The sequence below is a fragment of the Anabas testudineus genome, chromosome 1, assembly GCF_900324465.2.
Source record: "Anabas testudineus chromosome 1, fAnaTes1.2, whole genome shotgun sequence".
In the NCBI taxonomy this organism is placed as follows: Eukaryota; Metazoa; Chordata; class Actinopteri; order Anabantiformes; family Anabantidae; genus Anabas; species Anabas testudineus.
The window spans coordinates 21608667-21730562 of NC_046610.1; the positions used below are offsets into that span (position 1 = coordinate 21608667).

Sequence of the window (121896 nt, forward strand, 5' to 3'; positions counted from 1 at the left end):
ATCTTTGTCTGGAGACATCTACGTCTCAAAGGCCAGCTGAAGCCCCGGGGCTGGCTCCGTGCACCCAACGGTGAAAATATGATTTCTCATGTAGTCTCACAGGTTGTGCTGCTTGTGTTCAACCAGCAAGGACACAGCAGGCAGCCAGTCTGTGTGGAGGATTCATTTCTGTTGTGGTTACTGTGGAAACTGTAAAATGCAGTTTAATACCACAGACTGTGCTTTATGGTGTTGCTGCACAGTTATGTTGTTTTGAAAATTTATTGTACTTCCTTGATGAGCCTGAGTCAGGTTTATTGGCACATTTCACTCCAGCCTCTCCACTTATCTTAAGCCTCCCTTTTCATCCTGTCCCTTCTGCTGAGCCTTCATCAACTTGTCATTTTCTCATTCTCTGTCCTGCTCACTCGAAGGATCCTGCCTCTGTAAGGATGTGCGCTGTTGTTCACGGTCACACCGTTCATGAAGTCAGGGACTGTACCAAATGTTCATCTCGTATTTGTGCGGTGGTCTCTTCAAGTTCAAACTGGTATTATGGCTCCCACACTCTCTCCATTCCACCTGTGTTGTGAAAATACCCAAACACCTCACAACATAAATGATTGAATAAGGCAGGTTCTGTTGTACTGTGTTCTCTACCTTGACATCCACTTTGGGTGTTGCATCATTGAGCTTTTGTAAAGATTTTCTGTGTGCACTGCATTGATGTAGACGTGAACCTTGTTTTCCATTAAACATGTACAAGTGTTGCAAATGTTCTGTATTTAGCTCAGGGAAAGCCTAAGTATTACCAAACAATTAGCACTCCAGCACATGGTTATATTTAGGCAAATTATTCCAACATGACTTTCAATTAAAACTCAGCCTCCTGAGATTACCTGTAACTTTTTTTACATGTTTGAATAATTCATAATTAATCAAAGCCTGGAGGCAATAAGTTGTATAATTGCACTATAATATCTTTTGCTTCTGAATGGGACTAAATGTTTATCTTAAACCACTTTAGTGCCATTGTTAACTTACATAAATTAGCCAAACAGGCCAAGCCAAGAATGAAGATAATGTAGCATGAATAATTCAGTTTCTATGAGATTTTTTTTTTAATTCCAATGACACATTCAGTAAATTAGTATGAAAAACATTGATTCAGTGTGAACTGTAGTGAAATCAAATCAGCTTCATTTCTGGAATATGAATGGGTGTTTTGTCAGATAAATGATCAGGCTTTTAGAAGAAAAATCACATGTAGCAGCCCTCTCACGATCACGCCTGTGATCTGATCCCAGCATGGTGTCACCTGCGCAAGTACCTTTAACATTTTTCTGAGAGGAAAAGGCTCACACATCACGTATATAATAAACCATGGAGCTCATGTGCAGAGGTACACGATTCTGTTTGACCAAGTCATGAATGAGTGAATGCAGCCCTACCACACACCTGCCCTTGGGACTCAGAAAGAGGACAATATAGAATGAGGGTATTCGGGTCCTGGTGAGCCAGATAAATAAAAGGATTTGAAGCTGTGAAGCTGTTTCTTTGGTGTGACCAAGACTGGGGAAGAAAATGAAAAGAATGATGTGAATATGATGTGGTATTATATTACTTTCTGTGATTATTAAAAGGGGGGAATATCTTACTGTGACACATTTGTGGGTACGTGGAGAAGTGGCCGACCATTCTCTTTTACTTCTCTACATTAATCATATATTGGCGCCGAGCACCCACACCACTGTCAAGGTGCACACGAGCACACACCTTATTGAAAAACGTAGCACGCCATTCAGTTTTGCAGTCAAGCTCACAGCATTCATCTACCTAATTCATCTGCTGTGCTGTGATTGTATGCACGCTGCCATTAGAAAAAAAAAGCATCTTTTTGTGAAGCTCACACTATTCAATTTCCCAATTTATTTCTTGTAGATTTCATTGAATGAACAGCTTTTTTTTCCTCACGCATCTTCTGCTGGTTGTAGAGGACATTATCATTTAGATGCTAAGGTGCAGAAAGAATTACCTTTTTATTGAATGTGTGTGTGTGTGTGTGCGAGAGAGAGAGAGAGTTCTCGTTAAAGTTTGTGACAGTCTGCTCAAAGAGTGAGCAGACTGGAGTGAGTGGAAACAGTTATCTTTAATTCATAAGGATCCGGGCAATCGCTGAACATAATGTTTCAAAGAGACAGAGACTAAGAGGGGTGAACGACAAGAGCAAAGGGAAATAAAGAACAAGAAAATGAAAACAGCTCAGTAGCGGTTGACTTTGCTCGTGGAGAGGACAGGTAGACCTGTCAAGGTGTAGAGGGGGTCTTCAATTCACATGAAGAGAAGGTTATTAATCTTAATGACTTGTATTCAGTGTAAAATTGGCTTCTCTGTAGCTCTTGCAGTCATTTGTAAAGGCTGAAAAAATAACCCTGATGACCATCACGTTGATGTCACCAACGAGATGATCATGATGTCAGCAGCACGATGGCCTCCAGCCATGGCTGTCGCCTGTGCGAAGGCATAAAAATGTACAGTCTGACACGTGTGTCTGCACAGTCATTTTCATATTTCCTGTACTGTGGTGGACAATATTCCACCCACAGCCTGTGTTTCTTTATTAAATCTACATGAGTGTGTGTGCTGGGTTTCACTCACATGTCTATAACTTCATTCCCAGTGCTCTGTAACACAGCCATGTGTTAACCCGGAAGCTATGAGCAGCCTTCTGTGGATTACATAAAAGCACACAGTCGGCTCTGTCTAATTCCATAGGCAAACTAGTTGTATTTGACAATAACAACACAGACATTTGTCCCTGAGATGTATACCCCCCATTCTCTTTAAGTGTTCCCATGACATCTTATTGTTCTCCTTTTCTCGTTTCTTTAAATGATGTCTTATGTCTTAGGTGTTGACTGAATTTACAGTCTATTGTCTAAATTCCTGAACCCCTGTATATGGGAGCATATCTCCAGTCTATGGAGACTGGAGATGTTCTTATATATACTGCATATATACTGTATGTTATGTAAGGATGGATCATGGTGTGGCAGCTTATGTCCATTGCATCTGAAATCAGCCAAATTGAACTATGTTCTTTACTGTGACTCAACAGTGGTTTAATTTGAACAGTTTAAGCACTTAACCTCCCTGAATGAAGTTTCTCTGCTGAGATAAAAATCTCAGGATTAGTGTGTACATTTTTCAGTTTTCTTTGCAGTTTGATAACATTTAAGCAATTTGTTGTTTATCATTTGCATGTCCCAGCATAATGCATGATGACACAACAGCTTTAGTCAGCTACACTCATTTGAGGGCCATATTAACCAAACAGTATAAACAGGATTTTACCACCTTGTAAACATTGCACATATTTGGTATGTGCAAAACAGTAAATGATTGTAACTGGCTTCAAATAGCAAGTTTTTGAATAGTTACATTTTCTCAATTTCAAATCCACCATCCACCAGAGTTTCAAACTGATTCAAATACAAACATAAACACTATCTGGATTGTTCAGATAGAAAAACAGTACATACTGTACTTTGGACATTCAGTTTTTTGCTCATGACTTGATGATCTGTGATGGTTTTGATGCTCAAATATAATCTAATTCCTGAATCAGAAGTGGAAAAAAAAAACTGAAGTAAAGTAGGAGGAAGTGAAGAAAAAACTCACGTGGAGTGGAGTGTGACTGGACTGGAGTCAGAGCATCAACAGCCTCTTCACACAGACATCTTTAGAAAATGGACTACTACTGTTGTTGTCCTTGTATCAAGCCACTTATGAACTTATGTCAACATCAGAAGAGTCGTACCTGGTCTAAAGAGAAAAAAGAATTGGACTGTTGCTCAGTCCTTTGATCAAAGTAAATTTTGCATTTCATTTGGGTCCCAGAGTCTGTGAGAAGAGTGGAGCGACACAGAATCCAAGTTTCGTGCAAGTCCAGTGGCAACATATTTGCCAAGATTGTGTTTTTATAGTTTATATTCTGCTGCCTTAGCCTTGTTTAATTCCTCTTGTAATTAGTTTACCAGTCTTAGTTATTATAATTTTCTGGCTGAAAGATAAACCAGCTATTTATTTAATAATTTGTTTTTCACTTCTATTGATGCTGTCTCCTGAGAGCCATTTTAAAATGTGCCATAAAGGTTAAGTGAGGGGCGACACAAATGTGTTGCAGTTTTGCTGTTTCGGTGTAGCTTCCTAGTTTTATTCTGAGTGGTTTACTGTTTGCATGTTTTGAGTGAGCACTAACAGATGAAAGTTTACTGGTATTTTGTTTGCTTGTTTTAGTTTAAATCATTTTGTAAATCTTGGTATTTTTGTACTTGAATAAACTATTGATCCCTTTTTATGTTTTTCTAAAGCATTTTTATACTGAGAAACTTAACAAATAAATAAATTCCTATTATTTTAATAGAAGCCATGTCTCTGCTTGTGTACAAACAAATAAGTCGACCCAGGTGGAGTCGCACATTTGCGTATTTGTGCTCCCTCAGGTCACAAAAGCAACTTGGCCCTCAAAAATGCAGCACTGCCACAGTCATTTCTACTAAAGGAGTGTATTTGTTTGCATAAATTAATATACTTTTCAAAACTTTGTATTGTTATTTCTTTGATCTTTCTTTCTATTCTAATATTTTGAATAGAAAGAAAAATATTAGCTACTTGACTTTTGATTTTAATGAGCTCTAAGCCGTAATTATCTAAATTAAAACTAAAGGCTTAAAATAATTCATAACATAATGAATACTACTACTACTACTACTACTACTACTACTACTACTACTACTACTACTACTACTACTAATAATAATAATAATGAATCTAGAATATATAAGAGTTTTAAGTGTTTCAATTAAATCATAAATATATATATATAATATATATTTTTAAGTTGTGTTAGTGTTTATAGTTTCCTGATGGAACAGTACATCCTTATAGATGATACATTTGTGTGTTACAAAATTACGAATCCATTTGTAGCTGATCAACACGTGTACTTTACCCTGCACCGTGTACTTATCACATGCAAGGTGACAATGTAATAAAAACACAGTGAAAGACACAAAGGCTTGGGCACTTTTAAAACTGACATTTGATGTTCTGCTCATTAATATGACCCGATAACTATTAATGTACCTGGTGCTTGCAAAGATTTTTCTGTCACCAATGAAACTAAAGCAGATTAAAGCAGCTTGATCTTGAGATCAGACACCATGAGGTCTCATTAGCATGTTATCAAAGCTAAATAATACAACAGAATCAAGTAGCTGCTCACACTGCAAAACATCCATGTCAAATTAGTTCACACAGTGTCACCCCTGAGAAATCATTCAGTGCTGGGCCACGCTCTGATTAAACGGTTTAATGGCCACAGGAGGAAATAATTGGAAATGATGAATAATTATGTTATTTAAAGTGGGGAGTCTTTACAATACATGGGTCATGTGAATTCTAGTTTGCCTCTGACAAGCTAAAATATATTTTAACTAAATGACCAACTGTTTGGTGTCAGGCGTAGAGGGAACTCTGTTAGGAAGATGGTACTGCACTGTATTTTGTACAGTACACTATTTTCCAACTATCCCTGCCCTACCCACTGATGTGTGTTCAGTCAATCAGAAGCTGTAAGTGTGGGGATGGTTTGCAGACAAGCAGGACAGTGGTCATTGAGAACAAGGATTGGCCACCCCCTGGTGTAAGCCAAGTAATGCCTTCATCAATTTCTCAACTCTTCCATACAAAAAAAGTGGATGCAAAACCACTCACTGCCATTTACACTTTTTCTTGGCATAGTGTGTGTGGTTTTACAGTGTCACCCTCTTTGATAATTCCCTAAAAATTCATTTGACTTGAGTGAGATGAAGAAGACCGTGGGCGGACGGAGACAGCCTGTGGCTGGACTGAAATCATTACGATTCTCTTCTAGGAGTCATATAATATTAAAGATACAGTACTGGATATCATATCTTAATGTTGGTCATTTATTAGTATGCATATTAGTTTTTTTGCAACCAAAAAATTTGAATGCCCTGCCTACTGTATTGTGGATCATGAAGGTATATAAAGAAACAAACACATGTTGACCTCTGTCACACCCTCAGCTTTAAATTAAAAAGCTGGACATGCAATGATTTACATATTTATTACATCTTCCATAACAGAGAAGGGATTTGAGGATTAAGATGAAAAAAAAAAAAAAAGACTGTGTGGAGCTTAACGTCTGAGTCTGCCCCTATGGTTTGTTTGCATGTTTGAATGTGTGTGTATCTGCAGCATGGTGCCTTATACTCCCACTGACCATCTGTACCTGCTGTTCCCGTTCCCTGGTCTATACAGGTAGAAGTTAGAAACCAACTCTGTGCACGCCAATTCAATGGTCACCTAAAATGTGCATATAAACAAACATGGTCACGAGCACATTTTTTGATGAGCATTTCAGTTACATTTCATCAACAACAAATGCTGTTTTCTGAAAGCAATGTAATGGCCTGACATCAGTCTCCTCCCACCAGCAGCTTACAATTTTCAGTTTGTGGTCTTGTAAGTCTGTTGTTATTTGCTTGAGTTAGGTGTCATAACACAAAGGTTGTACAGTTGATGACAGCTACTCTCCCTCTCTGAGAAATTATAGTGAACCTGTTATGTTTGGACCACAACTCAAGGAGGACACAACAGCCTAAGGTTGAAATGTGTTTTATTGTAACAAGATCGAGTGTGCAAAAGAGTTCTGGTAGTAGGGGAAGTCGAGAGTTAGTTAGTTAGTGGTCAACTGACGGTCCAGGTTAGCAACAGGTTAGCAGATTAGCAGGTTACGAAGGCTGGAGAGTGACTTAGGTAGAAGTGGACCCTGTCCATGGCCTGGAGTGGGGCACCAGTCTACTTACCACCTCTGACTTGACCTTAGAGATGTAAAAGGTCGGGTGGACACAGAGTGGTCTGGGGAGACGGAGAGGGACTGCCAATGCTCTTGGCAATGGGGAACAGACAACGAACCTGGGAGAAAGCTTCCTGCAGGGGACCCTGAGAGGGATGTTCGAGGAGGAAAGCCACACCCATTGACTTGGAAGATACGCAGGAGCAGGAGAGCGACGTTTCACATTCATAGGAACTTACAGTCTTTAGCATAGTTCTGGCTCTCCCTGGTAAAATGGTAGCGACGGAACCAGGCTTGAGTGGACAGCATGGCTGACTCAAACAGATGGAGCTGGTAGCCACAGATGATCAGGAACAGCGATAACCCTGTGGCAGAAGATGAAAGAGAGTTGTGAACGTATTTCACCCAGACAACATTCAGTGACCAGGAGGCAGGAGCACAGAAGTCAGAAGACCGTCTCTAGCTCTTAAGCTCTCTTAAGTCTCTCTGTCTGTTGGCGTGATGTGAAAACTTGAAGATAAACTGACAGAGGACACCAGCAATCTGCAAAACTCCGACCAGAATTTAACCATAAATTGTGGCCCTTTGTCAGAGACTATATCACTGGGAATGCTGTGAAGACAGAACACATGCTGGGCAAGCAGGTCTGCAGTCTCTTTGGTGGAAGGCAATTTAGGCAGGGGATGAAGTGGACCATCTTAAAAAAATGGTCGACAGTGGTGAGGACTGTGGTATGACCATCTCCAGGCTGGTGACAGCGAGGTGGGTAGAGACTGGCAGGATATAATCAGGGTCACAATCAGCTTCAGGTGGGTCAACGGGCTTGCTGGTCCAGGGTCTGTAAGACAGGGTAAAGTTAAAACAATTCAAAAACAGGGCCCACCGGATTTGTCATGTCAAATGTGATCTCACATTCATCTAAGTCAAGAGTATTATCAAATATAATGTGCCTAAAATAATTACACACAGACAATTCCAATCTTTAATGTCTTTATTGAGAACAACCATAAAAACATAGTGCTAGCAGAAAAAGTATGTAAACCCTAGAATGACCTCCAAAAAGTCAGGTAGTAGTATACCTGGAAGAAAATTATATTTGAGTGTCTGTATTAGAGCTAGTTTGACTGACAAAAAATACTCAAACCTGAGTTTTCTCAGACAGGCAAAGATTTGAAGGCACCATTGGCACTGACTAAGATCTTTGTTAATGAGTATACAGTAGGTAAAACATTGAACAAACAGGGTATCTACGGCAGGACACCACGAAGGAAGCTGCTGCTTACAAAAAAGAACATTGCTGCATTGCTTTTCTTGCCACTGTAGCTAAGTTTATACACTCACTGGTCACTTCATTAGGTACACATATACAATCTAAGGCAATCCAATGCAGCTGCTCCGCCATTAATTCTACTGTCACAAAATTATAATTTCTCTGTTTTTTTCTTACTTTTTCTAAGTTTGTTATTGAGGTAGTAATGGGTTGTGGAGTCATACTGGAATCCATTTCAGTATATTTAAAAGGTGTTTCTAGTGTTTTTGTTCTAGTGTATTTTTCTACTGCGTCCAGTTAAAGTTCTTGTTAACATAACCCCAAACCTAGAGGCTTTCTCGGCAGCCTCTGTGATAACGTGTATGGCTTTCTTCCTTGTTCCACCGGTGATCTAAAGACCCTCTCCCAGTACAAGGAGGGCAAGAGTCTGACTCTTTGTTAACCCAGTTCTGAAGGTTAGCTGGGCTTGGCAATTTGTCATAGACAGCGTCCTCCAGGAACCTGATGCTTGCTTCCTCGTGCTTCTTCCCCACCTGCTTGCACTTCCTCCTGCAACTCTCATGTACTGTACTGTTGCCGCTGGGTCTTTTGCCTCAGTCGAGCCTCACCCACCTCCCGCTCTGTGCTTTGCACATCACTTCCTTCCTATTTGTAATTCAATGCCTGCTGCTGCTACAGTACTTTTGGGTCACATGAGTCCCTGTACTGCATGTACTCTTAGAACCTTGCAGTTTGCCCAATGTCACAAATATAAAAAGTCATATGACTTATTTCTAATTCAAAAACATTGATTATAGACATTTTACATCACTAGTTTCCTGATTGGTCAAATGTGTTTGTCTCAGACAATTGTTAATTTATATCTTCCACAAAAAAATCACATTATGAAAACTGATCTACAGTAGATTTGTTTTGTGAACTTTAGACTGCACTGCTGACTAACCACCACAATATATGGCATAAAAATACAGCTTCACAGTATATCTTGACACACTTGGACACATCTCTGTGCGTTTTAACATTAATCAAAGTGTGTCTTACTGTGCTTGTCTGCTGTTTCTCAGCTCTGAGTTCTCTCCTCCCACTCTCGCTGGTCTCTACTGAATGTAGCTTGTGCTGAGTACACAGAAAGTATATGCTGACCTACAACAGCAGTGTGCTTTATGTGTGTATGATTGTGCTCGTACCAGTGATGGACACTGAGATCAAAGAGTGTGAAAATGGGAACAACCGCAAAATTGGATGATTTTTTTCAAATGCAAGGACGAAATTGATTCAGAACGAAGGAATAACAAGCAAGAGAAACAAAGGAGCAAGGGTGGCAGCAGCTCTCCTCTTCTAACCAATTTTTTCTGCTGTTACTGACTCTCTCATTCAATTCCCTTGGCTGTAGATGATGCTAAATTAATTTAACGCTTTTCATTCTCAGCTCATTTACACCAATCAACCCTGCCTGGTTTTGTCAAATCTCTACTGAATTCAACAGTAATTCATTATGTATGCCCATTTGTGTGTCTCTGTGTGTGCATATTCCCTCTGAGACACTCTGCATTCATGTCACACTCCTTTATTGCCTTTTGTCCTGCGCTATTTCATGTAAGTCCTGCAATATCCTTTGTGGGTATCTGCGTGTGTGAATCTGAAAACTAAATTTGCGAGTGCAGCATATTAAACAGCTCCACTGTGTATTGAGCATTTCACATTTCCAGCCTCACTACTCCCTGACCAAATGATGTAATCACATGCACCAGAGATTTGCTATGAAAACATCTTAACCGAGTCAAACCGCACGGCTGAATACTGGACTTGAAATAAAGGCATTACTGCACAAGAATCTATCAAACCAAAACCAAGTTTTGATCATGCAGCATTCATCTTGAAACAGACTTTTTAGACAATTAAACAGTGAAATAGTACCAGAGCATATCACTTTCAGGGAAAAGCAAAGTGTAATCTCTCTGTGGCTTCCTTATTGCAAACGCCTCTATGTTTATTTTCCCCACAGGAACTTTATCAGCAGCCATGCACTTCACATGCTTTATATATAGAGTGAGGAAAAAGAGAATAGTTTGCAAGCTGTGCTTTTGAAAAAAATCCATTCTGTAAAATATTCCTTCCAAATAGACAGTTTCTGGAGTGGTACTATAGCTTTGAATATGCCTGAAAAGGGAAGTGAAAGAAGAGGAGGAAGCCGAGAAGGGAGTGGAGGAGGGAGAGCTTTGATTGAGTGAAAAGGTCAATATGTGTGACTGTGCTGAGAAATAGAGATTCGCTGATGAGTTAGTGAATGTCTGCACTCCACTAAGATGCACATACTGTAAAAAAGACTAATGACCATTTACAGTATATTATAGACAGCTGGGAGTTATCACGCTGCTTTCCGTATGTTTCTTGTAAACCCTTTTTGGTGTTAGGAGCCCATTAGTGTGGGGTGAAGGTTAAGGTGGTGTTGTGTTGACAGACTGACCACACAGCATAATTTAAGATGTGCATTACAGCCAAAAATCACATTTACATGGATAACTTGTAATTTGTTCTGATTAATTCAAACACAAACTACATAACATATTTTTAATTGCTTTTGTAGAATTGTTCAGTGCTTTTGTGACGCATCCTCTGTCTCACATGACTGACACAGTATTGCATATATCCATTATACAACTGCAACTAACAGTCTTTATTAAATTTATGGTTAGCATTATATTGTTGAATCCCCAGTTTTCCCTGTTTTGTGATAACAAAGAGGGAACAATGTTGTTCTTTTGGTATGGCACTAGAGCATAAATACAGTACATTTTAGCAATTCAATGTTAAAATAAATACATACATTTTCAAATAAATATTTAATATTTCCTCAAATTTGAGCAAGTAGACACATTCAGGACAGAGATATTATTTTAATATTAAACTGTAATTTATTGCAACATACATTTCATTTAATAAGAACGTTGTCTGTGGATAAAGGAATAGTTCAGCGTTTTCACAGCTACTTATTGGTTTCTTGCTGAATATTACACGAGAGGATTGATAACACTGTCATGTCTTGTGTGATAAATATGAAGCTATAATCAGAATATGATTAGCGTATCCTGGTGGACAACTGCAGAGAAAAACAGCCCCCTTGTCTAATGTTAACACATTTAACAAACTCGTATCTTGTTCTAACTCGAAGGCACTGTACACATCCTACAAAATATATAGAATATATATATATATATATATATAATATTTACTCTTTGGTTTGTGCAGATTAAACAAACAACATATAACATGCTAGTCTGTGTGTTTTAGAGATGCCGTGAGGTGGATTTCTTTAATGACAGACCTACTGTGCTGAACAGTTCTTTATGCTAAGCTAATTCTGCCTTTTGGCTCCAGTTTCTGTTTTAGTCACTTCCAACCATTCCCTTAAGCAGCCATATTCTTCTAAATGTAGGCTTTTTAGGGTTATACTTTACTCTCTGGCTTTACTGATACGAGATTATATTATAGTTTAAAATGCCTCTTTATGCAACAGCTCCAAAGGCTTCTTGTTGACCTCTGACTGTATACAGTCAGAGGTTTGCCTTTGTTGCTTTATGGTTTTGTCTTTGAGAAAAATAAAGTTAATTTTCCTTCACAGCTGCAAAAACATTTTCTGTGAGACATGGCAGTGAAAGCTAACCTCAGAGGGTGAGCAGAATGGGGTCCACAATGCTTGACATCAGACACAACATGAACTGGCCAGATTAAAACCTTAGTGTTTCAGCCAGCATACAGGCATTCACCTTAGGTCGTGGTGTCTGTGACTGTAACGCAGGCACTTAACTTTACAAAAGCATATATTAAATATAAAAATAAATATAGATTGCCCTTTGGGATATTCTTGTGGACAGACAGCCAAGGTTTTGAGGTTCTTGCCCAGGTACACTTTGAGAAGTATGTGATGTACAGGTGATTACAGGCTGAACTGCACACATGACATAATCCAAAAATGTGTCCCTGTACGTGCTTCCAATTTGCATTAGGGAGAAAATATCCATGCCTGGGGTCATTGTTCTCTGGCTTCAAAGTTTTTGCTGAGCTCAACAAAACCCCATCCCTTCCATTTTTTTCAAGCACTACCGCCAATCAATATGCATTTACAGAGGGAAAACATAGGGGGGTGGCTGTCTTATGATGTTATAAAGTATGTGAGATTTCTGCAAAAGTCAATGGCTATTGTGTATTAAGTGTTAGAGGGGAGGCTGCAGAATCCACTGAGTTCATTATGTTAAAACATACATAATTCAATTGTACATTAGTTAAAGTGGTGGCCAATGAAATAAAAAAAACTGTGTGGAGTCACTTCCAGAATGACAGAGAAAGTGAAAACTTTGTTAAAGAAAGGTTTGGATAAGCAAATTTTCCTCAGTACAAAATGCCATATAGATCTAAGACACAAAAATTTACTAAAAGCAGCAAACAATGATTTGCTCCAGGGCAAAAGTTCATACAGATGTATTTAAAAACCCGTCATAAAAGACATAACTGCAAAATCTGTCAACAGTGTTTAAATTAAGAGGATGAGCGTCCAGGAGATTTGTTTCTAAAATGAAATATTCTGAAAGTTAAAGTAGAACATTAGAAATATCTGTTCAGCTACAGCAGCCAAATATGCTGCTGTAGAAGAAATATGTTGTGTATTTCCACTTCCACTGTAACTTGAGAACTATACTGTATAATCTTGTATCAGTGGAGCCCCAACTATAAACCCTAAATTAATCATACTATGGGGTGTAGTGGCACAAATAACTGAGAATGTTTGAGAGTCAGTTTTGGTTGAAACTAGTTTGAATGATTATTTAGAAATAAATATTTTGTGGTGCTAAATATAAATGAATATAAATAAATAATTTCAGACATGAAGAAGGTGGTTGGTTTTTAAGCTTTGAGTGGTCTAATTAGTGTCAGTCAAAACTGGTGACGTTGCTTAGGGAGAGACAGTGATCACCAGTGAGGGCAGTTTGCCAATAATTATCTATACTGAGAAGTACTTTGTTGGCATTTATACTCTGAGTGCAACAAACTTGTTGCCAGGGACTTGAAAGTGGAATGAGGCTCCTCAAGCAGGAGGGTTGTGGGGAAAAGTTAATCTTTTGCCAAGTTAAGTATGTGCAGTCAAAAAAGAAGCATTTTTGGTTATTCTGGATTAACACCATTTAAATGCATGACATTTAAATTCGGGGAAAGGGATTATTAATCAGAGCTTTTAAAACATGTCAAAGGGAATTTAAATAATTTCATCTCCTGGTTAAGTGCAAATGACAATATTAACATACTGCAACACATAAAATATGATACAAAATGCATGTACTGCACCTCCCCAGTCACAATTGCCTTCTCCAGTGATGTAAATGTTAAGTACAGGTATGATCCTACCTCATTGCGCCAAGTACTTGGGAATACATGTACAAGCAGACATTTTTTTATGATGTCATGTTATGATTTATAGTAACACCACATACTGTAGTAGCTAATCAGTGCCATTATGTGAATTCTAACTTGCTCACATGAATACTACACACAAATATCAACCCTTACGCGCACATGTACGGAGCACAGTTTTTGCTTCCTCCACAGTACATGCCATTTGTCTTGTTCAGCACACCAGGGCAATGTTGTGTGTTTCTGTGCATAGACAAAAGCCTGCTTTAGTGTGTGCACAGTGTGTGCACTCGTTTTTGCCTTGGTAATGCATTATTCTTGTCTAAACTCTGGCCTAAGGATATACAGCGAAGAACTCTCACCTCAGTAGAAATTAACATTTACAGTGTAGCTCCTCCAACACATGTCCAATTAGCACTCAAGCAAGTGTCAAATGCTGACATCTTCATGATTTTGTGAGCGTGTGTGATAACAGGAATTCAGAATGTCAAGTGAAAGCCCGCTGTTTATTAAAAAACTCAATCATTGTGAAAGAGACAAATAGCTTGACACAGAATGGAGACAATTATAGGAGCTTTTTTAAACAACATCAGTGCCAAGAAACCAGAGGCATTAGATCAGCTCATCTTTAGTCCAAAATGAATTAGTGCCCTTGTATTCTTTAATTTAAGTTTACTTAAATGATCGAAGTGAAATAATTCACTCCAGTGTCCATTAAATAGTATAATCAATGCCCTGTTCATTTACTTAATGAATTACTTGGGTGGTAATATTTAGTGATGAGTCTTTTGCACGTGTCCCGCCATCTGATTGACCAAACCTCTCTAATCTGCTTGAATCCAATCAAAGCTTTGTTTTATTTACAACCAGTACAATGAAATTTTTGTTCTGAGAATCCTTAAAAACCTCAGACATAAATAAAAACAACATACAAAATAAATGCTAGGAGAGAGTCTTAATTAATTTAGGAGGTACGACCAATATACGGACAAATATACAGGGATTCTAGTGGATACTGATTCAGGTTAGTGTCAAAGAATGGAAGACTACATTGAATGGACCAATGCCCAACATATACTTCTACAATACATAAAGTATATGTTTTATGAATATGTGGCTTAAGGCAAACTAAAGTGAAGGGGACAGGAGATGTGACAGGATATGAACAGCAGAGGAGGAGTTTCAACCAAAAGGAGTGGACAAAGGGACAGCCCCTGACAAGGAGCTGGAGGTTCTTGCCCTTCAAGTGCTCTTTACCTTTTCTCTCTGAGGTTTGAGTCAGTGCGGCAGTAGGTGAATATACAAGAGCACATTGCTTGAGACTGAAAAGGTTATTGGTTCAGTCCCCCCGAGGAATTAAACCATAATGCTCTATTAATAAATGCAAACAGGGGGGTGAGAGAACTGTAGCAGCACTATTCTGTATCTTATGACTGAAAATACAGTTGCTGCAAGGACATACATGTATTTCACACACAATACATAGTACAGTATTTTTTTCACTCTCATTGTGAAGTTTTAGGGCAACATTTGATCATCCCAACTGTAAACTATGGTAGAGGAAACATCATGATTTGGGTCTGCTATGCTACATCAGGACCTGGCCAGCTTGTGGTGATTGAGGGGAAGGTGAATTCCCAAGTGTATCAAAACATTCAGCAGGATAATGTGAGAATTTTTGTACGTCAGCTGAAACTTTGCTGAAGTTGGCTGAAAATTGGATAAGTGGTCAGGTACAGTATGAGTCAATTCAATAAATTTTTACTTTTTTAAACTCATCTTTATTGGTTTTCAAGCATTCTCTGTGTACTTTCCTGGAGTCAACATGAGACACATACACACAGCATAAGTCAGGAAGCCCAGTTTCTCTCAGCTGTCTGCCCTCTGTGGCATCCTTAGTACAGTAGATGTGTTTTGCCACTTAGAGGGTATGAGAGGTGTTTTGTCATCTGAAAAATGTCTTGCCAGGCAGATATGTGCATTCCTGCTATTTATGAAATATGTTAGCTAGTGACAATAAACATTTATCTAAAAGATTATTCCAAAAGATTTTCTACGTCATAACTGCATGAGCAACATTATAAAAAAGTTACTGAGTAACATTTTTGCGCACAAGGATTTACACATCGTGTTTCATCCCTCTTTGCTTTATATTAAGTACAGTAAAGCTGACGTAATTTAGTTTACATTTAAAGGCAAGTGTTCTCTGACCCTGTGCTGTGAATTATGTCACTGTGTAAAGAAACTGCTGTACACACATGACTGTGAGCAGATAAACACAAGCACACAAACCACAAGTGACAGGATTTAACGTATAAACACACACACACACACACACACACATACACACACACACACACACGCACACTCTCATCTTCCCATCCCATCTTGTCGCTGTGGTAGTTGTTTCCTTATCTCTTGCCATCCCTCTTGTTTTATCTCGTCATTAATGTTCCCTGTGGGCGGCTTTCACTCGACTGTGTTGCAGTTTCCTTATTGTTTACACTGATGCTTGTTATTGCTGTTTTTGTCAAACAGACAAGGGAAACGCTGCCACATCTGCCTCCCTGTTGTTGATTCGGTAGTTTGCATAACTGTTTTCTCATTCAGAGTGGCGAACACTCTCGCAGTAATAACCCGTTGAACTGGGACACACACATACAAAACTTACTGTGTCTGTTTTTCTTGTTTGGACTGTCAAGTACTCGCTTCGCCTCACACATCAGTAATGATAATAACACAGTTCTTCAAATATGTTTTCCCTTGTTTATATGTTGTCATTAAAAAGCCATTAGGATTGCAATAGACTGAAGATTGGGATGTTTCTTTATGCTCACACGATGTGGGGATAGCAGGTTAGGAGGCTGGAGAACTCAGATAAACCACCTCCTGACGTCGCAAATCCCAGTTCAGAACCAGCAATTTCTGAAACTACTCATGCTTTATAAACTACGTACTTGCTGTCTTTTGAGAAAAGAGAGTTAAATATCTTTTAAATATTAAAGTATTGTGTTCACGAGAATAAGAAGGAACTGTTTTTTTTTAATGCAATACCATTTTGATGACTTCCAATTTGGACCACTTCATTCTCTTGCACCCAACCAGTCTATGTTTGTTTATGTGACTACACAGAGTGAGTGCCCTGTGGGTTTTGCTACCTAAATAGCTGCAGGTTTACTTTATATATACTCCATGTCTATGAGTCACACATACACACAGATGCCTAGAATAATTAAATGTACAAAAGTGCCAGTGTGTTACAGCATGACAAAATGTGATCTGACACAGTCCGGAGGCGTTGCAGGAGTATGTATGTGGTGATGAGTGATGCAGCAATAAAAGCTGAGGTTCTCTTCATTTGTGAAGGTTTGGTTATTGATTCTTCATCTTGTTTCTCTGGAATACCCCTGGTGCTGGAAGTTCACTGCAGCATTAAATTTAATTCACACACTCACATGTGCAGGTGTTTTAGATTGGTTGGACGTCTGTGCACAACCCGTCTGATCCAGCTGGATCTGAAATTAAATCATGTTTTGTAGCTTGTCCATCAGACTCAACAGCTTTCCTGATGCATCAGAGAGGCAACAGATTAAATGATGACATGATTTTTGCCCTCTGGGTTGATCATCCTAAAAGTTATGTGGAGTAATTGTGGACTTGACCGACTTCCTCAGAGAAAAAATAATAATGGGATTAATTACAAAAGCCCTGAAACTATCATAGAGTAAATAAAGGGAAAAAAATCTATTCAGTGGCTCCATGGGTGAAGAAATACAGCCTAAAACACAAAGCTGCATGTTTTAACCACCATCTGGCAGTTGTGTGTTTGGCTGAGTCGTGGTGAAATCTATCCACTAAATTAGTTGGTTTGGGCTCTCTGATAACTCCAGATGGCTTTCAAGCAGGAGGAGAAAAACCTGCACAATGCCTGACAAAACAATAGCAGGGATATGTGGAGGCAAACGAACAGCTGCAGTGTGTCATGCTTAAAAGACACAGTGAGTCGGCCCGTTTGGTAACAGCAGGCCCAGAGTTAGGACTCTGGTGGTAAACTCTGTGTTCGTGTCTCCAGGCAGTGTGGGTGCTTGTTGTGATGCTACAGTATGGCTGTGATCATCATCAGAGGTTTGTGGAGAACACCTACACTGCACCACCTTCGTGATGTCTAATTACTCCTAATAAGCGGCTCCAGTTTTTGGCTGGATTTGAATATCCCAACTCCAACTTGAGGAGTTCACTTTGTTGTTGTGTGTTTTGAACTCACCATTGGGCCCCCCTCAGGTCTCTCCTCTAAAACCCCACTTTATGCAGACTGCAGACCTTTATCCACAGGCCTCTTGTACGTTTGGGGATTTAAAGCCTGATTCTGGCTATGCAGCACTTTATCATAAAATAGCAATAATACACAATAACATTCCAGGCAGGATTCTTTATTGACATTTATCGCTGTGGAGTATGCATTGTACACTCCTGGGGATCATCATTAGGATGCTCTCACAGTGTTTTCCCCACTCTCTCAGAGTCATTTAACCAATTTTGTAGCATTTGGATTGAGAAGCACAAACTGGCAAACCTCCTCTGCCAATGTATCCTCGAAGTGCTCTATGATTGGCTCCATATTTGCAACTCATATCAGTGAGAAGGCAACAACTATGATACAAAATAAACCCTTCCTGATCACACACAGTCAGTCAATGGGTGTGTGAGACTGAATCAAAAGTTACACACAACCTGTCTGTCTATATGAAGACACTTTGATGCTGTGTGTGGTGGTGTTAGTCAGCAGTCTGTGATAGCACTGTAGAGTGTATTTAACGTCAGCAAAAACCTGTCACCGTCACAAACTGCTGTTCCTCTGGTCTCAGGTGGCCTCTAGCAGACAACCACTGAAACTGCTCTGGGTGATTACACAGGGTAATTACTGGGGCAGTTGAGGGGAGCCGTGGGCTAAAGGCTGGGTTCAAAGGACCTTGTAGAGTTGGCAGGTGGAGCCATTGGGTCAGCCAAACACAACTACCAAACCTTTCCAAACTGTCAACTTCCCCTGTCAGCGCACAAATATAACAGAAATATGAATATCAGTATAAATGGGAAATTGCATCTACTAATCTACTACACTAATTTCAAGCAGTAATGTACTGTAAACTCAGAGAAGGGATTTTTAATTTTGAGCAGATTTTTTCATTCTCATACTGAGCAATATAAATGCTTTGTGGTTATCTGATGCTGTTCCTTCCCATCTCTCTTTCCATCTGCATCATTAATCGTCCCTAGACAAATATGCCACTTCAACTTCCTCTCCGAGACACATAGTGCATAGAGCAATGATTAATTTCTTAACTGGATCTTTTCATCATTACACATTTGGGCTGTTGTCAAGTGAGGTGAAGCGTTCATTCTGTTTCATGCTGGAACACAAAGACAAGATAGAGTGCAACAAACCCACTGTTGGAGCCTATTAGAGTAAAGATTTCATGTCATTGCCGTTACTATAAAATGATCAATAAGTTCCAGAAAGAAATCAAGATCAGTGTAATAAATAAGACCTTCTTCATTAAGGTCGGGGAACAACTGTCTCCAGAGTTTCATGCTTTTGTTGACCAACCCATCTAGCCCAATGTTCTCTGTGCAGAGTTTATTGCACTAATAACATTTAAATCCATCCTTTTTGCTGGCAAGAGACAGGAACAGGATGTCTTTGACAGTGTAGTGTAAACAAAGGTAATTTCAGGTATGTGATTGGACAGAGTTGGTATTTTCTTGGTGAGGCTGTTTTTCAATAGAGTTGTGACTGTGAGATGCTGCAGTATTTCAGATGCCCCTGGTACTGCAATTAACAGTGAATATTTCTCTTGAGCTGTGTTAGTGTGAAACCTTACAGGCTGTATCATCAGTACAAAAGGTTAAAATAGCCAAAGGTACAGTACAGTACACGCTTGCATACATAAAAAGCATGGTGGAAGAATTGCCAAGCTACGTTTCCTGCAGACTATCTTGTGACAGTTTAGCTTTCAGCCTTATTATAAAGCATACACACTGCTGTGTCTTTTTTAAAACCAAGAAAAATATGTGTGTAGTCCATTTGAGGCTGTCACTTATTTGTGTACCCGGGGAGTGAAAGCTTCACTGCTGTGCAGTAAAAGTCAAAAACAAGCTCCTTTGTTTTGGCTGACATTTGAGGGCAGGCGGTTGTTAAAACACCTTGTTACAAGATGTTCTACAGTAGCTCTTCCCCGTAACAAGACTCCTCTCTGACAGATACAACTCTAGCCTCTGTAGGGGCTGCAGTGTTGGTGGTGCTGGACTGTGAGCTGACTGAGCTCCTCAGTCCTGACAGCCTGTGATTGAACGGTGAGTCAAACAGCCAGTTATAGAGTGAAGTTTTTTTGCAGACTCTGTGGTGGAGTTGAAATTAATGAATGTTCTGGCAATATTAGTAGGTGTCCTTGTCGTCCAAGTGGAGAGCTGAGGTACAGAGCTGAGCACTGTACTGTTAGAACAATGAGCTGACATGTGGCAGGAATCTTAGACTTGATCTATGTCTTGAGTTTCTGAAAGTGTTTGAGAAGCTGTATAATTACACTGAGAGACAGCAGATATCTTCTTTAGCACTGATGACCCTCACAACAACAGACATATTAAAGATAAAAAAGGTAGTGCCATCTAACAGCTACTGGGTACATATATAAAGTTGTCGCCTTATGTGCACATGCATGGAGTTCCACTCTCGTCCTTATCTAATTGTGCAGAAATGATTTCTGTATGTGACTTGGTACAATCAAAGGATGAGTTGAACAACTGTAAACCAGGCTGTGTTGCTTCACTGTTTTGGTGGAGGAAATGAATAAAAGATTAGAGGAGAAACTTTCAGTCAGGGGAGCTGACCTGCCAGTTGAACCTGAGTCGAGCTCTTAATGGTATTAATCACACAGGAAATTCAGCAAGCACATGCACAGGGGTGATTCTCTGGGGGCCGGAGCCCCTTTACCCTTTAACAAATGAATCAAATTTGACTCTGGTTCTTGGACATTTTTTCTTATGAATTCATTATACTAACATATTGTTTAAATGCATTATAGTTAGTTGTTTTTTGAAGTGGTTGTGACTCAGAAGGTGGAGCGGTCGTCCACAAAGTTGCCGGGTTTGTGGTTCAGTTCCTGGCTCCTTCCCATCCTATGTCGTCATGAGTGTCCTCTCACTCACAGCAATGCGTCAGGCCAAATGCATGACAACACTTACCATATTGCCTTCTATTCCTTATGGTTATCATCCATAATATCTTTAATGGTTCTCCGGTTTCAAACAAATATCTTGGAAGTGTCCAATTTAAAGTTTACTACTATAGGATTTCAGGGTCTGCAGAGATTCAGATTTGAATAATGGACAGTGGCTCTTTTTATTCCAGGCGACAGTCACATAAAGGTTGCGTGTGTCAATTTGATTTAAAGTTTTATGACTTTTTGTAGGAAGCCACGGCCACATTCCCCATTGGCCATTTGGGGTGAAAATGTATTAGTTCTTTTATTCTCCTTTAACTACATTTTGCAGTTTTGCAGAAACCTATTCCACTTTTTAAGATTTCCTGCTAAAGGACAAACTTAAGAGGGCGAAAAGCAGAGAAAAAATAGATACTAAGCCTATTTCCAATTCTGCTAGTGAAAGTAATAATAATACGGTAACCTGGCTATGCCCTACAACAACTAAATAGCAGTGAAATTGGAATTCAGTTGGCTGACCTAGACACTCAGCAAAATACAGAACGTGAATTGTTTTGTGAACGACCAAAACAAAATACTCAGAAATTGCAGGTTTCCCTAAAGGTAATAAACATCTTTCATCCAACTTTTAAACTTTTAAATCCCAGATGATGTTCAGCTACATATTTGAAACTTCTGCATATTTTATTTTGTAATAGTTGAGAGAAACAGAATCAAATGGTTTGTTTAGCCCAATACATTCAATTCTATATACAAGTATATTATTGAATCGTAAAATCTTTTCTTTCTCCTGGCTATTAGATGGTGAAGTAATCTTTTAGCACTAACCGCGCTGGCACTTATCTACTCACATGTGGTTCTCTAACCCCTGCTGTCACACGGTCTCCCTCTGCCTGCATCAAGCTGCTCTGACCAGCGTGAACTCTGTGAGCTGTGCGTACTGTGGGAAAAATTCTGCTGTGTTAGTGAGGGGGTATTACAAAAAGCTTCTTCTGAACCCCCTCCAAGCTCATTTGCACTTAGTACATCAGCAGCATAGGCACACACACACACACAAATAAACACACAGCCTGAAACACTGTTGACAGGTGATTGCTCACTATGGAGGAGAGAGTGTGTGTGTTTTGTTTTCAGGAATGGACAGATCCATCACCCACTGGAAAGTGAAGGAACTGTCAGAAAGAGGGAGGATTGAGAATCGATGAATGCTTGGGAAGTTGGTCTAGAGGTAATCAAGGCAGCTTAGCCACAGTCCAAAATTATCATCGATCCTCATTATCGCTCCAGATTCTTTCCAGTACCCTCCATTCGGAGATTCGGTGACATTTTTTCTGCATGGCTTTAGTTTGGTGTCTGCTTCTACAGTGTCAGCACAATCTTAAATCACCTAAAAGTCGCTCCTGTTAACTTATCGGCCCATTGCTTATCTGGGTTCACAAAGGCACCGTTTCAACTGCTTTGCTATCAGCAGAATGAACTAATGAAGAGTGAAATCAAAGGGTTTTCGCTCTATGTGTGTCTCTCTGTGTGCGTGCGCGCGTGTGTGTGTGTGCGGTCAGTGAGTCATGACAAATTGCTGCTGCCCCCAGTGAAGCGATTTTGTTCTTTTCCTTTCCAAACACCAGCTACAGTACGGGTAGAAAGACAGAACCTGAACCTTTATTTAAGGAGTGGAACTCACCAGCACATATTCTGCAGCGACTACATTAAATGAGCTTCACAGCTACATTAAGGGAGAAACCTCCTCTCTGAGCATGAAGAATTAAAAAGGATTGGGTGTTTGAATTAGCTTGATCGATAGTGCAGCCATCAATCATGCTGGTAGTCTCCCAGGTACATTGCTGGAGACTCCCAAGAATCAATGAGCTTTGTTAGGCACATTACAAAGCCAATTACACATAGACATAACCTACCGTAGAGGATATACTGTTGCTCAGTTGGTGATGTACAGAAAAAGTATTCAATTCAGCAAACATATGTTTAGTTTGTGTCACGTTGAGCAATTTTAAAAGTCCACTGACAGAAAACCGACTCAAACGCACAGTGTTCACTACATAAAATGTCAGCGTCGCGCTCTTGTACCCTGTCACTGTTCAGAAGTGAAAAGATAAATATAAATCATATTCCTCACAATTAGTGGTGATATAATTCTGAGTCAATACAAATTATAGCTCTCTCTCTCTCATAAACACACACACACACACACACACACACACACACACACACACACACACACACACACACACACACACACACACACACACACACACACACACACACAAGCTAACACACAGTGTAGGTTCATTATTATTTGATGTAAGTGCATTTAAATCATAGCATCCCCCTTCCCTCTGCACTCTTGTCTTGTTAAATTGGCGCCACACCAAGAGTGCGCTCCATCTATCCAGCTCTGCTTTATTCTTACAAAGGAACTAGATAGGCTGGAGTCTATACTGTGGATGGGGGCATAAAGCAAGCGAGTCCAATCCACTTCCCCTGAGAATAAACAAAAGTTCTTGGTTGTGGCTTGCAGAGTCAGACGGTGTGAATACACAGCAACCAGATGTACATGAATAAATTATTTCAGTGTTATTGTATACTGCCTGGAGGGGAGTGGGTCCTTGTGAGTGTTCATCTACTGTGGGCTGGAAAACAGGCACTGCTCTGTTTTAACTATACTGTAATCAAAGAAAAACTTCTCAACACTAGGATCCCCGGTTGATTTGAAATAGGAAATCTAGTTAGAGTCCCTGATAGGTATAATCTCTTTGGTTACATTCTTAGTCTTTATAAGATTTATGTGTGATAAGTGGAGTGCAGATGGATCCATATTTCAGGACAACATTTTTACACATTGCTTTTACTTGTTGGCAGGAGTCTGCTCTGTAAGAGGTGTAATTATTTCATTAAGCTTGTCATTGATTATACAGTATTGAAGGAACACGTTGGGAAGTCGAAGTCAGTTTTTCTGCCTTCTCCCCTTTTTCTCCCTGTTGTGTTATTTTCCTCCGAGTTTTATGTATAAAGATTTAAGTTTAAATTGCATCCTGGAGTGTAATTCGGTGGTATTTGCTGCACAGGTTTCTCTGAGTTGACTTGATGTTCTTCCCTCTCACACATTTTGAGTAGATTTTCTCTCACCACTGATGTAAGAACTGCAGATCCAGCTGGCTTTTACCGAGTTTTCTTCAGCTTCGGTGTGAACATGTGCTTCACTGGTATTTCTTTGTTGTTTTTTAAGTTAAGCTGAAAGGTTGAGTTATTGTTGCCTCTGCTCTTTTTTGGAGTAACTTCAATTTTAAATGCACAGTATGTGCCGTAATGCTGCAGATGTTTTTAAATGTTAAAATGAAGAAGACATTTGTAAACACACTGAAAGTCTCGTGGTCATGTTTCCAGTGGGTAATAACTCATGATTTTATCTGGAATCAAAGTGCTGCTGTTGGTTTGTATTTACACTTAAAAGGTGGTACTACAAGGGTTGTAGTTTGCTCGTTCACAAGGAACTGTAGCAGGTGTCAGTTTTGATTAATGGTGGTTAGAGTGGATTTCAGTGCAGGTACGTGCACTGGTTTGTTCGTTCATTAATCAGATGTGAGCTTTCCGAGCACACCCAGTGGCTAGGAACCTGCCTCTGGCTTGTACACTGGTCTGAATATCTGTTGTAATTTCATGACTTTCTTTAACCCTTTCCACCCCAGCGATCCCAGTACCAGAATCAATGGCATCTGTTATAATTGCACAACTTGATGCCACAATTTTAAAAAGGTTGCCCAGTCTTTTCTGTGGTAAAACCTGACATTGAAACAGCTACTTCCTCTGTCTCTCTCTCTATATATCAGAATCTGCAGCCTTCAGAGAAACAAAGTCCTGACACCATATCTGAACTAACTGTGGCAACACAAGGTCCTGCAACTCAGTGGATTAAAGGTTGTGCAACTGCAAAAAGTGTAAAAAAGGAATGTAACAAAAAGCAAACAATGATTTTTCTGTTGAAAAAACAAAAAAACTAAGAAACTAGAGCACTCTTGCATGAGACAGCAGTTCACCAGTTAGATACACTATAGAGCTGTTTTCCCCTTATCCATGAAATCCAATCCTCCACTTATTCCTACTTTTTAACATCACTCCACCACTTGACTATGCTCAGTCTTTCAAACTGGAGGTGCTTAACTCGAGCTGTTTTCAGAAAAAGTGTTTGTTAAAGGCTGCTGAAACAGAAATACTGTATTCAGGAACCATGACATTACATTTTTTGAAATGACCAACTATGTCTAGACCAGTAAAGTGCACGAAACTGTTAGCAACAGATGCTGGTAAGAATCGGTCAGAATCAAATATTTATTATAATTTAACTGTATTATTGCTTTTCAATATCCATCTGTGCTTCCTGGCTATTTGCTCTGAATTATTTATAGAAGACACAAAGAACAAAGTCTGCATTTGTTTGTTTTGAAATGAGGAAGTTTACCTCCTCTGCTTATGGAGAAGAAAATGTCAAACCCCATTAGGATTCATTAAGATAAAATTTAGAGATCACAATTCAACTTTAGATATGCTGCGACTATAAAAATGTCTGTATGACTTTGGCTTATGCCAAACAAACTTTAAAACAAATGTCACAACGAGACAAACAACAAACAAAGATAACATAGATAACATAGATCACATCACCTACTATTAAAAACTCTTCAACTTAAGTATAAAAAAAATTAATAAAATTGTAGTTCAAAATTAAAATTCAAAATATGGAAAAACACAGGTCACATAACCTTTTACAACCTAAACTAGTAAAGTTTTCCTTACTCTTGTTTTTCTGAGTTATTTCTAAGGGTCCCGGAGACACCTTAATTCCCGGACACACACACATTACCTCTGTTTTTCACCCTCTCTGACACACACACGCACTATATGTGTGCCTGTCACTGCAGGATAACATAGCCGGTTTTGTCTCAATGAGACGAAAAATAAGCTTTAGGCAGGTTAAAGGTCAGGAGGAAGAGGAGACTAAGAATGACTTCATCAAGTTCACTGTTGGAATTGTAACGAGCCTTTATGGCTTTGCAGTGTGGAACAAGGGTGGAAAACTGTCTGACTATTTCACCCAGGTTTATGATGCTGACTTGGGACATAATTTATTAATTCCCTGTGTCTTGTTGTTATTTGTGAACGTGTTATTTATTAGGATTTTGGTGGTAAATGAATCTCTCATATTTTTTTCTTCCTCATTTGCAGCAGGTTTAAAACACACACATTTACTTTTGTGCTCTGCACATGTGAAAAGGTACAGCTTACATTTGTAAGATGCCAAAACAAGCATAGAAAAACACACAAATGACATGTTCTCTCATTAGCAAACAGTTGCCTAATGGAGCAATTCACTTGAAACCATCTGATTTCTACAGTGCTTTCAGCTCTGATGTGGTCCCAACTGCCTTCTGAGGTTAATAACTATCTGCTAAATATTTGTCTGTTAGCTGTTTGGTACTTTATAATATTTTCTTAGAGGAGTTTTGCTGAAAACAAGTATACTGTACCAGCTGCAGCTCAAAATGACCATCAGAGCAGCAACAGTGAACAGTGAGGATGAAGAAAAATGAATTCCTCTTTCACTTGAAAAAAAATTAACCACTGGAGAATTAGCTTGCTAATTGGTTTCTCATAGTAAAAGAGATCAATTTTCAGCTACAAACCAATGACACGTGTAGAGCAATTGTGGTGAAGTACGTCATCGATCTGACAGCAGGTCAAGAAGAATTGACAGAATCAGCAAGGGAAGCACAAAGAACCAACGGAAACAGTGTGAGAGATTAGGGATAAAAGGAATCCTGTAATGAGTTGGTAATCAGAGATACCTCGACGGCTCTGCCTGTTTATCTAAAACATTTATTTCAATGAAAGGACAGAGTAGGGGAGTATAAAGGGAGATATGAGGGCAGAGACAGGGGATGGGTTGAAGGAAAGCAGCAGAGGTGACTGGGATTAAATACTGATGACAATCTTCACGAAGCGGGGGAGATGTGGAGATGGAGGCAAATGGAGAAGTGTGAACAGAGGGGAGACAGAGGAAAGGAAAGAGGGTGGTGCCAGGCCCAGTTACAGCAGAATCTTATATGCTTTTCCTTGTGAAGCATCATGTTTCGTGCAGAGTGAACAACAAACAACAAACATGTGCAGAGTGAAAACTTGCAGAAAGTTTTCCCCTCCCTCGTTCCCTCCGTCGCTATGAATCAACAGTAACGCAACAGTAGTCACAGCTTGCTGCAGTACATTGTACTGAGCTGACAGTTTGAATTATGGGTGCTTGAAAGCTGAGGCTGATAGCGCTGACATATAATTCAATATTATCATTTATTGTCTCTTAATGTATTCAAATCAGGAATAAAGCCCATGTGGTGGCTGCATGCTTCCACTTCTCATGTATAAACCTGCCACAGTTCAGTAGAATAAATACCTGAGAACATAGACATAAATACATAAATGTTGTTTGCAGTAAAACATCAAAGAAGTGATTGTACTGCTACTCGGGTTTAGATCGATCCATCTATAAGTGTAATGCATTTAGGCCTGATTCATGTTTATCTGTGCAAATCTTCAGTAAAAGAGAAGGATGCTGAATTAAATTAATTAATTATGGTGTATTAATGTAACGTAATGTTTTCTTAGACCTAAAACATTACTCACAACTACCAGAAACTGCAGTAAATATCAGGGAGCATCATGCCTAACACCATTGTTCCAAAAAAAAGGTACCCTGTAAATGTAATTTTCATCATGTGGTACATTGCGGGCTGTAATCTGAAGCGTTACCAATTTATCTTTCCAAACCAGGTTTTGTGTACTATATCAAACCAATCATTTGTGGTAAGTAACACTGAACTATGCTGTCTTCTAGTTATTGCTCTTTTTTGTTACTGCCAACAAGGCCTGTGGCAGTTTTATATTCTCTTTCTACCTCTGTTCAAAAGAAATGTGACCCAATTATAAAGTATCAGATCTATATAAACTTCGAGCACTGCACACGGGCTTTGTTTAGTGCTTTTCCAGTCTTAAGAAAATATAGAAATGATTGCATAAATTATGGCTTGTTGTTTCCAACACCATGGCACTGACCCAGAATAGTGTTCATTAAAGCCTATACATGTATTTGCACGTACACACACACACACACACACACACTTGATAAAATATTGTTATATACCGAGTACTCATAGACAAAATAATGAATATTATTTCATTTATGTAAATCGTTGTCTACATCCCAAGGAACATTATGCCTCTCATAGATTTGCAGAGATTAATTTAAAATGAATTTTAACATTAATTACTGGACTTTATGTATATTTCCAGTACTCCTCTAGTGGGAACATCAATTTTGAAAATTATTGTGAGGGTTGCCTCAGACATTATCTGGAGACAAAGGCAGTTTCTGTTCTACCCCAGTGACTTCAATATGGTATTGTGCTGTGTTATTGTTTGACTTAAAGCCCCAATAAGCCGTGTGAATACAAGTGGAAAGATTGGGCAGCTCTGCCTTGTTCCTCTCTCTAAGATAAATGAACACAACAGATTCCCATTGATTTTAATTCTTGTGTGGGCTCAATGTACAGTGCATAGATTCTTCTAATATAAATGTCACAAAAAGCACATTTTTAGCAGCTTTTCTAGACAAAAGACCAAGTTTATCTAAGGCCTTAACACAACAGCATCGTCGCCATTTGCACTTATGAGGATCACAGTATATGTGTGGTTCTTCTTAAATTTGCCTGGGTTTGTCTTAGTTCAATGTACTTGGTCTGATCTAAATGAATAAACCTGCATCCTCAGATCATTAGGAAGCATTTCACTACCATACTCATGTCTTTAACCCTTTCATGCATAGTGGTCACTACAGTGGACAGCTATTCAAAAGCTGTCCTCTTTTATATGCATGGGTCAGAGTTAGGGTTAGTAGAAAATGCTAGAAACTCTGCAGTTCATGGGTCGATGGCTATGTTCAACATTTTAAGTATTAGAAAATGTGGGAAAACATCAGATTAGCATAATTATTCTTTTATTTCATAGCTTTCACACAGTATCTCATTTTCTGCTGTTGGTTTGTTAAATACATGTTTCTTTTTGTTAAAAAGTCAAAACCATGTCACTTTATTTGTAACTTTTTTTTTCATGTCTAGAAAGAAATAAAAACACAAAAAATCTTGACTGAGGTTCTCATAACTCGTGTATGAAAGGGTAAAAATGATTGACATTATTAGATGTGACCTTAAGGAGAAATTCAAAAAGGGTTTTTTTCATACTCTGTGGTATACTGTATGATATACCATTATGAAATTTCAGTTGCCACCTAAAAGTGTCACACTTTACCACGCCTGGTGACAGAACAGGGAACTTGTTTTAGCCTGAACATAATGTCAACGTCAAGGCAGCAGAAAAATATGGTGCTAAAAAACAGACAGGGAGGTGTCGCCACCTCTCTAAAGCATGCTGACATCTTTGAGCTCCTATCGCTGACATTAGCCTTTCCTGATTGGTTTTTTTTTACCAAAAAAAAAAAAAAAAAAAAAAACCTTTAGGAGATACAATCTCTCTGCACCACTGTTTAATAAGTCAAAGTCAAATCCAATCAAAATGCAATTGGGTCACTACTATTACGATTTTGTAATCATTTATATTTACTTTGTTATTTTCCACTCTATGTTGGCAACAGCGGTGGCCAGATGCATTATGATGAAATAATGCCTTAAAAGATTACCTTAAAATTAGCCCAATTATCCACCTCACTGTGCCCTGATACCACATGCACGATTATGGCATATTTGACTTCCATATTTTTTAAATCGATTGCAACATATGCTTGTTTATTTTGTAACTGGGAAATCAAGGACACCTGGGTGAAAGGAAAGGGCAAAGTGCCTAATGGACACAATCTGTGCTTCTGTTACTAGAAGGAAATTCAGGGTTTTCTGCAGGTTCTGCAATAAATAAAATAGTCAATGACATTCCTATACTGACACATTGACATCACATTCAACTTGTTTGTTGTATAAACATCACATTTTAAAATTAATTCTACAGTAATAACAGCCTCTGCTATTCTGATATTGTGTTCTGCTAAAATAGGAGCTAAATGTCACGGCATAGTGTTTTTACACATTGGCACATTGGAGCAAGGCAATTTAACTTTTTATGCTGGAAAGAATCACTCCAATAAACATGACTTTAGCTTGACAATAGAGAGCGCAGGGAGGAAACATGGTCTCCAGTTGGACCCAAACCAGTGCACTGCACAAACTCGTATTCTTTAGGAGTGCATTAGCTTTAAAATTCAATTAGAAAGTGTTAAGCTGATAAACTAATGCTTTTTTATTTGTCGATCTCAGTATCACACAGCCATACACATACACATGCACCTGCACAGAGACTTCCACTGGTACATGTTTGCAGCAGTCATGTCAGCTAATCAATAGTCTGTAATTGAAGGAGTGTAAGTTGGATTGATGCAATTTATTAGAGAGGACAGTGGAATGCACTAATGAGGCAGAGAACAACATTGATCTACTGCTTGATCCGCATTTACACAGCGCTGTGTACACAGTAGCTGTAGCTGTAGGTAGCTTGTTGTTGCTAAGATTTCATAGTTCCCCGTTAATGTGCCATATCATACAGAAGTATTTTTAAAAGATTTGTTAAAAAAAATGCCACTGTAACTTCTGCAGTTATGTGCTTTACCTATAAATACAGAAAGGAAATGCCCAAGAAAGGAACCCTGAGGGACTCCATGGTCATTTGACATTTCACATTTGACATAGCTATCAGTTCTGGTCTAGTGTGTCATGGCTCTGGTAATAACAGCTTTCGGACTTACAATTTACAACAATGTCCTCGTAAGGTTCATAAATGCGCTCATACAAGTTACCACAAACAGTTTGCTGTTGAGTAAACATGAAGTAGCATAACATCAAAGAATTCCCTTTATATAAGGAGCTGGCAATTTGTTTCAGCTATGGGCCAAATTTCAGAACCAATAATTCATATGCCAACGGTCTGTTCCAGGATCAGCGGAGACACAGGCCTGGGGCCTGAGGAACATGGAAATCTTTCCAACTGTTCCGACCGCTTCTAAAGTCATGAGTATGTGTGTGAAAAACAAATAGAAGTAATGCTGTGTAACTGCTAACATGCGGTTTGCAAATGTATTTCTGGAGCCTGACCTCCAGCTCATTGTGACCTATAATTTATCTCTCGAAGCGCAGGAGGGAATCAGCTGTCTGTCTAAAACTGCAGCCTACAAATGATATAAGATAAGATACAAGCTAGTCCCATGGTGTGTTTCACATAGAAAAATACAACAAACACAAACTACAATGATCACAAAGGTACCTCCCGCTGTGTGAATGGATCTTTCACTGCGTGTGTGGCTTATATAGCTGCGGTGTACTGTAGCATGCACTCCACTTCAAGAGTTCTGTGGCGCGTGAAAACAGTATAATGCACTGTAAATCCGCTAAGAACTGCACGTTGCTAAAGGTGCTAAGCATGCTTTCATGAGCCAATCACTGAACTAATCACATGCTGTTAGGGACCACTGGGACTGTAAGTCTTCAAATCTCCCATATTAAAAGTGTGTGACTCCACAAAGCTGTCAGAGCGTGTGGCTCTGCAGAAAAGCAGTTTGTTGCTTATGACTTTCACATTCTTCATTCAGAAACCAATGTAACAGACTAGGTGCGATACACCACTTGAAATGTGAACACACTACTCGCTGAATAAGGACTGAATAAGGCCAAACGCAGTGTTGCTCTGGACGTGTATTGGATTTCCCTACTAGTTTTTATTCTCTTCCATTGAACAGTTCAATTACCTCATTATCTGATTGGCATGTAAGGGTGAATTAAGATTAAGGAGAACATTAAGGAGACCATGCAGAGAGCATTTTGTTGCTACCTTATTGAATCAATACATTGATGTGAACACAGCACGTGTGTGAGAATGAGTGCATCCGTATGCCCTGCATGCGACAGTGTCTGTAGGGCTCGGCTAGAAAGAGGCTGAGAGAGACCGAGAGTGGAGCTCACTTTATCTGGGCAGAGACAGAAACCAGAGGCTCACCCCCTCTATCTCTCAATCGCTTTATTCATGGAGACAAATCTATTATATTATATTTCTCTCTCTCTCTCCCACACACACACACACACATACACACACATGCGCACACAGTAAAACAGGTAATATAATTTTGCACTGCCTTATTTCCCCTCTACTCACAGGCTACCATTAGTGCAGGAGAACTGGTGGTTCCCTTGCGTGCTCGTGTGTGTACGTGTGTGTGTCAGCATGCTGTGGGCATACTGTGTCTGTGTGTGTGCAAATACCTGCTGTTGTTTTAGACAGTACCTCAGTATGACATCAGTACAACTGTACACATATGACATTATCTTATGACTGTGTAAGAAATATTTCACTGAAATTAGTTAAAAATAAGGAAAAAGTTGCTCCTGTCTGTTCCATGTTTACCAGAAAAAACACGTTTCTTTTAATCTAACAAAGGACCACAATGGAAAAGAAGGTTTTAGCGTTTTATTTTGTAGCAATCACTGCAATCAAATGTGTTTTGTTGCTCCGGTGAGACGTCTACTCTTGTTTTGTTCTTTTCTTGAGCAAACAGCTTCAGTTCTCTCAGTTTTCAGTGGTTCAGTTTTCATGGATGCTCAGTTAGGTTAAAATCAAGACTGGTCGCAGCCAGTTTCCATTCAATGAGCTATGAGCTGTGACTGAGTTCTTGGACAGTGGGCAGTAAATTATTTTCAAGAATCTCTTTATAATCATATGATTTCAGATTCAGGGAGCGCTCTGTGGAAGATGCAGGAAAGAAACCCAATAACAGAAACAATAAAAGCTGAATTTCCTCCATGTTTTCACAGCAGGAAGAATTCTTTTCTTTAAAAAGCCCAATTTTTTTTTCTTCTGAGAACATAGTGCTGATTTGATTTACCAGAAAATCCCTAGAAGCACTCCCAGAGGCAGTGTGGCTTGTCAACATGCATTTTACCAAACTCCAGTCATAGCTTTTCTTTTTAAAGTAGAGTATCATTCTACCATGAGAATATACAGTAGGCTAGCATTCATTCAATGATCCAGTGGGTGATTAGACACTGTTGCATCTTGAACTTTGAGATCCGTCATATATTTTCACTAGTGTCCGTTTTTCATTGTGTCCAGCCTAGGGCCAATATCCCGCTGTGGCTGCATCCAGTGAGGCTTGCTGAACTGAACTGCTTAAAGATGGTATCCCAACCTTGTTTGATCATTATTCTTTCTTATCTCTATCATTATCATTGCTCACTCAGTTCTTCCCATTTGGTCCTAAACTGAATTTTCAAAACCGTTTCCACAGTCTAGAATCTCCATCTCTTTAACAAGGAACAGGCAACATCAATTATTTTACTATGGACAGAAAGCTTTTTAGCATGCATATCATCTGTCTGTTAAAATGCATGAGCTGTCATTCTGTCTTGCGCTGTCAGCGACGTTAAGATAAAAGACAAATATGACAAGTGTTGCTGATCCATCCCTTGTTCTCATCTCATGTCAGCACAATCTCTTCATGTTGCAAAGCAGTGGCTGCACGTCAACTTTCCAAGGTCTGAAACCACCTCGTTTTCAAATGAAAGTTTGCACCTGGTGATGAAACAAATGAGTGCAGAGTCACTCCTCAATGTATTTTAAATAATTAGTATACCTATGTCAAAACGTCAGAGCTGGGAACAAAAAGAAAGACAAGTGAACACATGAGGGAGGGTTTCCTTTCAGACTGCATGGTCCAGCATGGTTTGCTCTGACAGACACTGCCAGTCAGACTCTCTCAGCTCTTTATTGGGTTAGAGCTATCACAGAGGACCAGGTGGCCGACGAGCTGCAGGCAGTCCACTTCTGGGAAGGACACATACACACACACGCACACACACATACATACATACACTTGCACGTACACCCAGATTTGCAAATGCAGATGCAAGAGCACATCCACACAGAGGGATAAAAATTGTTTGCATACGTTCATGCACACAAACACAGACGCTGACTTTAGAGTACTTGTGCAAAGGGAGCAATTGGTGGTCAGCTCTTGCATCGTTTGCCGTCTGTGCACTTCAGAGCGCGTCGGAGACACAGGCAGAAATGAAAATGAGAAAGGACCAATATCAATTTAGCTGAATGACAACAGCCCCCTTGAATGATTCCTCTCTCTCCCATACAGATTCGCTTGATTATATTAATATGTCACAAAGGCCATCTTTCTTTCCTTGTAGTCAGCAGCTCTCTCTCCCTGTGTCTCATTCTCTTGTGTTATTTTCACTATATCACTCCATCTGTCTCTGCGCGCTCTTCCACTTTCTATGTCCTGCTCCCTTATTTCACTTCTCACCTCTTTCCTTTGGAGGCTCCCTCATGTCCCTCGTCTTCTCTCTCCCTGTTGTTTTTCTCCCTCTTATTTAACAACCAACATCCTTAACCACTGTAATCCTGTTGGTTTATTTCATTACTCTAGGATGCGCTAGCCGCCTACTCCCTAATGCTGCCGCTTCGCTGACCAGGATCTATCTTGTTTTCTGCTACTTTAAAGGGTTCATCTTTCATTTGGAAGACTTTGGAAACATATTGGGAGCAATGCAATAAACGCATGTTTCCACATACTGTGTGGCAATTCAAAGGCCTCTACATTAAAGCACATCCTTCTTAGAGTCTTTTGTAATGAATATAGGGGAATTACGTACTGTAAGAGAAAAACGCTGATAGTAGCACTGTAAATTATTCAAAACAAAGCACACATGACTGAAGTGCCTTAATTTTTCATGAGCTCTGAATGGGCCTCCTGGGGAATGTGTTGTACCACTGAGCAGGGCTATCTTTTTTCCTGTTTAACCTCACTCTTCTCAGCTCTGCGCCCTTCCTCATCTTGCTTTGATTTCTAATGGTCTTTCATGTCCTTCTACCACTGTATTCCAGTTTTCTGTCCCGCTCTCTGTCCTTTTCAGGAAAGTGAGTTAATACCTACATCGAGCTGCTCCACACAGCATGACCAAGTAGGGAACGTCTGTTACCACCTCAACCTTTGGCCTCGGTGGGAGAACATGAGGCGTAGAGCTGAGGAGTGAAGGGGACAAATGAGAAGGTGAAATAAAACGCAGGAAGGAAAACAGCAGGATATATATGCAGGGAACAAATAAAGTATGGACGGTATAATGGCTGCACTTTATTTTCATGTTCTTGTACTGAAAAGACTTTTAGAATCCCACAATCTCCTCCAGGTGACCCAGTTTGTATCCAGATGGCCGACTCAGTCCTCCACGGCTCTTCTCTTCCTTCGTCAAAGCTGCTTTAGAGCTTTGTACCACTTCACTGATGCTGCTGATCAAAAAAAGAAGAGGCTGGATTCCACCTTCAATATTCAAACGCCTTTGGCCAGTTTCCTTTCTAAGCCTTCATCTAGTGGTTGCTCCTGTGGGCCTGTCAGCGCCTGAACGACAGCTTTGCTGTATGGATGATTTCTGATTGGAACTTGCTGAGGGAATTTCAGCTCCTCCAGCTGGTCTTTGATGCTCTCCAGCTCTCATAAAGATGATAGTATGTTTTAAAGGCATGTTACATCCTGAGCAGGTGGGTTTTAACAATGTCCGTTGAGACTCTGTAAAGTCTCTCTTAGTGCTGCAGGATCCAGTGACAAGTCGACGTGTGGAGGTTTAACAGGTTCTTTTCTTAGATGGTGCCATTAGTTTACACCTGGCATTGCAATATGGCATTAATACCCATTGTCATTATGTTGATTCTAATGTTTTATTTGTCATCTTGACTGCGAATGTATGCCACTATGGAAATGAGACTGGTGGAGAACACAAACAAACATGGTGTGACCTAGTTTAAGACATGAGATGCTGTTGTATGGACTCTATATCGACCAATATTAATTGTATTTTTAGTTGTGTGCTTTTATAAGAAAGAAAAAGGTGTTTGGGGAAATATTAGAAATGTTCCTTTTTGTTTCAGCCGATTGGAGGGAGGTGTTGATATCTGGATAGCTATTTGATCTTAAAAAGCCAAATGCAAAGGCATTTAAGAAGCATTTGGGATGTCTTGATAACTTATTTACTGACATAAAATACCACCTCAGGAGGAAGTTTGAGATACATTCTAGCCAAATGTTAACAAAGTGTTAATCAATCCATTACTCCAACATGCATATCTAATCTTTACTCATCCCGAGTGTAACTGGGTTAGTCTGCATTCTGTGGAAAGATTTAAAAAAATGGCAGACACAAACATGTTGGTCAAATAATCCCACCCTGAAGTACTGAACGCATAGAAATCATACGTTGCAAATTGACTTAAAACATAAAAATAGTAGTATTCCAAAACTTTCAAAGGTGAAAAATGTGGCATAGAAAAACGTCCGAAAATTAATAGAAACATAAAAGCAGATGTTTAATTGGTGACTTTAAATTGTGTGAATGTTTGTCTGTCTTGTCAGCCCTGTGATGGACTGGCGACCTGTACAGGGTGTACCCTGCCTCTCACCCAATGACAGCTGGGATAGGCTCCAGCGCTCCTGCGACCCTTAAGAGGACAAGCAGTTAGGGTAATGGATGGATGGATAAAAGCAGAGGATGTCCGTTAGAGGCTCGGCATTAAACAAAAACAGCACAACTGGAAAAGGTGCTTTTAAAGGTTTGTGCATTGAAAATTCTGCATTTTCAATGTATAGCGACTAAAACAGTCAAACAAATAAAGACAAGTAAAAAAAAACAACACATTCCCATTATTTCCCTCTGAACTGCAGTAGTAACAGAGAGTAACAAAAAGTATAAAAGCAAGTTACCACCTCATATTAGATGTGTCATTGGACCAGTTGAGAGAAAGGCATCTTAAATCTCATCAGGATTGAATGTGATGACACTTGACAAGTGTAAATGGGGCCTATGTCCTTGTCAGCGATTGTTGATTTTGTATAATTTAACCATTAACATTTAAACATTACCATTTGACTTTCACCTTTGCTGCTGCAACTTCAACTCCAGGCTTCATAAGCACAGCAATCCAATTGGATCTTGAACCAAAGGTGGTATTTAATCAGAAAGATGAGAGGTGGAGACATGCAGGGTGGACTGAAGTGGCCAGCTACCATTTATCTGAGCCCATATAAAAGGGTGCCTTTGTCTTACTTTCATCTTCTCTCCTGCCTCCTCTGTGCTCACCTTCTCTCCTCCCTCCCACAGGACGTGGGACTTGGGACCAGTTGATCAGAAAGTGTATTGAGCCAGTGTCAGAACAGCAAAAACACCCACAGCTCAAGCAGTAGTTTGAAAGAGTACACAGCTCTGCTTTCTTCTTTGGCTGGCACTGCTACTACCAATGTGACTGTAGTAACAGTGTGTCAAGCTTCGCTTAGAGCAATAATAGAATAGGCAGTGGTCATCAACGGGGTAATTTAGGCAAATGATAAAGATGGAGGATGGAGGAGAAAAGGCCTGTTCCACTGTGACACAGCATGAATCACTGTGCTTTAAAACCAATAATATAATAGTGTGTATTTGCTAATTCTTTTGCTATTAAAATAAAGAATGTGGACTGCACCTGATAAGAGACCATTATAGAGCAAGAACAGAGCAGGAGCTGCTGGCAACATATGTCCTTGAAACACATTCACCAGATTGGTAGTTTTGATGTTCTGACTCCGAGCCCAGAAAATGTAGGTGCCGCACACACACACACACACACACACACACACACACACACACACACACACACACACACACACACACACACACACACACACACACGCACACAGTCCCCTGGAGTGGATTGGAGTTGTGACAAAATTTTGTAATTACCTCAGGAACACCAATCTTTGCGTACCGGTGTACTGGCCAACTGGAAAACAGTAGTAAGACTGGTGGGGTGGTTGGGTGCAGAAAGAAATTTGAAGGAGATATGTTGGGAAAATGCCAAGGAAATAGAGAGCAGAGATAAAGAAGCAGATAGGTGAGCTGTAAACAGAGGGATAAAGATGGATAAGCACTAGCCAATAAAGGATTTCACAGAACAGAGGTCCTGTGAAGCTCAGCAAAAGCTTCAGCGCGTCAATTTCATGGATACACAATACACAGATCCCAGGGGACGGTTCAACATTAATTAGTTGAACCATCACAAAAGCAAACTTTATTGTGCTTTTCATTTGTATGGGCACATCAGATTTACAGGTACCACTCTGTAGGATGGGCAGACAGTAACCCATAGTCATCCTACAGCTTTTCCCTCTTTACTGTGGTATGCCAGAGACACTGATGACTCAGCCTGAGACAGAAATAACGCGTATTCATACATGGACAGAAGTCCTTTCTACATCGAACTGGATGAACACGCCAATAACTGAACTGTCACTGGTTGTACTGTCGGATTTTTTTTAATCACAAAAGCAAAAGCATCAGGAATCAGGGATGAAACCACACAAGCTCTGTCTCAATGCAGTGTCTAACTCACTTGGGCGTTTTGTTTCTGTGTATAAAACATGACAACACCATCTTCAGCCAAGGGATAAAGTGTCTCATCGATACATATATGATAAAAACTGAATAATTCCTTGAAATCATCATATACACACAGCCTCGTGTCCCTGAGGAGCAGTGGAGTAGAGAGCATCACAATCGATGCCGCTATTGCAAACTCCAGCTGATTCCTCTTGAGCGAGTGTTAAACTTGAAGTAGGTCACTCCACAGACATATCCACATTCATTGAAACACGCTCTCTTTCAGCTCATATCGCACTGTTCAAACTGTTACGACGTGAATATGGACCAATCTTCAATTTAACATTCTTTAAGCTCGTGTGTGTCATTAGCTGCTGCGATAGTCGATGAGTATGGAAAATGTCTTTGTCCTTTCGCGTGCACACACACACACACACACACACACACACACACACACACACACACACACACACACACACACACACAGTCTGTGCAACTGTGGACTTTTACTGTTTCTATTTGTCTGTTTTCTGTACTGTTGTTAATAAAATTTTTAAAGCTGTTCTGTTAGCACTGGATCAGATGCCTCGTCATCATCCTATTCTGCACTTACCCTCAACTTTGCTGGAGCATTTTATATCTGTTTTTATTGTGTGACTTGCAACTTTGCTTTTTATCTTTTGGATTTTCTTTACTGTATTTTTGTTGCTCTCAGCAGCCTTGTTTGTCAGTCAATGATCAAGTAAATAATGCACTTAAATAGCCATCAGAAGAAAACCTAAAAAGCTTCAAATGTTGCTTGGTGTCAGATTCATGTGTACAGTAACTGTACAAGGTATTTCCATGGACAATGCTGGAATGAACACAGGCACAAAGTACAGTACCAAATATGATAAAGCACTGTGTGCAGTAAGAGAGTTTCAAGTTTTAGTTGAACAGTTTATTTATTTAATTTTCTTCATGAGCAAGTCTTAGTCAATAACCTCATTTTTATAGTTCATGTAACAACTCAATTTCTGATTCTTTTATTCAGAATAATTTATCCCACTTCTCCCTGTGCACTCATACAGTAACTCATGTCATAAAAAGGAGCTTGAAAGGGAAAAAATAAAACGGTATTGTTCAATACATCCAGCTAAGTAAAGGTCTTAAAGTTTAGACAAGCCTGTCCTTAACAATGATGAGGTAATAACTCAAATAGACTGAAATAGGTTTCGCCTGCTGTAACCATTCCTCGTGCTCACAGAGGTAAGTGATGGAGGACAAAATCCGCAGTCTGCTGTGCAAAAATGTATTCAAACATATATCTACAGCCACTAGGAGACTTTTGCAGTCAGAGTGTAAAAAAGTGGCTGCGACGTTCAAAGACATCTCCTAAATGTGACCTGTTTGGAGGCTGAAGAGATGTTTTCTATTTAGATAAAAATGTGGTCACTTACACATAGTTGATGCATGTTAAGAAGCGAGGTCTTCATGGCCTGTATTAGCAGGGGGAAGTGGTTGAAACAAGCAAAACCTGTGTCAGTGTACAAATGGGAACCTGCCTATTGTTTTAATTTCAAAAATTGTGAACCTATCCTCTCTATCATATTAAGTAAAGCTTTCAGCCATAGCTAAACTCTAATTAAAAATCCAGTTTTTGTGTGTTCTTATGTCATTATATAAAGATAGTGCTCGTGAAAACTCAAGATTAGTTTTTTAACTGGATTTTAGAGACACTTTTGTTCCTTGTAACACAGATGAGTATAAAAAACAATCTGAATATCATTCGATTTCTGCTGAGGGGATCATTGCTGTTATTATAATCTGTCTCTATTTGTGCAAGGAGGTGTGTAGGCTGCATACAGTACCTGCTCCAGAGTCTTAGCTTAGCTTGGGTGCAGTGGCAATAAAAAGGAATTAGTGGAGAAAGAAAAACAACTTTATGTATTTTCAGAATCAGAGATAATGAAATGAAGCTGTAATACAGGTAGTTGTGTTATCTGCAACAATAATGTATGTCATAATGCCAATCAATGACCCGTTAATACAGTTCTTCACACACTGTTGAATTACAGCTGATGAGAATGATTACTAATTATATTGAAGATCTGAGCAGCAAAGAGCTCTGACGTGTCAACAACGTTTCCTTGACACTGTATCTCTTTTACTAATATGTTGAGTTTCCTCAAACAGAACAGGTGCATTAACCCAGAGAGGACGCAGTGAAGTAGCACAGCTGCTGATGAGATGTCGCACTGGCACATCTTATTAATTAAAAGAAAGAGATCAAAGCACATTTGGTCACCTCATCCCTTCATTGTTTCCAGAGGAAAACATCATTAAACCCTAAAGTGTCTCTCTAAGTGTGCACGGGTTTCTTATACCTCGCATCTTATGCATATAAATAGATTACATTCCACTGGGTGTGGCGATGCTCTGATGTGGGGACATTACCAGCACCAAACGATGACTTCAAAACACATTCAAGGGCATGTTTTGATTACCACTATAAAACACTTGAAGCGTCTAATTCGAGAGGTGTCCTTGTGAATTGTGCGTTTGTGAATGCGCCTCGTACTTGCTGGCAAACATCTGGGTTTCATTTAAAAGCTCCAACATGTTACCAAGCTTCCGACAGACCTGGCTGAAGGTGCTGTACATGAAAAATCTTATATATACAGTAACTGTAAACACACACACACACACACACACACTCAGACTCAGACTTTTCTCATCTCATCATCATTCTTGTAAAATGACTATTGGTGGATTGTTTGTGAACTGCTTTATTTGATGACTTCTTCCCTTGTTTCTTAATTTCCCCTTTTTCATTTTACATCCAAACATGCCTAGAGCATGTATCAGAGATTATTTTATCTCAACAACTTTTGGTTTTTCCCTCCCACACAGAGCACTATTAATAATAGCAGAATGAGCTGTCAGCTTCATAAAGCACAACCGGTTATAATTCACATGGGATGACAAATATGCAATATTTCAGGAGGAAATATAATATAAAGGTTTGCTGCAGGTTTGAAAACAGAGATTTTTTTTTGTCTTTAAACACTTTGTGTTTGTGGGTGATCAGCCCACAGCTTGGTTAATTATGGCAAATTCTATAAGTCTTTCATATTGTCTTAGAAACCTTGCTGTTCAGTCCATCTATCCACTGTCTACCTACAGTTGAACTGCTTTTCTCTGCACTCTTCTCACTGGCTAGAAGAAGCCATGGTTTGATTGGAAAAGCACGATGTCACACTTCCATGCACCAGTCAGGATTGACTAACATTTAAATCAAAGTATTGTGACAGTTGCCATGTTGCCAGATAAGCTAGTAAATCTTTTTAAAAACTTTAGCGACTGTAAATACTTGTTATATATATATATATGTATTAGTTTTTGAAAACTCAGAGATGATTCAGTAACTTCAGGTAAGCAAAGATAGTTGTGAATCTAGATCCTGGATTTAGACAGTGAGAACAGATCTTTATTGCACTGCACTGTACGGGTTCTGATTCAGCACCATGGACAGCGCCTGAGGTTGTGCTTGGGCAACCGTAACAGGTAACACGTTTTCAATCCATTCCTCGTCATTCTTTAGTCCTTTCTGTCTACATTATCTGTTTATATCTCAACATAACTTGGGACAGCTCTCTTTCTCTATGTCTCTCTCCCCCCTACTCCATTTCCTCCGGTAGCACAGACTAATACGGCGAGAAGGATGATCTTTCAGTCTCTGTGCAATCTCCTGGACACCTCATCCTTTCCTGCTATTCCCAGCATCAGAGCTAATTTACTTGCTCTGGAGTCTCTTTTCCTTATAGGGATCACCTTTCACTTTCCTCTCACTCTCCCCCTTTCACTCAATCCTTCAACCTCTTCCTCCCTCATTTTCCATCCTATCATGTGCTCTGGTGGTCTATGCCCATAGATAACACCCGATGGATAAGGAAAGTATAAAAAAATTGCCAAATCCCGTTCCTCTCCGCTTCCTCTTCTCCTTTCCTTGCATTCAGTCCTGTCTTTTTTCATCCTGGGTTATCACTCGCTCTAGTGGCGCATACAGTAGGACCAAAGGGACAGATGTTGTAATGCTGCAAGTTGCTGAAGTGTATATCCGTGTGTGTGAGCTACTGAGGTGAGCTCAGGCTGTAAATTAAGAAAGCAGCATGCAGACTGAACGAGGAAGCAGCTCATCCTGATCCAGTGTTTCTGCTAAAGCATGGTTACCCCTGTGATTTATGGACGTGTGCGCATGTCCGTGTCTGATGGGACTGGGATGGTGATGCATGTGTGTCTGTTGTAAGAGACTGACTTCGTGTTTGCCTGCATTAAGTGAAGAAGTGATTGATGGATGACTTTGTGATTGACAGGGACAGCAAGGAGAGGACAGGGGTCTAATGGTAGTGTGTTAGTAATGCATCAAGCCCTAACCAGCTTTCTGTCTCTCTCACCCCTACCTTCCTTTATCTCCCTCAATAGTCAAACAACAACCTCTGTCCCCTTTTGTCTGAATTTCACTTCATCTCAATTTCTCTGTCCTTGCCTTTGTTCTCTGTGTGCTGCTGCTGAGCAGCCTGAACTTTGGGGCGAATGCAAAACAAATCAACTCTGCAAAAGTGAGCTCACCGGTAACCATGCTGTCAAATACTTTAATATATTTCTGCAAATTAGTAGAGCTACAAACATTTCTCTGAGAGTTGTCTGACCTAATACACAAATTAAATTGCAATTTGCAGAGGTAGATGGTGAGAGAAGAAAGGAGGTGGGAAAGTAAAATAAAGAGGTGTCTGTGGCTACGGGTGTTTAATCGTGTAAAGAAGAGACAGAAGCCTGGGAGACAAGAATGAACCAAGACAGAATGAGATGGAGAGATAAAAAGATGTGGGTGGATGTTGGAGAAAAGACAATAGTAACTACATTAGAAGCCCCACAGCCCTAGGCACTGGCAATATTGCATTTCCTGCTGAGACAAACAACATGAAAACAGGTCCACAAAGGAGAAGGAATTCGTTGCTCTGCCAGTACGAAGCTGCTCTTCACTGTTAACACATCAAGACAAACATGCAGCCAAGTACAAGCCCACGAGTGTGCGACCACATGCTTACTCAAGCAGAAACAGAGACAGAAACAAAATTAAATCCTGTATATTTAAGGATTTCACCTGAAAATATCAAATGGGCCTGTGAGGCTGCAGAGTCCATGAAAAATGTCCAAAGTTAGTTTTTGATATGTGAGGTGAAGGTTTAGTACAGGAAACATTAGCAGTGTCAGTAGAAGTATAATAAATGATAGCGTTCGCAGTGGTAGTGTGTGTGCTCAAAATACTGTGTTTGGACATAGTTTGATTTTCTGGTCTTTTATCTCTATGTCAGTTATACAGTTTTAGAAAATAGCTTTAGTTTAGTTTAGTTTACTGTGAGACAATTTATGACCAGTGTAGCTGCTCCTCTGCTCTCCTGGTGAAAACAAGTAACCTTGAGGGACGGCTGTAGCTCACTTGGTAAGTCAGCCATCCATGAACCCCAGGCTTGCTGATTTGACTTCTGCTGTCCAGTTCCTAGTCTATCTATCTATCTATCTATCTATCTATCTATCTATCTATCTATCTATCTATCTATCTATCTATCTATCTATCTATCTATCTATCTATCTATCTATCTATTTAAGATCTAGATCTATCTATTTAAATTCAGAGCAAAATATACATGTTTAATCCAACACCTGCAGAGCTACAGGTGGGAGACAAAAAGACAAAAAAACAAAAAAACAAAAAAACAAAACAATTAAGTATTCATTCTTCTTCTTATTATTATTATTAAATAATAATTACCATGATCACCAGCATGAATTAACCTTCACAGTGGCACTATAGTTCAAACGTCCACTAAGCAGTTCTGACACTGACATGATTCATAATTGCACTGTAACTGTCTTTATCTTGCACTGCTGAAACAGAACAGAGAGTGAGAGAAACTCCATCTACACACCTCACTCCACACACATTTGTATGTGAGACTCTGTGCTTTGTAAAAAGCTGTGTATATAATTAATATGACCTTTAGCTACTGATTACACCGTCTGTTTGCAAGAGCTGCCTTTGGGCACTGTTTTCATCCATCAAAACGTGTGTGTGCTTGGGATTGTGAAAATATATGAGAGCATATCCGTAACTACTTCCTTTTTCCTCCTCATTCATGCCAAATGCATTCATGAGGAAAGTCAATGTGCATATTTATCATGTTCAGACTTACTTGCCACAATAAAAAGCCCATGTGATGTAATTTATCTTCCCCCTGCTATAGATCCACACTCATGGCTATAATGAGTCATTTGTTAATGTAACTCCAGCACACTGTGTGACCTAAAGGTGCACCCGACTGACTGCATGGAAAGTGCAACACAGCTGCAGTAAATTTTATTCAAGCAAATTTGCTAAGGAGATATAGGAGATTTTCTTTTCAGGCGGCAAAAAGCACAAAGGAATATGGGCCAGTTCAGCAGCACTGTCTTCCGATCATGCTGATATGCACCACATTACACACAGGTGGAATAGATAATAAACACTATAACCACTGCATGATATGACAAACATATACACTGGCTGCTGTTATAGGCGATCAGGCCATGACCACACTCTGCTACCACAGAGCTAATATAATTATCACTTTACCATGTCAACACACTGGCATCGTAGACTTGTGGCTCTTTGACAGTGTTGTATAGAGTTCACCTCATTTTAAACATGTGTATTACACCAGACGTCCTTTCCACGGGAATTTCAGGATCTCACACTCACATTTGTATTGTTATTATTATTACCACACTGCTCACATTTGGTGCTGTGCTATCAGAATAAGCAGCCAGACAGGCAGACCATCCGCTTAATCAGAAAGTCAGAAAGCAACTCAAGATGTTGGTCCCTCTCCCTACAATCGGTTTGTGGCTAAAGAAAATGTTGTTGTTGATTTTTTTTCACACAGAGCTGAACATTAAGGCTTTGTGGACCAATGTCTCCATTCTTTGCCCGAAACACAAATCTCTGGGCTGCATGCCCAAAGGTTGTAGAGCCAGTTATTACGTTCTAGTCCATGGTCTGTTTAACTGAAATGAATTTAAAGATGCACACAAACTTTCAGAAGCTAAACGGTCACAAATAAGACATCGGCATTAGTCCCAACCTTTCATTTGAAGAGCACATGTCATCACATGAATCAAATTACCATAACTGCTTTCTTCTGCCTGAAATTCATCACCTGCAGTTGCTCATCTCTCTTTCAGCTACTGAAACCTTCTTCGGTCCTGACTGCTGTGATGGTATTCCTTTTGGCACATCATCCAAAATGCTCAAAAACTAGGTACATCCAAAACTCTCCTGCCTATCTGCTCACACACTCACATGACCGCGTCATCTGCTTCTTAAGGAAGCTTCCTCCTGCCTCTCTGAACTTCTCCACAGTCTCTGTTCAGCTGATGCCAAGCTTTACAGAAAACAGGTAGGGGCTAGAAACATCTTATAGGTAAACTGTGTTCAGCAATCCAGCAATGAGTAAGTGATTGTAGTCTATTATGGCTATGATTGCACTGAATAAGCTTCAGGTGAGTGCATGGGTGGAGTGGGGTGATGCAAGGCAGGTAAAAACAGAGGGAAAATGTAGCAGCTGCATGAGAGAAAGGGAAAAAGCAGGGTGGAGACAGATGTGTGTGTTAAGCAGTAAGTGAGGGTAGGGAAAGCAAGACAATATGGAGGCAAGGAGAAACTAGCAGGATACGTCAGCTCCTACATTAAGTTGCATCACTGGTGAATAAGGTGTCAAAGTGAGTTTAGTATTATGGCTGCTGTCAGACTTGCAGGTCACCTTTTGGGCACCGTACCAAAAACTGTTTTTCCATACACATATTACAAAACGCTGTAAAAGGAGGCATGCATCTGTCTGTGAATCAGGAGAATTGTCACTTTGAGCCACTCTGTACATTAACATTTTAAAGGGAAGATCTTTATGAGTAACTTAGTTTTATGCAATTCATAAAGGTGGGCAGCAAGCAGGACACACTGTGTGACCTATGCACCCCCAAAATGCAGAAATCCAAGAATAGTTAGTGGCCTCTTTGGAACGAATAGGGGACTGTTTTCTCTCAATACACTACATACACACTATATAATCTATAAGTATCATCTCTTTATTATCTCTCTTTCTAATTGCCGTATGTTTCATCAATATGTTAGTGTTGATTATTGAACAAATGATTACTCAATCAAGCTAATTTGTACTTTGGGGATTTAATAGCTGGAAAGATTCTGCAGGTTATTTGTTAAAACTTACTCCGACGCTGTGTTTGGATGTTTGGATGTGACATTGAGTCAGCCCTGCTTTTTGCCCTGTTATCTTTCACATCTCCTCCATTTGTTCAGGCCTTTTAAACCATAGAATAAGATTTGTGAATGAATTTATGTCCCAGAACATGCTGGATGCTGCAGATCTCCCCCAAGACACCCTGAAACCAACATGAGGTGGCTGTAGAAATGGACATAAATACAAGTGGGTCCAGAAGTTTGAGACCACATAAAATATTTTCAGTCTTCAAAGATACCAATCTTCTGCTGGGAATTTGAGCCACAGACATATTTATACTGTATTCATATTTAATCAAACAAGTCTCTGATAAACAGATCCAGAACTCATCCAACTCAAGAGAGTCTGTACTTTTCTAAAAATTTGTTAACATTGTCAGACCGAGAAGTAATGCAGCATCTGAGGTATTTCCTAATTGTCCTTTTACATGTCACAAAGTAAGGTGAGACAAAATCAACAGTGAAGCACATTTGTGCACAAACCTGGACACATTTGTTGTAATAACTTTGATTGGCATGGTGAAAGGCTTCAGGGCCGCTGTAGAAAGCAGTAGGAAAGTTAAAGCAACTGAGACATTCTCGTACCACATACATACAAACAGGGACATTAAACATCGCAAACTCTGTCCTTGAACAGATGTGAATTATAAGAGGGGGTGCTTCTAAAAGCGGGACCAGATATCAGCTGCTTGCAAAAGGCAGCTTGATACATGCCACAGATTCCCTTGTGCCCCTTTCAACATATGTCAAATGTAAGGTTTAATAGCAGGTTGTAAGAAGATGTACTGCACTGGGCAACTCCAGTCCCTGTGTTTGTATGAGGAATTGCTAAAAGAGCACTGGTAGCAGACCAGTACCAACCCAGGAGAGGAGGAGACAGAAGCTCACTCAGCTAATCAATACCTCCCTAGTGTCACTTCATGATCTTTCCACTCCGCACAATGATTTACATTGATTCTCTCACAAACATTAAGGAGTGATACACCCACAAGTGTCTGCTAACACACACACACACACACACACACACACACACACACACACACACACACACACACACACACACACACACACACACACACACACACATCATTATTAGAAATGGTTCAGAGAGGAGTAGCACATTAGTTATTTTACTCAGCGTGCTCTTCACCTGCCATGTTCATCTACAAACATCTACTGTTCAGGAACGAAAAACAGCGACGATACAGTATTCTCCCCGTGACGCCATCCATCTGGTTTCACACTGCTGAGGGATGTGCGGGAACAACACTGCGATGGAGGTGTTAATGTTCCATGTCACTCTCAGAGCTTCTCCATGGGAGCCGGGAATGAGGGGCACACACTGATAGTACTTCATGTACCACAACAGAGTCATCAGTGTGTACAGCTGAAACTGATTTAATTCCAGATAGGCATTCAAGGGAATATAACATACACTCCCTGGTAATAATCATTAAGATTAAATGAAAAATCCACACTAATATACGCTAACAAGCCAGATTTGAATCAGCCTATTTAGCTGCTCTGTGCCAGCGTCACCAAAATATTTGTAGCACACATGGTAATTAGCAGTCTAAACATGAGAGTAATGTTGAAATAATGCTGGCGTAGTATAAAATAGGTCAACACTTCCGAAATGTATATGGACAAAAATATTTAACGTGGAAAGAGAGTTTGAGAACAGAAAACAGAGTTAAGGCAGGTGTTACAGTAGTGGCACTCAGGTATCGCTCCTTCCACCGACAAATGACTAAGTGAACTCAACAAATCCTTACGCAACACAGCACCGAGACACGTTGCCTTCTGAACGATGGCTGCACGCACCGCTTGCTCTCTCTCCACTGCATCCTCTGATTCTTGCTCTATCTGTGGCTATTATTATTGCTCCCTGAACCTGCATGTAAACCCAGCTGGATACAAGACCAGACAAGGTCCCCTGGGGTTTGCTGAAAGTCATTTAAGAGATCACTGACTGGAACTGAAGTAAACAAGGCAGGGAGAAGGGCAGTGGAAACAACAAATATACATCAGAAATCTATTTCCCAAATCAGCTCGTGACTGCAACACACATCACAGAAAAAACTATGCAGACACGTAAAGCACTTTGTGTTGACCTGTTTTCAGCTGTGCTTCCAGTGTGGCTCTAAGCATAGCAATGCCAGTCACTCCATCACTCTAGACAGAATTTGATTAATTGACATGAATTTTCTTTAAAAGTTCATTGCAAATTGCACGCAGACACTGTCTAAAGCCACATTAAACTCTGTTTGCTTGTCTGTTGCCATTAGCAAACTGTTTTGCCCTGAGCTAAAGGCCAATAGAAAAAGCTATAATGCATTCAGAACTGGAAACAAACGATTTTCCAACCCACCTGCTGTGGAAACAATTCTCTCATGGCCACTATCCTCACAGACAGGACAGAAAGAGGATTAACTGACTGACACACACACACACACAAACACACACACACACACACACACACACACACACACACACACACACACACACACACACACACACACACACACACAAAAGCCCAAAATCAGCTCTCCTAATGCCACCTCAGAGCTGGCAATAATGAACAACAGAGATACAAGGGAAACTGATAAATGACTAGTTGAATGTAAAATCACACAAATGTCATCAGATGGGCAGTTAGGGCCAGGAGAGACATAGAAACACACGCGTTACCCACATGTTGAGGTTAACTCGAAAAAAGTTGCAGTTTATTTCATTGTGACCGACCTTATTTCTACTGTTATTTAACTTTTTTCCATTAATGTGATTTTTATGCTGCCAATTATCATACGTGCGTGGTAAATTAATTAATTGTAAGTTGGTGTTGAACATAATTAAAGTGACTGATTGAATGTTTCTATTGAAGCTGAGAAATTAATAAATTGCAGGAATTAAATGATTTTTTCCAAACCTGCCTGCATCTGAAAATGTATGTGTGTTTCCTTGTTGTGACCATTTAGCCTCTTTCTAGCAGTTTTATCACTGCAGGACAAGTGAGACCAGGAACTGATGCAGACGCACACAGACTCAGACAAACATGTCCGATTCAAATCAACATGTGTAGGGCTACACATGGGGACCTGAGTGATGAGTATGGGATTTTACATCGCAATTACTGGGGACAAAATAGAGCAGAAGCCCTAACACCCTAACATGAGCAGCATAACAATGACCTCTCACCATACATTCTGGTGTGTGAGGCTGTGTGTGAGAGAGGGTGGGCATCAGCTTGTGCCTGTGAATAAATGAGAGAAACAAAAAGAGAGCAGGGTGCAATGACAGTGAAAGAAAAAAAAAACAAGAATGAATGAGTGTTATAGGGAACAGTAACATCCACAGAGAACTTGTAAGGTTTATAAGGCAGCAGATGGACCATTTCTACACCATTAAGGATCAAAGAAGCAATAAACTTAGAAACAATTCCCACATCACAAACATGGGCCTGTGTGCTTTTACCCACATGTTCAAGTGCAGTTGCGTGTAAAAGGGGCTATTTTCCTATTTTCATTGCCTCAACTAGGAGTGGTTTTAAAACATCTTTTAAGGACATTTAGGACATGGCCCCACAGTCCATGAACCCATAGGGCCTAATTGGGCTTAATGGGTTCAACTAAAACATAATCAATTTCACCTTTGTAAGTTAAAAGCAACTCTTTTCACTATTAGTGCCACAGAACAATATTTTCCTCAGCGGTTCCTCTTTTTGTTTGTATTATAGACACACACAAAGATGTACACTGATCAACCATGACACTAACACCCTCTGCTAGGTTAATATAGTGGTGGGGGTGGTTACCATGGGAAAGTGTTGTTCATGATCAACAGTGAGTTGCAATCATCGATGCTTTAAAGTCCCAGTGCTAACCCCTGTCCACCATATGTTCATCCAGTAATGGTTTCATGTTATTCTGCAGATCAATAGTTGGTACTAATAACACACCAATAAGGGCAGTAAAGTAGGAATGTAACATTTACTATAGATCAGCTTAACATACAGTAGACAACTAGGTGTAATACTCAAATTTGTAAGGTACACTATAGATGGCAGATTTCGATTACTAACTAAAAGAAACTATCACCTAATTCAATTCAGGTCATCTTGTATTTATGCATTTATCTGATTCATAGGTAGTGATGCACCCCACTTAACAAGGAGGCGCATCTGGTTTGTGCTTTTACAGCCTGGAACACAAAGCTCACACAAAAGCCACAGTTCGCCGACTGTGTCACACGCACGCACACACACACACACACACGCACACACACACACACACACACACACACACACACACATGCATGCAAGTTTATCCCACTACCTTGTCATTAATGCCACATACTTTATAAAAAGCCATTCAATTCAAATGCAAATAAGCTTTTCTAATTATGGCTTTATATCTGGCTGTCAGCCACGCTCCAGTATATGGACTGCGTAATGCTTGTGTGACTAGTAGAAAAAGAGAGCGCATGAGTATATATATTTTTTCTGACTCACGGTGCAGCTTATGGGCCCTGTGTTAAAATGTTAGCATATTTGAATTACACAGTGAGGTCCAAACATCTGATGATGCATGTAAAATCTGTGATCTGGAATAATCTGCATAATCATAGTGGGAGACATCATAACTGACTGATATAAAATGATCAGTGTCTCGGTGTCAGATAATGGTTAGATTCAAGGCTTCTAAGGGGGCAGTACATTGCACTCTAAAACAGTTTGCAGAAACTGCATCATTTGTATTCAAAGCACCATCAGTCAGACCAGAAGTGACCACACCATCGGAAGATCAATACATCAAGCTTTGTTCACTGAGAGATAGAAAAGCAACTAAATCACAGATACAGCAATTAAGAATGCAAGACCCCAATCAGCAAAAGTACTTTCAAAACAAGACTGTCCACTAATGGTCCATAAACCATTTCCCAGGAAGGGAAACAAAGCCAAATGTTTTGGATGGGCTGAGACATTCTTTACCAGTGGATCTCTGGAAAAAAGTCTAAAAACTGATAAATCCAGGTTTAACATTCATGTCACAAACAGAAGAGTGTATGTAAGGAGATGAGGGAGAGAGAATGACACTAAAGTGGTGGCAATATCCAAGTCTAGGTGTGTTTTACCTACTCTGTAGTTAAACATCTGTACTGAACTGACTACACCCTGACTAAGGAGTACCACTCCATACAGTATACAGACATTGTATACCCTTATCTGGTTTAAGTCTTTGTGGAGATGGATGCATACTGCGTCAAAATCTTCTTCTTCTGTGTCCCCACAGCGAACCATCTGCCTCCATTTAACCTTGTCCTCATTCCTGATCCAAGAGGACCTCCAGCTCTGCCTCCTGTCTTTTCTTCAGCGCCACTGTCTCTAAGCCGGACATTCTCGCTGGTCTCACCATCGTCTTGAACACCTTTCCTTTCATTCTCGCTGATACTCTTTTATCATAAAACAAGTCGGACTCTTTTCTCCACCCGTTCCATCCTGCTTGCAGACGCCTCTTCACCTCTTTTCCACATTCTCCATTACTCTGAACCATTGACCCAAAGTACCTAAAGTCCTGCACCTTCTTCACCTTTGCTCCCTTTAACCTCATCGTTCCACTTGGTTCCCTTTCATTCATGCATATTTATTCTGTCTTGCTGCGGCTAACCTTCATTCAGAACACAGCTCCGCACTCCCTAGATTTTCCTCCCCCCTCTCTGTGATCTCGCCACAAATCACAATGTCATCTGCAAACATCATAGTCCATCAGGAATCCTGTCTAACCTCATCTGTCAGCCTGTCCATCACCAGAGCAAACAAGAAGGGGCTCAGAGCCGATCCTTGATGCAGACCCACCTCCACCTTGAACTCCTCTTTCAAACCTACAGCACACCTCACCACTGTCTTACAGCTCTCATACATGTCCTGCAATGCTCTAATATACTTCGACAGACCTCCTCATGCAAAACCACAAAACATATATGTTATAGGTTTTTTGTAAATGTACTGTATAATTGCAACTGGACATAAAAAGCTATCTGTGTCTGTGCAGCTGCTCTTGTGTATCTATGTTTGACACATCACTCTGTGTGTGAAGGGTTAGTTTCACTTGCTCATTGACATATGCATGTGAAATGAAAATGTGTGAAGTCTCCTTCTTTGTGTGCGAGTGGATAGGTGTGTACATGTGATGGAGTACGTTTTTTCTAATCTTCATTTCATTATGCACAACTATAATTAAATTAGCCTAGCTATGCTCATGTCCAGGATTGGCAACGGCAAGCGGCAAACCACTGTTCAACTCCAGTGTATGGAGGGATTGCCTCAGGGTTACAATTTTTTTTACACCTGGGTACAGTGTGGCCAACTTTTTTGCATGACTGTTAGCCACAAAAAGCCAAACTGAAACACTAATGTTGACTGTGTGGTCTCACGAATTTGACTTTCATCAGCTTTACCCAGCTACAGGTTAATATATGTACTGTACTGTACCGTAAATAGAGACTATTATGCTTATAATCCACAAACAGCCCAGTAATCAAGTTCCAAGTAGTAAATTTAAGCGTAATCCTTTTCTAGCTGCTTTATGTAATTTCGTAAACTTGCACACTTTCCTTTTTTTTTACATTTTTGTTTTACTGGAAATGACAGAAAGTGACCATGTGAGTCTTTCTAATAAAAGTAGGTGTTACAGTGTTTTGGGGGGTGTTTTTTCCCTATAAGTTTCATTTGCTTGCACAGCGCAATAGTCAAGATGATATACTTGTAAAAAAGAGTAAATATTGTAAAACTAGCACTACAGGTCCAAAATAATCTATGTTTGACTTTTCATTTAAATGAAATGATTTATAAAAATAAAATTATTATTGTTATTAATTGTGCAAATAAATTATTTTAAATTACAACGTGTGTATTTACAGTGTCGGTGATTGGCCAGACGATATCTCAGAGACTGTAGCACATACAGTCCTTTATAATTTTCAGCTGTCGTTTCTATTGCACATTGAAAGGCTTCTGGTCTACAAAGACTGAAGAGCCATCACACGTCAGCCGGACTGCAAGGCTGCTTCTCTTTTCTATCCCAAATTTCTGTAAAGGTCTATCTGGTTATTAAATGAATTTAGAAAAAGAATCGAAACCATTTTCTCATTTTCTATGAGGCTGCAAATGACACACTTTGCCCTTGTGTTCACACAAATCACTGCCACTCCAAATGCAAAAATGAAATTTCCACTTAGTCATTGCTCACAGGTGCAAACATTTGCTGGTACGTTGTTTAAATGACTGAACATGATAACAAATGATGTTATTGCAGTAGAGAGAAAACCATTAAATCTTCTGTTTGGGACTGTTTCTCACTGCAAATAGAGCTTAGGATGGGAACAATAGGAGAAACAAAGCTCATGACCCAGTGCTACTTTGGTGACAGTCCTGGTTGTGGTGGCTGGTGGGCTCTGTGCTGAGGTTGAACCTCTCATACACCTGCTCCCACATATGTACCTTTAAGCACAAGGTATGTGTGTGTGTGCAAGTGCTGACTGCATGTGGGTAAATAGGAGCATGTGTGTGGGAATAAGCGTGTGGATGTGTATGAGTGCAGAGCCAGCATGTTCAGGCCTGCTTTTCTCTGCGTACTGTCACTATTATTTCTGTTATCATTGTCATTGTTGCTACGGTTAATATAATAACTAGTGTTAATAGTAGTTGTATAATATAAGATGATTGTGTATTGGATTAATACTTTTTTTGTTGTTGGTGCTGGTTGTACTCTTTTTAGCTAGGTGGCTTGATAGATAGAGTGGTCACCTCTGAAACTCAGGTGAGTGGTTTGACTTCTGGTTCCTCCTGGCCACAAGGCAAAATGTCCTTACACGAGACACCAAGCTCATGTACATATGTGTAAAAATATTCCAGGTTGTAAATTATTGAATTAATTGTATTCTGATGCAGTCCTTTGTCACTGAAATCCACCCAGTTGAGTCAAATCAACACAGTCTAGTTTGTCTCAATATCCCAGTTCTCCTCCCATCACACTGAGCTCTGCATAATCAAATCAATTCAAACCATAGTGTTGAGGCTGACAGAAGCAGAAAGCCTCCCAAATGATAAAACCAGCAGAAATTTGAATTACCACAGACTATTTAACACTTGTCTCACTCACTCAGGGGTATCATTTAACTGCACAATGCAAATTTTCATGCAAACACGGCATCCATTATTCACAGTGTAGGGCAGTAGGCATGATCAGCAGAGAGGCTGAGCTGTCACCGCTGCAGCTGAAAAACCACAATGACACCACAAAGGCAAAGTCTGCATTCCAATCAGCTGGCACTGTCATTGCCTGTCCACAGGACAGAATTAAAAGGGCTCAGAAGCAGGCAGTCTGCAGATGGGGAGCATTTTTCAAACTTCTCAAAGATTCAGCTTCTTTGACTTTTTTATTGTAAAAAGCATGTTTCCAGTGAGACTATATAGAATAAAGAGCAGGTTAGCGGAGAACCAGGCACAAACACGCACATCCAGCACAACACAAACACACGCGTACACAATCTCAAATAAAAACCAAAACACTACAGCACACAGCTTGAAAGATGTCACAGTATTAGTTAAAAATAGGAAAAGTGGGAGAGCAAGATATGCTACAGATTCAGGCCAAGGAAGAAACAGACAGGCCAGGACAAAATATTCTTTTTTCATAGAATGTCTAGGTTGTATGATAAAAGAGAAACAGCCACAAATGACAGTCTGACAACGTGTCAGAAGTCATTTTCGCTGTCTGAAAGAAACATAAATATACAGAGTGCTCCACAGTGAAAGACAAACTTCTAGAGGTACCAAAAGGAATGAAAAGAAGGTTTAGTCAGGATGACAACGTCATCCTTCATGACCACACAGATAATTACTGTAACTGTACAATCTGTCTGACAGTGTTAATGGAAACAATGAAGCTGTTTGTAGAGTGTGTGTAGTGTAAAAAAACAAGAAAATAATACATTGGTTGTTACAACAGGTTATAGATAAAGTGACTATTGACCTGTTGATCCAATAAATTGAGGCTCAAATATTACAGCAACATTAGCATCCCTGATAATGTTCTACTCCTGTATTCTCCTGACATGAAATGCTTCATGGGTAGGCGATTCATATTTAATTCAAGAGCAATAGTTTTTTCCGTTCGATAGCATTTTTTCAAGATCAATGATTTCCGAATTTCTTATGCTTTCCCTTCAAAACTGCATTTGTGTTCTCAGATCTACTTCCACAGATTCCCTCTGCTTCAGCTAGAACTTTTCTGCTTGCACTCTGCTTATGGATGATGCTTACGCTTGGATTATTTATTGAATGAACTTAGATGACCCTGTCAAAATTCACCAGCCAACAGAATTCAACCTGGAATTGACCAGTCATGTAATGGTGAAGGATTCAATATCATTAGTTTAAGGTTGGTGGAACTGTTACCTAATAAACTACCAACTGAGTGTGGTAACACATACATCAACATAAGTACTGTTCTATAATAGTACATTAGTAAAATTAAAACCTGGTATTAATAGTACTACACACACAGTTGTCCTGTGTGTGTGTATTTAGATTGTGGCAGCATTCAGACGGACAGATTGCTGTCCTGCAGCTGGTGTCCTCTGTGGTGAGGTGAGAACAACAATGGGGAGAAGAAGTAATCTAGTACTCTACAGTCAGGTCGCCGTCCGGGTGCAGGTCATCAACCAAACTGCGGCACTCTCACGGCTCTGTTTTCCTGTTTTTGTTTGCCTGTCTGCTGGCACACCGGGCCTATCTACAAATATGCATGAAGAGATGAAATAAAAACAAAACAATGTTACTTAGCTGTGGCCTAAGACCCAGTTTGAGATTGGATACTGGTAATATACTGGTTACATTACACAAAGAAGTCTCTGTTGTGATCTGGGGCGCTGTTAATTGCTGCTAATGTAAAAATGAATGGCAAATAATATTACTATCCTGATATCCTGACATTGACAGAACACAACAAGTGATGAACTTGTACAAATAAAGAATGAAGGGATTAGCAGTCTCTGCGAGCTTGTGGAGACAAGGACTGTGTAAAGTGGGCGTGTCTGACAGCCTGTTCAAACGGGGGATTGGGTTTCAGTTGGACAATGCAACAAGCATTTCATTTGCAGGCATACTGATGCCTTAAGCACAACATGGGAACAGCTCACAGCCCATAGTTTGCTGCTTGGAGAGCTGTTGTCTTCTAAAATAAAATACAGTGTACAGCATTTTGTGCAGTTTCGTGCAGGTCACTGATTCTGAGAGTAAAGTGTTGGGAGTAATATTGGTCAGAGGGCTGTGTTACAGCACAGTAGTACAACTGTAAAGTGGGAGGAAATATTTTGGGCACTCCTGGAGTCATTTGTTGTTGCTATCGACAAAGTAACATGACTCAGTCAGCACTGAGTGGCACAATAGTAGTATTTTTCTTTTTGGGATTGACATAAAACTAACCTAGTTTAACAATAGATAAGGAGCTGTGTTACAATAATTTCTGACTGTTTAAAATATCTGGATAGAGACTTTACTCCCAAATTGTATTTCAGCAAGAACCACATAGAGTTTCAAATCCTGTGATCTATTAGCTTAAGCATTGTGGGTGAATTTGTATTCCTCACAAAGTGGCTACTGCTCTGATTTGTGTCTGACTGACTTCTTCTCTGGCTGAGGCACATGGTTATTGTAGTATTACAAATATCAACATATCATTCCATAATACCTGCGATGCCAACCTGATGTAGAAACATAGTTTTCAGATACTCATCAGATATAAATAATAATAATAATAATAATACCAATGGCTACTATATACCTATAGGACTGCTAGATCATCCAGTAGGGTCCTATAATAATGAACCATAAGGATAATGTTTAAAAAATGTTGATGGCAATCTAGAGAGGAAAAACACTATGTTGGTCTGCTGTGAACACTAAAGATTAGACACAGTAAACAAAAAAAGGAAACATTCTGCTCTGAGATGCGTACTGCAGAATACTTTAGATTTCCAGGTTCGTCAATGTCAACGAGCTGATAGATCTACTTTATTTTACCACATTGGCCTCATTAAGTAACTTCTGAACATCTGTTCTCAGCTCATCACAAATTAAAAAGGCTGTTTTAATACAGGGAAATAACCCAGGTCCCCATGTAGCAGTTCACAGACACATGCTTAGGGCCTGAACATGTGCACATGCAATCATGTTTGACTCCAAAAAACCCTCAGAGGAGAAAGAGTAGTGAGAATAGCACCCTAACCAATCCCCCAGTCTGAGACAGTGATCTCAAACTTTTATTTTTTACATTTTTCCTCCAGTTTAATCTCTCCAGCTCGATCTTTATTCTTCTTTCAGTATTTCTCCTGGGTTCCTGGTTACTTTTTTTTTCCAGTGTCTGTTTTTCTTTTCCTTCTCAATATTTATGCTTTATAGGCTCAGCTCTCAGGTAGCTTCGGCATCAATAGTGGGATTGTGCTGGAAAATCTGGCATCTTGAAAGAAACCCATAGCACTTGAAAAATGTCTTGTGGCTACTAAAGGCTGCAAAATGACCACGGTTCAGATGGAAGAGGAATTGTAATGCCAAATGCTTAGGAGGCTTTATGTGCGGATAGTGAGTGACAGTGTGGCTCAGTGTTTAACTTCTACACCAATTCATCCACCCTCTCTCGTCCAGTCTTTGACCTCTCTCTGAGAGACACATCGCAGATGGTCATTTTTCACCATCGGCAAGTCAATCTGGTGTGCAGATCATGACGCAACACCGAGCCGACTGGTGTTGGTCTATGTCTGGGGTGTCACGTTTTCAACACATTCCTGCTGTGCCTAATGCTCGAGTTGCCTGCAGATCTGCCAGTTTGGCCCAACTGTCACTGAGATGGACAGTAATGACTTTGTCGGGCCAGACACTACTCAGCCACTCATCTCGGGCAACGCAGCACTTATAATTGGACAGTCAATCTTTCTCGGGACAATTGCATAATGTAAAAAGTTGTATCGTGTAACAGTCTGTTGTGCTACAGCACATGTCCAAAAGTTTTATGAGACTGAATGACTTCATTGTGGGATATCACTTTTGGAAAATCTTTTTGATTTATGTTTACAGCCACATAATTAAATGTGAAATGCCTTTCATGAAAATGATTGAATAACACATATTACATATTCTTAACAGTAGATAACCTTAAGTTATTAATCTGAAGTCCACTTCTTCTATCCAGAAAAGGTTATGTGACAATGAGTTGAACTTCAGCGTATGACCTGACTAACAAATGTCAGTTCATACATTAGGTAAACATTGTCGCTGAGTATACGCAATATGCAGAATATGTAATTGCATATTTTCATTTCTGATAACCCAAAGCACGGTGAGCCAAGTTTGGTTGCTTAGTGACCAATAATCCAGGAGCATTTTTTGTTTCTAATTTATCTGTATTTATTTAACTGATTAATTATTGTTCCTTGCAATTTTTATTAAATATAGAATAAAACTATCCATCAATAGTGTAGGAAGGTAAAATATCTTGCAATGCTTAACAGGAAGAATGCCTTAATGTCAGTACACATGCCCTTCACAACAGAGCCATGTACTAGCTGGACCACAGGAATACACAGGGGCAACAGGGAGCAGTATCTCCTGCCACTGTGTCCTTTTCAAACCGAAGCACTGACTTTTTGAACAAGTGTCTCTAGCACTGATCACCTGAGGAGCTGAAAGAGGCTTTTAGCAGTATTTTCACCATACATACTGCCTGCTGCCCACATTTTACCTCTCCTCAGGAACCTGCTCCATAAAACACTGATCACTAGCACAAGCTTTCACTATTTTAATGTCCAATCTGTGCAAATAAAATTTCTGTAGCTCTTTCAGAGGAACAAGTGTTTGACTTCTGAAATGCCAAACATACTCAGAGGAATAGGGTCTTCATTCTTTCTCCAGACTGAGTGTACATCCAGTCTTTTATTCTTCACTCATGGTATGATCATTTCTGTCTGAGTCAGCCACATTTTCAAAACATCATGCCGAACTATCATTTAAGTGATTCTCAAAATGCCTCTTCTCTTTCAGCAGCCTTGTTCACATTCATTTAGTATCTGACAGAGCAAAACAAAGGTGTGTATTGTCTACTAGTGATAGAACAGCAACAAAAATGTAGATTCAATTTGCGAAAGACTCAATTCAAAGATGTAAATAAAAGGTAGCATCACAAACCTAACAATGTAACAGTCCAGGGATTTCAGATACTGAATGCACATGGTTGGAGGTCTATTTAAAGAAATTCAGTAGTCATGCCACTGTAAAAATCCATTACATCCACACAGAGTGCAAATAGCACAACTAAAATGCAACTCATTGGTTGTCTTTTACCAAGGTGAAACTAGAAAGCTCAAGACGTTTGCACAATTAGAGCCTTAGTATGTCTTATGTTTAAAATGTGCATGTGCAATAGTTATCAGCTAATGTAGATGGGTTCATGAGCAGAAGGTCGATGCCTGTGGCATTGTGTCTTCTAACAATTATAAGGAGATGATTGTGTGATGATGCACAATGACCGGAGCGGTGACTTTATTCAATTTCAATGGGCCCCAAAAGGCTGGTCATGTTACCATGTGAGAACACATCAGGTGCTATTAGGTTTTCGAAGCTCTATTAGGTGAATCCTATTAGACTCATATTGCTTCTCTCCTTTTGCTTTAATAGAAAGCTCTGAGTAAATCTGGTTCTCCTTTTTTCAGTTCCACATATGCTGCAGTGTAGCACTTAAATAAAGGTGCAGAGGACGGCAAACCAGTAACCACTCTTTTACAAGGAGCAGCAAGGGTCACACTTTGTACAGCTATAGTGCTTAAACGCTAAGACTTTAACGCAACAGGAAGACTACTCTTAAGTAGTCAACTTTTCTAAAATGCAATAAAGCTAAATTAGCATAACTGAAACATTATTTAACACGTATTCTAAGCTATGGCGTTAACAGTAGCTTGCAGTTATCATGAATGTGCCTGAGGCTCACACCCCAATTCCTTGAGCAAGATTATTTTTGAACTCATTGACCATTTTCTAATGAAGTCTGGCACACAGTGGTGAGGGAGCCACAAACACAGAGAGTGTGTCCCAGGCATTACACAGTTATGTTGGTCAGTGGAAATACTGGAAATCTTTGTCAGATAGACGTTGAAGTGAGAAATCACAGATTTGATGATATTTTAAAAAAGTCACAACTTTTCTTGAAGTGGATTGGAGTATGTTACTAGTTTGACAAAAAAAAAAAAGGCACAAAGGCTTGACTTAAAAAGATAAAAGTAATCAACACAGCTTCCTTGAGCCCCCCCAAAGCTAGCTTCTCGCTAGCGGCAGGAAGAGTTAACTTAGTTCCACCGAGCTGTCGGAACAACAACAATGTTGGAAACAAGAAAAGGGCTTGGTAATAGCAGAGATCGCTCACTGGTGCCCCAATTATATGGACAGAGCTGTGGCCCTGGGACACGACATAATGACCATAATAAGGCTTGTCTGTCTCTTCAAAATCAGCTTAGAGTGCATCTATGCTGACCTACAGCATCACTCTAGCCTTAGTTCAATTTAAACAGGCAGAGTCTGAAGGAGCAGGGCATTTTTGAGGACACGTGGAGGGACAAGTTAGAGACTGTCTAACACCCTGATAGTGTTTCCCATGCAGGCAGATGAACCACAACCCCCCGAGTCCACCTCATTCCACCTTATAGCCTTGATGAGTATCAATTTGGACTCTGGCATTTCTTGCTGCTGCCGCTGCTGGTCTTTAATTCTGTATGGCTGGGAGCTCTGTGATTAATGACAGGTACTTAGCTAGAGGACACGGTCAATAAACGCATTGGTCCGGGAACTTAATACCAGGCTATACGCCACAGGGGAGACAAGCTTTCTTCAAGAGAAAGCGCCACCCGGTATGGGTGGATGGGGTTAATGGAAGAACAGAGCAGAAAGGCAGATGAAAAACTTTTCACACAGGTTTTTTTTTTTTTAATTAACTGTACAGATGTGAGCCTGAGTATAATATAATTAAACATAAGCAAACCAGTGCAGTGTGCCACTGCGCTGTCCTTTCAAAAAACCTGAAGACAGAAAGGCAGAGCTGAAAGAGACAGGAGTTACAAGAGAGCTCTTATCATTTATGTGGCAACTGCTCATCCACATGTGTATCCTCATGAAGAATGGAAACACATGAATAAACAACTCCACAGACACAATAACCGGGAAGTCACAGTCATGGTACATTCAGCCCTTGAAAGCCCACCCAGGGGATAAACACATGCCTTTCATTCAAATGTTCATTAACGTATCATGCAAGCCCTGTGCCACTCTGCATCCACTGACTCTGCTGTCCATGCAGATGAGCAGCACCTTTGACATGCGTGCCTCTCTGTTCCATCAAAACATGACAACGGCACAGGATAATCCTGTAATCTTCTTATCAGCACAATTACTACAACACAAACATGCAATAGGAAGAGAGGGGGGGGGCACGCTAATGAGAAAGTTTCCATTGCAAGGTCACACAGGCTGTTTCTAGTCACCCCTGTTGATCAGATCAGTGCATACTAGAATACCAGTTCACCTGATAATTGTGTAACACTGTATATCTAATGGTGGGATTTATGGCGTGTGTTCGACTGAGTGTCCCTCCGGGGCAGGCTGTGCCAATACTGACCTCCAGCGTGCGCACAGAAGGACGGAGCAGAGCGAGCTCTCCTTGGTGGCTCAGTGGACTCCCCCGTTGTCAGTCAGTGCGTTTTGACAGCAGTGTGACCTCCATCAGACAGCTCCTGCTCACTCCATCTATTAAAATGGACAGAAACGCGCTCTGACTTCTGAGATTGAGTCTCAAAAGTCAAATTCGCGAATCAGCCACCCGGTGTATTGATGATTAGTCAATGTGCATGCAGACAAACCAACAGGACATACATTAAACAAGTAACCCCCCAGCAGCAGCAGCAGCAGCAGCAGCCCACGCTCATCTTATTAGGCGTGTTATAAATAAATATTTTGCATGCTTATTTCACCGCTTTCATCTCTTCTGTGGGGCGGAGCGGGTCCCTGCTAGTTTTATTCCAAGGAGGAAAAAAAAAAAAAAACCCAAACACGTGGTTGCTACAAACCTCTCTCAGGACACAGCGGGGAGGCGGAGGAGGTGGAGAGATGCGGGCGCAGTCGGGATGAGAGAGGACGCGGTGAGGAGGGAGAGTCCGCTCTCTAACCATGGAGACTCAGCCTGCACGGGAATTGGAATAAGGACTTGAAACACTTTGCCAACTGCGACCTCTTTTTTTTCCCCTAACATGAGACTTGGGTGCTGCGGGAGGTGGATGATCGCAGATGAGGAGAGAAGACAAAATGCCATTTGAACGCTGTGCTGAAATACGCGCTGTCCTAATGGCACATTTTTACATAGTACCTCCGAACATCTGAACATTTTAAAAGTCACACCTTGACTGCAAATAGACCCACAATGGATTTCTTAAATATCTCCAGTCTAGAGGACGGGATAGAGGGAGACAATATCTCCTCTAATTCCACCTCTGCGAGCCAGTACAGCCAGCTCGCTATCTGGACTCTGGCCGGACTTGTCAGCTTTCTCATTCTGTTTACAATTGTCGGGAACGTCTTGGTTGTCATCGCCGTTTTAACGAGCAGAGCTTTGAAACCACCCCAGAACCTTTTTCTCGTCTCCCTGGCCAGTGCAGACATACTGGTGGCCACCCTGGTCATGCCATTTTCCCTGGCAAATGAACTTCTGGGCTACTGGTTCTTTGGTAAAATCTGGTGTGACATCTACCTGGCTCTGGACGTTTTGTTCTGCACCTCTTCTATTGTTCATCTGTGCGCTATTAGTTTGGACAGGTACTGGTCAGTGACACAGGCAGTAGAATATAACTTGAAAAGAACACCAAAAAGAGTCAAAGGCATGATTGTGGTGGTCTGGTTGATCTCAGCTGTCATCTCGTTCCCTCCGCTCATATCAATGGACAGGAGCAGCAATGAGGCCAGTCCCCAGTGTATCCTGAATGACGAGACCTGGTACATTCTCTACTCCAGCATTGGATCGTTCTTTGCCCCTTGTGTCATCATGATCCTGGTCTACATACGCATCTACCAGGTGGCAAAGACCAGAACCCGAACAATGTCAGAGAAGAAGAGGGACTCGCCACTGGAGAATGGGATGGACAAGGGTGAACCGGGCAGAGGTGGGTCACAAAAGTCCAACAGAGGCGGCAGCGTTAAAGACCAGGAACGTGAGAATGGGCACTGCCAGGAGCAAGCTGTCCAGTCCCCTCTACCGAATCAAACCAAACATGCACAGACAGACCACGATGATGATTACGATGACAGCAGCTCGTCAGACGAGAAACTGAAAAAAAGTTCCAGCTCTTCCAAACATCACAACGATGACAGAAAAGACAGGAAGTCCAGCCGGAAGAGCAGCTCAGCCTCGAAATACTCCAGCAGGAAGTCACGTGCCAGTTCCAAGTCCATAGATCTGTTCTCGTCTCGCCGCAAACGCCGGAGCACGGTCAATCGGAAGAAAGTCTCTGCTGCTCGGGAGAAACGCTTCACCTTTGTCCTTGCTGTTGTCATGGGCGTCTTTGTCGTGTGCTGGTTCCCGTTCTTCTTCTCCTACAGCCTGTATGGAATCTGCAGGCAGCCATGCCAGATCCCCGAGACGCTGTTCAAGTTCTTTTTCTGGATTGGCTATTGTAACAGCTCGCTCAACCCGGTCATCTACACCATCTTCAACCAGGACTTCCGCAGAGCGTTCCAGAAGATCCTCTGTAAGTCATGGAAACGCTCTTTCTGAGGGAAGGGCGGGGGGGTGGGATTGGGGGTCCTGCATGGCTGGGTTTCTAATAGATATTTGCCCCTGCAGACAAATATTTAAGCTGTAGGATAAAGTGCTGGCCTGAGGTGCTCTCGTACCTTTACCTTCAGGGATTGCACTTGAAATGAAGGGGACCCTTAACCAATCACAGGATCGAACCAATGTGTGGAAAAGCGGGCTACAAATAAAGAGAAGGCTTTCAACCAACACCATCCAGGCTGCCCCCTGGACTCTGATGCGCGCTTCGGCTTATTCTCCCAGTCAGTCACTTCTTCTCCCTTCATTTAAATACAATAAACTGACTCATAACACTGTTACTGTGATGCATGCACACCACAGTGGCTGTGCTCCGGTGAGCTGCAGCAGGAGAAGAAGGGTTTACAGAGACACTTGATTTACAGTATAACGTGACCTCATTCACTGAATATAATGCGAAGGCCTTGACAATCTCCACACAACTGTCGTTTGTGTCGTCAGATAATGGTACCTATCCTCTCTCTGTATCTTACTCAGCTTTTCTCTACCTTTCTATTGCGTCACACTCTCAACACGAGGACCAATGGGACGAAGGGGCTCTTTGCTTACTGTTGCAGTAGCAAAACTGTTTCAACAACAACAACAAAAAAGACTCATCCTCAAAAACTACAAAGTTATATTCATGTTTCTGTGTTCTGTGTGTGGCTAAAATCAGAGCTGCTATGGCAACTTTTCATCAGGATGATGTTTTTTTTTTATTCCCCCTCTGTCTCTCTCACTCTGGTCTTGGAGTCGGTCCAGATACGAAGGCATGTATAGTAGGGTAGCGTCACAGGCAATTTCCTCTCCCGGGCATGTGTTTGCACCTTCCTGTCCCCCCTGAGAAAATAGATGGAATACAGAAGTACTGCTGAGGCAGATGGGCACCCACTGACACTTCCTCTGTGTGTGTGTGTGTGCAAGTGAAAGAACAGGACAACGTGTATAACAATGTGGAACTGTGTGGCGATAGAGAGTTTACAGCATCTTATCCCAACTACCAGTTTAGTGATTGCCTGTGTGTGTGTGTGTGTGTGTGTGTGTGTGTGTGAGTGAGTGTGTATAAGCCTACTTTCTCAAATGGCCTGATTCTCTCTGGTCAAGGGTCTTTCTACTCTCCTCCATCCTATTTTCTCTCACTCCCAGCAACAAAAAACACTTAGCCACAGTAAAAGACCAAACACCGTACTGCTCTCCTGTAATGTCTGCTGCTCATACACACTTAGGAGCACACATTCACGTTGTTATTGTCATCTTTACTTTTCAAGCATTTATAGCCATGAAGGGCTAATGCTTTTTTTTTTTCTTCTTGTGTAAATAAGTGAAGGCAGTACAGTATTATTGTGTGGTGCCTCATAATCACACATGTATCAGTATGATATAATGTATTGTTTGTATGATGAACAACACTCTGAAAGATTTTCCTGTTACACCCACCTCTGTCCTTTTCTAAAAGAACAAGAGTTTACTTCTCTACTTTGAGCACATTCAAAAGATCAAATAAAAAGATTAATTCAAGTGTCATTCGAGGGCTGCATGAGTACATTTTCCTTTACAGTTCATATGAGTTTTTTTTATTTTATTTTATTGCTGTGCCACTGTTGTTTTCTTTATTGCACCAGTGCAGTCACTGGTGTGACTCACAACATATGACTAATGATCTTTTTATAAGTGCCATTTTGAAGTCCAATCCAATCTAATGTTTTTTCAAAAAAAAATAAAAAATAAAAAGCTGCACTGATCATCCACAACATTAATACCACCAGGTGGTTTTGAGGTTGTTGCACACTGGCATTAGCTACTACTATATGTGCACTATATGATTAAAATATGACTTGCAAACACCTAGTTTTGATTTTACACAAACATTTGCCTGGTTATCGTCTTTTGCAACTGAGTTTCCAAACAGAAAATACTCATATAGTATTGATATATATATATAGCAAGATTTCCCCATGCACACACTAAGGTGCTCAAAGAATCAAAACAAAGACTTCTGAGGCATCTGAAGGATTGCTAGTGTGATTTTTATTTCTCTACCTGATTTCACCACATCACTGGAAGCGTTTCTTCCAAAAACCTTATCTGAAATCCTGCATTGCATGTTCCAGACTTTGATCTAGTTTACCAAAGCTGTACGGTGCTATTTGACTGTAACGCATTTCTCCTGTTCAAAGGCAGTTCGGGCTCTCCTGCTGTCGGGGACTGTGGCTCAATGTAGGTGTGAACATTACCTTTTCTAGTGCATCATTTAGTATATCCTCCAGAGGTGTTCATGTGCGCCCTGTGGTTCCTAGGAATGCTTTCAAAGAGTGTGATGGGTGATTGTGACCAGACTTTGCGGTTGCATCACATTAAACCTATGTCATGCAACATCTCATTATTATGATGCACAAAATCCATCTGAAATAAAAATGGTTCCTGAATTCAGTCACTGGAGGCTGACTGCACCAACTATTAGGAAGAACACTGGTCACTCCCAGAAGAGAGTTCAACTGCCTCAATCTTTATTGATACAGTTGATGTGTGTGCAGGAAAACTACTCACTAGTGGTCCTCCAATCCACAGCGGTCAGATCTGGGTAAGAGCTTACCACTGGGCAATTTCCGCTGAGCCAGACAGGGTGTATACTGAAACACCACTTCTCTCTCTGCCTGTCTCGTGTTTATGTATTCATCCCGTGAAAGCTGACTACCAACACCTCTGTGACCAAGCAAAATGAATTCTATGATCGCAGCCCCTCCCTTGTTAAACTGTTTATGGCTTGCTGATTCAGCAGGTCATATTATCATGCTGTGGGTGGTTTGCTCCTTTCCTGCACATCTGAATCAAAACCAATTAAACAATCTGGAAAAATGCTCCGATAGAGATGCACTCTGCACTGCCTGTTTCCTTTTAACTCATGCTTTTGAGAGATTAAAGCTAAAGGAGAGCCAAATACATGTTTTCTCCATTATAAACACATGTATTCATTTTATTTACTTGACTTATTTAAAAGTACAGCATTATCTGCAAGCCCTGCTCAACTAATATACTTGAGTGTGTGGATTTTGCTGCTTATATCAGACAAGTGCTTTGACAAACAAGTGATAAAAGGGAAATATATTCATGAACTGAGCTTCAAAAGCATCATTCCATTAATTTTTAAAGTTCATAACTACACTGCTTTCCTCTCTGGGATGCGGTGATGATGTCTTCAACTCAACCTGACCTCCCAAATCCCCTGTCGTTTTTTGCCTCCCTCACACATGTCTTAACTAATTTCTGCAGATCTGCTTGAGTGTTCAGTGGGTGGCAAATCAAGCAGGGCCAGATTGTACAGTATTTGATATTTGTACAGTATGTAGTGGTAAATACTCACACAAGGTTTTAAAAGCTAAATTCTGTAAGATATCATGCTGCAGTTCTGAATGTGGCAGTGATCAGCTTTTACTTCAACAGGCACTACTTTCTTTTAGGGGGGCTTTGAAGGAATGTCCTTTTTTGAGAGCATTTGAAGACCAGAATCCCTGGAAAACCTGACTGACAGTGTCAGTTCAATTTTCCCTGCATGGACTGTTTTCCCTCTGCTTAAATCTCACATTGCCTCCTCCATCAACCTTCCCTATGTATATTATCACATGCCCCACACATGACCCTCAAGGGTCGCTTGTATTGGCACTTTTTCCATGACAACTATAAACCCTCTTAAACCTCCCATAAAAGCACTCATTACAACACCACTGCTTCATGAGGAGCTTGATGAGCTTCTTTGCCTGAGGTCCCCAGAGTTTGAAATCGCCATTGGTTCCACAATACTGGTTCCTGGTTCAAGAATACTGCTACATTAAGCAGCTAAAGAGTCTGATATTTTTCTCAGGAGACCAATACTCCAAAAACAATGGTATCTTTGTCTTTTATCTTTGTTCCATGTATACATGCTGAATGTGTTATTAATATGCCTACATGTTAGGAACATAATATTCCAGTCTCATGTTAAGTCAAGTGATAAAAAAAAATGCAGTTCATGCAGAGTTAGTTAGAGTTAGTCTCCACACTCAGGTCTGTATTTCAGGTATGCTGCTGACATTGAGGATGAATAGCTTAGCATAAAGACAGAGCTCTGACAAGCTGTTTCCTGACCTGGCCATGTTCTGGCTCCAGCACCATACTTAATGCAAATGAGACTGGTATCAATCTTCTTACTCACTGTAATAAAGAAGTAAAGTAAGCATATTTTGCACAATGTTAAACAATGCCTTTAAATTGGAGCTGATGTCCATACATAACACACACACACACACACACACACACCAGAGATGTGAAACAAAGATGTGACAGTGAATGAAAACACTAACGCTGCCTCTACTGTGTTTCTCTGCTGTCTGGCAGACAGACTTCTGTCAGTGAAGGATAAAAGGTTCTGTAATGGATTTTACTGAATGTCTTGTTCACACCTTCAAGCAATGAGTGTGTGACTAACATCATGTAATCTGTCATGATTTCTATCAGCGTGGCTGCCGTGTTACAGCAGTAGAGGCGTGGTTGCTGGCAGGCAAATACAAAATGACAAACAGGATGTGAATACAAGAGCATTTAATAAATAAAATGTAATGTTGAGGAAGGATTACAGGTATGCGCCGGCTGTGAGAGGATAAGTCAAAGGGTAGACATGGAGCCCCAGAAACTGATTATTTAATCAATCCCGCTACTCTTTCCTTCAGGGTACTCCATGCCTCTTTTCTCCCCACAGCAAGAATGGAGAGGCAGGAATCTCACACGCCATCTGCCATCAGTCTCACATTTCTCACACACTGTCTTTCAACCTCTTTCTCTCTAGCCTATCAATCTATCACTTCTGTTCGGTCTGACAGCAGCCCCTGCTTCACTTGCATGATAGGACAGAAGGCGTACACACAGACATTTACACACAGTACACACACCTCCAGTTACTAGTTTTAGTACACAGGTGATTGCTTTCTATCAGGCATACTTTCTTATAAAGCCACTCTTAATAACATTTTCGTTAGCTGAGCCAGTGCTTGGCGGTTCAATTAAATGTTTTATGCAAGGCAAAAGAGAAGTCATCTCTGTGGAGTATATTTTAACAGTGGTGCTGTCTGTGGGCTTTTCACAGGGGAATAGCACCTTCTATTTTCTAACGGCGTTGCCAGATGTCAGCTCTGATTGCATTTCTCCCTGTTTCAGCATTCACAACCTGCTCCTTATTTACAACCTGCGGTCTTAGAGCTGAATAGTTTTATTCAATGCTCATAACTAAAGAACTAAAATAGACTTTTTATTTAACTGATCAGACCTGCTAAAACTCTCCTTACACCTTTATTTCCTAAAGTAAATGCATTTGGCTAAAATTATTTCCTGGAATGAAAAGCACGACAAACAAAACTACTAGTGTAGAGAAAAGGCTACTCACACTAAAAGTGGTACATTATGAAAGAGTGGAAAGACAGAGAGAGAAAGTGAATACAGGGGCAATTATTTATTTACTGCTCCAAATGCTTCATTCTTGTTTGAACTTGCGTTTTTGCGAACAGACTATGCCCACATCTCAGTGGCTCCGTGAGGCTGCAACAGTGCTTTAAATTGAAATTTAAAAAAAATTAATTATTCATTATTTTAACCCAATGGTGGCATTATCAGTGTCATTATGATTCATCTGTAGGAGACATGAATGATTGTATCAAATTACATGGCAATCCAATACTAGATATTTCACTACAAATCACGAATCTGAACCACATGGTGTCACTTTAGAAGGAGAAGTCAAGGCATCAACAAAATTAGGCTTTATCATCTGGGAACTTGTAAGGTTTTGGCCACATCCAGACACAAAGAGGACACAACAGGCTAGAAGTGGTTAAAACATTTATTTTAAGAAGCTTGAATGTTGAGAGGAAGTTCCAGGGGCTGAAGTGGGGCGATGGTCTGGACGGTCGAATACAGAGTCAAAAAAGTGTTAGAGTGTTAGATGAGGCAGATATGGTGAACTGGCTAAACATGTGAACTGGGACTCACTATGAGAACCAGGAAGTAAACCTGACTTGGTGGCAGACGAAGGAGCGGTGGATGTTAAGAAGAGTAGTCCTGGGGTGGCTGGTTAAAGAGTGGTAACAGCATGTGAGTGCTGAAGACGGGATCTGGAAGCGACGGTGGGTGAGTGGGAATAACGAAAGATGGAGTCCTAGGAGGTGAAGGTGCATGGAGAGGGTCTGTAGAATGCTGGATAGGTGAATATGAAGGCTTGGGAGTGTACTGTGGACAGTAGATAACTGAGAGAGAACTGTAGACCTACTTATAAAGGCTCTGCACAGGTAAACAGTATCCTCACCTATCACGCAGGAGACCAGGGCTCGATGCCCCAATGCGGAGCTCAACAACTTGTAGCTGTGATGGCCGAGTGGTTAAGGCGTTGGACTTGAAATCCAATGGGGTCTCCCTGCGCAGGTTCAAGTCCTGCTCACAGCGAAGCACCCTTTTGGGGCAGCAGTAGTTAGAGCAGTCGTCTGCAAACCCCAAGGTGAGTAGTTTGATTCCTGTTTCATCCTGGCTACTTGCTGAGGTGTCCTCGGACAAGACACCGAAACCCCTCTAGTAGCACTGACATGTACTATCTGGCAACTGTCCAGGGGCATCAATAAAGTACTCATTATTATTATTATTATTATTATTATTATCCATTATTACCATTAATGTCTATACAATGTTATAGCCAGTTTGTCCAGTGGATGTTCCCTGTAAGCGGTTCACTGGATGGATGTACAGTAAAGTGTCACCTTCTGGTGATATGAGTACCAAAAATAGTTGACTTCATCATCTGGGAACAATGAATCTCTGTACAAAATCTCAGTTTCAATATCTGATTGTTTAGTCAAGCAAACTGACCTGGGGGAAAGTTCAGGGAGTTGCCAAAGTCATTATCTTCATCGTCTGGATGCTGAATGTCTCCACAAGATTTGATGGCAACCCATTAGCTGTCAAGATATTTCAGTCTGGACAAAAGACTGAAGAGCAATGCCACTAAGATGCAAGTTGCAAACCCATTTGTAGTAGTTCAAAAGGACACATTTCTCTATAGACAAAGGTCATGTAGTATATAAATACTGTATCAATTTTTGCCTATGAGCTTTATCATGGGGTGATCACAAATCTCTATTCACTGGGGTATTGTATTTAGAAACGTGTTTCTCCTGCTTTTGTCTCTGGTTTAGCTGTCTGCATCTAGCTGCCGTACACCCTCAGGGTCAGGAGTTCATTCCCTGCTCCTGTTTTCTATTCTGCTCTATCCATTCATCTCTAACACTCCTCTCTGTCTATGAAACAAAAATGGAAAATGGAGATGATGCAGCTATGATAGACCTGATGGACCAGCCATGGTTATGTCTTGATATGATTTGAAAGAGAAGACAATCAGGAGAAGAGACTTAGTACAGCATTTAGTATTAATTTAAATAGTACGGACATAGTGATTTTCTCTCTTACTTGCTCTTAAATCACTTTACAGTGTATCTCCCCCACACAATCACTTAAATGAAATGTAAGGGAAGGGAGGGAAGAGTTCATCCACTAATCGTCCCCACAATCGGTGGATGAACTCTTCCCTCCGTTCCACAACCTCCCCAATGTCAAAACATGTAATTTACAAATAAATCATAAAAGATTGGTGAAATTCCCACAACTAAATAAGACAGCAGTACCCTCACAGATCATTAGCCTCCAAATTGTAAAAGCTCACTTATTAAAATTTCATTATACCAAAGGCTTTCATCAAATTCTACTTGTTGCTTTCTGTGAAAAGGTGACATTTCACTGGCTAATTTGCTTCCCTAAAAAATAAATGTGTCAAATATTCTTTAATCTGCCACTGTGAGAAATGCTGAAAGCTTGGGATCTCCATTTGTACTTTAACAAAATTAACACATTGTACACCAACATGTCACTTGTGTCATAAGGCAAACAATTATTTCTTTGGTGGCCATGCATCATGCAGTGTAGAAGCCAGTAAGGATTATCTAAACCACTGCTACCATACTCTTAAACAAAAACAATCAATCATCTTTCAGAGCACACACAAGCAACTGATTAGCATTAAAACTCAAATAAACAGGGCTAGTGGCATTTAATTATGAGCTACTACACTTAAAGTCTTGGTAAGAAGTTATCTCATTATGGCAAAAAGTAAAGAAATCATTCTGGAACAAAGAAGTTAGTGGATGCTCATCTTAAGGAAGGAATTGATTAAAGGCATTGACCTTTCCAAGCCTTTCGGGTTAGAACAGTTGTACACTAAATCATTGCAAAACACAAGAAGACAAATTTTGTTGGAAACAAACCTGTTCAAAAACTCAAAAACTTTGGAGAGTAGACTAGTCAAAGATGTCACCAGGGATCAACCCGGATCTCTCCCAAGAGGATTGCTGCTGAACTAACCTCTTCGGGACGTGATGTTTCAAAAAACGTTGCGAGTGCTCTTTATCACTGTGGGTGTGAATCTTATTAAATTATATGTATCTTCACGTACTGTCCCCTGATCCCTGGGTCTTCAATCAGACAGTGACCTGAAACATACATCATGTTGAAACAAGTGGTTGGTTTACTTTTGCGGCACATGTGCAGCTGGTGCATTACATTAGGCTGTAGATGGTCTGTGCCGACACATATTTTTCGTGCATCACACATATGTTTGTACAGAACAGACCTTAATTCTGTTCCAGCTGTCACATATCAGTATCATACGCATGTAGTAATGAAATACAAAATACATTGTGACACATTAGACTATAGTAAATATACAGTATATATAGTTAATGTTGCTGTGTTTCATGCCCACTATTGTTTAGCGCATGATGGGATTGAGTCTTGCCACCTGCCACCTGTGACCCTACATCTACATAACGTAACTTACAGTGCCATCAAGTAGTGAACTGCTGGGATGGATGGCGTAATGGTATTCCGCTCGCATGCACCATTATCCATATAAAACGTCACATTATGAATGCAAAATAGCCTGCATGAAAAAAAAAATTAATGAAATGAATCATGCATTTTATGCAGAAAAGTAGAATGAATAACAATCGCCTCATTCCACTTGCCCTTTCCACTTAAATGAAGCACACACAGCCAAATCTGCTAAAGGGGAAAGAATCGGCAAAGAAGGTGTGACAAAGTTAGACATGGGACAAAGTCATTATGTTTTCACCCTGAAACATTATTCCACCCTCAAGCTTCCAGGGTCGAGAAATTGCAATGTGTGCACAGTTTTCTACACTATGATTTCCCTATTAGGTTTTTAAAGCCATGAATAAGCATACTAGGAAAGATAGCCATATGGTTACTTACAGTACAGCAGGTCAGGGTGAAACAAACAGACACAAACATCAGTGCAATGAAGAGCATAGAGGTGATGTCATGGAATTAATAAACTGGTTGCCCATCTCTACATCAGATAAAACTTTGACAAAATTGTCCCCTTGTAGTCAGTTATCAACTGGTTGGATATGGGTGGTCAAAGGTCAAAGGCACTGTGGCCTTATGTATGTGAATTCTCAGGAACTTTGAAGAAATGTTTTCAAATTTGGCACAAATGTCCACATGGATCAAAAGACTACATACTGTTGGCCAAAGGTAAAGGTCACTGTGTCTCTATGTATGTCCCGCTCCCATAAACGCTATATCTCAGAAATGCCTGGAGGGAATCTCATTACATCTGGAACAACTGTCCACTTGGACTCTTGGATGAACTTAGAGGGTTTTGACAGACATGCATGCAAACTACAACTTCAAATTGCAATGTGCTAATTCTAGTTGTATGTAATTAAAATGCTGTCAGTAAAGCAGATTTCACAAGGCACCTTTAAATATAGAACATATAACAGATACCTTCATATTTTATATTGCAAATTTATTATTGTACTATTCCAGTTGTATTCCATCAGTTCCATATTATCTGTCAGATGACGTAACAACATCAATACAGTGATATAAAATATGCTATTCCTGTGTACAATAAAATACTAGGAACAATACATCAAGCATACCTCTCAGAACTATGTCACATGCATGATGTAGAGTGCATGACAAAAATTCTATCTGACATAATCAGAGTTTAATGTTTAGGAGAAAAACAATCACACAGTGAAATTCATACCCACAATGTATTTATTTCTTTTCACAGGCAATGCGTTCTAATTGAATCCCTCTCTGCTTTATGCCCCCTGTAGTGTTTGCAATATAGAAGAGAGTCATTAAGTGAAGCAATCTGCACTTATTAGCCTGTTAATCACCCTAATTAATTTGTCTCTTGGGTAAACATCTGTACAGCATGTAGAGTCTCTTGATGAACAATCTTGGAGTGGCTGCACCCACTGAGTGTACACTTATACTAACATGGCTACACATCTGCAGCATAAATAGTGGCGTATGCACAAAAACTTACTCCACACTCACACACACAATCAAGTTTGGGTATTTTAATGATCAGATTCCTCCTTACAGAGGAAATATATTTAAACTAGGGAACAAAAGGACAATCAGCAGACACAAATAACAAGACTGATCAAACCTGTGTTATAATTTGACATTTTTGAATACATAAAGCTGCCAACCTTTTATTTTCATAGAAAACCTTTAGTCATCTATTACTCAGGTGTAAAATGTCAAAGGTCAGGTCATAGAATCACAATCTTTGTGGTGCTGACATAGCCATAATTGATTTCCCATGCAGTCTTCCCATAGGTTATACCTGATGGATTATCTTTTTTTATTGAGAGCACAAGGGTTTGTTTGAGTGTCTTTGTGTGTGTGGATGTAAGGTGGGGCGATATCGACCCCCAGGTGTTAATGCTAATACTGAGATCAACAAATAATTACCGGAGAAGGGATGGAATGCAGAAAGAGACTGAAAGCTGGGGTCTGTAGGGAACTCATTAACTGTTGCCTCATGGTTTGTTGTGACATCATTATTAATTATACAGCAAAAAAACAAAAGCAGGTGTTTAAAAAATGGTGATAAGGATTCACTATTTCGAGAGATGAGAAGAGGAAGTGACTGAGAAACAAAAGGAAAGGAAGAAGTGGAAGTGGCAGCTCTAATAAACATGATGGATCACTGTCTTGCAACTGGGGAAGTCATTAGATTTGAGGTTTCAGAAAAACGTGGTTTCAGTTTATTCATCATTCATGGATGGAAGTGAGGATGTCAGTAGAGAAGCTGGTAAATAAGAATGAAAACATAAGTCCAGGCTATCAGATCAGATGTCAGTGCAGGCAGGTGAATGTAACAGCCAAGGTGATGTTTAAAGTCAAGTCAATATATTTCCTTCTGTCTGGTAGTGTGTAGCAAATGTCTTTTAACCCATGAGAAAATCTTTATGCTTCCTTTTTGCTTACGCAAGCCCATTCCCTGCCTAATGTCACACAGAAAACATATCTCCAAGATTAATTTGTGCTTTCGTTCTCTCACTGTCAAGGTACAATGCACACAGAGAGAAGCAGGAAAGAGGAAAAAAGCCCTACGTGTGTGTGTGTGTGTGTGTGTGACTGTGGATCTGGCATACACAGGTTAGTGAATTAAAGCTGGGACGTGCGATGCAGCACAAGTCACAAAGCCTTCCTTATTTCAGCACCTCTCCCATTTTACTGCTCTCTAAGGATTACACAAGATAATCCCGCATTCGAGGGCGCGACTCACAATGAAATAGTTCCGCATGGTCACGCTTTGTGCGTCCTCTTGATTGAAGTGATAGGAAAAATCCAGCATCTGCTGAGCCACAGGTGGTCTCACATGGGGCTGGATCTGCATGCTCTCCAGTGCTACGTAGGATCTAACCCCGCAGCACGAGATGCTTTTGCTGCCCGCAAGGAAAAAGAAGGAGGGATAATGAAATAATAATGGATCCTGTTGTTTGTCCTGTGAGGATATTAATGCAACATCCTTCTTAGGTACAGCCAACACTTCAGTGATGGATGCACAGTCATAGCACACATATGGGAGTAAACCTGTGTGATGTTACAGGAGTGATAACTTTATTAGCATATCTGCTGCAGTTTTCTTTTGGCTGCTGTCTAAACACAAAAGAGCGATTTTTCTCACATAGATTACAGAATTGTATATCTCAAATATCAGATAGCCACAAGCAAACTATGATTTTTCTATTAGAAAAGCTGATTCAGTCAATCAATATTTTCCAGCCACTGTTTTCACACTGATATCACCAGGCCAACCAGCCTCATTTCTACCAGGTGCTTCCTCTTTTAGAATTTGTTTTTATCCACCTGCCATAGTCATCTAGCCTGCCAAATTAAATCAGTCAATTGAACATCATTGAACACACTGAGGGGAGCTGTGACTGTGAAACTTAATGACTTTACAGGGAAAAGAAAAGAAAAGAAGGAGAGGGAAAAAAGCAAGAAAACACTGATGCTGACAGTGGAAATCACGAAGTTTGTGGTTTATACAGTCAATGGTTTGAAAGTCAAAGAAGAAAGATCAAGCACCAGTGTTGACTCAAGGCTATTTGTAGGAATTGTTTTTAATCTCTGACCTTGACAGGCAGAGAAATCCACCTCACTTTAAATTCAAGGATGATCAGTGACATATGATGTGATACTGGCAGCAGTTCAAAAAAGAAACAGAGTAAAGTATGACCCTGTTTAGAAGCATAGTGCCATTATTTCACGCCATATGAGCAGGCTGCCAAGCTGTGGCACATGAATCTTGTCATACAATGCACAATATGGTTTTAAATTCACACAGTCTTCACAGTGTCGTTCCCATCTGACAAGTTCAGGAGGTTAAACTGAAAAGTATTCTTCAAACTTTAAAATAGTCAGATTGTGACCACAGAAATGAACTATAAAGTTGAGAAGTAATCATTGTTTCTCCTAGTGTAAATTAAAACAATGCACAGTCGCTGTTTACACCCTCTTCATGTAAACAGGGCACAGGTGACATTGCCTGCATGCACTGGGCTCATTAGACTTAAGGTGAATTACAAAAAAGGATTGATTCCAAAACTAAAGTACAAAACTCAGTAGAACAACCCTTCTCCCTCTCACTCCTCTCTCTTGGTATCTATTTCAGTATCCCACCCCTCTATCTGCCTCCTTTTTTCTCCTGCATCACAGCAAGGTCAGATCAACCAATTACATCCCTTGTTCAGCAGAGGTAAAGTGTCCTTCTCTCCTCTTCACTTCTATAAGTGATGGGATCAATAGCACTCCTGGTCCACAGTTAGAATGTCTGTTGGCTTATTAGCCTCCAGCTACCCTGCTGACAACAACCAACTTGCCAAAACTCTTTCAACTTAGGCTTCATTGTCACAATGGACAGCATGTGAAGTGTTTGATTACCAAATTATTCCTTTGAAGTTAAAAAGAACGCCTGCAGCCTTACCTGCAAACTGACCCCTGACATGAAAAGTGAAACATAGGTTACATTTCTCATGAAGGGTGGTTTCAGAAAGTATTCTCTTTTTTCCCGTCGACCTACATACTAGTCTATAAAAACAAAGGGAAAAATATGCTTTTTTTGTTACAAGGCATAGACCAGGACATAGGTCTAAAACCATGTCTAAAGCTGAATGTTTCCAGAATCACAGCAGACTCAGTAACTGTGAAATGAACGGTGTCTGAAACTACCAGGACTCTTGCTAGTGTTTGCCATCCAATAAAATTGCTACAACACCAGAACTTGTATGAACTAAATATGGTAAACACCATGCACTACCAATGGTATGGCTAATACCATCCCTACGATGAAGCCTGGTGGTGGCAGCATCAAGCTGTGGAAGACAGCACAGCAGCAGGGACAGGAAGGTTGATCCAAATTCAATGAATGATGAATGCAGCCAAATACGGAGTTCATCAGGACAACCTGCTGCAGAGTGCATGAGACCTGGAACTTGACCATGATCCAAAGCATACAGCCAAGACAATGCTGGATTTACCTCAAGACAAGTCTGTCACTGCCAGTTAGTGGTGGAACCAAATCCCGTTAAAATGTGTGGAGAGACCTAAATAAGACAGTTTACAGAGACTTTCCTTCCAATCTAAGTGAGTATTAGAGGATCTGCCAGGACCTGCCTAAGATCAAGTGTGAGAAGTCTGTGGAGACTTAACCAAGAACACTCAGAGCTGTAATTGCTGCCAAAGTAGCTTCTCCAGAGTACTGAAGGAAGGGTCTAAATTCTATATTACACAGATATATTTCATTTTTAAAGTTGTTTTTGCCAATTTAAAACTTTTGTTTGTTTTCACTTGGTCGTTAGAGGTTATTGTAGGTCTTTTTTTCCACGAGTACAATAGAATAGCATATTGATGCAGAAGTATACGTGTTCACTTATCTGTTTTAACTTGATTGTGTTGTGTTTCAGGAGAAGACTAATACTGTATATAAGAAAACAGCAAGTAAACAGCAAGTAAGTAATAAAATGTGTCAGTGGCACTAAACATGGCTTCAGAGAAACTAAATCTACCATTTGAGGTGGTCCAGTCAAAGCCCAATAGAAATGCTGTAGAATGACCTCAAAGGAGATGTTCACACCAGAATATGTCTGAGCTGAAGCCGTTCTGTGAGGAATAATAGTGCAAAAAACCACAGCTACAGGAAACGCTTGCTTGAGGTTATTGCTCTCAGACGTTGTTGTGTATGATTAATCGTGTGTTCAGTAAAGACATAAAACATCATGATTGTTTGTGTTTTGTCAGCTTAGAAATACTGTGTTTGTTGATTTTTGTGACTTTGGTAAAGATCAGATCATGTTTCATGAACACCATTACTTTTTCTTCCACTGTATATCAGTACGTTATGAACCCCCATAGAAACATAACTCCCTTTTACTTTATTATTGCCATACATTGATTTACACACCACTATACCACAGTTTTTATGTGTATTGAAAAACCCTCCACATTTTTTAACCCCTGTAGAAGTGGTAACTGTTTCAGCTTGAAGTAACATTAGAAAAACAAAGTCATTAGTTCCATCAGGTCTGTATCACTCTGCTTCACTGGATGCTGGTTTTATTTACACAGTCCAATTAAACCTTAGGCCTGTCTTTCACCTCAGTCTCTTTGTTTCTTACAGTTTCAAATCACAACCACAGGATGATATAATGAATCTGCAGTTAATAAAATTAAAACACATACATGTCTGAAAGCATTCATGCTGCTTCACTTTCAGACACACATGCATGCACTTGTTCAAGACGAGACAATCAGATAACACATATGTATGCATAAGCAGTTTTACAAATATGCTAGTTACAGTAAGTTAGTAAAACACACCTGTCATTTAGTGGCTGTTTGCAAGCTTAAATGCATTTTGCAAGGACAAATGTGAGTGGCATATGTATGTGTTTGACCGTGAAAAGAACAGTGAAACAGGAAATGAGAGTCAACTGATTAAAATGCAATGAAGCAAAGCCATGTTATCTCAACTAATTACAAAACAATTAACCTGCTGTGGACAGAAGTCTCCAAGTGACGCTGGCACACACACAGTCATATCTCACTATACTTATGTGGACAATCATAATGCATTTCCTAGCACATCACTAACAAAAGGCCTAACTCTAAATGTAACCCTCAAACCTAGTCTTAACCCCTAAAACGGTCTACGAAGTTATGCAGACCAGCTTTAATGTGCTCCCAAGAGTAAAATGTCCTCACAACAATAGTATTTAAACACACAAGAAATAAACCCATACACACACAAACACACACATGATTATATTTACATAAACCTACTCTTAACTATAAATTCATTAGCTACTCATACTCACAATGCATTCCCTAGCACCTTACCCTATCTCTAACAATGACATCAAAAGGTCTAACCCTAAACTTTATACATACATACACTGTGCACAATTTAGACATTTATTATATAAAAATTAGTTATATACAATATAAAATATAGAATATTAAAGGAACAAGTGAAGGGGACAACATTTTAATGTAGTCTTAATATATTCAACACATCATGGTTCACCACAAGAAATCTCTTTCACATTCCACTTATCAATTTGATCTATGTTAATATAAAACATTAATTATTCCAGCTCAACTACATAGCCCAAATATTTGTTTTTATTTTGGTAAATGATCATCATCACATCTCCATTTTTTTCCTATTAAGTCAAACTGCCAGAAGAAGTTACCTGTTTAAACAAAAGTACAAAAGCACAAGTACTCCACTAAGAGAATGTATTTTAAACAGTATTGAAATGTTGATCATGTGAATGTGCAAGTCTAGTTCAGTTATGTTCAACAAACTAAAACTTTCAAAGGTGGAAGTTTGAATGTGAAAAATTGTAATAGTTCAAAAAAATAAGGACGAATGTACGTGTTAATATAGAGAGTTGGTGCAGAACAAAAACAGCAGCTTGATGAAGCTAATTTTACTGCCAGATGGTTAGTCTGTAATTTTACTGGCAGATGGTTAGTCCATAATCATAAATTTGTATTTATTAGTTTGTTTGTTAAATTATGAATCTACAACTATGGAAGTAGTGGGATAAAAACAAATACAATATTTTCCCGTAAATTGTAATGGAGTATTTGTAAAAGTAATATAAAATGGAAATATTCCAGCACTGTTTCCCAATTATAGACTTTATGTTTATGTTTAGGTAGCCAGATTTTTTAAATCTCTCCAAAAGACAGGACCTTTTCACCCATGTTCATACGGACCTGCTAATCAGCATTTACTAGCTTCACTTGATGCCACTGAGGGCACGTCATTACTTTGATAAGAACTGCATTATTTGCAACAAACAGACAGTTCTCAGAAATAAATATTAAATTATTTATATGTTACTTGTTCAACTGAGCAATATAATACTATTTGATAATATGATAACAATATGATTCTCTACCTAGCTTCTTAAGTGAGTTTCAAGTCTGGTGAGGAAGTGGATGAGAGAAAGCTCTGCCCAGTATTCTGAATTTGGTAACCTTTTTAATAAGAATAATAATGAATACTTTATTGATCCACTTGGGGAAATTGCGGTTGAACAGCTGCCAGATGCTATGTCGGCGCTACTACGGGGTTTCGGTGTCCAAGGACACCTCAACAAGAAACCGGGAATGAGACGACTGCTCTACCACCTGAGCTACTGCCGTCCCAAATGCTTAGTCTATGCTTAAATGCTTGGTGTCAGTTCTACATGTTCCAGAGTTTAGCCCCCTAAACTCTGGAACAGCTTACCCGAGGAAATAAGATCAGCTGACTCAGTAACATCTTTTAAAACTCTCCTTAAAACATTCCTCTACCGGCGAGCCTTTTGCGATCTTCTGTAAGCTAAAACAAATCTGTCCTTGGGAGGACTCTCCATTAGATTACAATGTCTTTATGTTGGAACTGGTCTTCCCAAGGACCAATGTGGTAGTTGTTTGTATTATTGTTTTGTTTGTATAGCTGTTTCCTGCTCCCCAACCGGTCAAGGCAGATGGTCGTTTAACTTGAGCCTGGTTCTGCTGGAGGTTTCTTCCCCTAGGGGGAGTTTTTCCTCTCCACTGTTTGCCTAGTGCTTGCTCAAGTTGATCTTGTTGGGCTACATGTGTTTCTTGTCTGTCTTGTGAAGCACTTTGTAACATATGTTTAGAAAAGTGCTCTATAAATAAATGTATTATTATTATTAGATTGTTTTCTTTAAATCACGGCCCAATCAAGTTTGTAAATTTTGTATACTTTTTACTGCTCCAGTAGATAGAAGATAGAAGCACAGTACTTGAGTAAATGTCCTTAGTTACTTACCAGCTCTTAATATACATGCATGTTTCTGCTGTTCTGCATACCCAGTCCTGAAAAATTAGATGGAGCTGGCTCCTAGCTGAGAAACAAAAACACAAAAAGCTGGTGACAGTTTGTGTTATTAAGATGCTAGTCATGCCATGCTATGATAAAAACAAACCAAGGGCAGTCCAGTCAGTCAAGCTACAAGTTAGAGCTGCAGAGACAAGTGAGGCAAATATTCCCAAAGACGATCTAGGAATCCACAGCTTTGCTATAGAAATACGTCATGGGGGGGAACTCTTACAAATGGCTTTGGCAGAGGTTTTGGAGAGGTAGTCTCTAGTGTTTCTTACAACATGACTACTAAAAATACTGTAGAGAGGCACATCACTGAAACTCAGTCATGAGCACCCTTCTGTTACACATATTATCTGTATCTACATACAGTATGTTTACTGAAGGTGCCTCTGAAACAAAATGTAAAGCAGCAATAGCTGCCACTTATCAAAATAAATGGCTCATTCTGAAGGATCTTATTTCCACAAAGGATAATGGTACTGATGCATAATGTATAGAATCATTAAAAAAAGCCAATGGAGCTAAAGAAAGCACATATCAGCATTAAGAGTCAGGGTGCAAACTAGAGTCTAAAGAAAAGAAACCGGGCCCAGGGCAATACAGAGAAGACCACAGCAGGGTGTTGACTTTAACAGTCACCACCTTGTCAACAGTACTGCATACGCATGTGAATGTGTGTTTATATGTGTGTCCAGTCATCCTTTAGGTTAATAGTTATTGAACTGTCCAGCTTTGCCAGTGGTGCTGCAGGCAGGTTGGAAAAACCGAGACCTTTTAAGAACATCTGACCTGATCACTTTATAGGACACAGCTGAGAACATATGGGGCAAGACAATGCACACAAAGTGAGTCATCTGCAATGGTTAATGAGGTGACTGGGTTTTGATGGAACAGCCCAAGGGTATGTTGCACTCAATGAGTACAAGATGATTGACCATGGCATTGTGGAGAAGATATAAGCAGAAATGAAACTCAACAAAAATCTTGACTACATAAAGTAGGAGGCAACCACAGTGATTGTCATTGCTCAATTTAAGGGTCGATCAAAAACAATATTATCAGTTTCAGACCTTTGGGTATTTCACAGTTCCAAAGGCTCCCACACTGTCAGTTCAACCAGCATTGGTAGATAAACAGATACAGTATAGGGATATAGGGATAATTGAGTAAATTCCCTAAAATCTGACTTTACGCAAGATAATTATCATTCAAATATGAAATAATCTCTCTAGAAAAGCATAGAACACCAGGACTGATTATATCACTAGTCTTAAAGAAAATAAGGAACACAGGATTGAAGTGACATAAGACAAATGTTTAGGTGGATAAAAGTGTGATACGACATACAGTATAAAATTCCATGGCACTATGAGATAAAAAGATATAAAAAATTATCTGTCTATCTTATCCATATTAGCTTACAAAAACTTTGCATATGATTGTTAATAAAACCATGGTCAGGCACAGAAATCGGTCAGGAAAAAACTGTGGTTACATTTATAATGTACATGCCACTACTGTACATCACATCTAGCTTTAAGACTTTATTTCCAGCATTGCTACATTAGGTACACACTGCTTCCTACAGCGCTACATGGTATGGGTGCTGGAAAAATATCTACATTACTGGTTGGTCAAATGCTTTAAATAAGCTGTGTTATGTTTACTGGACAAGGCCTCTACTGAAAATGGAAAGACAATATGCCACATTTGCACCGAAGTGCGGTATAACAAAAGTCCAAGATTCCTCCACCAGATAGGTATGTGGGTGAGATAGGCCTTAGTCCTACTCTCTTCACTAAACATGAACTGTTATTTGAGTTACAACATTTAGCTTCCCCCTCTGAGAGAGCTAAAGTTGCTTATGTCTTGTCCTTGCTTATCAAGTGAGCCAGGTGTTGGGGCACGGCAGAGTGGGCTTGCAAGCCTGAATGTTGCTCTTCCTTGAAGAAGTTTGGTGAAGAATTAACTGCATCTTTGATCCTGCAAATCCTGAAATCGAAGCTACTAATGCTCTCTTTAGTCTCTTCCGAGGGTCACAGTTGATCAGAGATTATATTGTGGAACATAAGCCGCAGGTGGACAAGAGGGCATTTATTGACGCTTTTCTAACAGGACCTGTCAGAAAAGATCAAGGATGCTTTGACTTTCCACAAACATCCCAATACCCAGAATGGTTTCATGGAGTGTTACTTTGATAGGTCTCAATCAGCCCACTCCCTTCACTTCGAACTGCCTCCTTATAATGCAATCTAGACCACAGTCTGCTACAACACCAGAGTCTTTGGAACTTATGCACTGGATCACTCCCCCTTTCTTCTGAGGAGAACCAGGTCAGGGAGCCATTCAGTAAAGGAGGACATTTCTGAGCTGGTCCTTATCATCACCACCTTCCTCCTGTTCTCTTACTGAAGCCCACTCAGAATCCTCTGCATATTCTGTCACCAAATTTATAGACTCCTGTTCAAATGCCAGTTTCATTGATAAGACTCTTGTTGACCAGCTAAGAGTCCAGCCTCTCTTTGCCTTCAAGCCTCTCCGAGGTCACTCCCTGAATGACCTTGGAAAAGGGTTTCTTTCCTGATCCCTGCATTATCCGTTGGTTCTAGGTCTTGCCTGGCTTAAGAAACCCAACCCTCACCTTGATTAGTGCACTGGGAAAGTCTAAGAATGGAGAATGTCTTTGTTCTGCACCTGTATCCATGCAATCTGACACACCTGATAAAGCGCTACTTCCTGACCTTTCAAAGAATCCTGAGGTCATCTCAATCTAAAAGAGGTATTTACATAGACAGGGCCACCTAATTGTCCCTTCACATACCCCACAACTGTGACATAAACATCCTTCCCGGTACCACATTTTCCAGGGGCCAGTTGTTTTCTCTCTCTCCACCAGAGCACGAGGCAATGAAGAAATGCATCTCAGGCATTGGACGTTCACCTTACCCACCCCTTTTATTCTCCTGCTGGGGCTGGCTCCTTTTTTGTTGGTAATAGGGAGGAGTTGCATTGGTTGCATTCAGGGGGTTAAATAGTATAAAGAACGATAAATTGTTACCCCTCTCCTCTTGATTTTATCTGCTTTTGAACTGTTGAAGGACACTACGTTTTTCACCAACCTCAATCTTCAGAACACATATTATCTGGTTCACATTACAGAGGGAGATGAATGGAAAACAGACTGTATGATCCCAGCAGTACATTATGAGCATTTGGTGACGCCCTTTGGGCTGACCAATACTCCAGCTGTCTTTCAAACCTGGTCAAAACGTATTTTAACCTGAGCCACTGGTGTCTGGCAATTTAAATACGTCCACCATCTTTCAACCATTTGAGTCTCTACATCTAATAAATATGTTACACAAACATAATCCTCTTCTTAAAAATAATAATTCCAAGATTCTAAGATTCCAAAAAACTTTATTAATCCCAGAGAAAATCCCTTTCCCAAGGGAAATTGTTTTGCCTCATTACAGGCAACACAGACAAAAAGAAAGGGAACCACAACCAGGAAAGATCCACACCAACATCAATACAGAGAAGTCAATATATATATTCAGAATATGTGAGATGAATGAAAATGGGTTATTATTTATAGTCCAGGGTGGAATGACAGCAATTATAAGACATCAATTGTCAGTTCCCCCACCCCTTAGAGAGGGAGGAGGAATTGAGGTTGATGGCCACAGGTAGAAAGGACCTCCTGTGACGTTCTGTGGAGCACTTAATGTTAACCAGTCTTTGGCTGAACGTGATTGAGAGGAGTTTGGACATCATCCTCCTCTCAGCTACAACATGTAGAGGTTCCAGCTCCACCCCCAGAACAGAGTCAGCCCTCTTGATCAGTTTGTTTAGTCTGTTAGTGTCTGCCACCTTCATGTTGCCACCCCAGCAGTCCACAGCACAGAAGATGACAGTGGAACCACAGACTCATAGAACAAATGACAGTCTGGTAATAGACAGAAGAATGGCAAGATGATTAGATGATCGCTGATGCTGTGACATGTGCAGGGGCTCCAGAAGGGTAACCCTCATCTAACCTTTTGTGTGTGAGAACTGAAAACTCATACACAAAAAGTCACACAAGTCTTTTTTTTCTCAAGAATCTTACAAGATACAAAAAATGTGATTGTAGTCTCTGCCTGGGCTCTTAGGGTTCAACCCATTCCTGAAACTCACACGTGTGTGTGTGTGTGTGCATGCAGAGTATATCATCACACTATCACTGTCCCAAATTCCCTGAGGTGGTATAAACGGAAAATTGATAGGGGACTTCCAAAATGACATTCTCTTCATTTGCTTCCCTTCCTACTCCGCTCTCTCCATTTATTTGTGGCTGGAACCACTTCCTCTGTCCTTGTTTCTTTCTCTGCCCCTTTAATGTAATAATTTGCCAGTGAACTCAGGAAATGTTTATTGGGTTGAAAGGACAAAGGCATTGCATGTGCCCTCTCACACTCACGCACACACACACAAGCAGTGCAGATAAGAGGACATGCTATCTCTGTGTGGCCGACACTGCGACCACTTGTTGCTGCTAGTGGATGGAGGACTCATCAAATTTCCACTGATTTATTTTCAGCCGACATAATCCATCCTTCCACTCACCCAGACTAAAAAAAGGGAGAGAACAGTGAATCACGTGAGGTATTTTTCCTTTCACTCCTTTTCATTTTGTCTAAATCATCTGTATTGCATTACAATGTCACTGTGTCATAGCCTCCTTTTTTCAAGGAGGAATTAACAATGATCAAGATGTCTGCTCTTAGCCTCACATATTCATTTGGCAGGGCTCAGGAGGCACTTTGCGAAATGAAGAGAGGGCTGCTCTACCATCAGTGATTTTAAGTACTGACTGAGATTCACTGAACTTTAACCTCAGTAGTCTGATTTACTTTGGGACTCCGGACTCACAACATGTTGCTTATATAAAAGACATGACATGACGAAACAATAAATAACTGTATTAAAAACACAAGATGTACATCTTTGGAAACAATAGTTTCATTTTAGGGCCAAACTAATTTAGTTTTATGAGAAGAAAGTACATTTGTTAGAGATATTTTCCTATTAAAGTTGATGTGCTAGTAAGTATTTACTACTGTATATAGCATCAGTTCAGTGTATGTGGGACTGACTCAAAATAAAACAATAACTTAACAAAAGATATCACCTATTCTGTGTCTACACCAGCCCTGTGTAGTGAACTGAATATACAATTACGTAAGTGGATACACGTGTGTGTTTTTCTTTAACTTACCATGGATTTTATGGTCAGATACTGATAGACAATAGATGTCGTATTTTCTACTTCCTGACACTTAACACTTGACCCTAAGAGTGACCTTTTAACAGCCAGTGGGCTATTTATTGGCAACCTGTCCAATCTGATTGTTTTCTATTTTTCTTTGCACCTCTGTGTGTAAACAAAGTCCTTCTAATGTGTGGGCGAACATATCCAACATAAAGACGACTGCACAAGAAACAATACGCAACACAGCTTCTATGTAGAGAGGTGTGATTGTATGACTAACTGTGCTTCTAATTGTTTTTGGATGCACTTTTGACTCTGCATAGCACAGATATAGGAATTATATCAAGCTTTGTTAAAAAGGTTAATATCATTTGTTGGCAGTGACTAAAATGTTAACAAGTCTATCCATGCTGCCCATGACCAGTGCTGCAGACCATTAATAACCTAACCTAGTTTGAAGCACTGACCCCTTGGTGATTGTTTATGCATATATACACATCACAACATTTAATACTAATGAAAAGAGAAGGTTTTTGTAATTTGCCTAATACAGTACTGTAACTTTCCCTTGCTACAGTTCTACATCTGCCCAGAAAAAACATGTGTTCCATAAGAGAGAATAAAAAAAGTAAAGTAAAACAAACAACAGGAGAAATAAATATGAACATGTGTGTAGATAAATATATGTAATTATATTGGGCAACACTGTTAAAGTGACAGAAATTTAATGTTGAGCAACAGGCTTCTCTGCAAGACTTTTTAACAACAGAAAGGAAAGTTCATTTAGAAAAATCCACTTTTCAATGTCAGTGTTTTTGTGCGTTTTCTATTGTGTTTGATATCTGTATGTATTTATGCTATGTGACTTGCTGCAAAACAGCAGCTTCTTCAAGGATAATACAGAGTTAAACTCAACTGAATGTATACTTTTAATTGAAAGTAATTCCATTTCTGACCCTGTTTCGCTTCTGTTTGTATTGAGTTCTCCATATTATTCTGTTCAGAATACAATAGATGGAAATGTGAACGCCCCATTCCACTTTCCCCTGTCACATCACTTGAATCTTTTTGTCTCTGTCTCACACAGCGGGCTGTACTGAGTAACTACACAATTAAAGGTCTATATCTCCCACATGCGTCTTTCTATAATAATGTAACTTCACTATCCTAGACTCGGCAATGAAGCACAGAGCCTGAGAAACACACTTTTTGCAACTACTTCGAGTCTGAACTTAACAATGTTTGTGTTAAAATGTATGCCATGCTGTGAGGGAGAACATGTTTAATGAGCCTTGCAAACAATCTAGTCACAAATGTTGTAAAAGAGTCCAGAAGAAGCCTATCGTTAGTCTGTGTAAACTAGCTCTTAATTAAAAGAAGCAGCTATTGCTACGTCTGGACCACTGACAATGTAAGGTCTGCATCAGTCTGTATGTTGGACCAGAACAGAGAATTCTGCTTAACAAGATAGATTGTACCTCAAATGGTACATGTCATATGAAGCTGCACATAGGATTGTAAGCAGGACAAAAAAGTGCTTATTTGCAATTCAAATCAAGACTTAATCACATTTTGAGATGAATTTAAAAACCCTGTGGAGTTACTGCACACCTGCTTTAGTCTCCTACTGTATTCACAACTATAAGCCACAATGCCGACAGACAATATCGCTTTTAGATGTTTGTATTTCATCAGACTCTAGTGATAGAAAAACTAAAGCTTTCTTTTCAATCAAGCAGAGTCTTTGTATTATTATTAAATGTTGTCTCAGAAATGCGGTTCAAAAGAGAGTGACTCAGCTGAACTTTATGAAAAAAACAAAAAAAAAAAAAACAATAAAAAAACCCTTCTCTGTCGTGGCTGCTACTCAAATTCAATCTTAAAAGGAAGCCTATAAAAACACACCAGAATCAGCTGTGATCAGCCTCAAACAGCACCTCTCATTCAGCTCAGACGGGACAGGATGTAAAACTTTTTCAGTCTCTCAGAGGAGCTGATATTTAGTCAGCATTTCCCGACATCACAGCCTCCTTCACTGTCATTGTACAAGCTACAAAATTGGGTTTTGAGCAGATGCACGGAGAAAAGTAACAACGTTAGTGTTGTCATAGTGGAAATATAATGAAATAAATGACAGGAACAACAAAATGAAGCAAGGACTGCTCGAGAGGAAAATAAGTTACAGTTTACAGTACCACACAGCACCTCCCTCAAATGACATGTGTGTCAGCATAGGAGAAAAAGACTCGATTTATTGTGCCATTGACAAGGTCGGAGTGACGAGGTAGTACATAAAAGGACACTTACTCAATTTATTCAGTAATATCACCCCGCCGTGAATCTGTAGAAGCAATATGAAAATAATGGCAGTGGTGCACATAAGTTACATCAGCAATGACATCCACTCTGGAGGCACCTTCAGTTTAATAGTGTCGATGGGATCAGAGGAAAATGTGATGCTGCAGTGAGTGTTATCGAATGTGACACAACCATTTATATTCTATTCTGACTTTTATTCACATATGGAAGTAAGAAATATTCAGATGTATAGCTTGAGTGGGAAACATTAAATGTACATTTTGTAGCAGGAAATGCTCCCATTGATTCACAGGATCATACTGTTGATGCTTACTGTTTTCAACGCCAGCCGTTCCAGGATGCAATGGTGTAACTTCTAGGTCAAGTAAATGTCATTTTCAAAACTTTTGTAAAGCTTCCTTGATTTTTTTTTTACCTGTAATTTTACTTTTAATTCGATAAAGGAATAAAAGGCCGTGTCCTAGAGGACAGTTTGCTTCCTTATTACTCCTGATTGTAAAATCATCCCAAGCCAAAGAATTTTCAAAGTCAAAACTGAAATGCACTTCTATTGGTAATGGTATTCATAAATACCAATGGTATTCATAAATACCATTACCATTAGAAGTGAAGGCATGTATTTTCATTTTGGGATACAGTGGTCTGTAGCGTTTTTTGTCATTTTTTAAATGCTGGCATTTTCATAAACATTCATGAATAGAAAGCTAAAGTGAGGTTGCTGCTTTTAGAAGTAATTCTTCATCTTATGAAGTCATAAATCAAAAAATTTGCATTATGTGACTATTTTATCTCTATCTTTTTCTGAAGGCACCATCTATACTTTGAACTCTTCACCATGATGTGTCCACCTCCATCTTTGCGCCCAGTAAACACAGTACTATCTCATGTTAGGTGCCAACACAGCAATTATCTCTATCGCTACGTGTACAATTTTCTATAATCATACAGAAAATGATAAGTGATACTTAGCACAAAAATGTACCCTGACTGAAAACTGGGCAACACATGCCACAAAGTGTAATGCATCTGTTGGCCTGCTATCTCTAAGACAATTTAATTCAATCTGGATAATGAGTCTTTTCACATCAGCAAGTCTTTTCACATGTCCAACTGTGCAATATGAAAGACTACTCTGACAGGAAAAATAAAGAAATGTGAAATATGAGGATGTCACTCAAGCTTGCTCCTGCTAATGACAGGTTCCTCTTGTTAGGAGGAAGAATGGGAGCTACCTGCTGGGCATCTGAGACACGGCTGAAAAGTGACAGCTTGGACATAAATGTCCAGATCTCCCCACACACATTTTGTTATAGCCCATTACCCGGCCTTTGGTTCGGTGTGGAAGAGGAGACTGGCAGGTATTGATCCACAGCAGCAAGTCAACGCAGACTTTCTCTCCACGCTCTGTCCTTCATCTTCACACACACACACACGAACAAACTCACACTTGGGCCACTAGTCAACGTGATTTTTAAATGAATTCATTTATTTTTTATTTGGATATCCACAGAAACCTTTTAAAATTATGTTATACTTTATTTATCCTAATGGGGAGAGTAATTGTCTGCATTTGACTCAGTTCAAGAGTAATGAGCAGCAACAGCACAGCAGGAATCATCATCTACTTCTGAATCTGGTGAGTCGGTGGTAATGACAAGTGTGTTGCTAATACCTATATAACATACAACATCTTTCAAGGTAATGTGACAATAGCCCCACATTCAACTTAACTTCTACATACTACGGCATGACAAGAAGACGAGAAGGTCACTAAACAGCCTGTGCACGTGATGCTGTGGCTTTGTTAAACAGGCTAAAGGCACGTGCTACAATAATCACCTCTCCAATTTACAGACCCAGTGGATGAGTGGTTATATTGGTCAACAGTGCACAGCCTGCAAGTCATCCTGAGCCAGCCAGGTGACTGCATCAAAACAGGAAATGCATGCTTCAAGTTGTCTGCTGTGTGGAATTCATTAGTAGCGAATTGGCTCTAATCGCACACGTGACCATCTTGGATCAAAAGCGTAACGAGGTGAGGAAATAAATATGGAAGTAGATTGCCTTGTCACTTACTGACACTCATTGTAAACAATGTCTTATTCCTGGGTATCTACCAAACATCAGACAAACATTTGACTTGCCTTCACTTCCTTCATCAAACTGATTAATACAAACAAAGGAGTTTGGCAGTAATTTTGCAGGAAACAATGAGACCATACACTGGTTAACTGTAGTTACTTTCACCTTTTGGGAAATGAAATCTCTGAGACAAAAATAAAGTTTTTTAGTGTAAGTTTCAAACGTGAAACTGTGTTCCACGTGTACGTATTTCCCTGAAAAAGCTTTCACAACAGCAGATGTCAAAGACTGTAGGACAGAAGAATATTCATAGAAACGAGGTGTCATGCAACTGTACCTTAAAGATGACACTATGTGCCCCAAAAAAAGTTCTTGTCATACTGTGACCAGCATCTGAAACCCTGTCCTCCTGGCGCACCTTTCTGACATTTAAACCTGGGAGGCTGCATCTGGCTAATTTTAACTAGCCCAGAAGACACCGTCCCATCAGACTGTGTCAAGCAGCACTTATTAAGATCTGGTTTGATTAAAGAATACTGAACTCTTAACCCCAACCTCAAACTAGAGGACACTGACAAAAACACACACGCACACAGAACCCCCCTCCCATAAGCCTCAGGTTTGACCTTTTTGTTGCACTAAATTACTTTAAAGGATTCACGTCTCCTGTTTAAATCTTGATTGAAGGTATTTCTGTGCCTTACAAAGAGCACTTTTACTAAATTGCCTCAGTATTCGAACACACACACACACACACACACAAACACACACACACACACACACACACACACACACACACACACACACACACACACACAAATGAAAAGTTGATAAAAGCATCCCAGCTGCTTCTGTATGAGACTTAAACTACATTTACATGTTCTTTACTTAATTATGGCAACGGTAGGTAGCTGGAAAAGTGAACATCTCAGTAGACGGATGCTACTCTCAAAACCTCTCAAACACTTTAAAACCAAGCACTGACTCGCAAAGGTCTTCACAGTGTTTGAATTGCAGACTTAATATGCAAACTATAAGAGCATCCACAATAACAGTGTCCATGTTAACGATGATCATAATGGTGGTGACCGGAATGAGACTAAAATTTCTACATCCACTCGGAAAGCACTAGAATTTCTACAGTGATATGTAATCCCTTCCCCTGGGCTTTCACAAGCTTTTTCAGTGCTTTGATCTTGGATGGATAAAAGAAGTCGGGGTCAGACAGTCGCACCGCAGAGAGCTAAGTAAGCATCACTCATTCCTCTAACAGCCTTATATATAGATAAATATATATTTTAGTCTCTTTATCCACATCTGCCATTTTGACCAGCCTCTCCCTCGTTCACTCTCTCCCATCATCCCCTCTGTCTTTACTTCTACATTATTCTCACCCCCCCGACTCTTCCACTAATCCATTGTTTCTGTTTCTGCTATTTGTCACCTCCATTTCTGTCTTTTTCATCCATCCTTCTTTCTCCTTCTTTCACTGCTCAAACATGAAACGTGCAGCTCAACCATCTTGGTAACCGTAACAACACCATGGTAACTGTGCTCTGGAGGTAATGGCCGGAAATCTGGGTTTTATTGTCAAATGATCAATGGAAAGTTGACTTTTCTAGTCAACTGTTGAAATGTAATCTGTGTTTTCTTCCTTTTAATGTCAGGGACCACTTAATTCAGCTCCCAGCCAGTGGCGTCTAGTTTGGTAGGCTTCTCTCAGCTGCTTTCTGCTAGAAAAAGTTCATTATTTCCCCATCTGGTGCTTCACATCTTTCACAGAGGGAATCTCTGGCAGAGAACCATGCATTGGAACTCATAAATTAGGCTAAATTATGAGTCAAAGCTTATAATTGGAGTGTCTGAATGTAGAAGCGTTAGTCTAGCAATCCCTAGAAAGAATAATCAGAACAAATCTTTGCACTGATATACTAATCACCCATGTATCATGCTAAGAAGACAAGTAAGGTGCTAATAAATGGAGATTACTGGTTGAGCATGTGCATCAATCTCTGTCGTTCTAAAACTTTTAATAAAGAGGAACGATTTTCAGAAATCAAGCCAACTGCCCACACAGCCCTGTCTGACAGTCACTTCTGTAGCTCCTCTCTGTCTCATACTTTTACTGATCATCACAACAGGAAGCGCACATTAGAAAAAGCTTGGTGCTTTACAGCAAGATCCACACATGATGGTGTTATAAGTTACTTAAAATGAGGAATTACACAAGCGTTCCTGCAGACGTAGATGATAATGTGTCTTAATCCATTCTGTTAATCCCTGTAGATTTTTCCAGTCACAGTGTCACAGTCTTCTTTGGTTTTCATTCAACCACAACAACCGCATCGTGAAACAAATGGTTGAAGAAAGGCTGTAATATACCAAGGATATCGCTGTGTCCACGTGTGATGTAACCATGACAACAGGCACCTGCCAATATGCTATCTAGAAAGCTGAGAGAAATCAAACGAGGAAAAAAGTGGGGTATATTAGCAGAGGACCCGTGGTAAATAAATGCGCTTGCAGAAACTCAATCCCTATCTCAGCGTCTGTTCCGTACTCGGTTTGCGTCTACGACACAGAGCATTTCATTTTGCACCTCTCTGACCCAAAGCAACACTTTGAATGTTGGGAAAGCACTTGTTAAAGGCAATGATTTTCACTGTTGCTGTTTTCCATACTGGCAAATAAAATATTAGCGCTCGCATTTCTTTCCTGCTTTCTTTTTTCTGTGACTTTCATGGAACAGATTTGTCTCATGGTGCAGCAGGATATAATGAATCATTCAACACCAGAGGTCTGGCAGCAGTGTGTGCATGCTTGTGTGTCACACAGAGAGAGCAGATGGAGCAGAGAAGTGCACCTGTATGAATGGAGGCCTGAAGCTCCAGCATTAGGTACACAAAATGCTGCTCTGTGTCACTTCCAGTCATTATTGCCTGCTACTGCTAACACTCCAGACAAAGCTGTTACAGCATCAGCGTTTAAACTGTCATCATTTCAGTGTATTATATCTTAATTAAACAGCTAATACAGGGGGGTACAACATTTTTATTTCTTCTTTCTTTTTCTTCGTAAATTAGCAGCTCCTCACGTCTTTAGACACACAAACAACGAAAACAAATTTACTTTAGAAGTCCTTGGTGTCAAAACAGAAAAGAAATTCATCTTAGTCTGGCGTTATACAACAAAATGATTTACAGTAAGCTGTCATTTTGTGACGGCCAGTCTAGACAGGATTCAAGTGTGTTCGTGTGAACAGAAGTGAAACAAAAAGAAGGGTGAGAAAAAAGCACAACGTAGGATAAGATAATGCATAAACCTTTTATAATGTGAGGATGCACAAAATGTTGACGACATGCAGTTTTAATTATCATTAGTTAAGGTCAATTTGGACCAATCAGTGAGGAGAAGAAGGACATATGTACACATGGGACACAATTAAATTGTAAATCCTGTATAGGAGCTATGATTTATTAAAGGTATCCCTCAACTCAAACTAGATGAAGACAAAAATGTTTCCAATATCTACATGTGAGTAGGTGTGCTTGTGTCTCTGTCAGTCCATCACCCGGTGTGGTGAACTGAAATGAGAATATCAATAATAATCCCCTTTAGAGAGATGCTGGAGCGACAGCAACATCCTTTTTTTTGCTTCATTTATTATCCCAGCCCTGGTGACAGTAAAGCCCTAGCAACCTAATTAACAGTGATAGCTGTCGGTTGTTTAATCTCCAAGGCTTCGCAAAACAACAGTTGAATTCCGACAGAGACGTATAGTGAAGCGGGAGTGAAAGCCGAGGCACAGCGGTGAAAACTCTGAAAGACACTGTAGAAATACTGTGCGTGTGTGCACTCACACTTGAGGATACCAGCTTGTAACGCAGTCTGTGATGTTCAACATATATGCTAGTGTGCATGTATCATGACTTTTCTCTTTATGTGCATTTGGGAGCGTTTGTGTTTTCCCTGCATCCCGCAGACTAAACTGTGAGATGCAGACAAATGAGCAACTAAATTTAGAGACTCATTTCATGTCACCTGCAGTTGTGTCTCTGCTCCCAGGAGGTGGCAGCTTGTCACTGCACCGCTGCAAAGGATCAGCACGGGTAGACGCATGTGATTTGCAAGGTGAACTCCAGTGCCATGATTGCAAAGTGATGTGTTTGTGTTGTAATCAGCGAGGTCAAGTTGTGCTGTGGCCCTGATCATTCACAATACTGTGAAACCCTGGAAATAAAAAAAATTAATGAAATCGCTGAAAACAGCGTGGTATTTACTCATGGCTGAAGTTGAAAAGCTGATCTCATTACATTTGGGGTTTACGTTTTCCCTATACTGCTCATGGTTGGGTTTTTTGTAGCTTCTGTTGGTGGAGAGCTGCTTATGAGAGCACTGGCAGTGAATCAAACAGTAATGTCGCAGGACACACAGCTAAACCAATAATCTGAAACACACTATGACTGTGTTAGATTGACATGCTCAACCAAACACAACCCCAGAACTACGGCTTTGTGAGACCCCTGAGATTTGTTGTTGATAATGTGAATGAGTTTTAAGCATATTTTAATTTGTTTTAAAACCATTGTGGTGGCAACCAGAGTCAAAGTGGTCAAAACTGCACCCCTATCCAGAAATAAATTGGCCACACTTTTTAGTTGCCTTAATTGTTTCACTTATTTAGCTATTTAGTCTAACCAACACCTCAAAGCCTCACCACCACACAGTGTACACGTTTGTATGTTAACCCTATTTAATGTTAAATACTAAATAATAATAATAATAAATATTAAGTGTAAGAGAAACACAAAAACACAAAAAATATCAGGCACTCTCAAAAACTTTCCACTGTTGAGCTGTTGATCTTCCAGGTTCCCATTTACCTGCTAGTGGAACAGAACCCAGCACTTACCAACGTCTAAAGCTCAATGCAACCTGTTATCAGCCCTGTGTTAAATAAGAGTTGTTTACAGTGACAAAATGTGGGAGGTTCGTCTGCAGTCCTGACTAAATCACTCTGAACAGGCTAAATGGAAGTGACTGTCAACACACATGCATTAAACAGTGCTTTGTAAAGGGCAGAAGAAGCTGGCAGAGTGCCGGGCAAACTACTCCTGCTCCTCTAGAGGAGATTTCTGTTGATCAAGTAATACAACCTGAGGATACCAAGTCTGCTAACTCCAGACAGGAAAACAGTGGTGTGATAAAACATGAGAGACTGCAAAGACGACGTACCTGTTTGAATGTAGAGGGAATTGATTTTAACCAGGTTCTGACACAACTTTGTTAAGACATAGGCAGGTAACTGGGGAGGTCTGGAGTTAAAAGCAGTAAGAAATCTATCAAGGATATAAATTAATGACGCTGAAAACTAGGGACAGCTTGTTCTATATTAACAGCAATCATAAATCTCTTAGTTTCACTCTATATAAAGGCGAGTATTGATTAGGTGCTGAAAAATCCCCTCGATTGGTAATTAATATGTTGGAAAGCCCTCAAAGGACAACATAAATAACTGGACTGTAATACCACTTCTCCATGACTGGATTAGAGATCAGGGCTTCTATCACATTTGGGGTTTCATTAGCCATGAAGCTCCTCTCTTAGAGACAGCTTTATGACCGATCCAATTAGTCTCTGCAATTGAACAAAAGATAATAGTAAGGTGCTCTATAACAGATGAGAGTCTGATTAAATTAACTACCCTAGCATTAACCTCCCCCCTCACATTTTACCCAAGAAGCTCTTCAATCTGGTATTAAGCAGAACGTTTTTTCTTTTCTTTTTCTTTCTTTATTTTTTTATCTTGTATGAATACACTGGATTATACAAAGTTCAACACTTTTTATAATCTTGACTCGGTCTGAGTTTCAAATGAGCTTCTACTGAAGTGCATATAGAAACCTTTTGATGAGATGATATTAGAGAAATGTGTTCTTCCTGTATGTTATGTCTGCATTTTATGTAATCTATGGTCTCTATTAAAAGCTTTTTTGTGCACACCTTCTCATTCATTTGAATGGAGAGGTGCAATTAAGCTGTGGTGACCAACACCAAAGAGCAGATCTGTCAAAAGAACACAACATTTTGTGGTACGGCAAATTTCTGACCTTTACTTCACAGTTTAAAGACGGCACATTACAGTTTTTTATGACATAGACCACAAGACCAGAAGGCAAAAAGGTTGTCAGACCTTCAAGACTAAGGTAATGCCCCATTTACAAGAAAAACTCGCTTTACAACCAAAAAATTAAATATTTCCTAAAAATCCCAGATTCTCACAAATTTAATTATTCATGACCTTTTTTTCCTTTATCTGAATCCAGGTCTAGTATTTAAACAGGTAAGTGAGTTAGCACTGGTTTCCTTTTTCCTCTTTTAAAGTCCCCATCTATTCCTGGGAGACCTCAGGAAGTTCCAAGATCAAATGGATATGTGTTCTGTGCTGTCTCTGGGGATTTCTCCAGCTGGTTTACCCAGAATAGTATCTAAAGAAAGTCTTCGAGGAGGCATCCTTATGAAATGCCTAAATTACTTCAACTGCCTTTTTCATAATAAACAAGTCTTTCGCCTTTTTCTAAAGACTTCTGTCGAGAAGAATGCCAAGGAATTAAATCCATTTTTGGCAGGCTTTGCTTTTTGGCAGAGCCTTGTATTTTTTTATTTATTGGGTGATGGTGGATCAGCGGGTTGAGCAGCTTGTCAACTAACTGCAGGGTCAGTGTTCTGATCCCCAGCTCCTCCCGGACAAATGTCCTTGGACAAAACACAGATCTCCCAAGTTGCACTGTTTGAATCACAGCACTGCCGACGTGTGAGTGCTGAATGGATTTCATTGACTCCTGTACAATTTTTTTAAAATACTCGATTGATCTCACACAGAAGGACTGGACAACACAGACATACAAATGTCCCATCAGCCTTAATGGTACTTTGTACTAACCACTAATCACAGACAACCATTTTTTGTAATTATCTGACTTGTGCCATCCTTATTTTACTTAATAATAAGAATGAAAAAACTATTGTGAAGTTTCAGACATACACTTAGAGACCACAAACACCACTCACTATAAACTCCAACGAGTATAACCTCAAATGACCATAGGTGTAGTAGAATTTAAAAAGAATGCAAGTTATTCAAATACCAAGTGTAATAATCTTTGAATGACTCTGTAAAGTAAGTCCAAGTACTAATCATAGGCTTCAACTGAGTGAACACAGACAACATAAGTCATTATATCAGATATCTGGTATCTGAATCATTTGACTGAATAATGACTCAAATCCCTGATGTTGAACACATCTCCGTGGACGTTCTCTCACTGTTCATCTTCACACCATTCACTCCGAGCTTGTGGCACAAAGTGAGGAGGGAAATTAGGAGTAAAAGAAAGAAGGGCACGAAAGTATAAGAGCCTGTGGGTGTTTTGTGAACACACCACACATCTAGATGGTTTCAGCTGCCTTTGAATCTATATGTGTGTGTGTGCGTCACCAATTTTATTGGCTCTGTAGTTAAACTTCTTAGTCCAGCAGAGACTTGGACAAATAGCCTGTGCGCTGACTGAGTCTGGGGCAGTCAGTCTAATGCCGTAACAATTGACATTTGGCTTGTTTTTAAATCATAGTAACATGACTGAAATATTTCAGGTGCTTAATCATTCACAACCTAGGGGAAGAAGAAAGGTTAGAGAGTTAATAAAAATAAATAAATGGTCGAAAATTATATTACTTCTTCCTGACATAGGCACAAACATAAATATCGCTTACTATTGCTCATACATAAACACACATCAGTACATTGTGGTCATTATTGCCTTTCTCACCATGGCAGATTGGAAATCATTACAAATGCAGCACGAGGAAACATCATTCATACTTGTAAAATTACAAGAGCCATTTCCCCTCATATATTACATTTGTTAATAATGTAGTACATTGTTCTTAGAGGAAAGGATTACAGATATTGTGTAGAGAAGAAAAGAGGGCTAGGGTAAAAAAATCCAGTATGCTTCAAAATAACTGGTTCACTAAAGTTTTGGGGGGCTTCATGTGGTTTAAATATGAAACCAGTGCAATTTGTCCACAGGGCAGTAAGCATGCCATCACCAAGGGATACAATGAATTGCACAAATGAGGATAATAACAATTCAATTAAAATGTATTTATATAACACTAAATCACAACAGAAATTATCTCACTTTACATTGTTTAAGACCTTACAAAATATAACTGTATACAAAATTATGAACAATTCCACTTGAGGAAGCACTAGGCGACAGTGGAGAAGAAAAGCTCTCTTTAACAGAAAAGAGAGAAACCTCCAACAGAACTAGGCTCATGACCATCTGCCTCGACCGGTTGGTGTGAGTGGAAAGAGAAAGAAAAGTATAGCAGGCAACTAAATAACACAAACTTTCAGACAGTCGCTCCTCAAAGGGATTTTAATATCTGTCCTGAATCAGTGAACAGGTTTGTGGCCATGGTCTACTTCCCCTTAGTTTTGTTTGGTCTATTTCCCCTTAGTTTTGTTTGGTTTTGTTTGTTTTCACACATCTTTCTATGTGTGAAGGTGCAAACCACTACAAGTTACATAAAGTTAGATTTGATATAGAACAGAATAAACAATAGTTTTGTCAATCAACAATTCAATTGAGCCTGTTCTGTCCTAATGTCTATGGCCAAATTGTGTTTGGCATTATACTTGGCAAAGCACTTTAGAAATAAACAAAAAAAGATGGCTTGCTATAGCAAGATCAAAAGATAAGATAATATAAGGTAAGATCCCCTGAAGGTGAAATTCACATCACAGCAGCACAGTCAAACTGACATTAAAAGTTAAAAAACAACAGTAATAATAGAATAAGTCTAAAATATAGTACAAAGATTTGAATTAGTAGATCAATAGTGTAATAATACACAATTGGAGAGGTGAGATACAGCAGGCAAAAACGTTTCTGGGAAGCAACAGCATTGAGTTGACAGGTGCCTTTAAGTTGAGAAAAAAGTTGATCCAGGTTACTTGAGTTTGCTGAAAGTGATGGAGACTGAGAAGTCAGAAAGAAGCAGGGCCTTGTTTGTCTGCTCATCAGCACTGAATTCCTTCATCCATGTCCAGTCTGGTCCACAATCAGCGCAGATGACTCCTCCCAGCGGCTTTTCTCAGCCCTTCTCTCCTGCCTCACACCTCCACCTCCTGTGCTCCTGGTGGATTTCAGGTCCTCTTCCTGAAATCAGACCTGTGTTCTGCAGGGCTAAAAGCTATTAGCTAATAGCTCTGACAATCTTGTGGTGAATTTATTAGATGAATTTGAGAGGAACTCAAAAAGACAGCACGCTCTGCTGGATCACTGAAAGTTTGTCTGTCCCTGCTGGGTAGTTAATGGTAGGTGGCCAAATGTCTGCAGCTATCAACTGGAGTTTCCTTCTCTGTCTCTGATAAAACTGATTATTTAATGAGATACCTACGCTTCAGTTGAAGTATCTCGCAATAACAGCCTATACTTGTAAATGTATGGGTTAACATTTATTTCTTGAATATGCATTTCAATCAGAGCCTTGCAGGTGCTGAAGAGTTTTTATTATTACTGAATTCTCTCTTACAGTGATGACTACTGTATGTTTGATGAAAGGTGATTAAAGGTTAAGGTTAGAGAAAGACTGTGGTTTAGTTTAAAGTTTCTAACCACATTGTGCGTAAAATGACTGTTACATTTATCATTGTTAAGGCAGCCCACAGTATTTCTGTAACTTTAATCAAGTGCTGTGAGTGTCAAAATTAAAACATCATTTAACAATGCTGTACTGTAACTAGAAGATAATTTCATCATCTGATGGAAAAGCTAACTGGATGTTATAGGTCAGTTGTAAATATTGGTTGTGTTTGGGTACATTTTATTGACATGTATTTGTGTGATATTCTGACAAATAATAAGAGCTTGAATCTTTCATTGAGCTTTCCCCTCCCTGTGTATTTACATTTCATTGCCCTCTCACTCTCACTTATTCCGTTTACACTTGGTTTTAAGAAGCTTTTTGGGAGATCAGATCAAAAGGGGACAGTGCTAAATACAAGCGTAAACAACCACCAAGACAGACTGCAATCCAATCATGCAAATCCAAGTGATCCAATCACAATCCACCTTGGTGGTCTGAGGCCCATTTGACCACATACAATATATTGTGTAATATTAACGATAATGCATCCTGATGCTTCCAAGGGGAGGAACAACCAGGCTAAGAGCAGCGAGCCCTCTAGTTATGTTAGCACAACTGATGCAACAGTAACAAAATCTGAACAAAAGTGGTTTGCGGGACCCCTGGGAGACATTGGATGCATTTTAAAAACCAAGTGTAAACAGAATAAGTGAGGGCATTGGAGACAAATGTATATGAATGGGTGTGAACGTGATGTGTCTTCGCTATCCGCTTGTGATCCGATTTCCCAAGACACATTTTAAAACCAAGTGTAAACAGGCTCCCTGTGTTGCCCTGCTCTGCACATCTGTTCCCCATCACATCATCTGCTCAGAAGATCCTGCCTCCCAGCTTGTCGCCATTGGGTGATCAGTCTTTCTGTATAAAGTCAGCATTTTCCTGTCATTACTGGTCAGATTGTGCGTCTTGCCTCAGGGTTCTGTTTGTTATTGCCTTTTCTGTGTGTCTGTCTGATTTAGATATTTGTTTTATTTGCTGATTGTGCACATTTTAGGTCAACATTTCAACTCTTTGTAACCAGAAATTGCTGGTTTTCTAAATCCCGAGCCCATTGGTCTGACTTCCCAGGTTGAAAAAACATGCCCCATTAGCTGGAATAAAAATGTTGCTCTACTGTGGGACTGAGAAACAAAGACTTAACTCACATAAGTAATTACGATGTTAATGAGGTTAGTGCCATTTAGTGGAATCATTTTAACCTTACACAATATTCATGAAGTGGAGAAGCTGAACAAATTATAAGCCTAATAAGAAAGGCACATCACTCAAGTTACTACTAGTAATTAAGTATTTCAGAAAAGCTGGAATCTAAAAAATCAGTTTGGCAGACAGCCACACACAGGACCAAATGTGTTTAATATGTGTACTTCAACAATAATAGCCATTATCACGCATATGTATATACATTGTATTTCACTCAGCAAAACCAAATCTGTGCCAAAGAAATTCTGCAACTCATGATAGTTCTGTAAAAATCATATTGCAGCAGAATCTGTTGCAGTTCAGTGCTCTGTTGCACCTCAGATCAATTTAATAGAGAACAGGGAGTGATTTTCTCAGCTATTACTGTTTGCAAACAGGTATGAAGGGAGAGTGAAGGACCTTGGAAAGTAAAACCCCTCAGGACAATTGGAAAAGCATATCTGTTGCCATGACAACCACAGGTTCTGTTCATGTCTGCATTAGCTTGACTCTACTGCCACCTTTTGGACAATGTTCACATTAAGCTTTTGTGTCGCTGCTAAATCTGGAAGTTTGGACATATACGCTTTCATATACTCATCACAACAAACCACAATGGATATAAATGATTAATTATCCAGCACAGAGAGTGGCTCAGTGCTCAGAGATTAGCTATGATCCTTTTAATAGTTGTTCAAGATTAATCTTCACTCAGTGGGCTGTCTATTGCATGGCACTATCGCACAAGAAGAATGAGAGGAGTGATAACAAGGGCTGTACGAAATTGTCAATAGACGTATGTGTGTGTGCGTGTGTGTATGTCAGCTGCAGTGTGAGATAACGTGTACTCTGGTGCCACCTGGTGATGCCTGAGTCCCCTGTGTGCATGGCTGAATACGTGTGAATTGTGCCACTATAAAGCAACATCAGCTGGTATTTTGGATTTTAACATCCAATGACCATGTGCATCAGTCAGAGTTGTTTGGCTGAAGCACAGAATTATAATAAGTTTAGTGTGTGTGTGTGTGTGTGTGTGTGTGTGTGTGTGTGTGTGTGTGTGTGTGTGTGTGTGTGTGTGTGTGCGCAAATGTTTTCTGACAGTATGGACAAAGGCCAGGGACCTGTGGAGAGAGAGGGGAAATTGCTCAGCTTCATCCAATCATCAACCAGAACACTCTGGCCAGAACTCTGCAGCAGTCCTCAACGTATCTAATCATGCCTTTCTCACATTCACACTCACACATACATAAACATGCAGAATGTGCCACTTGATACCAACGGAAATATGTAATCCTGTGGAAGTGTAGGGCCCTCCACTAACTGAGAAACAACTCAGACCTGGGAAAGTAAAAACAACACACAGGAGGTGAGAGGTGAATTAAAACTGTATTTTCAAAGGTGGTTTTTAAGAGAAGAAGTTGCTATCTTAACTTGTTGCACGCATTCTTGTACTGTTTTCCTATAAGATTAGATGAAATAAAATAAGATATAATAAGACAGACTTTATTAGTCTGGTCCTTTATTAATAATCAGGGAAATTAAGGTAGTGTTGTAAATAAAGATGGTAAAATTGCTGATAAAACTATCTGCGACACAAATGCTGACTTTCCAAAATCCACTACCATCTCTTTTCTTTTTTTTTTTTGAGAGATGTTAAGTAGGAGGCCGTTTTTGTGACTCTAGTCACTGAAGGATTTTATCCTCTGTACTCCTCTTCTTGTCCATTCCGAACACATGCAGCAATTGCAGTATCATAAGAGTACCTTTGAATTGTACTTGAAGTCTGCTGTGTACAGTGTGTACAGGCATGGAGCCAAAACAGTCCCCTGTGGAGCCCAGGTGCTGCTTAGGACTTTACCAGAGATGCAGTTCCCTAACTTGACAAACTGTGGCCTTTCTCTCAGGTAATCAGTGGTCCAGGAAACAAATGAGTGGCCAAGCTCCATATCTTTAAGTTTCAGTTTTCTCTAAGGATGATTGGTTAGATAATACCGAAGGCACTTGAAACATCCAAGAACATAATCCTTACACAACTTGCAGGTTCTTCTAGATGAGACAAAACATGGTGACACACCACTGTGTTCTCTGTAAGCAAACTGCAGGGGGATCCATTATGTGTTTAATGTTGAGTCTCAGTAGGCACAGAATCATCCTCTTTAAGACCTTCATAATGTGGGATGTGAGAGTCACTGGCCTATAGTCATTTAGTTTAGCTGGACACTTTATTTTAGCTACTGGAACAATACAAGATGTTTTCAACACAGCTGGGGACCCTCCCCAAAGGACTGGCTCGTATAATTGAGCAGCACAGTGCTTAAGCAGCCTGCTGCCTTCCCACAGCACAGCCTTTGTAACTGCAGCCTGACCCCTGTTACTGTGTCAGGTGGTGAAGCTTGCTTAGGTGATGGGAGGGGGCATAGCTGCAGGGGGGAGATGCACACAGGTGTAGGAAGAGGAGTTGGAGTAGATGGAGGAGGACAGAGAAGTTTTAGCAGGACAGGCTGCATTTTTAGCAGCGTCGAACCTGTTGAAGACTTTGTTAAGCTCATTGGTTCTGTCATCATCACCCACTGGTTGTTTTTCTTTCGTAGCTAATGAAGTTGTTAATTCCCCTTCACACTTCTCTGATGTTCTGCTGTAAGTGTTTCTCTCTATCATATTTTTTAGTCCTCCTTAGCCTGCTTTAATTGGCTCTTCAGCTCAAGTTGGACATGTTTGAACCATCTCCATCATTAAATGTCTCATTTTCCTGGTTAAGGACAGCCTTGATCTCACTAGTGATCTAGTGTTTGTTGTTTAGGAAACAGTGCACAGACTTTGTAGACATAACGGTGTCTCTATAGATGTTGATGTGATCAGAGAGAACAGTCAACCTGTCTGTCCATATCCAGACAGAAAAACCTGTCTGGACATGGACAGACAGGACATATTCTGTTCCCAACAATACGTTCTAATCTGTGCATTCAAACAGTTCCTTAGAGACTCAACGGCCTCGAGTGTCCATTCTCTGACTGTGACAGTCCTTTTCCCAGTGTTTTACCTTCTCTGGTAGAACAGGTGACAAACTTGGAAAATCCATTGTGTGAGGTGGAGTCACACGGTTAAAATCTCCTGATGTTATAATGACGACCTCAGAATGTTTGTATCCTGGCAACAGTCTCATACATTCACATGCAACATTAGCATTTGCTCTTGGTTGAATGTAAGTATTGTGCTGATACGACTGAATTTCCTGTGAACATAATACGGTGTGAGAACAACTGCCGAAAAGCTCAATATCATGACAACATATCCCCTCCTTGACAGTAATATGACCAGGGTTACACCATCTTTTCTTTATCTATAAAGCAGGTCCTCCACCTTTTGTCTTGCCACTTACCTGAGCACCTCTGTCTGCTGTACCTGGGTAATATTAGACACATCCAAACAGGAGTCTTCAGTGTTTTGGCTCAAATAGGTCTCAGTAAATCAAATCAGGCTACACTCACAAAATTCTCTCCGGGTCCTAACCAGTGCCTCCAGCTCCTCTCTTTTGTTCAGTACAGAGTTGACATTTCCCATGATGATGGATGGTAGGAAAGGTTTGTATCTCCATCTCCTAGCCTTTTGTTTAGCACCAGCTCGACATTCACAGAGAGACCTCTTCAGCTCAGCTTCTTGGAATAAAAGGAGGTCATCTCTTGTGCAGACTCTTCTTACCACACCAATATCCATAGTTGATTACGCAGAATATGTCATTACATTAGTGCAGTTAACTTAAATGGACAAGACATGCAACATCCTGTAGGGTGAATCACTCTGCAACAACCTTTTGAAAATGTTTACTTTGTTCCTAAACTGGACATTTGATTACGAAGTGTTTTTTAGACACACTCTACAGTATAAAGATAATATGAAGCTTCATTGGAATACATCATATTTGTTCTGTGTTGCCTTCATTTACAGAACATTTCCATTTTATAGAAGTGGAAAAAAAGTTCAACATAAATTGCTAAAATCAAATGATAAAGGAATATGACAAAATGCTTCTTCGATTAGATATTTCGGTGAAGATACTGTCACTCAAGAGAGAGGTACTTTCTGACACTGGTCAAATTATTAATGCAAAACATCTAATTGATATCTGATTTATTGTTTAGTTTGATTGATTTTGTCCAAGTAATAAATACATCAAAGGTGTGTTTTACCATTTTCCACTTAGTGTGAGATGTAGCATGTACAGCATCTGTGAACAATCAGTCAGAATGGTTTGTCAAGCAGTACTGAGTTTAAGGAGTTTATAGCTCAAAAAATAAACATAAAACAACATAGAAATAACAAATTTAAGTATATGCTACAAAACTTTATCATGTATGGAGTCAAGATATTGACAACAAAACTGATACTGATGAAGGGATGTCTACTCACTGCCAACACGCAATCAGACTGATGTAGCTGCTTGATTTCAGTGTCCTGTTGTTTAATATCTCTCCTGTTAGGTTGTGATTCAGATTACTACCAGTGATGTAATGGATTTGGCTTCAGTGTCCACACAGGCAACTTTTCCCGTTATCTCTGTATTCATTCATAAATTGGCTGCACATTAAAGAACCTAAACAACCTCCTACAAATATGAAAACTATCAGTCTAGCCTGAGACACCCTGTTTGTCAGAGGTATGTGTGTGTGTGCGTGTGGCTATCATTGTGAGGACCAGTATCAATTTTTAACCATTGGACTGAGCACATTTTTACATTTTAACCGGACCTCACAATGAGAAGGGTGATTAAAGAGCGATTTCAGGATTAAGACTACGTTTCAGGGTTAGAATTAGGATTTGCTTAGTGTGAGGGTAAAGCTTAGGGTAAGGCTAGATAGTAAGCTACAAAGTAGATAGCCCGTGTGACAGTATACACACACACACACACACACACACAGGAAGTGTAGTAGTGGAAGAAGGGCAGGGCTTCGAGCAACATTGCGTGACAAGACTGGAGAAAATACAGTGCAGCCTGCCACCACACTAACACGCACGCACGGGTTGTGCACTAAAATCCTGTCCACACACAAATGCATACACACACAGGGTCTCTACTCTTAATGTTGCTTCAGGTTAGGTTATCTGCCTTAGCTCCACTCTTCTCCCCTCCTCCAGTTTCTTTTACTTCCCTTCTCTCTTCTTTCTCCACCCATCTGCTGACACCCTAAGATCTTCACTTGCCCCATCCGGCCACCTCTATGAACATTTTCTAGGGGTGCCACTGCCCTGTTGTCTTTATTTAACTCTCTGCATGTTAATGCACAGTTAATGTTACAGTTTATTTTGTCATTATGTTGTTTTTGTGTTGCCCACAAAATACCATATAACAAAACTGTGGAAAGTTTTGAGACTCCTTCTCTTAAATTGTGTTTTTACACAATAAGCCACTTATTATACACAAGCTACCTCCAACAAATATTTAAAAACTTAACTCCAATGTCTAATCTTCATAAGTGAAATATTTATATTTTTTTGCCGGTCATAAAGTTGTTACAAAATTTAACAACTTAAAAAGTCATATTAATCACTATATTCACATCTAAACTTAATATATCTTATATATATAATAATATTATTCACTTAACAAAAACTTTCTCCACCACAGCTGCAGCACGTTTCCATTTTGAGAGCGATAACTGAAAATGAACTGAGTGCTCAAGAGCTCCCTCCTTTGTTTTATTCAGTTTTTCTCCTTATTTATTCTCAGCTCCACAGCTTAAACAGAAAAACATAAACTGAAAAAAAAAGAAGCCAAGTCAAAGTAAAATAAACACAGGACTGAACAAATGAAGGGGGCATTGTTTAATCACTACACACATCAGCATCACATTTAACATTTGAATTTGCATTGCACGGAATATGAAAATTAATTTGAAAGGCCTGACTATTTCTATTTTGAATATTACTGTACAGTTTCAAACACTGAGAAATTGAACAACACCTGATTGAAAATGACACAATTCTGGCCATTTTAGTCATTTGGTGAGATTTTCTCCTTTTGTTTGCATAAATACAGAAGAAAAGCTGCAAGACGGTCTTGAATTACAACTAATTTGTGTTTGCTGTTTGGAAGTATATATTAAGAAATGCAACTTATACAGTATTACAAAAAGGGCCTGCGATTGCTTAGAAAAAGAAATCCTCCTCTCAGTGTCTGTGTGATTTGGGACTCAGGGATGATTCAGTGATGATGACCAGACCTGACTAGACCAGCAGTGTCATGATGAGTGTGCTACTGTGTTAATTCACTCATAGGACAAATGAACTGAGTCTGTTCATTTACCTGTGTGTGAGGTGTCACACACACACACACACACACAGCAGCACATCTCTCAGTTCAAAGACAGTGGATTCTCACAATCTTTAAAAAAAAAAAAGTTCAAAGGCCTGGCTGATCAAACAGGTTATAAAACAAACTTATGGTGGGAAAATATTTTTATTATTATTATTATGGCGCAGACTATAATCAGGATTTGTAATTGTGGTCAACTTAACAGGTCAATAATCTGATTTCTAAGTAGGGGGATAACACAATGTTATTAATGTTGAGAAATGTGAAAAAACAACAGTTTGTTCTTTTTCTTTTTCTTTTTTTTTTTTTTTTTTTTTGGATTAATTAAAAAGCCCAACGTAATTCCTCTGTGTTCAAACAGGGGTTAGAAGAACAAACCACATTGGCAAAGTGCAACCTAGTTCTTTGTAGTCCTTCAAAGAGGCGTTTCCAGTCGTTAGTACTCTCTGTAGAAACAGAGGCTGCACCATCAAGGCCACGCCGTGCGCACATATTTCCAACACCTCAGTTCGAGCTGATTTCTCCGCTGCAGCCATGAGATGAGCGGACTCCACATGTTCCGACCTCTCCTGATCACGGATTGATTTCAATCACAGGCTTCACAGCGTTTCCCTCCGCCACGTGTTTTCCTACCATGGTGAGAAATCATGAGGACACATTACACCTCGCTGTTCGGGGACAAATTACGCAGAAATTACGCATTAATAATAATATGGGGGAAAAAAACAGTTGGAGGAATAATTGGCCGCAGAGAGTGTATTTGTATGAGCTTCAGGCCCCATAATAAAAATACATCTTTTATATTGTAAAGTAACTGTGACTGTGCCACTGTAAAGAACATATATTTCTCTATATATGTCCATGATGACACTGATCTGTGGTGATTTTTTCTTTCTTTCCAGGGACTGGCCACTTGTTAAGGACTGTGGAGCAGGAAGGCAGACAGGCTTAGATTTCAGGCATAAGGTCGGCCGAGAGGGAAAGGTCCCCGCTTTTTAGCCGCTTTGTGCCGAGCTGACGAGTGTGTCCTGACAGGGGTTAACGTACCGTAAAGAGGTTAAACAAACGGACATTCCCGTTAGAAATCATCCAAACACATAAGGCCTTATAAGTGGAGAAAGTGGAAGTGGAGGTCTCGGGTTTTGACCAGGGATGAGAGCTAAACTCTCCGGATTATGTTAAAGCTTGGTCATCTTTTTAAAGACTTTTTGAACTAATGTATTAAATCATTTTTTTAATTTCCCTGATATATTTACACACAATGAACTTTAGCAAAAATTCAGAAAAGTAACATGAACATTATTTGTGACTACAGAGACTAGCAGAGTAACTACTTTATTAAATATTATACATTTTGTCATTAAGAGGAATTTTCTGTTTGGTTCACCACATTTTCCCACATCAGCTTCACTGCATAGAAACGTTGTTAAGCTGTATTTAATCAGAAATCATTCATCAATCATTATAAATCTCTTTTTTGTAACAGACCAATCAAAATACAACATGGCAGCAAATGTCAATCCCAAATGTGTGAGTACAACTACAATACCCTCTGAAGAAAACAGATGTTCAACTCAGCACTCTGCATGGAGTCCATGGCACAGTCATGTGTAGCAGCTCAGCTTAGCTGTAGTAGTAGTAGTAGTAGTAGTAGTAGTTTGATGTGATGTATTAAGGCTGTTGTTTATCAGTGAAATCTAATCTGTGTGTTAGGAAAGGTTAGTGTGGTTGAAGTTTACTTGAACACTTCACCGGAGACAACAAAAGGCCTCACCCTTCAATTTAGGGACTTTAAAGTAACACTATAAAGCTGATGGTGATTAACTGTCTATTCCACCATATATACAACAAACAGTATATTTCAACTATACACGCCATGGACAGCATGATTGAAGGCTACATCAGGCTCTGAAGAAATTCCTAATAATAAAAGAAATTCACTACCATGCACACCTTGAAAATAACAAACAGATACTATTAGCATTTTTTAAAAGACAAGACATGTTTGTCTTAATTGGGAGAACAATGGGTCCGAGGTGAAAAGCTCTTGTTTGGTGTTGGATACAAAATGAATGCGTGCACTTGAAATCCCACTACAATAAAAGTGGGCTCAAAATCCTTAAATTCCTTTGAGTTCTGAGTTGAAAATCTCCTCTAATCATTTTTAATTGTGGGGCTCTCACTGATATGGAGCTAAAAATGCCTCGCTAAGGTCTGCCGTTCATAGGCTATATGCTGTTGACTTACACTGAGAGGAAAGAGAACAACAGAGATTATGGGCAATTAAAGCCCACTTTATGCTGGTCTGCTGGCGTCACTGAGTCTGGCCAGGAATGCTCGCCTCGACTAATACTATCAATGAGAACAAACTCTGCAGCATCAACTTATTACATACAGTGAATTATTAATGCCAGAGCTAGCACAGTCAGAATAAGCTGGCTTGCCAGATAAGGAAAGTAGGTGTGCAATGAGACTGTGTTAAAATGCTGGATAGTTCGTTGCAGCTTTGGCCTGTGAACAGTGAGAAGATGACATTTATTCTATTTTATCAAACAGGCTAAACTCACAAATATTCAGTGGATAATATTTTTTGTGAGTTTAAACAGAGGAAGGCATTTTGTGGTTGGTACAGCTGAATTGGTGAAACCATCAGTTTTGCACCTTCAGCTTTTAGCAGAAAGAATATTTACTGAGGGTCTCAACAGACTGCAGAGTTACAGCAAGAAACCAACAAGGTCCAGTGTGCTCGCTGCAAACTCCTCCTCTGGTGAAAAACTATTCTGCGCTGGGTGTATGATGCACTGCACTGTGTTAGCCATTAGAGGGCCCCCACAAACCCAGGACAAGTGTCTCAGTAACTGGAAACCTCACAGGTTTTATTTTGTCTGATTCAGTCATGTTTCATTTGTGTGTCACAGTTCTCTGCACAGAATTTTGTTTTGTTAAAAACTAAAACAAATGTCTCTGTATTTTCTTTATTTTTATTCATACAGATGCATCAGTGTGTGTGTGTGTGTGTGTGTGTGTGTGTGTGTTCCAATACAAGTCAACTAAGGCCACCATAATTCATTGAGTCGCTATGAGGGCCTCTTAACGTAAAGAGAGCTGTAAAATGCCCCAGAGGAGATCCAGGCCTTCCTGTCTCCCTGCCTCTACTGTAATGAACTAGGTCAAACTGTCGCCACTTTTATTGACTGTAAACCAGCAGACTGAGTGGTCAATTAAAATCACACTTGAGGGAGTGATGACTCTTATAACATGGTGATTAGACAAGGTTAATTTACAAATTAGAACGACCGGAGACTGCAGTAGAAATATGGCTGGTTAAAAATGGTCAAAGTCTGATTTAAGTGGAGTAAGAGAGTATTTGAAATAAAGGACTGCAAATAGAAGTGAGGACGTAAAGTACAAATCCATTAAGAGTCTTTTTTCTTCAGATAAAAATCATCTGTATTGTGGAACAGAACATAATGGAATCGATTATGGCTGCCAACAAGAGCACTGGAAAATGTACATTGGCCTTGTGTATGATTTTTCAAAGCATATAATCTATGTTAAGCACAGTCAATTTGCTTTCCAAAAAACCATGCAATTTAGCCTCGCTTCAATCTCACAGAGGACTTCTGTTTTCTCTTGGACCATAATAAGTCAGACTGTAACACTGTGTTTCACTGCTCACAGGCCTGGCAGCGCCAAGGGCTGGAAAACACCCACTACCGCCAACTAGAGAAACATGCTCAATTTGATGCAGCTGTCTCCCGGAGCACACGCTCATGATATGATTCTGTGGTGGTGAAACTGCATTTCAGAGTTACGGTGGCACGGAGGGAGCTGTGGCTGTGGCGCAGTCCAGCAGGGCCATATAAAGCAAAGGGCACGCCAGGCTGGATAAGGATCACGAGGAAGATGAGAGAGCGAGGAGGCAGAGAGGAGTGAGAGAGGGGCCTCTGGCTCTGGGCTGTCGGCCCCCAGAGCAGGGGGCGCCGGCCAGGGTGCCACATCATTCAGACGACCTGGGGTACGCAACGAAAGCTGATCTAATGTGGGATTTTGACACATGCTGCCACATTTTTTCTAACACACACATACACACTCATGCTTCCACACAGCTTTATATTGAAATTGAAACATAATGATCAGTGTTGTGCTGAAGAAAAGACACCAGTAACTAATGTTAAGAAAATATTTATCCATCTTTACTCATTTTAACATCCATTACTTAAGTGCTCGCCCTTAATGGCAAAGATGGTTCTTTGTACTTTGGCAGAATGGGAAGGAAAAAGAAAAGAAAGTGAGGATTAATGTGAAAACTGCTGCCCACAGAAGCACAAAACAGCCTTTTATAGCAAGTCTGAAAATATCCACAAGCTGTCAAATGGATGACTTGTATTTAATGAAACTTAAGTTACAGGAAGTGGAACTAATACAGGTTGAAAATGAACAGACACCACTTAGTGATATTTTACATATTAGTCTCTCAGTGCCAGTCTGTTGTTTTATGGGTTTTAGGGATTATTTATGAATCACGACCAGGCAGAATCTCTCATTTGGCAGCACTATAATAAACATGTGCATCTTTTAATCTCACATGTTCACTTACATTTGCTGAGTTTATCAGATATATGGGTATTTGAAGGGACTGATGGTTTAAATTGTTGGCCTACAACTGCACATCTCTTTGGCAATTCAAATACATAAAAATACAATTTTACAATGTTTTATTTCGTTGCTTGAATCTTACACAGGAAACGAAGATGAGTCCAATTTAACATTTCTTTGATTTCACCTGTGTTCTTATGCGTTAGGCCGCACGGGGAAGATCCGGAGAGCGGAGAGACAAACCGGATTAAAGACGCATCAGCCCCCGCGATATGAAGTCTCTGTGCTTAGCGGGATATTACAGGACAGGTACAAGAGTCCGATGTTCAACACACGGCTTATGTTACTGATGTCTGCGCTGAGTGTGAGGTTGAAGAGCAACATTACCGCTGATCCTCTGTCAAAGGGTAAATCTAGCCTTGGGGTGGAAGGAGGCAACTGAGAGAGAGAGCGAGAGGGAGAGGGAGAGAGAGAGGGAAGACGGGACAAAGAGTGTGTGAGAGAGTGAGCTGAAGTTAAAAGGTCACCGCAGCTGACTCCACTGAGGGCGAAAGCTCAAATATCTTGCCATTTCAACGAAAAGGGTAAAGACGCCCGCCAGCGCGTATTTAAATGTTCCAGATGATGTAATAGTGATAATCTTATCTTAAGCTGCGCGATGAGTGCTGCATTCACTGGAGTGTTTGCATTGTGCATTATAAATAAAACCAGAAGTAACCCTGTCAACACATAGACAGGATAAAGACTCACTGTTAGTGTGGTGACTGTTGGAGATTAGTTAGTTAGTTACCGTCACTGGCATTTAAATGGAAAAATAAATGGAAATGTGGAGTTTCTAATGATCAGTTTAAAGGCATAAAATCAGAACTTGAAAATAAAATGGATTTTGAAAAATAGTTTGTTTATTTATTGATTTAGACACTAATGAAAAAAGTAGAGAACTGAATAAAACACGGCTCTTTATTAAAAAGTCAGCTCTGACAAACGCACCTTGAATTTTCAATAGATCCATAAAACTTGTAATAAATGAGGACGTATTAAATTAGACCTAGTGACACAAACATCTGGCACAGCTACAGATAAACAGACTTTGCTATTAAGAAACGCAGCCCTTCATGTGCCAGTCTGCGCGGTTCAGTGCGCACATGATTTACAAAAACATCCCAATAAGACACTAACTTCATGTCCCTGTGAAACCACCACTTAATTATTCTATGTGGGTCTAATGGTCTGAAAATGGGAGGTCGGCCTTCCCCAGGTGCTGTCAGAGGTTATCCAAACTTTGAATCATAACTTCAGGATTTCTATAATTGTATAAAAAGTTAAACCATTAAAACTGACTAGGCTTCATAATGTCGTTCCTTGCTAGTCAACAGCTTAGACTGGGTTAGACTGTACGCGCTTCCTATGTGAGGGTGCACCGGAGGGTTTGGACCCGGTGGATGGACGCTGCCCTGGCGGATGTTTATTTTGATTTGCTCTCTAATTGACCCAAATATACCACTAACAGCGGTTTTCTGCTGGCTGCTCGGCCTGGAGGGGACGGGCCTGCATGAGCGCACACACAGAGCGGCGGCAGCAGCGGCTGACGCGGAGAGACAGTCATTCTCTTTTCCGAGGAAAGCCCCATTTGCTATTGTGCTCGTCCAATCGCTGGGTGCCCTCGGCTCGTTGAGACGTTTCACTGTACTACTGCTTCCGTCTGCCTGTCTCCCTCTCTTCCCGCTGGCACCAAGGAGTTCCCCGTCCCCTCTCTGCCATGACTCCTCATCCGATCACTGCGCAAAAGCAGCGACGCATGAAATGACCACTTTCGGTTGCCTTAACGCGCCGCCAACACAGGATCCCCTCGGTTTATGCGTAAAAGCACCGAGGAACAGGGAAAGCATGCAGGAGCAGATGAAAGACAGCCAGGCTCCCGCTTCATCAAGGGCGTCGTCCTTTTTTATCGAGAACCTACTGGGAAAAGGGCGCAGTGGACAGAAGTCGACGTCGGTCAGCGGTCAGGGGGAAGCGTGCGTGGAGACGGCCTCCACTAGTAGACTCCAAAACGCACATCGCGCCGACACCAGTGTCCCAGCACCCGACGGCTGCAGCTCCACAGCTCGCTCCCCATGCAGAGACTCGCCGTTGCAGTGGCACCGCGGGGGGACTGCTCTGAACTTCAGAGCTTTGGAAACACCGCACAGTGAGTAGCTACAGCTTTATTCCTCACAAACGCGTGTCATGCAATCATTTCACTACGAGCACAGACAGTTTGTTCCAGCTATTTCTCTTATTATAGCTTCTGTCTCCGTTCTGGATCCCATTCTGAAGCTTTATTGACCACAGTATTTGGTGACATTATTCCTACTGGCAGGGCGTTTATTGAGTGTGCACATTTATTAACGTGGCTTTAATAGAAGCATATGGAGTTAATCCAGAAATCTGGCACAACGTGTGTTGGTTCTGGCTCAGGGTCAGTCGAGTGAGGAGCCCAGAGTGTTCCTCTTCTCCGTTTACTCACCATGGTCTTACCAACCTTTCTAAAATCGTTAAAGGTTGACCTGACTGGGTTTGTAATGTGTGTTAACCCTCTGCAAATCTTTAATGGGACACAGGCGGAGACACTCAGTGCTCTGTACTACATAGGATGCTGTGAGGTGAGGTGCGACCTCCACTGTATAAAACCTAAAGAGATTTCATGATTACGCACAAACGCCAAGTACATAGTCCAAAACACAACATGATACTTACCATCTGTGCCAGTCACATGCTCCTTCACATGAAAACAACGCGTCCTCACTCACATACCTTAATTTAAAACATTTCGACCTTAGCTTCACACTGAATGGAAGCATCAGGCCCGCATTAGTATTAACTTTTTGGATGTTATTATTTGGGTGATAAGCTGCAAAGGTCTTGTTTATAGCTGAAATCTATTAGTTATACTCTTGTGTGTATCATAATCGGACTGACACTACTTCCTTAGAGGGATCAAGTCCTGCAATCCAATCAAAACATCTTATCACTGCCCATGCGCAGCCCAATTTTCTAGGAAGGAGTGAATTGCAACATGCAATTATCCGAGCTCAGCTAAATTCCTTCATATCTCTTATTTAAGTGAAATACCTGAGTTCTTTCAGCTTGTTTCAGTAGGTAGATATATATTCTGGTTAATCGTTTTATTTCTTGAGCCCGACAAACTGATTTGTTCCGTCAAACTTCAGATGAAGATGTTTTATTAGTTTAAAGGACAATATTTCAGTAGTGTGGAGTGTGAAGTTACTCTTCTCTAATATCCGAGGTTCTCTTCTCGTTTTTAAGTTATTTGTGTTTTTGTTTTTCCTCTTTTCAGGCCCAAGGGACAATACAAGTTCAGAGGACCACTGCTTCTCCACATCTACCAGTGACAGAGCCTCACCCGCAGTGTCCGAGCCCCTAACGGAGAGCAGCGACGAAACGGGACGGAAACCAGGCGACGGCAGCCTGACGGACGACAGCGAGGACGTCGCGGCGCAGAGCGCTTGTGACGCGCCGTCGGCGCAGGACGCGTCGTCTGACCCGAGCTCCCACCGGAAGAAGAAGACCCGGACCGTGTTCAGCCGCAGCCAGGTCTTTCAGCTGGAGTCCACTTTTGACGTGAAACGGTACCTGAGCAGCTCGGAGAGAGCTGGGCTGGCAGCGTCTCTCCACCTGACGGAGACTCAGGTCAAAATCTGGTTTCAGAACCGGAGGAATAAATGGAAGAGGCAGCTGGCGGCGGATCAAGAGGCCGCTCACATCCCCAACTCGACGCAGCGGATAGTCAGGGTCCCCATCCTGTATCACGAGGGATTAACACCCACTGCATCACTGGGCTTCAACTTGAGCGGACATCCAGGTTCTCCACCCGTCGCCGTCAGCTACCCTCTGTCCTCGTTTGCGCACTCCATGAGCATGTTGAGGTCGCAGATGACAGGGCTGGTGTAAAGACTGCTCAAGACTGACATGTGAAAGTGTTGAACGACACAGAGTCACACTCGAATCGTGCAATAAACCCACAGTAACCGCATTAAACTGTTGAGCGCATCCAAAGCTGCAGAGACCGCGATTAGAAAAGAAAGTCATGAGTTATGTCTGTTCATAAGCTTCTACAAGAGTATTTGCTCCTGTCACAGTGTGGACCTGGACAACAGGGCCGGGAGACACGGAGGCAGAATTAATGTACTGTATCTTTGAATACACATATTTTTGCAAACGTAACTTTATATTTAAAGCCACAGAGTTTCCAAGTTTGTCACTTTTTTTTCACATAATAGATAAATAAAAACGATGCACAAACAGTTTGTTTTTCTGTTGTTCCTAACACAGTGTTTAGAGAGTAAAAAGAGAGTCCATGTGCTGTGTGACACAAACACAGCTTTGACAGTTCGGTGTGTCTTCTCAGAAATGACGATGTTAACCTTTACACGCTTGTTTCTGCTGCAAGAAGGCCAACTGTGCACCCTGATTAGATGTCCAAGCCATCAGAGCATCTGTACATGTCATAAAGTCATCTCAGAAATGATAAAAAAAAATATTTGTTCGATGAGAGACAAGATTATTTACAACTAATCCACAATTGGGGAAATGGCCATGATAGTCTCATTTCACTCTCAGTCAATCCCCAGACTTTATTAAAAATGTCCACAAGGTAGCAAGTTGTGCCCCTTCTCTGTAGTTCAAAAACAAACAAACAAAAAACTAACAATCTCTTTTTATATATATAAAGAAATGAATTTTGCGAAATTCTTTCCATTAATTTAAGCTTTTTCTCCAAGTTCCAACTTTTCATCCCAATTAAATTCCGTTTCTGTAACATTTGAAAGTACATTACAGTTAAAGTAGCTGTTAAATAGATAATAATAATAATAATAATAGGTAAATAGAACATGGTCTGGCACAAGAAATAAATCATTATGGATCTTTAGTAAGTTAAACTAATCTAAATGTGGATTTTTATATTTTGCACCTCTTTAAAATTAGATTTAAAAAACAATATCTACACATTTAACTAGGTTTAAATAAACTAAACTGTTCCACGATCGCTTGACTTTGTTAATGAAACATTAAACACGAACAACACATGTTTTTGTGACGTTTTTTTTTTTTTCTCCTACACTTTTTTTTTTTTTCACAGCTCACACTCTGTCTGTTGTGTGAAATAAATACGAGTTTAATTTTCCTGGGGGACACATGCAGGGCTGCGGAGCCCGAGGCTCCGTGCAGCAAATGTGGTGGATGGTGTATAATGGGGAGTCAGGGGTCCGAGATGGGGCAGAGGGAGGGCACATCCACTCTGCCCTGCCCTCCATTCTCCTCCCATCCCCTCGCTGTTATTCGCCCGAGCTTCACGCTCCTCTGGACCAATCAGCGAGGACACAGAGCGCTCCATCCGGTGTGTGCCGTCACAGTGCAGGCTGAGCATCGCCAGCCCAGCCGCGTCCGCTCAGTGGCTGCTGCTATGGTGCGTGCAGCATCGAGGCGTGAGTGGTGAGATTAACGTCGAAGTTTCGACTTGGAGGCGAACAGAGTCGCGGTAGTAAACAAGAGAGGACTTACGCCTTGGAGAATATGAACAAAGTGGACGTACCATGTCGACCCGCCGCCTCTTTGAAATTCACCATTGACAACATCCTCAACCTGAAGACAAGCGGGAGGAACTGTGGCAGCTGTGACTCCGCAGGACTGCGCGATGACTCGGCCACGGCGATGCGTAAAGACGGTTTCCAGAGTCACCACGAGGAGCACGCAGCGCAGCAGAGGCAGGGCGCGGGCGCCGGGCTCAGCAAAAGTGGTGAGAGGGCTTTGGTGACTTTACAGACACATCTGTGTTTTCAGTTACGCACTCTTTAGATCAGATGATTTCGTAATTTCAGGTGGTTTTTTTTTCATCCTGCTGTCAGCGCGTTAAAAAGCTGTGATTTTATTACAGAGCTGATCACAGACTGCAGCGGAGCGACGGAGCCGGTCATCATCGGCCGCGGGGACCCGAGGACGGAGGCGGAGGTGCGCTTCGAGAGCGGGGACAGCAGCTGCGACGACAGCAGCTCCACCACCACCACCACCACCACGACCACGGAACCCCACAAAGGAGGCAGTCCGGCCAAGAAGAGCAAAATGATAACGAAAAAGAAAACTCGCACTATTTTCTCCAAGAGACAGATTTTCCAGTTGGAGTCTACCTTCGACATGAAACGCTATCTGAGCAGCGCGGAGCGCGCCTGTCTCGCCAGTTCCCTCCAGCTCACGGAAACCCAGGTGAAAATCTGGTTTCAGAACCGCAGGAATAAGTTGAAACGGCAGATCTCGACAGAAATCGACGGACCCGTTAGCGATTTCCCCGAGACTGGAAAACCAGTGGTGGTAGTGGGGCAGCTCCCGGCCTTGTACAAAGAGAGCAACCTATTGGGGAGATGCGTGCTGCCCATGCCCCTGCCCGTGGTGTACCCGGGGAGTAGCACGCCTTACCTCTGCTTCTCAAACGCCAGCAAGTACTTCAGCCTGTACGAGGGGGACGTATGATATATATTTTTTTATATTTCTCCACATGAGAGAGACACCTTTGGTGCTCTGTTGCCAAGTTGCAGGCATTTTAAAGAGTTAGGGCCGGACCTGCGGCCTTAACTGTTTGTAGATCGCAAGTACAATGACAGAAAAATAAGCTCCTGCGGTATTATTTATTTTTTAAAAGTTAGGGATTTTTGTATAGGCCTGACACTAACCTTGCTACAGTGACACATATCAGTTTTAGTAAACATCAGGCTAGTGATAATGATAGCCTGTGGGAGGCCTAAACAGTATCAATCCCAACATTGTATTTCTTACATGGCATTTTATTATTATTATTATTATTATTATTATTATTATTATTATTATTATTATTATTATTATTATTATTGTCATCGACAGCAGCATTTCCAGCAGCCTAAACCACCAAAGAATTTATTATATAGCCTCGCTATCTGCATGCATTTCCTGTATCATAATGGATTTTGAATTACTAAAATGATCTATGTATTTAAATGAATGTAATTAACATTTTTATTCTGTTTCACGCATGTCTGTTATTTCTGAGTATTATAGCCTACAGTTCTTATTTTATTCCACGTTTTCCTAAAGGCTCATTACACCTTTTACTGAAACTTGTAATTAAAATATCTTCATTCAAGAAATGTTATTACAGAATGGATTCTTTTGAGTTCAACTTTGTGTTTCAGACATCAGCCTTTTATGATTTTTAGATTTGCAGATTACCTTTGTTATTTCTATTAAACTGTGCTACCTGGATTTGTTAGGTAAAATAATTGGAGGAGTCTTGACTGATGTGGACATGTGGAAAAGAAACAATAACAAGATTTGCAAATTCTTAAATTTTGGGTCAAGCAGGGTTTGGTGGAAAGTTGTCTTTAATTATGCTGTATTAGTCCAAATGTGCTTGCAGACGCACACTCCCATTTTCTGTTCTTCAAACACTGAGGCCTCAATAACTAGATATATAGTGTTAAGAGTGAAGTAGTTGGTACAGTATAAATAACACAGAATATGAATAATTCAGCATCACCTTTAAAATCCATTACTAACAACTTGATAAAATCAAAATGGACAAGTTCATATAAACTATAACACGAGTCAGGAAATATTTATCTGTAACTCATGATATACCTGGAATATTTGGGATATTTACTAATGCATGTCATGTGTATTTGGGATATAAGAGTGTGATATGGCATAGCTGATATAAGGTGTCAGCCTAGCTGTTCTCCTCTTTGAGAATCCAAAACCATTTGGAAATATATTAACATGTTCCCTACACAATAAGTGCTGACACAGCTGGATGTGTCTTATTTATTCTTGCATAAACTACAGCACGGGTTATATCATAAAAGGAATATGAGGATAACTTTGTTCCTAGACTGAAACATGGGATAAGTTTTGGACAGGTGCAGACGAGAGCTGAGGCTCATCCCTTTCTGTACGAGACAGCGTTTATCTCACTTCCTGAAGGAGGCCACTCGGCTGCCACACCACTGCCACAGACCGAAACACCAGCAGCCACAGCATGCTTTAAAATGTACACAGTGTAAAACTGTTGTTCTTCTCAAGCGA

At 40.2% G+C, this 121896-nt stretch overlaps 3 protein-coding genes and 2 non-coding genes across 5 annotated transcripts; all 5 read left to right on the top strand.

The window, feature by feature from the left end:
• The first annotated feature begins 62905 nt into the window (after positions 1-62905).
• On the top strand, positions 62906-64473 carry adra2c (adrenoceptor alpha 2C). The gene has a single exon (XM_026360283.1). It carries the CDS (start codon positions 63127-63129, stop codon positions 64471-64473), a length of 1347 nt encoding a protein of 448 aa, XP_026216068.1. The 5' UTR covers positions 62906-63126.
• A 6419-nt stretch (positions 64474-70892) lies between these two features.
• Positions 70893-70974, top strand: trnas-uga. Its single transcript has one exon. It is a non-coding gene; the product is annotated as a tRNA-Ser (tRNA).
• Positions 70975-98509: 27535 nt separating this feature from the next.
• LOC113162704 lies at positions 98510-98625 on the top strand. Its single transcript, XR_003298843.1, has one exon. It is a non-coding gene; the product is annotated as a U5 spliceosomal RNA (small nuclear RNA).
• Positions 98626-115674: 17049 nt separating this feature from the next.
• hmx1 (H6 family homeobox 1) lies at positions 115675-117738 on the top strand. Its single transcript, XM_026360451.1, has 2 exons — positions 115675-115975; positions 117125-117738. The coding sequence occupies exons 1-2, from the start codon at positions 115675-115677 to the stop codon at positions 117736-117738; spliced, it is 915 nt and encodes a 304-aa protein (XP_026216236.1).
• Positions 117739-119361: 1623 nt separating this feature from the next.
• On the top strand, positions 119362-120312 carry hmx4 (H6 family homeobox 4). The gene is made up of 2 exons (XM_026360601.1): positions 119362-119512; positions 119723-120312. The coding sequence occupies exons 1-2, from the start codon at positions 119362-119364 to the stop codon at positions 120310-120312; spliced, it is 741 nt and encodes a 246-aa protein (XP_026216386.1).
• Positions 120313-121896: the final 1584 nt, after the last annotated feature.

Bases quoted from the DNA above. Each gene is read 5' to 3' on its own strand.
- adra2c (XM_026360283.1), top strand. From the start codon at position 63,127: ATGGATTTCTTAAATATCTCCAGTCTAGAGGACGGGATAGAGGGAGAC.
- hmx1 (XM_026360451.1), top strand. From the start codon at position 115,675: ATGCAGGAGCAGATGAAAGACAGCCAGGCTCCCGCTTCATCAAGGGCG. The intron at 115,976-117,124 runs GTGAGTAGCTAC...TCCTCTTTTCAG, and splicing joins AGCTTTGGAAACACCGCACA to GCCCAAGGGACAATACAAGT.
- hmx4 (XM_026360601.1), top strand. From the start codon at position 119,362: ATGAACAAAGTGGACGTACCATGTCGACCCGCCGCCTCTTTGAAATTC. The intron at 119,513-119,722 runs GTTTCCAGAGTC...ATTTTATTACAG, and splicing joins CACGGCGATGCGTAAAGACG to AGCTGATCACAGACTGCAGC.